This window comes from Pristiophorus japonicus, unplaced genomic scaffold (assembly GCF_044704955.1).
Source record: "Pristiophorus japonicus isolate sPriJap1 unplaced genomic scaffold, sPriJap1.hap1 HAP1_SCAFFOLD_37, whole genome shotgun sequence".
In the NCBI taxonomy this organism is placed as follows: Eukaryota; Metazoa; Chordata; class Chondrichthyes; family Pristiophoridae; genus Pristiophorus; species Pristiophorus japonicus.
In genome coordinates this window covers 5,506,246-5,650,424 of record NW_027253543.1, presented here as the reverse complement: position 1 = coordinate 5,650,424, position 144,179 = coordinate 5,506,246, and positions in this window count along the sequence as shown.

Sequence of the window (144,179 nt, the reverse complement as noted above, 5' to 3'; positions counted from 1 at the left end):
AGATAGCGATACAGAGAGAGACAGTCGGAGAGAGAGCCAGAGATAGTCAGACAGAGATATTGATAGAGAGAGACAGAGAGAAACAGAGACAGAGAAACAGAGAGAGACACAGATAAATAAACAGAGTGAGAGAGAGAGAGAAAGAGTAAAATACAGAGCAAGAGAGAGAGAGACAGAGAGAGACAGAGCGAGAGAGAGAGAGAGAGAGACAGAGAGAGACAGAGAGACAGTGAAATATACAGAGAAATATACAGAGTGAGAGAGAAAGACAGAGAAAAATACAGAGCGAGAGAGAGAGAGAGAGACAGAGAGAGACAGAGCGAGAGAGAGAGAGAGAGACAGGGAGAGAGACAGAGAGAGAGAGAGAGACAGAGAGATAGAGAGACAGAGATAGGCAGACAGACAGCGGGAGATAGAGCCAGAATTATAGAGAGATACCGAGAGAGGGAGAGATGGTGAGAAAGACAGAGAGAGACAGAGAGAGTGGGAAAGACAGATAGAGACAGAGAGAGAGAGTCAGAGAGAGGGAAACACACAGAGAGAGAATGAGGCAGAGACAGAGACAGAGAGATTGTTAGAGAGAGGGGAAACGATGGAGATAAAGAATCGGAAAGATACAGAGAGAGTGAGAGGCAAAGCGAGAGTGAGAGAGAGAGATAGAGACAGAGGGAGAGACAGAAAGAGAGAGAGAGAGACAGAGATAGGCAGACAGACAGAGAGAGAAAGAGAGACAGACTTATAGAGAGATAAAGAGAGAGAGAGGGAGAGACAGAGCGAGATAGAGAGAGATTCAGAGAGAGGGTGAGCGAAACAGAGGCAGAGGGAGAGAGAAAGAGGCAGAGAGAGAGACAGACAGACAGAGAGAGACAGAGAGAGATAAATAGAAAGAGAGAGAGAAACAGAGAAAGAGAGAGACGGAGACAGAGACAGAGGCAGAGAGAGAAAGAGAGACAAACAGAATGAGAGAGACAGAGAGAGACAGAGAGAGATAGACAGAGAGAGACAGAGAGAGACAGAGATAGAGACAGAGAGAGAGATTCATAGAGAGAGAAAGACGGAGATAAAGACAGCGAGAAATACATAGAGAGAGAAACAGAGTGAGAGGTAGAGAGAGAGCCCGAGACAGAGAGAAAGACAGGGAGAGAGAGCGAAAGACACAGAGAGAGAGAGCGAAAGACAGAGCGGTAGATAGGCAGCGTGAGAGAGATAGAGACAGAGAGAGAGAGAGAGAGAGAGAGAGAGAAACAGAAAACGAGAGAGAGAGAAAAAGGGAGGGAGACAGGCAGACAGACAGAGAGACGGAGAGCGAGGAGAGAGAATGAGACAGAGAGAGAGAGAGAGAAAGACAGAGAGTGAGAGACAGAGAGAGAAAGACAGAGAGATAGAGAGACAGAAATAGAGAAATAGAGAGAGCGAGAAACACAGAGAGAGTGAGAGAGAGGGATAGAAAGAGAGGGTGACAGAGAGAGAGAGACAGCGAGCGAGAGAGAGACATAGAAACACAGAAAATAGGTGCAGGAGTAGGCCATTCAGCCCTTCTAGCCTGAACCGCCATTCAATGAGTTCATGGCTGAACATGAAACTTCAGTACCCCATTCCTGCTTTCTCACCATAAACCTTGATCCCCCGAGTAGTAAGGACTTCATCTAACTCCCTTTTGAATATATTTAGTGATTTGGCCTCAACTACTTTCTGTGGTAGAGAATTCCACAGGTTCACCACTCTCTGGGTGAAGAAGTTTCTCCTGTTCTCGGTCCTAAATGGCTTACCCCTTATCCTCAGACTGTGACCCCTGGTTCTGGACTTCCCCAACATTGGGAACATTCTTCCTGCATCTAACCTGTCGAAACCCGTCAGAATTTTAAACGTTTCTATGAGGTCCCCTCTCATTCTTCTGAACTCCAGTGAATACAAGCCCAGTTGATCCAGTCTTTCTAGATAGATCAGTCCCGCCATCCCGGGAATCAGTCTGGTGAATCTTCGCTGCACTCCCTCAATAGCAAGAATGTCCTTCCTCAAGTTAGGAGACCAAAACTGTACACAATACTCCAGGTGTGGCCTCACCAAGGCCCTGTACAACTGTAGCAACACCTCCCTGCACCTGTATGCAAATCCCCTCGCTATGAAGGCCAACATGCCATTTGCTTTCTTAACCGCCTGCTGTACCTACATGCTAACCTTCAATGACTGATGTACCATGACACCCAGGTCTCGTTGCACCTTCCCTTTTCCTAATCTGTCACCATTCAGATAATAGTCTGTCTCTCTGTTTTTACCACCAAAGTGGATAACCTCACATTTATCCACATTATACTTCATCTGCCATGCATTTGCCCACTCACCTAACCTATCCAAGTCACTCTGCAGCCTCATAGCATCCTCCTCGCAGCTCACACTGCCACCCAACTTAGTGTAATCCGCAAATTTGGAGATACTGCATTTAATCCCCTCGTCTAAATCATTAATGTACAATGTAAACAGCTGGGGCCCCAGCACAGAACTTTGCGGCTCCCCACTAGTCACTGCCTGCCATTCTGAAAAGTACCCGTTTACTCCTACTCTTTGCTTCCTGTCTGACAACCAGTTCTCAATCCACGTCAGCACACTACCCCCAATCCCATGTGCTTTAACTTTGCACATTAATCTCTTGTGTGGGACCTTGTCGAAAGCCTTCTGAAAGTCCAAATATACCACATCAACTGGTTCTCCCTTGTCCACTTTACTGGAAACATCCTCAAAAAATTCCAGAAGATTTGTCAAGCTTGATTTCCCTTTCACAAATCCATGCTGACTTGGACCTATCATGTCACCATTTTCCAGATGCACTGCTATGACATCCTTAATAATTGATTCCATCATTTTACCCACGACTGAGGTCAGGCTGACCGGTCTATAATTCCCTGTTTTCTCTCTCCCTCCTTTTTTAAAAAGTGGGGTTACATTGGCTACCCTCCACTCCATAGGAACTGATCCAGAGTCAATGGAATGTTGGAAAATGACTGTCAATGCATCCGCTATTTCCAAGGCCACCTCCTTAAGTACTCTGGGATGCAGTCCATCAGGCCCTGGGGATTTATCGGCCTTCAATCCCATCAATTCCCCCAACACAATTTCCCGACTAATAAAGATTTCCCTCAGTTCCCCCTCCTTACTAGACCCTCTAACCCCTTTTTTATCCGGAAGGTTGTTTGTATCCTCCTTAGTGAATACCGAACCAAAGTACTTGTTCAATTGGTCTGCCATTTCTTTGTTCCCCGTTATGACTTCCCGTGATTCTGGCTGCAGGGGACCTACGTTTGTCTTTACTAACCTTTTTCTCTTTACATACCTATAGAAACTTTTGCAATCCGTCTTAATGTTCCCTGCAAGCTTCTTCTCGTACTCCATTTTCCCTGCCCTAATCAAACCCTTTGTCCTCCTCTGCTGAGTTCTAAATTTCTCCCAGTCCCCAGGTTCGCTGCTATTTCTGGCCAATTTGTATGCCACTTCCTTGGCTTTAATACTATCCCTGATTCCCCTAGATAGCCACGGTTGAGCCACCTTCCCTTTTTTATTTTTACGCCAGACAGGAATGTACAATTGTTGTAATTCATCCATGCGGTCTATAAATGTCTGACATTGCCCATCCACAGTCAACCCCCTAAGTATCATTCGCCAATCTATCCTAGCCAATTCACGCCTCATACCTTCAAAGTTACCCTTCTTTAAGTTCTGGACCATGGTCTCTGAATTTACTGTTTCATTCTCCATCCTAATGCAGAATTCCACCATATTATGGTCACTCTTCCCCAAGGGGCCTCGCACAATGAGATTGCTAATTAATCCTCTCTCATTACATAACACCCAGTCTAAGATGGCCTCCCACCTAGTTGGTTCCTCAACATATTGGTCTAGAAAACCATCCCTTATGCACTCCAGGAAATCCTCCTCCACCGCATTGCTTCCAGTTTGGCTAGCCCAATCTATGTGCATGTTAAGTCACCCATTATAACTGCTACACCTTTATTGCATGCACCCCTAATTTCCTGTATGATGCCCTCCCCAACATCCCTATTACTGTTTGGAGGTCTGTACACAACTCCTACTAACGTTTTTTGCCCTTTTGTTTTCTGCAGCTCTACCCATATAGATTCCACATCATCCAAGCTAATGTCTTTCCTAACGATTGCATTATTCTCCTCTTTAACCAACAATGCTACCCCACCTCCTTTTCCTGTTATTCTATCCTTCCTGAATGTTGAATACCCCTGAATGTTGAGTTCCCAGCCATGATCATCCTGGAGCCACGTCTCCGTAATCCCAATCACATCATATCTGTTAACATCTATTTGCACAATTAATTCATCCACCTTATTGCGGCAGACTCTGAGTTCTGGAACCCTGAGGTCTGTGCTCTCGGCCCTGGGCAGAGCCACGTTCTACAGCCTTGCCTGTGAAAGGCACCATTCTGTGTACAGTACTTGTCGGGTTTGAGCCCACAGGATGAATAATTTGCTTGGTGCTACAGGTCGGGGTCATGAACGCCTGACTGATGCCGATGGCGTTCTGCTGGTTGACTGTGGTGTCAGCAGATAATAGCTTGTGAAGGAGACCCTCGTGGCCAATTCCCATAACGAAGATGTCCCGCAATGCTTCGCTGAGATGCGTGCCGAAATCACACGGTGCTGCAAGTCTCCTGAGGTCGGCAATGTTATGTATGCAACACCTTGTAACCAGCGTTCTACCACCACCAGAGGGCGGATTCTTTGGAGTCCCAAGGGATCCCAGCATCCCTTGGGAGCACTGTATATAAGCAGGCCTCCCATGCTGTGCCGGCACTCTGGAGACAGAATAAAGAGACTAAGGTCACACTTACTGTCTACAGTACTCAGTCACATTGCTTTGAGACATAACAACTGGTGACGAGTAATAGATAATGAACCATCACGCGAAAATGCAGAGAACTGTTGGTATCCTGGAGAAATTCTCAGAAGGTGATGATTAGGAAGCCTTCGTGGAGCGATTCGACCAATACTTCGTGGCCAACGAGCTGGAAGGGAATGTGAACGCTGCCAAACGAAGGGCGATTGTCCTCACCGTCTGTGGGGCAACAACCTATGGCCTGATGAAGAATCTTCTAGCTCCGGTGAAACCAACAACCAAAGCATATGAAGAACTGTGTACGCTGATCCGGGAGCACCAAAATCTGAAGGAGAGCGTTCTGATGGCAAGGTATGGATTTTATACATGTCAACGGTCTGAAGGCCAGGAAGTGACGAACTACTTCACTGAACTAAGGCGCCTTACAGGACATTGCAAATTCAGTGGATTCCTGGAGCAAATGCTAAGAGACCTTTTTTTGCTGGGCATTGGTCATGAGGTTATCCTTCGCAAACTATTGACTGTTGAAACACCGAACCTGAGCAAAGCCATAACGATAGTCCAGGCATTTATATCCACCAGCGATGACACCAAACTAACTTCACAGCATAAAGATGCATCGGCAAGTACTGTACACAACGTAACGTCGTTTTCAGGCAGGAATGCATATGGCAGAACGTACACGCCTGCAGCTACACGACCTGAGATGACCCAGAGTCCACCATCAATCGTTAATGCGAGACAATTAACAACTTGTTGGTGCTGCGGAGGTGATGATCGAGTCCATCAATGCTGCTTCAAACACTATGTGTGCAAAGGCTGTGGAACAATGGGACACCTCCAGCGAATGTGCAGACGAGCTGCAAACCCTGCAAACCACCACGTTGCAGAGGAAGATCGATCCATGGTGGATCAAACTGAACTAGAGAATCGAACCGAGGAGGCAGAAGTGTACGGGGTACACACCTTCACCACTAAATGTTCACCGATCATGTTAAAAGTTGAACTGAACGCAATTCCAGTAACCATGGATTTGAACAGGGGTGTGAGTCAGTCTATCATGAGCAAAAAGGCCTTCGACAGGCTGTGGTGCAACAAGGCACGAAGGACCAAGCTGGGCCCCTTTCATACCAAGCTAAGAACTTACACTAAAGAGCTGACCCCTGTAATTGGCAGTGCAGCAGTAAAAGTCTCCTATGATGGAGCGGTGCACGAACTCCCACTAAGGATTGTACCAGGAGATGGCCCCACACTGTTTGGCAGAAGCTGGCTGGGAAATATCCGCTGGAACTGGGACAACATCCGAGCGCTCTCGTTCGTCGACAACGCCTCATGTGCCCAGGTTTTGAGCAAGTTCCCATCGTTATTTGAGCCAGGCATTGGAAGTTTCTCTCGGACAAAGGTGCACGTCCACTTGATTCCCGGTACACGGCCCTTCCACCGCAAGGCATGGGCGGTGCCATACATGATGCGAGAGAAAGTGGAGTTCGAGCTGGACAGTCTGCAGTAAGAGGCAATCATCGTGCCGGTTGAGTTCAACGAGTGGACCAGTCCGATTGTTCCGGTCAATGTCGATGGCACGGGCAGAATTTGTGGGGACTATGAAGTAACGATTAACCGTTTTTCGCTGCAGGACCAGTACCCACTACCCAATGCAGACGACCTATTTGCGACACTGGCAGGAGGGAAGACGTTCACCAAGTTGGACCTGACCTCGGCCTACATGACCCAGGAGCTGGCGGAATCTTCGAAAGTCCTCACCTGCAGCAACACACACAAAGGTCTGTTCATCTACAGTAGATGCCCGTTTGGGATTCGATCAGCCGTGGCTATTTTTCAAAGGAACATGGAGAGTCTGCTAAAGTAGGTTCCACGCACCGTGGTTTTACAGGACGACATATAGATCACAGGTTGGGACAGCATCGAACACTTGCAGAACCTGGAAGAGGTTTTTAGTCGGCTAGATCGTGTGGGACTCAGGTTGAAACGCTCGAAGTGTGTTTTCCTGGCACCAGTGGTCAAGTTCTTAGGGAGAAGAATCGTGGCAGATGGTATCAGACCGACGCCAAGACAGAGGCCATCAAAAACGCGCCGAGACCACAGAATGTGACAGAGCTGCTGTCGTTCCTGGAACTCCACAATTATTTTGATAATTTCATACCCGGGTTAAGCACCTTGCTAGAACCTCTACATGTGTTGCTACGCAAGGGAGATGACTGGGTATGGGGGAAATCACAAGAGACAGATTTTGAGAAAACCAGAAATCTGTTATGTTCCAACAAACAGCTTGTTCTCTATAACCCATGTAAACATTTAGTGCTAGCTTGTGATGAAGTCTTATTACGGGGTCAGGTGTGTGTTACAACAAGCAAACGAATCGGGGACATTGCAACCGGTCGCCTATGCATCCAGGAGTTTGTCCAAGTCCGAAAGTGCAGACAGCATGATTGAAAAAGAAGCTCTGACAGGGTGAAAAAATGCACCAGTATCTGTTTGGGTCTAAGTTTGAGTTAGAAACTGACCATAAGCCGCTCATATTGCTATTCTCAGAGATCAAAGATATTAATACCAATGCCTCTGCTCACATCCAAAGATGGACGCTCACACTGTCTGCATGTAACTATGTAATTCTCCACAGACCAGGCACAGGGAACTGTGCTGATGCCACCATTGCCCACCACCGGGGTGGAAATGGCTCAGCCTGCACACTTGCTCTTCGTGATGGATGCATTTGAAAACTGTAAAAAAAACTGTGTCCTCCATGGGAGCTGATCCAGCGTGAAGAGATCAAGCCGTTCCAGTGGTGCAAACAGGAAATGTCCATACAGGCGGGCTGTCTTTTGTGGGGTAATCACGTGGTTTTGCCTACGAAAGGCAGGTAAAGGTTCATACGCGACCTACACAGTACCCACCCAGGCATAGTAATGATGAAAGCTATAGCCAGATCCCATGTGTGGTGGCCCGGCATCGACTCTTGCATAGCGTTTTGCGTGCGCCAATGCAACACTTGCTCTCAACTGAGCAATGAGCACAAGGGAGGCATCGCTAAGTTTGTGGTCGTGGCCCTCCAAACAACGGTCTCGGATCCACGTTGACTTCGCTGACCTGTTTCTAGGCAAAATGTTTCTGGTTGTTGTGGATGCTTATTCAAAATGGATAGTGTTTGTAATAATGTCTGTAAGCACGTCCACTGCCACCATCGGAAGCCTACGAGCCATGTTTGCCACGCACGGCCTGCCTGATGTCCTTATCAGCGACAATGGGCCGTGCTTCACCAGTGCTGAATTCAAGGAATTCATGACCCGCTACGGGATCAAACACGTCACATCTGCCCCGTTCAAGCCCGCATCCAACGGCCAGGCAGAACGGGCAGTTCAGACCATCAAGCAAAGCTTGAAACGCGTGTCGGAAGGCTCCCTGCAGACCCGCCTGTCCCGAGTCCTGCTCAGCTACCGCACCAGATCCCAGTCGCTCACCGAGGTCCCCCCAGCCGAACTGCTCATGAAAAGGGCACTCAAAACAAGCTTCTCTCTAGTCCACCCTGATCTCCAGGATCACATCAAGGACAGGCGGTATCAACAAAGCAGGTACCATGATCGAGCAAATTTGTCATGTGATACTGAAGTCAATGACCCTGTATTTGTATTCAACTATGGACATGGTCCCAAATGGCTTGCTGGCACTGTCACAGCCAAAGAAGGGAGTAGGGTGTTTGAGGTCAAACTTGCAAATGGACTAACTTGCAGAAAGCATTTGGACCAAACCAAACTGTGATTCACAGACAGCCACGAGCAACCTGAAGAGGACACCAGCAACTTTGACCCTCCGATACACACACAAGTGACAAGCGACATCACGGTTGACCACGAAGCTGAACTCATCATCCCCAGCAGCCCAGCGAAGACCAGCTGCACAGCAGCCCAGCGAAGGCCCAACCAACTCACCTGCACCTGTGTTTGTACCGAGACGATTGACTCGGGAGCGGAAAGCCCAGATCGTCTCACCCTGTAAATAAGTGAACTATTGACTTTGGGGGGTGTGATGTGATGTATTCAACACTTTGTGACTAGCATTCTACCGCCACCAGAGGGCGCATCTGTTAGAGTCCCAAGGGATCCCAACATCCCTTGGGAGCACTGTATATAAGCCAGCCTCCCATGCTGTGCCGGCACTCTGGAGTCAGAAGAAAGAGACTAAGGTCACACTTACTCAAGTCTACAGTACTCAGTCACATTGCTTTATTTGAGACATAAAAGGCAGCATATTTTGCAGTCTCCTGGCCCTCAGGTCTGCGGTGAGTGTAGAACCTGTGCCTGGCCGTGAGGATGCTCTGTTTTGGTTTTAGTTGTAAGTTAGTTCAGTCAGCTCATCGTATGTCTTATCCTTGGCCTTCGTGGGTGCCAGCAAGTCCCTGATGAGGCGGCAGACCTCGGGCCCACAACTGGTCAGCAGTATTGCCTTGCGCTTCTCCGCCAATGTGTCCGTCTCCCCTGCCAGGACGTTTGCCACAAAATATTGCTCCAGTCTTTCTGTGGAGGCATCTCAATCATCACCCTCTGTAAAGTCTTTTAGTGTGCCAAAGGTAGCCATAATCACGTGAAAGTCCGTATTCTCGTCGCCAGTTGTTGTGTCTGTAATGCACTTATGAAAGACTACACGAGGCAACGTGTTGTACTCAAAATGTAGTGATCTTGGTCCTTTTTACATAACTTCAGAGTGAAGCACAAGCATGGTGGGCCGCCTTTTATACTGGGCCCTGCACACCTATACAGGTGACCCTCAGATCTCCCACCACAGTGGCCTCTGGTGGATATCCTGTGCCACAGGGGCAGGAAACCACGGTCTCCACCAGTTGCACCCTCTAGTGGTGCCAGCATAGTAAATACACAGTGTAAACCTTATTGACAGTACATCAGGTAACAAGTCTCCATCTTATGCAACTATACAGTCACTACACAGAGAGTATATCTATAGTCTGCATATATAACACGTAACAAACCTATCCTGATGTCAGTGATCACATGATGCTCAGGGTAGGGTCAGGCTTGCCCTGTGATGTCACGGTTTGACCCGTCCAATGAAACGGCCTCACCTTGCTGTAACTGTGTTTGGCCAGCATCCCCTGGGCTTTAGATTACAAAGACTAGATGCACTAGAATACAATAACAGCTTTACACTTGGTTATGACCCAGAAAAGAGGGTGCTCGGGTTATGGGCAATGATAAACTTATTTGCCTTCTCCGTGCCCACATCTCTGGGTGGAGGATGACTCTAGCACTCCAATGTCCTTCTGAAACAGTGTTTGTGTTTCTTGGGTTTGGAGTGCTGGATGCTCAGATCAACCGTGGTGCAGCAGTCATAAGAACATAAGATCATAAGAAATAGGAGCAGGAGTAGGCCATTCGGCCCCTCGAGTCTGCTCCATCATTTAATACAATCATTGCTGATCCGATCATGGACTCAGCTCCATTTCCGTGCCCGCACCCCATTACCCCTTAATCCCTTATCAGTTAAGAAATGGTCTGTCTCTGTCTTAAATCCATTCAATGACCCAGCATCCAATGCACTCTGAGGTAGTGAATTCCACAGATTTACAACCCTCTGAGAGAAGAAATTCCTCCTCATCTCAGTTTTAAATGGGCGGCCCCATTATTCTAAGATTATGCCCCTAGTTCTAGCTGGAATAAACAAACCTTCTACAGCAACACCCTTCCGACTGTCAGCTGGCTAGGGATGATTCCATTGTTCAGGCTCCATTCACCAGGTCTTCTAGCCGGCCACATTCAAACCTAGAGAGATCAGCCAGTTAGTACAGCTCCCTTTCCTTCACTGAAACTGCTTGTGCAGCCTCTCTGCCTCATGTTGCCCCTGTTTACAAACCTATCGTGATGTCAGTGATCACGTGATGCTCAGGAAAGGGTCAGGCTTGCCCTGTGATGTCACAGTTTGACCCATCCAGTTAAAGGCCCTCACCTTGATGCAATGGCCTTGGGCCTTAGGATGGATGTGCTGGAATACAATAACAGCTTTGCACTTGGTTATGACCCAGAGAGTCGGGTGTGTGGGCGATGGGCAGTGATGGGATTGTTTGCCTTCTCCGTGCCCCCTTCTCTCAGTGGGGCCCAGTTACATATGTGACTGTTGCTCACCCTGCATACTGTCCCGAGCAATGCCCCGGGAAATCTACCAATGATAAGTAGTTGTCTACATTTACAGAACACGGAGTGAGCACCAAACTCAAGGGCTGGGAGGGTCTGGTCTGTGAGGGAGCTGAGAGTGGGACTCAGTAACCATCTGTGAGCAGGCTGCAGGCCACAGACTAACTATTAACAAGCCCAAAGAAGATCGAATAACAACAAAATGAACTGTTCCAACAAGCTACTGTGCACCAGTATTACTGTATTTATTAAACTCGGTATGTTGCTCATTCTGACTTTCACAAATGATGATACAAGATCAATAGGTTAATACCAACCTTTCAAAGCTCACAACCTTCTCTCTAATCTGCTGGTTGATGATGTTTTCATCGTGTTCTCTTCATAAAGCAAAGATGGTGAGATATTGTATCCGGCCACATTCACTGCTAGAGAGATCAGCCAGTTAGTCCCAGTCAGTGTTTTCCTTCACTGAAACTGCTTGTGTCTCAGGTAGCCCCAGGTTACAAACCTATTGTGATGCCTGATCTCACTGTGATGCTCAGGGTAGGGTCAGGTTTGCCCTGTGATGTCACGGTTTGACCCGTCCAGTGAAAGGGCCTCACCTTGATGTAACTGTGTTTGGCCAGCATCCCCTGGGCTTTAGATTACAAAGACTAGATGTGCTAGAATACAATAACAGCTTTACACTTGGTTATGACCCAGAGAAGAGGGTGCTTGGGCAATGGACAATGATAAACATGTTTGCCTTCTCCGTGCCTACATCTCTGGGTGGAGGATGACTCGAGCACTCCAATGTCCTTCTGAAACAGCGTTTGTGTTTCTTGGGTTTGGAGTGCTCGACGCTCAGATCAACGGTGGTGCATCAGTCATAAGAACATAAGCTCATAAGAAATAGGAGCAGGGGTCGGCCATTCGGCCCCTCAAGCCTGCTCCGCCATTTAATACGATCATTGTTGATCCGATCATGGACTCAGATCCACTTCCCTGCCCGCTCCCTTAACCCTTATCAGTTAAGAGACTGTCTATTTCTGTACTAAATTTATTCAATGTCCCAGCCTCCACAGCTCTCTGCGGCAGTGAATTCCAAAGGTTTACAACCTTCTGAGAGAAGAAATTCCTCCTCATCTCAGTTTTAAATGGGCAGCCCCTTATTCTGAGACCATGCCCCCTAGTTCTAGTCTCCCCCATCAGTGGAAACATCCTCTCTGCTTCCACCTTGTCAAGCCCCCTCATAATCTTAAACGCTTCGATAAGATCCCCTCTCATTCTTCTCAATTCCAATGAGTAGAGGCCCAACCTACTCAACCTTTCCTCATAAGTCAACCCCCTCATCTCCAGAATCAACCTATTGAACTTTTTGTGAACTGCCTCCAAAGCAACTATATCCTTTCGTAAATATGGAATCCAAAACTGCATGCAGTATTCCAGGTGTGGCCTCACCAATACCCTGTATAACTGTTGCAAGACTTCCCTGCTTTTATACTCTATCCCCTTTGCAATAAAGGCCAAGATTCCATTGACCTTCCTGATCACTTGCTGTACCTGCATACTATCCTTTTGTGTTTCATGTACAAGTACCCCCAGGTCCCGCTGTACTGCGGCACTTTGCAATCTTTCTCCATTTAAATAATAATTTGCTCTTTGATTTTTTTTCTGCCAAAGTGCATGACCTCACACTTTCCCACATTATACTCCATCTGCCAAACTTTTGCCCACTCACTTAGCCTCTCTATTATCTTTTGCAGATTTGTTGTGTCCTCCTCACACATTGCTTTTCCTCCCATCTTTGTATCATCAGCAAACTTGGCTACGTTACACTCGGTCTCTTCTTCCAAGTCGTTAATATAGATTGTAAATAGGTGGGGTCCCAGCACTGATCCCTGCAGCACCCCACTAGTTACTGATTGCCAATCAGAGAATGAACCATTTATACCGACTCTCTGTTTTCTGTTAGTTAGCCAATCCTCTATCCATGCGAATATATTACCCCCAACCCCGTGAACTTTTATCGTGTGCAGTAACCTTTTATTGGCAACTTGTCAAATGCCTTCTGGAAATCCAAATACACTACATCCACTGGTTCCCCTTTATCCACCCTGTACGTTACATCCTCAAAGAATTCCAGCAAATTTATCAAACGTGACTTCCCCTTCATAAATCCATGGTGACTCTGCCTGACTGCATTATGTTTTTCCAAATGTCATGCTACTGCTTCTTTGACAACATTTTCCCAACCCTGTCCTTTAACCAATCCTCAATCCATGCTAGTATATTACCCCTAATCCCAAAAACCCTAATTTTGTTTACTAATCTCTGGTGTGGCACCTTATCGAATGCCTTCTGAATATCCAAACTAGACCGCATCCACTGATTCCCCCGATCTATTCTGCTAGTTACCACCTCAAAAAACTCAAAACAGATTTGTCAAACACGTTTTCCCTTTCATAAATCCATGTTGACTCTGTTCAATCCTATTATTATTTTCTCAGTGCCCTTCATAATAGATTCTAGCATTTTCCCTCCTACTGATGTCAGGCTAACTGGTGTGTAGTTCCCTGTTTTCGCTCTCCCTCCTTTCTTAAATAGAGGCGTAACATTAGCAACATTCCAGTCCACGGGAACCGTTCTAAAATCTATGGGACTCGACTTTCGGCACATCATCGCCCAATTTATCCCCCATTTATGATACGCCGGCCACACACTGCTCCATTCGACCTTTACACACTCAGGATGGACTTTATAAACTTCCCTATGACCAGGGAGGCACAGAGTGCGAGGGCCTTGGGTTTCTCGCAAATAGCAAACTTCCCCAAGGTGCAGGGAGCAAAGACTGTACGCACATCGCCCTGCGAGCACCTTTTCAGGATGTAGAGGTACTTCGGAAGTGAAAAGGATTCCACTCCCTGAATGTGCAGCTCGTTGTCAACCACAAGCAAATAATCCTGGCAGTGAATGCAATAATCCAGGCAGCATCCGTGGTGCGCACATCTTGTATGAGAGCACTGTCTCTGACCTGTTCAAGAGTCAGCCACAAGGTCACGGTTTGATGCTGGGGGATAAAGGATATGACCTTGCCAGCTGGCTCATGACCCCCCTGCGTAAGCCCCAGACGGAAGCCGAGAAGTGCTACAATGAAAGCCATATAGCGACATGCAATGTCGTTAGAAAGACAATTGGAGTGCTTAAACAGCGCTTCAGATGCCTGGACCACTCAGGAGGTAACCTACAATACGACCCTGAGCAGGTCGCTGAGTTTATTGTGGTGTGCTGCATGTTGTAGAACCTAGCGATCAGGAGAGGACAACAATTGAAGATGGGATTGCCGGTCCACCTCAGGAGGATGAGGAGGAGGATCAGGAGGACCTCGGGGAGGCCAATCTGCCTGGTGATGAACCCATGCTCCCCCCACAAGACTGGAAAAGCCCCATGGTAGTTACGTGGCTGTAAAACCCTTGTATCAACAGCTGATAAATGAAGACTTTGTGTGAGCTTACATTGGTGACAGTTACAGTTTTGTTGTGTTCCATCCTTGCCCGGCCTGGGCTGGCTATAGCCATTGTGTCCAACCCTTATACTGATGTTTCACCTTACGTTATTAGAAAACACTTCAGGACAATTGTAAAGTTAAATAAAAATATTTAATAGTTAAACACAAATCTGAGAATTTTTACAACAAACATATATAACACCCCCTCACCCCCACCCCAAACATTCAACAATATTTTTAACACAACAATAACATAACAGTGAACATTTAACAAAAATGTATTTTGAACAAGAAGTAGTAACAATATACAACACCCCCCTCCCTACCTGCGGCCACTCTTCCCTCCTGAACCTTGATGCCCCCCTTCTATTCAGCCCCCGTTTCAATCCCCGAGTAACGGGACCAATATGTCTTGCAGCAGGGGACCTCAAGGTTTGCTGCTGTGGGGGGCAGTGGCTGGAGGAGAAGACGTTTCGGAAGAAACGTTTTCCGAGTCAGAAGGAAGATCTGCCCGTCGTAGAGCGTGCCTACCTCGCTGACTCAACCTCCGCGTGGTTGGCCTGGGTACTGTACACCTTGGAGTGGCCTGCTGTAAGCCGCTTGGCCCCGCTACTTCATCCACCCATGAAGACGTGGCCGCAGATACAACATATGGCAATTGGTCATCTTCCTCCTCCTCAACAGTCTCCTCTGGACCCGTGTGATGACCACCTGTAATGGCACAGGTGTCCGTGGAGGGGACTCCCTTCACACCTCGGGAGTCTCGGGACCTGCAAATCATCATTGAGGTTATTAGAACAGAAGGGTAGACAGGAGAATGCTTGTGCTGTGCTGGCATATGCACGAGGAGCAACATTACTGCATAGAAATGTGAACGAGAGACGTTACATATGATTACATCATATGGTTGTACAGCGATGGAATTCTCTGCCCCAGAGAGCTGTGGAGGCTGGGTCATTGAATATAGTTACGGTGGAGATAGACACATTTTTGAGTGATAAGGGAGTAAAGGGTTATGGGGAGCAGGCGGGGAAGTGGAGCTGAGTCCGTGATCAGATCGAGGGGTGTATGGCCTACTCCTGCTCCTATTTCTTATGTTCTTATGTTCTTAACCTGATAGTATTACAGAAGCTGCATGTATAACATGGCACCATTATTATATTAGAATGAAATGCCATTAAATGACTTTAAATGACTCTGGTTTACCACTGCTTTACACATTAGTCACGCGGTACAACAACGGGACCTGCACCACCGCCGGTGGCAGAGCGACTGTGACTGCTCACTAGTGCTGCAGCACATTCTGCCAAGTCAGTCAGGTTCTGTATATCAGCAGCGCCTCCTCCGGTGTGCCTCTGGTCCGCCTGATTCTTGGATATCTTCCTCTGCAAACGTGACAAGAGCATGGCATAAACTAATTGACTAGGTACTATTACGGAAAGTCAACAGACGTTATATGCTAATACGGTTTGTATCCACAATGGATGCATGGTTATAACATCTACGTTCAGAGAAAATATTTGGACTTTCAAAAAACTTTTGCCAAGGTCCCACACAAGAGATTGGTGTGCAAAATTAAAGCACATGGTATTGGGGGTAATGTACTGACGTGGATAGAGAACTGGTTGGCAGACAGGAAGCAGAGAGTCGGGATAAACGGGGCCTTTTCAGAATGGCAGGCAGTGACCAGTGGGGTGAAAGTTCAAAATTCACTGGAACCCACCCCCACCCCAACCCCGCCAGTGTTTGGGCTCAGTGGAAAGGACATTTAATTTGGGACTATCTACCGGAAAGTTTGAAATCCTAAAGTGCTTAAGGAAGAAACTACGAACTTTAATCGAATTTTGGAATTTAAAAGGACAAATTCAAGTCTGTGGACGGGCCTAAAGGAACTGAAGGAGCCAATGTGATTATTGGAACTGTCTGGGTGTTGGGGCTAAGGTAAAGTGTCTAGAGAAATGGATATTTGAAAACCCTTCTCCATAAGAGACATTAATATTACAACATTAATTCAGAGATGGGCAGCCATCCAACCAAACCGAGAAAAGCCATCTTCAGCTCAAAAAAAAACAAAAGGGCCCACTACAGCCTGGATGCAAAAACCAAGCACAAAAGGACATTGCGTTTGCCAAGCTAATATTTTCCATCAGGAAACAGAGTTAGAAGAGCAACCCACCCAAGACATATTAACTTTTATTGACCCCGCCAAAATATTACAAAGTAATGTCAAGCCTGCCAAATTTAAATAAAGAATTCTGGACTGATTTGGCGCGAAGAATAGGACAGCTCAAACGGTATAACTGGCCCCTGTTTTAACAGAGGCTAGGTTGCTACTACCTCAGGAGACACTGGGGATGCTATGCTTGTATGCCATACTAGACTATGTATCAAGAAGGGAGAGAGACCAACGCGACAGTTGAAAACTAACTTCTCCAGCCTCGAAGTCCTGAAGTCCTAAAGGGAAGGAAGAAGATCACCATCGTGGCAGTAACTGACCACAGCCAACGTGGTACCACCAAAATCCAGCGCCATCGGCCAAACTCGAAACAAATCTCCAACGGAAAGAAACCGAAGAATCGAAAGTTTCCAGCCTAAAGCTGTTCCTGAGCTACCAACAGGTAAAACATTACCAAAAGTACTGTAAAAACCTACTTCTAACGAAAGAAAACGGGTACTTACCCCACAAATCCAAAACGCGCCTTACCGCATCAGCGGACTCAACCCAACTGAACATTGTGCAGTAAGAAGTCCTCTCCGATGTTTGGGGTACGGCAAACAGAACCTACAGAAGTCAATGAACCCCGAAATCGTGAACTACTGCTAACTGACCAGAAAGGATTGGTGAGCATAGTCCCTGCCTGCCCTGGAGTCTAACCTAGCTAGGCTTAGGTACTGGGAGGTGGGAGGTGTAATTTTTACTGTAACCTCCTTTGAATGTGTTATGTATTGTTCTTTATTAGAGTGATTATAAGGCTGACCTTGTACTTTCTTGTCTGTAATAAAAACAAAGTTCTTTGCACCAAACCAGTGTCCTTTGCACTTTGTCACATCCCCCAAATAAACCCAGAGTCCAGAACCCAAGGGAGTGGGAGCCATTCGAACTGCTCAAGTAGGTTAGAGCTGAATCTGAAGCCCACGACCATCCCTTACAAATGGCGACCGCGGCAGGACTCTGGTCCAAGGGGTGTGATGCGGAGAGTGCTGGTTTGGGGGAAGAGAGGATTTCCTCCTATGTGTGCAAGAAAGTGAATGTCACTGAGGAATGGGTGATGGGCTGCTGTGCGCTGAGTGTCTAGCCGACGCTGCAGCCCAGTGGACAGCAAGCAAGGGTCACAAAGAATCAGTAGAGAAGGCAATCTGGTCGCTCTGTATCCAGCAACAGGTCCAACTCCTCGACAAAACCAGTGAGACACTACAGGCAGAGTTATGGGACTGTGCAGAGACCTATCAGGAAAGGGCTGTGGCAGAAGAAAGATTATCAGGAGAACTCCGTAAGCTAAAACAGGAAAAGACCCAGCTAATGGAAAGGTTTAAAAACAGTCAGGCCTTTTTTCACTGTCAGGTTACCGAGGCCAAAAGTAATGAAAAGTCACTGAGGGAGGAAAGCTCTCGCCTCACCCTACAAGTAAAAGAGCTCCAGGAAAGATTAAAAGATATGCAGGCAGTGTATAAAGTAACTAGCACTGATGGGTTTGAATCAGGAGACCACGGTCTCTGCCAGCAACAAATTAAAAGTTTAAACCTTGCTCTGTCCAAGGCAAAAGGCATGGTATGTTTAATAAGCCGTGTACGCCCCAGGTAAACCTGGGAGAGAAGGAAGGAACCACCTGGCCACTACCTGTGGTACCGGTGACTACACCAGTGAAGCAGCAGGAGGGGTGAACGAGTTGTGGGGTGGACAGGGATAGTGAACCACCACTACCTGTGGTACCGGTGACTGCACCGGTGAAGCAGCAGGAGGGGGGAACGAGTTGTGGGACGGAAAGGGATAGTGAACCACCTGGCCACTACCTGTAGCACCGGTGACTACACCGGTGAAGCAGCAGGAGGGGTGAACGAATTGTGTGGCGGACAGGGATAGTGAACCATCACTACCTGTAGCACCGGTGACTGCACTGGTGAAGCAGCAGGAGGGGGGAACGAGTTGTGGGACGGACAGGGACAGTGAACCACCTGGCCACTACCTGTAGCACCGGTGACTACACCGGTGAAGCAGCAGGAGGGGTGAACGAGTTGTGGGGCGGACAGGGATAGTGAACCACCACTACCTGTGGTACCGGTGACTACACCGGTGAAGCAGCAGGAGGGGTGAACGAGTTGTGGGGCGGACAGGGATAGTGAATCACCACTACCTGTGGTACCGGTGACTACACCGGTGAAGCAGCAGGAGGGGTGAACGAGTTGTGGGGCGGACAGGGATAGTGAACCACCACCACTGTAGCACCGAGTTTCAGCTCGGCTTGGCCGCAGGGAGGAGAGGGAGGGGAGCCAGAACAGGGAGAGCCAGAACCAGGGCCAGTGCGCCCGGTCCGGCAACAGAGGTTTGGCCCACCCACCACTGGCGGGGGTCCAGGGCCCCGGGAAAGTCAGTTATGGTCCTCCACACTCCCCACCAGCTTAGGGCCATGATAACCCACCTGGGAAAGCTCACTCCAAAGGGAGACCCCTCGGTTCACTTTGTGGAGGTGGAACAGGCCGGGGATATTAATGGGTGCGATGATGCAGAAATGGCAAAGGTGCTTCTCCTATCCCTAGACAGCAAACTGTACCAGTCCCTCTCTACTGAGGGCAAAAGAGGACAGAAAACACTTGCTGCCGTCCAGACAGACATTTTAGAAGCTATGGGCTGCAATGAGGGAAGTCCCTTCTCTAGAGTAGAGTAAACGGTGCAGCTCACAGGAGAAACCCTACAGGCTTTCTCAGACCGACTGTGGCCGGTGTACCAGAGCGCCTGTAGTGGGGACATAGACAGAGATCACTGAAACGCGGACAAATTACACACTGGTTCCGAAGCCTAGTCACTAACAGTTTACCCAGAATAAGAACCAAGGCTGAGACCTAGTTCGACCCCAGAGACCCCCAAGCCACAGAACAGGGAGTGTTTAGGCAAATGACCCAAGCTTACAGAAACAGCAGAGGGACAGAAGAGCCCCCACAAAAGGGAAGGGTTCATGAAATCCGACCTAACCAAGACAAGAAGGAATGGCACCATGAGGGAGGTAACCCCCCCGATACAAAACGTACCTGCTTCGGGTACGGAAAGAGTGGGCACTGGAGAAAGGATTGTGGAAATCCTTGGGAGAATAGTGCAGGAAAGAATTCTCCAAACCCGGCCCAACAGACCGAGACAGATAAGCCAGTCCCTCCCCACTCGTTTGAGACCGATTTACCTGCGCTCCGAGCCATGTTAGATGGCCCTGGGAGGGTAGCCACTGCCACCGGTACCGAGATCCTATCTGCCCCTCCCAACCCAAACCGTGACTAGGACAGGCACAGCCTGTCCACCTGTGTGCCCTCGAGTATGATGTGTGGGGGAGACCGACCGTACAGATGGAAGTGGAAAAGGTGAAAGGGACTTACCTGCTGGACACCGGTCCCTCAAGCACCGTTGTCTATACAGCTAACCCCGCCACCTCACCTCTATCTAACGGGGTCCCTACAGCTTGGTGGGTTTCACATGCACTGAACAGACTGGCTCATTCTCCGTTCCGCTCTCCATTCATTGAGGTACACTCCACTCCAAGTGGACTTGTGTCCTGATGAATTGGGAGCAGGAAGGGAGAGGGATCCTGGGGGCTGACTTCATCCGAGGCCACGGGATCCTGGTGGATTTAAGAAACCACTGTCTTTGGGGGTCAGTCTGTATGGGACAGGAGAGTGAGGTGATGGTTATCCCGGGAAAACAGGGAAAGGGACGGTGTGCACCATGAAACCAAAGGAGGGTTAGGACCTTGAATCACTGGTCAGTAACACCCGTGTAGAATATCAAGAGTATGTGAGGAAAAACCTTGCAGCTTTTGCCACTCACAAACACGACTGCGGGAGGATAAGTGGGGTCGAGGTTAGTATAGATGGGGATCCCATGACCTGACCACAGAAACAGTACAACTTCCCCAGGGAGACGGAGGCAGACATGGAAACAGCCTTGTGTTCTCTGGTTAAACAGGGGGTATTGAGACCAATAGCTACCCAGGTGAACTCTCCATTGTGGCCGGTTCAGAAACCGGACAACTCCTGGAGAGCCACGGTGGACTATCGAGTACTCAACCGTAACATCCCCGCCTGTGCACCCACTGTTGCTGCTGTCACCGACCTCACTGGACGTATCCCAGCCTCCGCGACCACCTTCACAGTACTGGATATTTCCAACGGGTTCTGGTCCATACCTTTAAGAAGAGAAGATCCGAACAAGTTTGCTTTTACCTTTAAAGGGCAGCAATACACTTGGAACTGTCTCCCTCAGGGCTTCCACAACAGCCCCAGTGTTTTCCACCAGTGCATAGCCAATTGTTTAAAGGGCTTTAGCAGACCCCAGCAGTTGGTACAGTATGTGGACGACCTGCTACTGTTCATCGATCAGGGGGAGGAACATGTCCCACTGCTGGCTGAGCTGCTGGAGCTGCTAAAAGAAGAGGGATTTAAAGTAAACCCCAAGAAGGCACAGATCGGCCAGAAGGAATTAGAATTCCTGGGGCTGACTGTGCGCGCTGGGGAGAGAGCCATAGACAATTCTAGAAGCGAAGCAATGCAGAAGTTACCCGCCCCCAACACAGTGACAGGTGTCAGATCTTTTCTCAGGCTAACCGTGTACTGCAGAGATCACATTGAGGATTATCAGTCACAGCAGCCCCTCTGCTCCGACACCTACACAAGGGAGTGGAGTGGGAATGGGACAAAGGTTGTGAGGCAGCATTTATCCAACTCAAGAAAGACCTGCAGACCGTGCCAGCTCTAGGGGCCATTGATGGGGGTAAAGAGTTTTTCCTGGAGGTAGCAGCCAGTGGGGACAGTCTGAGTGCAGTACTGCTCCAAGAGTGGCATGGCCGGCTGAGACCAGTGGTCTACTCCTCCAGGATACTCACGCACATGGAGAAGGGATACTCCAACTGTGAGCAGTACCTCCTAGACACTCACTGGGCTGTGAAAAGATCACTGATAACATAGAAACATAGAAAATAGGTGCAGGAGTAGGCCATTCGGCCCTTCGAGCCTGCACCACCATTCAATAAGATCATGGCTGATCGTTCCCTCAGTACCCCTTTCCTGCTCTCTCTCCATACTCCTTGATCCCTTTCGCCGTAAGGGTCATATCTAACTCCCTTTTGAATATATCCAATGAACTGGCATCAACAACTCTCTGCGGCAGGGAATTCCACAGGTTAACAACTCTCTGAGTGGAGCAGTTTCTCCTCATCTCTGTCCTAAATGGCTTACCCCTTATCCTTAGACTGTGTCCCCTGGTTCTGGACTTCTCCAACATCGGGAACATTCTACCCGCATCTAACCTGTCCAGTCCCGTCAGAATCTTATACGTTTCTATGAGATCCCCTCTCATCCTTCTAAACTCCAATTTATAAAGGCCCAGTTGATCCAGTATCTCCTCATATGACAGTCCAGCCATCCCTGGAATCAGTCTGGTGAACCATCGCTGCACTCCCTCAATAGCAAGAATGTCCTTCCTCAGATTAGGAGACCAAAACTCAACACAATATTCCAGATGAGGCCTCACCAAGACCCTGTACGACTGCAGTAAGACCTCCCTGCTCCTATACTCAAATCCCCTAGCTATGAAGGCCAACATACCATTTGCCTTCTTTACCGCCTTCTGTACCTGTATGCCCACTTTCAGTGACTGATGAACCATGACATCCAGGTCTCGTTGCATCTCCCCTTTTCCTAATCTGCCACCATTCAGATAATATTCTGCCTTCATGTTTTTGCCCCCAAAGTGGATAACCTCACATTTATCCACATTATACTGCATCTGCCTTGCATTTGCCCACTCACCTAACCTGTCCAAGTCACCGTGCTGCCTCTTAGCATCCTCCTCACAGCTCACACCGCCACCCAGCTTAGAGTCATCTGCAAACTTGAGAGGAGGGTCCCCTATCACACTCCTAACCCACCATACACCCACCCAAATGTTCCTGGACGGGAGAATCAAGGACGGGACAGTGAACAGTGCCCACATTGCTCGCTGGACCCTGGTCCTCTCCCAAATGGACCTAAGGGTAAAGGGTCTCTGCGAGCCAAGACTCGCAGCCAACATGATTTATCCAGGGACAGCCCACCGGTGTTCTGTAGAAGGGGTATGGGAAATTAACATAGGCTTTCGGGCTGGGTTACTCCCCACAGACCGAGAGATCTATGTGGACTGTTCAAGCACAGTATCTGCCGGTGAACGACTCACAGGCTGCGGTGTTTATGACCCCGAGGCAGGTATTGCCCTGGTGATTAAACTCCCCAGTACTATGACCACACAGCACACTGAACTGTCTGTGGTGATGTAAGTAGTCTGTAAGGGGTTTTCACAAGGTTGTTATGCCTTGGGTGTCTATCTCTGGGCTTCTGCCCTCACAGCTTATGCCTGGCCTGTGAGGTACCCTGAGTGCTGCAAGAGCACCCCTGGAGAGACTGTGTCCACAGCTTATGAAGGGGGTTTTGAGACTCGTGCGTCCCCACAGCTTATGCCTGGCCTGTGATGTAGCCTGAGTGCTGCAAGAGCACCCCTGGAGAGATGTGTCCACAGCTTATCAAGGGGGTTTTGAGACTCGTGCGTCCCCACAGCTTATGATTAGCCTGTGAGGCACCTGTGAGTGTCAAACACTCCTAACCCCTTCTTCCTTAGCCTGTGACACACAGTTGAGCGTTTTCGAGGCGCTCCTAGCTTCCCTTACATTGTTCTGACATAAGACTCACGATCAGGCGATGTAATACAATAGAACTGAGACAAGGTGATTCCAAGAGGAACTTTAGGCTTCTAATTTATTTGACAAGGTGTAACTCAACAAACAGCACTACACCAACAAAACAATCCCCCTAAATTCCACTAAAACGGACACAATGAAAATTATTACACAGGTTTAGCAGTACAATACCCAACCTCCCACCTTTCCTGGCCTAACTGAGTTGGGAGTTCTGGGGACCAGAGGTTATACTGACTACTGTGCCTTCCGCAGTCTGGTGGTTTTTTGCTTCTATCTTCAGTGTCTTCAGACACTGCTTTTCCTTCAGTGTCGAGAGGCTTGCTGGTTGTGGTTGTTGGAAGACGAGGGCAGGGAAAATCATCACTTCTTTTTCACTACGTCAGAAACCCCTTTTTATAGCCAGATTATCCAGTCCGCCTCTCCTGCTGAAGTTGATTCTTCTCATCGGTGGACTTTTTGATTTTGAAAAATGCAGCAGTTTTAGATTGATTTTTTTTTTCACTGATCTTAACCTACTCAAGGTTTGAGTGGGTGTTGATTGCATTGGCCTCCTGTAGCCATTGTGCTAGTCTGGCCTGAGCCAGATATTTCTATGCCTGATGAAAAAGGTGTTGGAATATGTATATGGCATTATTTAAATGCTAATGTTTTCAAGGGGCAAGTTTCGAGGGTATACAGTTCCCAGACAATTTGATTAGTTCCAATGTCAAAACTGGCCCTTTAGATATTGACCCCACCCCTTTTCTTGCAGACCAAACGTACACCTTTTAAAAATCCCAAATTCGATTAAAGTTCGTAGTTTCTTCCATGTGCACTTTAGGATTTCAAACTTTCTGGTAGATAGTTCCAAATTAAATTCCCTTTCCTATGAGTTCAAACACTGGGTGGGGGGGGGTCTCCATGAATGCACCCCCTTTTATCCCCTGCAGGCCTCGTCTGCCCCTTTAAAATTCATTTGTGTCCCAAAGTTTTCCTTCCATCGGTTTCAATTCACAGCCCAGACTGATCCCACAGCCCTTTTCCTTCTGGGTAAAATGAGGGGGTTTGCGTCCTCCCCTACAACTGACTGGTGTCTCTCAGTCCCTCTTCCTCAGGGAGATATCTGTACACTGACTGGTATCTCTCAGTCCCTCTCCCTCGGGGAGATATCTGTACACTGACTGGTGTCTCTCAGTCCCTCTCCCTCAGGGAGATATCTGTACACTGACTGGTGTCTCTCAGTCCCTCTCCCTCAGGGAGATATCTGGAAACTGACTGGTGTCTCTCAGTCCCTCTCACTCAGGGAGATATCTGAACACAGACTGGTGTCTCTCAGTCCCTCTCCCTCAGGGAGATATCTGTACACTGACTGGTGTCTCTCAGTCCCTCTCACTCAGGGAGATATCTGTACACTGACTGGTGTCTCTCAGTCCCTCTCCCTCAGGGAGATATCTGCACACTGACTGCTGTCTCTCAGTCCCTCTCCTTCGGGGAGATATCTTTACATTGACTGCTGTCTCTCAGTCCCTCTCCCTCAGGGAGATATCTGTACACTGACTGGTGTCTCTCAGTTCACTCTCCCTCAAGGACATATCTGTACAGTGAAACTCTCTCTCAGTATCTCTCCCTCAGCGATATCTGTACACTGACTGGTGTCACTCAGTCCCACTCACTCAGGGAGATATCTGTACACTATCTGGTGTCTCTCAGTCCCCTCTCCCTCAGGGAGATATCTGTACACTGACTGGTGTCTCTCAGTCCCTCTCCCTCGGGGAGATATCTGTACACTGACTGGTGTCTCTCAGTCCCTCTCACTCAGGGAGATATCTGTACACTGACTGGTGTCTCTCAGTCCCTCTCCCTCGGGGAGATATCTGTACACTGACTGGTGTCTCTCAGTCCCTCTCCCTCAGGGAGATATCTGTACACTGACTGGTGTCTCTCAGTCCCCTCTGTCTCAGGGAGATATCTGTAAACTGACTGCTGTCTCTCAGTCCCTCTCCCTCGGGAACATTTCCGTACACTGACTGGTATCTCTCAGTCCCCTCTCACTCATGGAGATATCTGTACACTGACTGGTGTCTCTCAGTCCCTCTCCCTCGGGGAGATATCTGTACACTGACTGGTGTCTCTCAGTCCCTCTCACTCAGGGAGATATCTGTACACTGACTGGTGTCTCTCAGTCCCTCTCCCTCGGGGAGATATCTGTACACTGACTGGTGTCTCTCAGTCCCTCTCCCTCAGGGAGATATCTGTACACTGACTGGTATCTCTCAGTCCCTCTCCCTCAGGGAGATATCTGGACACTGACTGATCTCTCTCAGTCCCTCTCACTCAGGGAGATATCTGAACACTGACTGGTGTCTCTCAGTCCCTCTCCCTCAGGGAGATATCTGTACACTGACTGGCGTCTCTCAGTCCCCACTCCCTCAGGGAGATATCTGTATACTGACTGGTTTCTCTCAGTCCCTCTCCCTCAGGGAGATAGCTGTACACTGACTGGTGTCTCTCAGTCCCTCTCCCTCAGGAAGATATCTGCACACTGACTGCTGTCTCTAAGTCCCTCTCCTTCGGGCAGATATATTTACATTGAGTGCTGTCTCTCAGTCCCTCTCCCTCAGGGAGATATCTGTACACTGACTGGTGTCTCTCAGTTCACTCTCCCTCAGGGAGATATCTGTACAGTGATACTTTCTCTCAGTACCTCTCCCTCTCAGGGATATCTGTTCTCTGACTGGTGTCTCTCAGTCCCACTCACTCAGGGAGATATCTGTACACTATCTGGTGTCTCTCAGTCCCCTCTCCCTCAGGGAGATATCTGTAAACTGACACTGTCTCTCAGTCCCTCTCTATCGGGAACATTTCCGTACACTGACTGGTATCTCTCAGTCCCCTCTCACTCATGGAGATATCTGTACACTGACTGGTGTCTCTCAGTCCCTCTCCCTCGGGGAGATATCTGTACACTGACTGGTGTCTCTCAGTCCCTCTCACTCAGGGAGATATCTGTACACTGACTGGTGTCTCTCAGTCCCTCTCCCTCGTGGAGATATCTGTACACTGACTGGTGTCTCTCAGTCCCTCTCCCTCAGGGAGATATCTGTACACTGACTGGTATCTCTCAGTCCCTCTCCCTCAGGGAGATATCTGGACACTGACTGGTGTCTCTCAGTCCCTCTCACTCAGGGAGATATCTGAACACTGACTGGTGTCTCTCAGTCCCTCTCCCTCAGGGAGATATCTGTATACTGGCTGGCGTCTCTCAGTCCCCTCTCCCTCAGGGAGATATCTGTATACTGACTGGTTTCTCTCAGTCCCTCTCGCTCAGGGAGATATATGTACACTGACTGGTGTCTCTCAGTCCCTCTCACACAGGGAGATATCTGTACACTGACTGGTGTCTCTCAGTCCCTCTCCCTCGGGGAGATATCTGTACACTGACTGGTGTCTCTCAGTCCCTCTCCCTCAGGGAGATATCTGTACACTGACTGGTGTCTCTCAGTCCCTCTCCCTCAGGGAGATATCTGGAAACTGAATGGTGTCTCTCAGTCCCTCTCACTCAAGGAGATATCTGAACACAGACTGGTGTCTCTCAGTCCCTCTCCCTCAGGGAGATATCTGTACACTGACTGGCGTCTCTCAGTCGCCTCTCCTTCAGGGAGATATCTGCACACTGACTGCTGTCTCTCAGTCCCTCTCCTTCGGGGAGATATCTTTACATTGACTGCTGTCTCTCAGTCCCTCTCCCTCAGGGATATATCTGTACACTGACTGGTGTCTCTCAGTTCACTCTCCCTCAAGCACATATCTGTACAGTGACACTCTCTCTCAGTACCTCTTCCTCAGCGATATCTGTACACTGACTGGTGTCACTCAGTCCCACTCACTCAGGGAGATATCTGTACACTATCTGGTGTCTCTCAGTCCCCTCTCCCTCAGGGAGATATCTGTACACTGACTGGTGTCTCTCAGTCCCTCTCCCTCGGGGAGATATCTGTACACTGACTGGTGTCTCTCAGTCCCTCTCCCTCAGGGAGATATCTGTACACTGACTGGTATCTCTCAGTCCCTCTCCCTCAGGGAGATATCTGGACACTGACTGATGTCTCTCAGTCCCTCTCACTCAGGGAGATATCTGAACACTGACTGGTGTCTCTCAGTCCCTCTCCCTCAGGGAGATATCTGTAGACTGACTGGCGTCTCTCAGTCCCTACTCCCTCAGGGAGATATCTGTATACTGACTGGTTTCTCTCAGTCCCTCTCCCTCAGGGAGATAGCTGTACACTGACTGGTGTCTCTCAGTCCCTCTCCCTCAGGAAGATATCTGCACACTGACTGCTGTCTCTAAGTCCCTCTCCTTCGGGCAGATATATTTACATTGAGTGCTGTCTCTCAGTCCCTCTCCCTCAGGGAGATATCTGTACACTGACTGGTGTCTCTCAGTTCACTCTCCCTCAGGGAGATATCTGTACAGTGATACTTTCTCTCAGTACCTCTCCCTCTCAGGGATATCTGTTCTCTGACTGGTGTCTCTCAGTCCCACTCACTCAGGGAGATATCTGTACACTATCTGGTGTCTCTCAGTCCCCTCTCCCTCAGGGAGATATCTGTAAACTGACACTGTCTCTCAGTCCCTCTCTATCGGGAACATTTCCGTACACTGACTGGTATCTCTCAGTCCCCTCTCACTCATGGAGATATCTGTACACTGACTGGTGTCTCTCAGTCCCTCTCCCTCGGGGAGATATCTGTACACTGACTGGTGTCTCTCAGTCCCTCTCACTCAGGGAGATATCTGTACACTGACTGGTGTCTCTCAGTCCCTCTCCCTCGTGGAGATATCTGTACACTGACTGGTGTCTCTCAGTCCCTCTCCCTCAGGGAGATATCTGTACACTGACTGGTATATCTCAGTCCCTCTCCCTCAGGGAGATATCTGGACACTGACTGGTGTCTCTCAGTCCCTCTCACTCAGGGAGATATCTGAACACTGACTGGTGTCTCTCAGTCCCTCTCCCTCAGCGAGATATCTGTACACTGACTGGTGTCTCTCAGTCCCTCTCCCTCAGGGAGATATCTGGAAACTGAATGGTGTCTCTCAGTCCCTCTCACTCAGTGAGATATCTGAACACAGACTGGTGTCTCTCAGTCCCTCTCCCTCAGGGAGATATCTGTACACTGACTGGCGTCTCTCAGTCCCCTCTCCTTCAGGGAGATATCTGTATACTGACTGGTTTCTCTCAGTCCCTCTCCCGCAGGGAGATATCTGTACACTGACTGGTGTCTCTCAGTCCCTCTCCCTCAGGGAGATATCTGCACACTGACTGCTGTCTCTCAGTCCCTCTCCTTCGGGGAGATATCTTTACATTGACTGCTGTCTCTCAGTCCCTCTCCCTCAGGGAGATATCTGTACACTGACTGGTGTCTCTCAGTTCACTCTCCCTCAAGCACATATCTGTACAGTGACACTCTCTCTCAGTACCTCTTCCTCAGCGATATCTGTACACTGACTGGTGTCACTCAGTCCCACTCACTCAGGGAGATATCTGTACACTATCTGGTGTCTCTCAGTCCCCTCTCCCTCAGGGAGATATCTGTACACTGACTGGTGTCTCTCAGTCCCCTCTGTCTCAGGGAGATATATGTACACTGACTGGTGTCTGTCAGTCCCCTCTGTCTCAGGGAGATATCTGTACACTGACTGCTGTCTCTCAGTCCCTCTCTATCGGGAACATTTCCGTACACTGACTGGTATCTCTCAGTCCCATCTCACTCATGGAGATATCTGTACACTGACTGGTGTCTCTCAGTCCCTCTCCCTCGGGGAGATATCTGTACACTGACTGGTGTCTCTCAGTCCCTCTCATCAGGGAGATATCTGTACACTGACTGGTGTCTCTCAGTCCCTATCCCTCGGGGAGATATCTGTACACTGACTGGTGTCTCTCAGTCCCTCTCCCTCAGGGAGATATCGGTACACTGACTGGTATCTCTCAGTCCCTCTCCCTCAGGGAGATATCTGGACACTGACTGGTGTCTCTCAGTCCCTCTCACTCAGGGAGATATCTGAACACTGACTGGTGTCTCTCAGTCCCTCTCCCTCAGGGAGATATCTGTACACTGACTGGCGTCTCTCAGTCCCCTCTCCCTCAGGGAGATATCATTATACTGACTGGTATCTCTCAGTCCCTCTCCCTCAGGGAGATATCTGGACACTGACTGGTGTCTCTCAGTCCCTCTCACTCAGGGAGATATCTGAACACTGACTGGTGTCTCTCAGTCCCTCTCCCTCAGGGAGATATCTGTACACTGACTGGCGTCTCTCAGTCCCCTCTCCCTCAGGGAGATATCTGTATACTGACTGGTGTCTCTCAGTCCCTCTCCCTCAGGAAGATATCTGCACACTGACTGCTGTCTCTCAGTCCCTCTCCTTCGGGGAGATATCTTTACATTGAGTGCTGTCTCTCAGTCCCTCTCCCTCAGGGAGATATCTGCACACTGACTGCTGTCTCTCAGTCCCTCTCCTTCGGGGAGATATCTGTCCAGTGACACTGTCTCTCAGTACCTCTCCCTCTGGGATATCTGTACACTGACTGCTGTCTCTCAGTCCCTCTCTATCGGGAACATTTCCGTACACTGACTGGTATCTCTCAGTCCCATCTCACTCAGGGAGATATCTGTACACTATCTGGTGTCTCTCAGTCCCCTCTCCCTCAGGGAGATATCTGTAAACTGACACTGTCTCTCAGTCCCTCTCCCTGAGGGAGATATCTGTACACTGACTGGTGTCTCTCAGTCCCTCTCCCTCAGGGGGATATCTTTATACTGACTGCTATCTCTCAGTCCCCACTCCCTCAGGGAAATATCTGTGCACTGACTGGTGTCTCTCAGTCCCTCTCCCTCAGGGATATACCTGTGCACTGACTGGTGTCTCTCAGTCCCTTTCCCTCAGGGAGATATCTGTACACTGACTGCTGTCTCTCATTCCCTCTCCCTCAAGGAGATACCTGTACACTGACTGCTGTCTCTCCGACCCCCTCCCCCTCAGGGAGATATTTGTACACTGACTGGTATCTCTCAGTTCCTCTCCCTCAGGGAGATATCTGTACACTGACTGCTGTCTCTCAGTCCCTCTCTCTCGGGTACATTGAAACATAGAAAATAGGTGCAGGTTTCGGCCATTCAGCCCTTAGATCCTGCACCAACATTCAACAAGATCATGGCTGATCTTTCATTTTCAGTACCCCATTCCTGCTTTCTCAGCATACCTCTCGATCCCTTTAGCCATTAGGGCCACATCCACCTCCCTTTTGAATATATCTAATGAACTGGCCTCACCAACATTCTGTGGTAGAGATCTGAGTGAAGAAGTTTCTCCTCATCTCGGTCCTCAATGGCTTACCCCTTATCTCTAGACTGACCCCTGGTTCCCCAAAATCAGGAAAAGATTTTCTGCATCTAACCTGTCCAATCCCATCAGAATTATATGTTTGTATGAGATCCCCTCTCATCCTTCTAAACTCCATTGAATACAGGCCCAGTCAATCCAGTCTCTCCTCATATGTCAGTCCTGCCATCCCTGGAATCCGTCTGGTGAACCTTCGCTGCACTCCCTCATTGACAGTCATTTTCAAACATTCCATTGACTCTGGATCAGTACCTATGGAGTGGAGGGAAGCCAATGTAACCCCACTTTTTATAAAAGGAGGGAGAAAGAAAGCAGGGAATTATAGACCGGTCAGCCTGACATCAGTAGTGGGTAAAATAATCAAATCAATTGTTAAGGATATCATAGCAGCGCATTTGGAAAGAGGTGACATGATAGGTCCAAGTCAGCATGGATTTGTGAAAGGGAAATCATGCTTGACAAATCTTCTGGAATTTTTTGAGGATGTTTCCAGTAGAGTTGACAAGGGAGAACCAGTTGATGTGGTGTATTTGGACTTTCAGAAGGCTTTCGACAAGGTCCCACACAAGAGATTAATGTGCAAAGTTAAAGCACATGTGATTGGGGGAAGTGTGCTGACGTGGATTGAGAACTGGTTGTCAGACAGGAAGCAAAGAGTAGGAAAACATGGGGACTTCTCAGAATGGCAGGCAGTGACTCGTGGGGTACCACACGATTCTGTGCTGGGGCCCCAGCTGTTTACACTGTACATTAATGATTTAGACGAGAGGATTAAATGTAGTATCTCCAAATTTGCAGATTACACTAAGTTGGGTGGCAGTGTGAGCTGCGAGGAGGACGCTATGAGGCTGCAGAGAGACTTGGATAGGTTAGGTGAGAGGGCAAATGCATGGCAGATGAAGTATAATGTGGATAAATGTGAGGTTATCCACTTTGGTGGTAAAAACAGAGAGACAGACTATTATCTGAATGGTGACAGATTAGGAAAAGGGGAGGTGCAACGAGACCTGGGTGTCATGGTACATCAGTCATTGAAGGTTGGCATGCAGGTACAGCCGGCGGTTAAGAAAGCAAATGGCATGTTGGCCTTCAAAGCGAGGGGATTTGAGTACAGCGGCAGGGAGGTGTTGCTACAATTGTACAGGGCCTTGGTGAGGCCACATCTGGAGTATTGTGTACAGTTTTGGTCTCCTATCTTGAGGAAGGACATTCTTGCTATTGAGGGAGTGCAGCGAAGGTTCACCAGACTGATTCCCGGGATGGTGGGACTGACCTATCAAGAAAGAATGGATCAACTGGGCTTCTATTCACTGGAGTTAAGAAGAATGAGAGGGGATCTCATAGAAATATTTAAAATTCTGATGGGTTTAGACGGGTTAGATACAGGAAGAATGTTCCCAATGTTGGGGAAGTCCAGAACCAGGGGTCACAGTCTAAGGATAAGGGCGAAGCCATTTAGGACCGAGATGAGGAGAAACTTCTTCACCCAGAGAGTGGTGAACCTGTGGACTTCTCTACCACAGAAAGTTGTTGAGGCCAGTTCAATAATATATCCAAAAAGGAGTTAACTGTAATTCTTACTACTAGGGGGATCAAGGGGTATGGTGAGAAAGCAGGAATGGGGTACTGAAGTTGCATGTTCAGCCATGAACTCATTGAATGGTGGTGCAGGCTCGAAGGGCCGAATGGCCTACTCCTGCACCTAGTTTCTATGTTTCGATGTTTCTAATAGCAAGCATGTCCTTCCTCAGATTAGGAGAGCAAAGCTATACACAGTATTCAAGGTGTGGCCTCACCAAGGTTCTGTACAACTGCTGTATGACCGCCCTGATCCTATACTCAAATCCTCTCGCTCGGAAGGCCAATATGCCAATAAGCCTTCTTTACAGCCTGCTGTACCTGCATGCCAACTTTCAATGACTGATGTACCATGACACCCAGGTCTCGTTGCACCTCCACTTTTCCTAATCTGTCAACTTGAGATAATATTCTGCCTTCCTGTTTTTGCAACCAAAGTGGATAACCTCACATTTATCTACAATATACTGCATCTGTACACTGACTGGTGTCTCGAAGACCCATCTCACTCTGAGAGTATCTGTGAAACGACAGAGGGCAAAGGGGAGAGAGCAGGGCAGAGGGATAAGTTTGGGATTGATACAGGGCAATGGGGAGAGAGCAGGGCAGTGGGATTAGTTTGGGATTGATACAGGGCGATTGGGAGAGAGCAGGGCAATGGGATTATTTTGGGATTGATACAGGGCTATGGGGAAAGAGCAGGGCATGGGATTAGTTTGGGATTGATACAGGGCTATGGGCAGAGAGTGGGGCAGTGGGATTACTTTGGGATTGATACAGGGCTATAGGCAGTGAGTGGGGCAGTGGGAATAGTTTGGGATTGATACAGGGCTATGGGGAGAGAGCAGGGCAGTGGGATTAGTTTGGGATTGATACAGGGCTATGGGGAGAGAGCGGTGCAGTGGGATTAGTTTGGGATTGATACAGGGCTATGGGGAGAGAGCAGGGCAGTGGGATTATTTTGGAATTGATACAGGGCTATGGGGAGAGAGCAGGGCAGTGGGATTAGTTTGGGATTGATACAGGGCTATGGGGAGAGAGCAGGGCAGTGGGATTAGTTTGGGATTGATACAGGGCTATGGGCAGAGAGTGGGGCAGTGGGATTAGTTTGGGATTGATACAGGGCTATAGGCAGAGAGTGGGGCAGTGGGAATAGTTCCGGATTGATACAGGGCTATGGGGAGAGAGCAGGGCAGTGGGATTAGTTTGGGATTGATACAGGGCTATGGGCGGAGAGTGGGGCAGTGGGATTAGTTTGGAATTGATACAGGGCTATGGGCAGAGAGCGGGGCAGTGGGATTGTTTCGGATTGATACAGGGCTATGGGGAGAGAGCGGGGCAGTGGGATTATTTTGGTTATTGATACAGGGCTATGGGGAGAGAGCAGGGCAGTGGGATTATTTTGGGATTGATACAGGGCTATGGGGAGATAGCAGGGCAGTGGGATTAGTTTGGGATTGATACAGGGCTATGCGGAGAGAGTGGGGCAGTGGGATTAGTTTGGGATTGATACAGGGCTATGGGCAGAGAGTGGGGCAGTGGGATTAGTTTGGGATTGATACAGGGCTATGGGGACAGGGTGGGGCAGTGGGATTAGTTTGGGATTGATAGAGGGCTATGGGGAGAGGGCAGGGCAGTGGGATTAGTTTGGGATTGATACAGGGCTTTGAGGAGAGAGTGGGGCAGTGGGAATAGTTTGGGATTGATACAAGGCTATGGGGAGAGAGCAGGGCGTGGGATTAGTTTGGGGATTGATACAGGGTGATGGGGAGAGAGTGGAGCAGTGGGAATAGTTTCGGATAGATACAGGGCTATGGGCAGAGAGTGTGGCAGTGGGATTAGTTTGGGATTGATACAGGGCTATAGGCAGAGAGTGGGGCAGTGGGAATAGTTTGGGATTGATACAGGGCTATGGGGAGAGAGTCGGGCAGTGGGATTAGTTTGGGATTGATACAGGGCTATGGGCAGAGAGCGGGGCAGTGGGATTAGTTTGGGATTGATACAGGGCAATGGGGAGAGAGCAGGGCAGTGGGATTCGTTTGGGATTGATACAGGGCTATTGGGGAGAGGGCGGAGCAGTGGGATTAGTTTGGGATTGATACAGGGCTATGGGGAGAGAGCAGGGCAGTGGGATTATTTTGGGATTGATACAGGGCTATGCGGAGAGAGCAGGGCAGTGGGATTAGTTTGGGATTGATACAGGGCTATGGGGAGAGAGCAGGGCAGTGGGATTAGTTTGGGATTGATACAGGGCTATGGGCAGAGAGTGGGGCAGTGGGATTAGTTTGGGATTGATACAGGGCTATAGGCAGACAGTGGGGAAGTGGGAATTGTTTGGGATTGATACAGGGCTATGGGGAGAGAGCAGGGCAGTGGGATTAGTTTGGGATTGATACAGGGCTATGGGGAGAGAGCGGGGCAGTGGGATTATTTTAGTCTTGATACAGGGCTATGGGGAGAGAGCAGGGCAGTGGGATTAGTTTGGGATTGATACAGGGCTATGGGGAGAGGGTGGGGCAGTGGGATTAGTTTGGGATTGATACAGGGCTATGGGGAGAGAGCAGGGCAGTGGGATTAGTTTGGGATTGATACAGGGCTTTGGGGAGAGAGTGGGGCAGTGGGAATAGTTTGGGATTGATACAGGGCTATGGGGAGAGTGTGGGGCAGTGGAATTAGTTTGCGATTGATCGAGGTCTTTGTGGAGAGAGCGGGGCTGTGGGATGAGGGTTGTACCAGGGGTAACAGCAAGCATTGGAGAGCGTATTATTTTTAATAGGGACTAGGCAATTAAAGGGGATGGTGAGGGTATGGTTGAGCAGATCGGTGGCTGCAGAAATGCCATTGTTAAAAGAGGGCGAAAGGTTGGACCGTTTTGAGTTGATAAGTGCAGTTGTAAGAGAGTTTGAGGAGAGTTTTATTCCAGGGGCAGATACAGAAAGGAGTAGGTTTGTCTTGGGGAAAGGGGCATGTGCGTCTAGAGCGATACAAGGAAATGATCAGAGATGGTCCCATCTGTAATTGACACTGTTGGAGTAACAAGGCAACGAGAGATTGCAAGGCCAAGGAGGTGTCGTTGAATATGGGTTGAGGAATTTACATGGAGGGAGTGATTGAGGGAGGACAGGAGGGTTTGAACTCAGAGTGAGTGTGAGGTCATATGGTGAGTGTGGGCTCACTACAGACCTTTAAAAGGGGAAGTTGAAACGTTTCTGAGAGGACATTGCCACTTACAGGGAGTGAGTGGACACTTTAGATTGTGATGTTACCGGAGCAACAGTGCTCTCCTTGGAGCCTCAGGCAGTTGGAGAGCAATTGCCCGGAGGCTTTTCCTGAATTGGCCACGTTTCTTTGTATGTTCCGAGAGATAGTGTTACTTGTAGGTGGGACAGCAACATGCCAGGTTATTCTGTCTGACAGACTTTATCTACTGACAGTCTTTGTGTACATTTGTATGTGCAGACTGGGGATTGTCTCTGGGACCTGCCTGGTGTGTGGCTCAGAGACTTCACCCAGTCAATAACTGAGCCCAACGACAATCCCCAGTCAGAAGCTGGTAAGATGGTTCGCTTTATTGACTGGATCTGTCGCTGGCTCCCATGGGTAACACTCACTTTGATCAATTTGTCCTGAGAGCCAGAGAGTCTGTTCCCCTGCAGGGTCCACCCTTCTCACCCTAAATTCCATAGCAACATAGAAACATAGAAATTTACAGCACAGAATGAGGCCATTCCATCCCATCGTGTCCTCACCAGCCGACAAAGAGCCACACGGCCCTCGGTCAGCAGCCCTGAAGGTTAAATATAAACCTATGAACAATGACGGAAAGGCAAAGAGCACCCAGCCCAACCAGTCCGCCTCACCCAACAGCGACACCTGTTATACTGAAACATTCTACACTCCACCCCAACCGGAGCCATGTGATCTCCTGGGAGAGGCAAAATCCAGTTAAAAACCCAGGCCAATTTAGAGAGAAAAATATGGGAAAATTCCTCTCCGACCCATTCAGGCGATCGACACTAGTCCAGGAGATCACCCTGGCCGTATTCTATTCCCTGTAGTACTTACCATTATATCTGCTCCGTCCAACAAAAGGTCATTCAGTCTAATCCCAATTGCCAGCTCCAGGTCCGTAACCCTGCAGGTTACTGCACTTTAAATACCCATCCAACCATCTCTTAAAAGTGGTGAGGCTTTCTGCATCCACCAATCTTCCAGGCAGTGAGTTCCAGATCCCCACAACCCTCTGCGTAAAGAAGCCCCCCCCTCAAATCCCCTCTAAACCTTCCACCTACCACCTTAAAACTATGCCCCCTTGTAATAGACCCCTCCACCAAAGGAAATATACCCTTACTATCCACTATGTCCAGGCCCCTCAATATTTTGTTGACATCGATGAGGTCTCCTCTCAACCTCCTCTGTTCCAATGAGAACAAACCCAGCCTATCTAATCTGTCCTCATTACTAAGATTCTCCATTCCAGGTAGCATCCTAGTAAATCTCCTCTGCACCCTCTCAGGTACAGTCAAATCCTTCCTGCAATGTGGCAACCAGAACTGCACGCAGTTCTCCAGCTGTGGCCTAACCAAAGTATGATACAATTTAAGCATAACCTCCCTGCTCTTATATTCTACGTCTCGGCCAATAAAGGCAAGCATTCCGTATGCCTTCTTAACCACCTTATCCACCTGGCCTGCTACTTTCAGGGATCTGTGGACAAGCACTCCAAGTTCCCATTGTTCATCTACACTATTAAATGGCCTACCGCTTAATGTGTATAACCTTTCCTTATTAGCATTCACAAAATGCATCAAAGGGGGATAGAAATGTGTTTCTGCGGTTGCAACCGAGACTCGAGGATGGTATGTTGCCTCCCTGGTGCAAGGGTCAAGGATGTCTCGAAGCAGCTGCAGGGCATACTGGAGGGGGAGTGTGAACAGCCAGTTGTCGTGGTACATATAGGTACCAACGATAAAGGTAAAAAGCGGGATGAGGTACTACAAGCTGAATTTAGTGAGCCAGGAGTTAAATTAAAAAGTAGGACCTCAAAGGTGGTAACCACAGGATTGCTACCAGTGCCACGTGCTAGTCAGAGTAGGAATCGCAGGATAGCTCAGATGAATACGTGGCTTGAGGAGTGGTGCAGCAGGGAGGGATTCAAATTCCTGGGACATTGGAACCGGTTCTGGGGGAGGTGGGACCAGTACAAACCGGACTCTCTGCACCCGGGCAGGACCGGAACCAATATCCGAGGGGGAGTGTTGGCTGGTGCTGTTGGGGAGGAGTTAAACTAATATGGCAGGGGGATGGGAACCTATGCAGGGAGACAGAGGGAAAAAAATGTGGGCAGAAGCAAAAGATGGAAAGGAGAATTGTAAAAGTGGAGGGCAGAGAAGCCCAAGGCAAAAATCTAAAGCTGCGACATTGCAGAAAAAGTCTAAAGGGACAAAGGGTGTTAAAATGACAAGCCTGAAGGCTCTGTGCCTCAATGCGAGGAGTATTCGTAATAAGGTGGATGAATTAACTGCACAGGCAGCTATTAACGATTATGATATAATTGGGGTTATGGAGACATGGCTCCAGGGTGACCAAGTCTGGGAACTCAACATCCAGGGGTATTCATTATTCAGAAAGGTTAGACAGAAAGGAAAAGGAGGCAGGGTAGCGTTGCTGGTTAAAGAGGAAATTAACGCAATAGTAAGAAGGGACATTAGCCTGGATGATGTGGAATCTGTATGGTTAGAGCTGCAGAATACCAAAGGGCAGAAAATGCTCGTGGCAGTTATGTACAGACCACCAAACAGTAGTAGTGAGGTTGGGGATGGCATCAACCAGGAAATTAGGGATGCATGCAATAAAGGTACAGCAGTTATCATGCGACTTTAATCTACATATAGATTGAGCTAACTAAACTGGAATCAATGCGATGGAGGAGGATTTCCTGGAGTGTATTAGGGATGGTTTTCTCGAACAATATGTCGAGGAAGCAACGAGAGAGCTGGCCATCCTAGACTGGGTGATGTGTAATGAGAGAGGATTAATTAGCAATCTTGTTGTGCGAGTCCTCTTGGGGAAGAGTGATCATAATATGGTAGAATTATTTATTAAGATGGAGAGTGACATAGCTAATTCAGAGACTCGGGTCCTGAACTTAAGGAAAGGTAACTTCGATGATTTGCTTGGATAGACTGGCAAATTATACTTAAAGGGTTGACAGTGGATAGGCAATGACAGACATTTATAGAGTACATGGATGAACTTCAACAATTGCACATTCCTGTCTGGAGTAAAAATAAAACAGGGAAGGTAGCTCAACCGTGGCTAACAAGGGAAATTAGGGATAGTGTTAATCTCCAAGGAAGAGGTTTATAAATTGGCCAGAAAAAGCAGCAAACCTGAGGACTGGGAGAAATTTAGAATTCAGCAGAGGAGGACAAATTGTCTAATTAGGAGGGGGAAAATAGAGTATGAGAGGAAGCTTGCAGGGAGCATAAAAACTGACTTCAAAAGCTTCTATAGATATGTGAAGAGATAAAGATTAGTGAAAACCAACATAGGTTCTTTGCAATCAGAATCAGGTGAATTTATAATGGGGAACAAAAAAATGGCAGACCAATTGAACAAATACTTTGGATCTGTCTTCACTAAGGAAGACATATAACGTTCCGGAAATACTAGGGGTTCGAGGGTCTAATGAAAAGGAGGAACTGAAGGAAATCCTTATTAGCCAGGAAATTGTGTTCGGGAAATTGATGGGATTGAAGGCTGATAATTCCCCAGGGCCTGACAGGCTGCATCCCAGAGTACTTAAGGAAGTGGCCCTAGAATTAGTAGGTGCATTGGTGTTCATTTCCCAACATTCTATTAACTCTGGATTAGTTCCTATGGACTGGGGGGACAGAGAAGATTGGTAATTATAAACTGGTTAGCCTGACATCGGTGGTGAGGTAAATGTTGGTATCAATTATTAAAAATGAAATAGCAGCGCATTTGGAAAGCAGTGATAGGATCGGTCCAAGTCAGCATGGATTTATGAAAGGGAAATCATGCTCGACAAATCTTCTAGAATTTTTTGAGAATGTAACTAGTAGAGTGGACAAGGGAGAACCAGTGGATGTGGTGTATTTGGTCTTTCAAAAGGCTTTTGACATGTCCTACACAAGAGATTAGTGTGCAAAATTAAAGCACATGATATTGGGGACAATGTACTGACGTGGATAGAGAACTGGTTGGCAGACAGGAAGCAGAGAGTCAGGATGAACAGGTCCTTTTCAGAATGGCAGGCAGTGATTAGCGGGGTGCCGCAGGGCTCAGTGCTGGGACCCCAGCTATTTACAATATACATCAATGATTTAGATGGAGGAATTGAGTGTAATATCTCCAAGATTGCAGATAACACTAAGCTCGGTGGCGGTGTGAGCTGTGACGAGGGTGCTAAGAGGCTGCAGGTTGACTTGGACAGGTTAGGGGAGTGGGCAAATGCATGGCAGGTGCAGTATAATGTGGATAAATGTGAGGTTATCCACTTTGGGGGCAAAAACTTGAAAACAGAATATTTTCTGAATGGAGAGAGATTAGGAAAAGGGGAGGTGCAACGAGACATGGGTGTCATGGTTCATCAGTCACTGAAGGTTGGCATGCAGGTACAGCAGGCGGTGAAGAAGGCAAATGGCATGTTGGCTTCATAGTTCGAGGATTTGTGTATAGGAGCAGGGAGGTCTGACTGCAGTTGCACAGAACATTGGTGAGGCCACACCTGGAATATTGTGTTCAGTTTTGGTCTCCTGATCTGAGGAAGGATGTTCTTCCTATTGAACGAGTACAGCAAAGGTTCATGAGACTGATTCCTGGGATGGCAGAACTGACATGTGTGGAGAGGCTGGATCAATTGGGCTTGTATCCACTGGAGTTTAGAAGACTGAGAGGGGATCTCATAGAAACATATACAATTCTGACGAGATTAGACAGGTTAGATGCAGGAAGAATGTTCCCATTGCTGGGGAGTTCCAGAACCAGTTGTCACAGTCTAAGAATAAGGGGTAAGCCATTTAGGACCGAGATGAGGAGAAACTTCTTCACTCAGAGAGTGGTGAATCTGTGGAATTCTCTACCGCAGAAAGTTGTGAAGTCAGTTCGTTCGATATATTCAAAAGGGAGTTGGATGGGGCCCTTACGGCCAAAGGGAGCAAGGGGTATGGAGAGAAAGCAGGGATGGGGTACTGAGGAAATGATCAGCCATGATCTTATTGAAGGCGGTGTCGGCTCGAAGGGCCGAATGGCCTACTCCTGCAACTAATTTCGATGTTTCCACGTTTCTCACACTTCTCTGAATTAAATTCCATTTGCCACTGCTCTGCCCACCTGACCAGTAGATTGATATGCTCCTGCAGCCCATGACTCTCCTCTTCATTATCAACCATACAGCCAATTTTAGCATGGTCTGCAAACTTCTTAATCCTACTCCCTATATTCAAATCTAAATCATTGATATATGCCACAAAACGCAAGGGAACCAGCACTGAGCCTTGCGGAACCCCACTGGAAACATCCTTACAGTCACAAAAGCATCCATCAACCATTACCCTTTGCTTCCTGCCTCTAAGCCAATTTCGGATCCAACTTGCCACTTTGCCCTGTATCCCATGGGCTTTAACCTTCATGACCAGTCTACCATGTGGGACTTTATCAAAAGCCTTGCTAAAGTCCATATATATTACATCGTACACACTACCCTCATCGACCCTCTTGGTTACTGCCTCAAAAAAGTCAATCACGTTAGTCAAACAGGATCTTCCCTTAACAAATCCCTGCTGACTGTCCCGAATCAATCCTTGCCTATCCAAATGCAGATTTATCCTGTCTTTTAGGATTTTTTCCAATCATTTTCCCACCTCTGACGTTAGGCTGACAGGCCTGTAATCACTTGGCCTATACCTTTTGTCCCTTATTAAACAAGGGTACGACATTAGCAGTCCTCCAATCCTCCGGCACCTTGCCCAGATCCAAAGAGGACTGGAAAATGATGGTCAAGGTCTCGGCTATTTCCTCTTTTAATTTGCTGGGATGCATTTCATACGGGCCTGGGGAATTATCTACTTTAAAACCTGCTAAACCCATTTAATACTTCCTCTCTCAGTATATTTATTTCCTCCAGAATATTACACTCCTCCTCTCTAGCAGTATCCAGATTACTTCTTCCTTTGGATTGCTACCAGTGCCACGTGCTAGTCAGAGTAGGAATTGCAGGATAGCTCAGATGAATACGTGGCTTGAGGAGTGGTGCAGAATGGAGGGATTCAAATTCCTGGGACAATGGAACCGGTTCTGGGGGAGGTGGGACCAGTGCAAACCAGACAGTCTGCACCTGGGCAGGACCGGAACCAATGTCCTTGGAGGAGTGTTTGCTCGTGCTGTTGGGGAGGAGTTAAACTAATATGGCAGGGGTATGGGAACCTGTGCAGGGAGACAGAGGAGAGTAGAATGGGGGCAGAAGCAAAAGATAGAAAGAAGGAAAGTAAAAGTGGAGGATAGAGAAACCCAAGGCAAAAAGCAAAAAGGGCCACATTGCTGCAAAACTCTAAAGGGGCAAAGTGTGTTACAAAGACAAGCCTGAAGGTTCTGTGCCTAAAAATGAGGAGTATTTGGAATAAAATAGATTAATTAACTGCGCAGATAGCAGTAAACGGGTATGATGTAATTGGCATTACAGAGACGTGGCTCCAGGGTGACCAAGGCTGGGAACTCAACATCCAGGGGTATTCAACACTTAGGAAGGATAGACAGAAAGGAAAAGGAGGCAGGATGGCATTGCTGGTTAAGGAGGAAATTAATGCAATAGTAAGGAAGGACATTAGCTTGGATGATGTGGAGCTGCGGCATACCAAGGGGCAGAAAATTCTGGTGTGAGTTGTGTACAGACCAACAAACAGTAGTAGTAAGGTTGGGGACAGCATCAAGCAAGAAATTAGGGATGCATGCAATAAAGGTTCAGCAGTTATCATGGGTGACTTTAATCTACATATTGATTGGGCTAACCAAACTGGTAGCAATGTGGTGGAGAAGGATTTCCTGGAGTGTATTAGGGATGGTTTTCTAGACCACTAAGTCGAGGAACCAACCAAGGAGCTGGCCATCCTAGACTGGGTGATGTGTAATGAAAAGGACTAATTAGCAATCTTGTTGTGCGAGACCCCTTGGGGAATAGTGACCATAATATGGTCAAATTCCTTTTAGGATGGAGATAGACACAGTTAATTCTGAAACTAGGGTGCTGAACTTAAAGAAAGGTAACTTCGATGGTTTGAGGCGTGAATCGGCTAGAATAGACTGGCAAATTACACTTAAAGGGTTGACAGTGGATAGACAATAGCAAACATTTCAAGGTCACATGGATGAACTTCTGCAATTGTACAACACTGTCTGGAGTAAAAATAAAACGGGCAAGGTGGCTCAACCATGGCTAACAAGGGAAATTAAGGACAGTGTAAAATCTAAGGAAGAGGCATATAAATTGGCCAGAAAAAGCAGCAAACTGGAGGACTGGGAGAAATTTAGGACTTAGCAGAGGAGGACAAAAGATTTAATTCAGAGGGATGAAAATAGAGTACGAGAAGAGCCTTGCCGGGAACATAAAATCTGACTGCAAAAGCTTCTATAGATATGTGAAGAGAAAAAGATTAGTGAAGACAAACGTAGGTCCCTTGCGGTCGGAGTCAGGTGAATTTATAATTGCAAGTTGGCTACAAAATTGGCTTGGAGGTAGGAAGGAAAGGGTAATGATTGATGGATGTTTTTGTGACTGGAAGGATGTTTCCAGTGGGGTTCTGCAGGGCTCAGTACTGGGTCCCTTGCTTTTTGCGGTATATATCAACAATTTAGATTTGAATATAGGGAGCATGATTAATGCTTTTGTTCTGCATCCTTTTTTAAATAGGGGCGTTACATTTGCGGTTTTGCAATCCACTGCGACCGCCTCAGAATCCAGGGAATTTTGGTCGATTACAACCAAAGCATCCACTGTTGCTGCCGCTACTTCTCCGAAGATGTAGCTGTCAGGTCCAGGGTGTAGTGTCTCTGCACCTTACTACAAACTCACACATGGCATGGATATATCAGACACGGTCACTCTGTGACCTTCACTTTATTCCCAGGACCAAGCAGTGCTGACCCTGGGTGGGACCTCCCCTTTTATACCTGGAAATCCAGGTGAGGAGTATCTCCCGCAAGTTCACCCCCTGTGGTCAGGGTGTGCATTTCTAGGGTACAGGTACAGTGTACATGAGTTACAGTTACATACTTATAGTCATTGCAAGGTGGTTAAATACATTACATCACCTTCCCCCTTAAGTCTTTTAGTTTCAGAGGTTAAGTCTATCGGGTGGTCTGCGCTCTCTCGTGTAACGCTGCAGTTGTGACTCTGGTGGCTGAGCCTCAGCACGTATCTCTGTCACTTGAGGTGATTCCGGCCTGTGCGGGCTAACTGCAGGGACTGTGCATGCTGAGGGCTGTCTTTGTTGCTCGTGCGCTAGCAGTGGTGTGGGTGCTATCTCATCATGCTCTTCTTCAGGTTCCTCCGTGTCTGCACTGAACCTTGTCTTTACTTGGTCCAAGTGTTTGTGGCATATCTGTCCATTGTTTAGTCTGACCACCATGACTCTATTTCCTTCTTTGTCAATTACGGTGCCCTCAAGCCACTTGGGTCCCAAAGCATGGTGAAGAACAAATATTTCTATGCACCTCCCCCTTGAGCCTCGATCATGGAGCTCGGTTTGGGACTGGCGCTTGCCCTCAACAATGTCTGCCAGGGCTGGGTGAATGAGGGACAGCTGCGACTTGAGCGTGCGTTTCATGAGGAGTTCCGCTGGCGGGACTCCCGTGAGCGAGTGCGGCCGGGACCTGTAGGCCAGCAGGAAGCGCGATTGTTGGTACTGAAGGGTGGGACCTTGGATTAGTAGCATGCCCTGTTTTATGACTTGGACCATCCGTTCCGCCTGGCCATTGGAAGCCGGCTTGAACGGCGCTGTCCGGACGTGCTTGATACCATTGCCCGACATAAACTCCTGGAATTCATGGCTGGTAAAATATGGGCCATTATCGCTGACCAGGATGTCCGGCAAATCGTGGGTCGCGAAAACCATACGCAGACTCTCCACGGTGATGGATGTCGTGCATGAGTTCAAAATGATGCACTCGATCCACTTCGATTATGCATCGACAACGATCAGGAACATTTTCACCATGAACGGGCCCACATAGTCTATGTGAATACGTGACCATGGCCTGGTGGGCCAGGGCCACGGGCTGAGTGGGGCCTCCCTGGGGGCATTGCCCAGCTGGGCACACGTCGTGCACCTGTGAACCCAGTGTTCCAGGTCTGAGTCAATCCCTGGCCACCATACATGTGACCGGGCAATGGCCTTCATTAACACGATGCCAGTGTGCTCGCTGTGGAGTTCCCTGATGAATGCTTCCCTTCCTTTCTGGGGCATGACTACCCAGCTGCCACATAGCAGGCAGTCGGCTTGGACGGAGAGTTCATCCATCCGTCTCTGAAACAATCTGACCTCCTCGGGGAATGCCCTGTGTGCGGGCACCCAATCCCCAGTCAGGACACATTTCTTTATCATGGATAGGAGGGGATCCCTGTTGGTCCAGAGTTTGATTTGGCGGGCTGTGATGGGGGAGCCCGCAGTGTCAAAAGCCTCAACGGCCATGACCATCTCGGAGCTCTGCTGCAACGCCCCCTCAGTGGTGGCCAGTGGGAGCCTGCTGAGTGAGTCAGTGCAATTTTCGGTGCCTGGCCGGTGCCGTATGGTGTAGTCATACGCAGCCAGTGTCAGGGTCCAGCGCTGTATGTGAGCTGGTGCATTAACATTGACAGCCTTGCTGTCTGACAACAAGGATGTTAACGGCTTGTGGTCCGTCTCTAGCTCGAACCGTCTACCGAAGATGTACTGGTGCATCTTTTTCACACCGTAAACACACGCGAGTGCCTCCTTCTCGACCGCGCTGTATCCACGCTCTGCCTGGGAGAGTGACCTGGAGGTGTAAGCCACCGGTTGGAGTCGGCCGTCATCGTTACCCTGCTGCAACACACACTCAAACCCCGTAGGATGATGCATCGCATGTTAAAACCAGTTTTTAACAGGCGTCATACAAAGTCAACAGTTTGTTGGAACACAGCATGTTCCTCGTCTTATTGAAAGCCCGTTCTTGACAGTCCCCCCAAAACCATTCAAAACCTTTACGCAGGAACATGTGTAACGGCTCCAACAACATTCTTAAGTTCGGCAGAAAGTTCACAAAATAGTTCAAAAGTCCCAGGAATGATCACAACTCCGACGTGTTTCCAGGCCTGGGCGCCCGGCGAATCACCTCAGTTTTTGATACAGTGGGCCTGATCCCGTGTACAGCAACCCTCCTGCCCAAAAACTCGACCTCTGTGGTCAAAAACACACTCTTGGCATTTTTCAGCAGCAGGCCTACCTGATCCAATCGGCGATGTACCTCCTCCAGGTTGCCGAGGTGTTCCTCGGTGTCTCGACCCGTTATGGGAATCTCGTCTTGGAACACGACCGTTCCAGGGATGGACTTGAGCAAACTTTCCATGTTTCTGTGAAAGATAGCTGCTGCCGAACGAATGACAAACGGACACCTGTTGTAGACAAATAATCACTTGAGTGTCGTGATGGTGGTCAGAAGCTTGGATTCTTCAGTCAGTTCCTGAGTCATGTAGGCCGAAGTGAGGTCCAGCTTCGTGAACAGCTTACCACCTGCCAGCGTGGCAAAAAGGTCCTCCGCTCTTGGGAGCGGGTATTGGTCTTGCAGCGACATTCGGTTGATGGTGGCTTTGTCGTCGCCACAAATCCTGACCGAGCCGTCTGCTTTGAGGACGAGAACAATGGGACTTGCCCAGTCGCTGAATTCAACGGCCGAAATGATGCCCTCTCTAAGCAGCCTGTCCAATTCACAATCAATATTTTTATGCATCACATACGGCACCGCTCTGGCTTTGTGGTGCACTGGTCTGGCGTCCGGAGTGATGTGTATCACTACTTTAGTGCCCTTGAACGTTCCGACACCGGGTTGAATCAGTGTCCCGAATTTTTGCAGGACCTGTGAGCATGAACTTCGCTCCACGGATGAAATGGCGTGCACATCCCTCCATTTCCAATTCATCTCAGCTAGACAACTCCTCCCCAAAAGCGCGGGGCCATTTCCCGGAAAGATCCAGAGTGGCAGCCGGTTCTGTAATCCATTATATGTTACCACCAAGTTTGCACTGTCCAGCACTGGGATGATCTCTTTGGTGTACGTCCGTAGCTGCGTCTCAATGCGTTCCAGTTTGGGCTTGCTAGCTCTGTGTGGCCATAGTCTCTTAAATTGTTGAGCGCTCATGAGTGACTGGCTCACTCCCGTATCCAGCTCCATGTGCACCGGGATGCCATTCAGTAAGACTTTCATCATCATGGGTGGCGTTTTAGTGTATGAGCTGTGGACGTCAGCCAAATGAACCCGCTGAACTTCAGCATCCATGGCTTTACCCCAGGCATCATCCTGCATTGCAGACCCCTCGTCTGGTTCCTCTGTCTCGAAGATTAGCCTCGCTACTGCCTTTTCGGCACATCCTGGCCAAGTGTCCACTGACATTACAAATCCTACAGGTATATTGCTGGAACCTGCAGCTTCTCGCAGTGTTTCTACCCCCCGCACCTCCAGCATGAGCTGAGATTGAGATTGCGGTTAACAAAGGGACTATTACCCGGCATTCCCCTCTGATTGCCCATTTGGCTGTTTCTACTCTGATGGTGGGTGTTAATGGTCCCATCGCGGGACGCATTGTTCCTCGAGATGGCGTGAATTGCCGATCCCCTCTCCATTGTCCTTGTTACAGACCCAACCTAGAGCCTGTTGCTGCCTGGACGGTTTCGAAATGCCCTTGCCTGCCTGCGGGGTCCCGAGCAGTTTTCACCATGTTAACTCCCTGGTCCATCACCACGTTGGGACCAGTGCTGCGTGCGTAAATTAGCTTGGTCTCCTCTTCCCCTGCCATAAAGGTCTGAGCTTTCAACGCCGCCCTTTCTAAAGTCAATTCCTTGGTCTCTATGAGCTTCTTGAAAATGCTGGCATGATTAATGCCCTCAATGTCAAACGTCCCTTAATATCTCCCCCTGCAGGCATCAGAGAACTTTCAGAGACTGGCCAAACACCGCAGTTCCGCCACGAAGTCCGAGACGTTTTGTCCCTCCCGGCGCCGGTGAGAGTAGAACCGGTGCCGGGCCATGTGTACACTACTTGCCGGCTTGAGATGCTCACTGATCAGTTGGCTGAGCTCTTGAAAGGACTTGTCCACCGGCTTTTGGGATGCGAGCAGGTCTTTCATCAGCGCATACGTCTGTGGACCACAGCTGGTCAGTAGATGCGCCCTCCGCTTGTCAGCCGCTGCCTCTTCCAGCCAATCCTTTGTGACAAAGTTCTGCTGGTGTCTTTGCACGAAGTCGTCCCAGTCCTCACTTACACAGTAACGTTCCTCTGTGCCACCGGTGGCCATCCTCGTGGTTCGGTGATTCCCGTTTCTTACCGCAAAATGTAGTGTCCCTGCACCTTATTACAAACTCACACGAGGCATGGATATATCAGACATGGTCACTCTGTGACCTTCACCTTTATTGCCAGGACCAAGGAGTGCTGACCCTGGGTGGGACCTGCCCTTTTATACCTGGAAACCCAGGTGAGGAGTGTCACCCGCAAGTTGACCCCCTGTGGTCAGGATGTGCATTTCTAGGGTACAGGTACAGTGTGCATGAGTTACAGTTACATGACCAAATCATTACAAGATGGTTAAATACATGACACAGGGGACTTGTACGCCTTTAGTCCCATTATTTTACTGATTACTACTTCATTAGCGATAGTGATTGTATGAAGTTCCAACCTCCCTATAGCCCCTTGCTTATCCACTGTTGGGATGTTTCAGTGGTTTCTACAGTGAAGACGGATACAATATATTTGTTGAACGTCTCTACCATTCCCCAGTCTAAACCTCCAGGGGAGGAACATTTACTTTAGCCACTCTTTTCCTTGTTTTGCACCTGTAGAAACTCTTACTGTGTTTTTATATTTTGTGTTTGTTTACTTTCATACTCTATCTTCCCTCTCTTTGTCAATTTTGTATTTGTTCTTTGCTGGCTTTTAAAAGTTTCCCAATCCTCTGGTCTCCCACTGATCTTGGCCCATTGCAGGCCCTTGTTTTCAATGTGATGCCATCCCTATTTCCTCAGTTAGGCACGGATGGTTATCCCTTCTCTTACAGTCTTTCCAGCTCATTGGGATATATTTTAGTTGCGAGTTAAGAAATATCTCCTTAAATGTCTGCCATTGATCATCAACCGTCCCGTACTTTAATCTATTTTCCCAGTCCACTTTAGCCAACTCTGTCCTCATACCTTTGTTTTCTCAATAATTTAAGCTAAGGACACTGGTTTTGGAACTAACTTACTCACCGCCCAACAGAATTTCAAATTGAACCATGTTATGTTCATTCATTTCACTGTACCAGATCTAAGATAGCCTGCTCGCTGGTTGGTTCCGCAATATGCTGTTCAAGGAAACCATCCAGGATACACTCTATGAACTCTTCCTCGGGTCCAATCAATATGTAGGTTAAAATCGCCCAGGATTCTTTCGGTGCATGTATTACAAGCCTCCATCTGCCACGATCTTGCATGGCAGAGCAGGCTCGACTGGCTCAATGGACTAATCGTGCTCCTATTTACTGCAAAAGCTTCCATAGATATGTGAAGAGAAAACAATTAGTGAAGACAAACGTAGGTCTCTTGCAGTCAGATTCAGGCACTGATGTAAAGCCTGGACGACAGGAGCTGCCATCGTACCTGGTGTTGTACCTCCTCCTTACCATGCTGGGTTGTGGGGATTGGTGCAGGGCCGGGCCGAGTGGCTCCCCTTAGCCACTCACTCACTGCTTTGGTGAACAAACCTCTATCTGCTGCTGCCCTCGACTCTCCTGTAACTCACCTGGCCTCAATTCTGGGAAGGGGAAGGTGTCTGACATCAACCAGCCAATGGCAATATATCCTGCCGCCAGCTTTGTGCTGGGTACCAGAGCTGTATATGCTGTGCCGAGCGCGAGTGAGGACATCCATATGTGAGGCAGGGAGGGGTCCTGAGGAACACTACCCCATTGTCTCGGCAACGGATGTCGCCACCTTAGTACAGGCGGGAGACCAGCTACTTTAGTGGGTGCCATCCTTTTGCAGGTCACTGCTGACCTTCCAGAGGATCCTGACAGATTGTCACTCCCCGCCCAGGGAGCCCTGTGTAGACAGTGTGTGAGTGAGTGTGATAATATTCACCATGAGGGAGAGTGGGTCGGACACAATGGACCTTAAATTCCGGCCTCACCAGGTCAGGCCCAAGTGTGCATACCCCGGAAACCGGCTTTTCCGATCTGTCAAAGATTTCTCCATATGGATTCTCCACATCCCGGGGAGAAGTCCATTTGTGTGGGTGAGATTGGGTCATTTGCCCAAATCATGCCCAGAGAATGTCCTTCAAACTCTTAAACCAGGTAAAAGCAGGTCGATATATTACTTTTACCAGTGTAAGAGTTCTAAAACATATCAAAAATAAACTTAAATACATATCTTTGCAGTAAAAACCCTTTCCACCAAGGATCATTTATTTTAAACCTTATTGAAACATGTTCAAAAAATTCCAAAATATTTTTTTAACAAAACATTTAATTGACTTTAATTTCAATTAATTTTAAATATGTGATGTGTTTTTTAATTTATTATGTGCTTTTCAATATTGAGGTGTTTATTCACATTGATAATAATGGGGACTCTGAAAAAGCGAGTTGCCATTATTATCACTGAGAATACTGCAGCGTGATTGGTGCTTCAGGCGCATGTGACTCCAGCTTTTTGTACGTATGGGGAAGACCATTTCCCTTACACTACACATGGAATGAAGGTCTCGGATGGGAATCGAAGGTTTATGTAAAATATGTTCCGGTCGGAGGCATTTGTCCGAAGCAAGCCCCCAACCGGGATTTCCCCCCCATTATCTGGCGGCATTGAGTTCTGAGGCTGTAAAGTCTCTGCTGCTTCTTATCGTTTAATGCATTTTACAATTACAACAAAGGGATATTTCAGCACATTCTTCCACTGCTCCCGGAACTTAGTCTCTGTCACGGCGTAAATACCAGTGTTTGTACAGCAACTCAGCTGCTGCAGCATGAATCCCAGTTCAGTTACAAAGAAAGATATATCGACAAAATGTCCAATATATAATATCCGGTTTGCCACAAGAACCACCATATACATTGCCCATAACAGGATGAAATTCCCCGAGATAACAAACAATAAAATCATGGATTTCCTGCGACTCTCCATCTCGGGGTCTCTGGGACTCTCCCCACTGTTGTGACCCCGGAGTCTCCTGCGAGCTCTGCTGGCCATTAAAATGTATCTGACGGTGAGAGCATTGAGCAGCAGGATCAGAATAAATGGGACACACGGGGTTAGAATGTAATGAAGTATTTCGAATACTGTCCAGCCCAGTGATGCATAATTAGTGTAATACAGATCACAAAACCAGGGGTTGTTACCAAGCACATACAAACTTCTGAACATAAAATACCAGGGTATGTTCTTTAAACAGCTCAGCACAGTCACTGTTCCCAGAACCACAGCCGCCGTTCTCTCGGTGCTATATTTAGTTTTCAGCTTCTGGCAACAAATGGCCACAAATCGATCGAAGGTGAAAGTGACGGTAAACCAGACAGAACAGTCTGTGGCTGCATAGAGCAGGACGGCGTGGATATTACACATGGGGATGGACTGCACGAAAATAAACTGTTCCTCATAACGAATCGGAATGTGCCTCAGTATCAGATCCAGGATCACCACCAGTAGATCCGCTGTTGCCATGGCCACCAGGTAACGAGTGACACATTTGGAGAGTCCGCACTTTCCCCGGGACAGGATCACTATCGTCACTAAGTTCACTGTGAGGAAAGGAAATAACCAGTTAAATTAAACATCAGGCTGGGAGCAAGAGCAGAAGATTTATGGGATTTGGTCTGCAATCTGCAAATCATTAGTGACATGAAATGATATAATCTAATTCTTTTACCTGAGGAAATGAATGCAGGGTTTATTGCAAAAATAATAAGGAATCAATAAATGAAATGGGGATAAAGACAACATGAAATGAACAGATGTTTGATCAATGAGATATTAAATGATAGATCTACCTTTAGCTCAGCAGACAACAACACTGCCCAAGGTAACAGGGACACATGGGTAAAGCACCTCTCAGGAAGCCTTCGTGTCCTGGGATCAGTCAGCACCGAGAGCAGTGGGATTCGCTTCTGTGTCGCTGTGTTGGTGGGAGGGGCGGTGATGGGGGGAGAGGGAGGGAGACCCTCATTGTATTCTTGCTCCTGCTGAGGATATGGATTCTAATTAGAACTGAAAGTGAGTGTAACAGAAATAAACATCGACTGCAATTTTGGCATGCAATAATTACAGGTGGTTCTACTTAAAATGTATGAAGCTAATATGACGATGTTCGGTTATTAAATACAAATGTACAGCAGTTAGAAAGATAACTGGGCTGCAGGAAGTTTATTGAACAATGAGCTTAACACCTTTTTGTTGAAATTGTCGCTCATTGAAAGTAAGAATTTCCGAATAACATGGCAAAGAATGGACTCTGAATAAAAAATATGGTTATCATTGACCAGGGAATGTCCAACTAAATGCTTTGTTTTAGCATCAAAATCAGACGACTTATTCCACAGGTAAAGTGTTGCCCAATGTTTCTGTAAAGTATCTGAACACAAATAGATATGAGTTATTCTTGTTTTCTTTCACATGTTGGTTTCCAACTTGTGCATAGTATATTAGATGTAAAAATATCAAAGGATTGTTTGATCATTAATACTTCAGTTACAATCAGCTGACATTCTTTATGCTGAATGAAAGCAGGGTACAACAGAGAATTACTCCGATTCTCACTGAGAGACCCACTGAGCTGTGGCAGACATACATGAGAGTCAATTGTAAACTCAAAACAAAGATTGCAAATAAATTTCTGGAAATCTGACTGCATGAGCATTTAGTGAGAATGAAAATGACCCTGATAAATCTGTTCCAACCATCAGAAGCAGTGGCAGTAATGCAGAACTGGAGAATGTGGAAAATGAGGCACTGGCTGGAACTGAATGATTCGAAACATAGAAACATAGAAAATAGGACCAGGAGTAGGCCATTCGGCCGTTCGACTCATTCAATATGATCAAGGCTGATCCTCTATCTCAACACCATACCCCGCTTTTCCCTCATACCCCTGGATAACCTTTATAGAAATATAGAAAATAGGAGAAACATAGAAAATAGGAGATATTTCAGTGATTTAAGAAGGTGTGTATGATCTGTCAGGAATTGTTCTTCGCACTGTGTGTAAGTCAACATGGCGAGCATTCGGTGAACACAACAGTAAAATACTGTGGATGATGAACGTCTGAAATAAAAATAGAAAAACCGAGATATAATCAACAGGTCAGGCAGCATCTGAGGAGAGAGAAACACAGTGACTGTTTCAGGTCAATCACCTGTCGTCATTTGGTGACAAGTTCCCGAAACGCAGAAAATCTGCTTCTGATCTGATCCAAATGTGCAGTGTAGTGAGGATTCTGAAATTCAGGAAATAAAGTGTCTCTTCCAATATCTTTGCTTGAGTTCAATATAGAACATTTGAATCTTGATGGACCAATATCATTTACATAATCAATAGCCGACAGCACGGTGATGGACAGTAGTGAGGTACCCGATACACTAACAGCGAGGTACCAGATACACTAACAGTGAGGTACCAGATACACTAACAGTGAGGTACCAGATACACTAACAGTGATGTACCAGGTACACTAACAGTGAGGTACCAGATACACTAACAGTGAGGTACCAGATACACTAACAGCGAGGTACCAGATACACTAACAGCGAGGTACCAGATACACTAACAGTGATGTACCAGGTACACTAACAGTGAGGTACCAGATACACTAACAGTGAGGTACCAGATACACTAACAGCGAGGTACCAGATAAACTAACAGCGAGGTACCAGATACACTAACAGTGAGGTACCAGGTACACTAACAGTGAGGTACCAGATACACTAACAGCGAGGTACCAGATACACTAACAGTGAGGTACCAGGTACACTAACAGTGAGGTACCAGATACACTAACAGTGAGGGACCAGATACACTAACAGCGAGGTACCAGATACACTAACAGCGAGGTACCAGATACACTAACAGCGAGGTACCAGATACACTGACAGTGAGGTACCAGATACACTAACTGCGAGGTACCAGATAAACTAACAGTGAGGTACCAGATACATTAACAGCGAGATCCCAGGGACACTAACAGCGAGGTACCAGGGACACTAACAGTGAGGTATCAGATACATTAACAGCGAGGTACCAGATACAATAACAGCGAGGTACGAGATACAATAACAGCGAGGTACCAGATACATTAACAGTGAGGTACCAGATACACTAACAGCGAGGTACCAGATACACTAACAGTGAGGTACCAGATGCACTAACAGTGAGGTACCAGATACACTAACAGCGAGAACCCAGGGACACTAACAGCGAGATACCAGCGACACTAACAGCGAGGTACCAGGGACACTAACAGCGAGGTACCAGATACATTAACAGCGAGGTACCAGATACACTAACAGCGAGATACCAGATACACTAACAGTGAGGTACCAGATACACTAACAGTGAGGTACCAGGGACACGAACAGTGAGGTATCCGATATACTAACAGCGAGGTACCAGATACACTAACAGTGAGGTACCAGATACACTAACAGTGAGGTACCAGATACACTAACAGTGAGGTACCAGATACACTAACAGCGAGGCACAAGATACACTAACAGTGAGGTACCAGATACACTAACAGTGAGGTACCAGAAACACTAACAGTGAGGTACCAGATACACTAACAGCGAGGTACCAGATACACTAACAGCGAGGTACCAGATACACTAACAGTGAGGTACCAGATACACTAACAGTGAGTTACCAGATACACTAACAGCGAGGTACCAGATACACTAACAGTGAGGTACCAGAAACACTAACAGTGAGGTACCAGATACACTAACAGTGAGGTACCAGATACACTAACAGAGAGGTACCAGATACACTAACAGCGAGGTACCAGATACACTAACAGTGAGGTACCAGATACACTAACAGTGAGGTACCAGATACACTAACAGCGAGGTACCAGATACACTAACAGTGAGGTACCAGATACACTAACAGTGAGGTACCAGATACACTAACAGCGAGGTACCAGATACACTAACAGCGAGGTACCAGATACACTAACAGTGAGGTACCAGGGACACTAACAGTGAGGTACCATATACACTAACAGTGAGTGACCAGATACACTAACAGCGAGGTACCAGATACACCAACAGCGAGGTACCAGATACACTAACAGCGAGGTACCAGATACACTAACAGTGAGGTACCAGATACACTAACAGCGAGGTACCAGATACACTAACAGCGAGGTACCAGGGACACTAACAGCGAGGTACCAGTGACACTAACAGCGATGTACCAGATACACTAACAGCGAGGTACCAGATACACTAACAGAGAGGTACCAGATACACTAACAGTGAGGTACCAGATACACTAACAGCGAGGTACCAGATACACTAACAGTGAGGTACCAGATACACTAACAGCGAGGTACCAGATACACTAACACGAGGTACCAGGGACACGAACAGCGAGGTACCAGTGACACTAACAGCGATGTACCAGATACAATAACAGCGAGGTACCAGATACACTAACAGCAGTGAGGATGTGCCAGTATTATTAAACTACAACATCTGCGTAAACAAAATGCAGCAATTTGAAAGCCAGAATACCATTAATAACGGTTCATCCCCTGGTATCTAGCAAGAATGATATTACAGTGTAACATAGTTTATATATTTATTAACTGAACATAGATACTTACTCGGAACACCAAAAGCAGCCAGTAGAGGATAGTAAATACGTTGTATGTCGAACAATAAATTTCTTATCTTTTCTTCTAGACGCAATCCAGCAACAATGGCTAGATATTCATCAGTCATGGGAGGCGGTGGTGGGATGAGAGACACAACCATGACTTCCCTTCTGTGACTCACTTCTGGTATCTGTGCTGGAGGAGATCTGCTGATTGTGTGAGGTGAAACATTGAAGGGCGCTCCTTACATCGAGCAGAGGGAAATCCCCGATGACATCATTAGGCATCACTGTAACTGACATTAATCACAAACATTGAACAAACAAACTCATTGAACCATTGTCATCACAATACTTCACTGCAACTTAATCCAGCTCACCGTATTGTACACAGTTTTAAATTAAAAGTGAGATAATGTGCGATTTTGTTACCCACGCATAAGATACCGAGGACAAAGATAACATCGTTTATATTCCTGTTTTGAATTAAAACTGAGAACAAAAGATGAGAAAGTGACAGAAACAAAGGAGGGATAAAATAAGAAAAGACGGATTGCAGCAATCTTGTTCTCTGATGCATTGGATCCCAGGTGTACAGGGTCAAAACATTCCCAATCAATAAATGTTCCCAAACGGCAGTATCTGAGCGATGATCGCTGTAATGGATCACTGGGACTCGCGTACGTGACACAGCTCCAGCCTCAATCCAGGAATTCCATTCCTAGGCCCTCTAGATTACAGTCCTTCAACTTCAGTCCAGGAATTTCATTCCCGGGCCGGTCTATATTATCTGACACTAAAACAGGAACAACAGGTTATTTGTAAAGAATGACCTTACCCAGTCAAGCATCTCCTTTATCGAGGGGAGGAATAATAAAAGAAGCAAAGGTTTGATCCCAAGGAATCATCGGAAATTGCTTAAATATTAACCATTGAGATAAGTACTCTGTAAATATACAATACGCCATGAAATGCTCTCGAAACATTGAAGTCCTGCATAATCATAATCTTATTCGGAGATCCATCCATCCCTAGCAGTCAACATTCTGGATTCTCCCAACACCATCCCAGTGTAGGTCCACTTCCACCAGCAGCACAGCCCCAGTGGAGTTGGGGCACATTTGTGTACAGTCGGAAAGGATTGGCTCTGAGATTCCGAACTAATACGTCCTTACTACACAGTATAAATGCACACGAGGCCCATGCTTGAGAGAAGGTCAGTCTGTGACCTGCCCTTTATTACCCAGCACTCAAATGATGAAGGAGGGTGGAGCTTCACCTTTTATACCTGAAGGTCCAGGTTAGGAGTGTCTCCCACCTAGTGGTCAGTGTTCTCACGGTGTACAACTTAGGTCAGTTTATACATGAGTTACAGTGACAGTTGAATACATGACATCACCTCCCCCCCCAAAGTCTTAATGGGCTCACAGGTTGAGTCACTCTGGTCGTTTACGCTCCCTTGCAGAGCGCCTGAGTTGGGGCTCCGGTTGTTGGGCGCTGGCCTGAGTGTCTGCTGTTTGTGGTGCCTCAGGCCTGTCCGGACTGCCCACAGTGACTGGGCTCTCCTCCCTTTGGTTCCGGTGTTCGGTCACCTGTCGTGGAGTGAACTCTATATCGTGTTCGTCCTCTGCTTCATCTATGGGGTTGCTGAACCTTCTTTTTGTTTGATTCACATGTTTGCGGCAGATTTGTCCATTGGTAAGTTTAACGACCAGAATCCTATTTCCCTCTTTGGCAAACACAGTGCCTGCGAGCCATTTGGGCCCTGCAGCGTAGTTGAGGACAAAAACAGGGTCATTTGCAACAATACATCGCGCCCTCGCATTACTGTCATGGTAGTGATATTGTGACTGGCGCCTGCTCTCGACAATTTCTTTCACGGTGGGGTGTATAAGGGATAACCTGGTTTTGAGCGACCTTTTCATTCATAGCTCTGCGGGTGGAACCCCTGTGAGCGAGTCTGGTCGGGATCTGTAGGCCAACAGGAAGCATGATAAGCGGGTTTGTAGGGAACCCCCTTGGATTCTGAGCATCCCCTGTTTGATTATCTGCACTGCTCGTTCTGCCTGGCCATTTTAGGCCGGCTTGAACGGTGCCGTTCTAACATGGTTAATTCAATTAGAAACATAGAAACATAGAAAATAGGTGCAGGATTAGGCCATTCGGCCCTTCTAGCCTACACCGCCATTCAATGAGTTCATGGCTGAACATGCAACTTCAGTGCTCCATTCCTGCTTTCTCACCATACCCCTTGATTCCCCGAGTAGTAAGGGCTTCATCTAACTCCTTTTTGAATATATTTAGTGCCATGAAGTCCTGGAATTCAGTGCTTGTGAAGCACGGGACATTGTCGCTGACCAAGATGTCCAGTAGACCGTGGGCGGCAAACATTGCCCGTAAACTTTCTACCGTGGCAGAGGATGTGCTTGAATTTAAAATGTCACACTCGATCCATTTGGAGTAGGCGTCTACTACAACCAAAAACATTTTTCCCATGAAAGGACCTGCGCAGTCCACATGGATGCGTGACCAAGGCTTGGCGGGCCATGGCCAGGGGCTAAGGGGGGCTTCCCTGGGCGCATGGCCCAGCTGGGCACACGTGTTGCACCTGCGAACACAATGTTCCTGATCTGCGTCTATCCCTGGCCACCAAACGTGTGACCTGGCAATTGCCTTCATCGTGACAATGCCCGGGTGCCCATTGTGGAGTTCTCTGATGAACACCTCTCTGCCCAACTGGGGCATGACTACGCGGTTTCCCCACAGTAGGCAATCGGCCTGAATCGAGAGTTCATTCTTGCGCCTGTGAAATGGTTTAAATTTCTCAGGGCATGCCCTGTACGTGGCTGCCCAGTCCCCATTCAGGACACATTTCTTGACTAGAGACAATAGCGGGTCTCTATTTGTCCAGACTTTAATCTGACGGGCTGTCACGGGTGAGCCTTCGCTTCCGAAAGCTTCAACAGCCATGACCATCTCAGCACCATGCTTGGTAGCCCCCTCAGTGGTGGCTAGTGGGAGCATGCTGTGTGCATCGGCGCAGTTTTCGGTGCCCGGTCTGTGCCGAATTGTAGTCATAGGCGGCAAACGTGAGTGCCCACCTCTGTATGCGGGCCGATGCGTTTGCATTTATGGCCTTGTTGTCGGCCAAAAGGGACGTTAGGGGTTTGTGATCTGTCTCCAGCTCAAATTTCCTGCCCAACAGGTACTGGTGCCTTTTCTTTACCGCATATACACATGTGAACGCCTCCTTTTCTACCATCTCGTAGCCCCTTTCTGCATGGGACAGACTCCTGGAGGCATAAGCTACTGGCTGTAACTGACCCTTGACATTGACATGCTGCAACACACAGCGACACCATAGGACGACGCATCGCACGTTAACACAAGCTTCTTACATGGGTCATATAGCATTAACAGAGTGTTGGAACATAACAAATTGCATGCTCTATTAAAAGCCCTTTCCTGGCTGTCCCCCCAGACCCATTCGCGACCTTTGCGTAGGAGCACGTGTAGCAGCTCTAGCAGCGTGCTCAATTTGGGAAGAAAGTTACCAAAATAGTTCAGGAGTCCCAGGAACGAACGCAGCTCCGTCCTGTTACGGGGTCTGGGTGCTCTCTGGATCGCTTCCGTCTTGGACGCAGTCGGGCTGATCCCGTCTGCTGCTACCCTCATCCCCAGGAATTCTACCTGTGGAACTAGGAAGACGCACTTCGCCTTTTTCAGTCGCAGACCGACCCGGTCCAGTCTGTGTAGCACCTCCTCCAGGTTGTGGAGGTGTTCTTCAGCATCGTAATCTGTAATGAAACAAAAGGTCCCTTGCCAGTCGATCATCCCTGACTGCCCCTGTTGCCTGGAGAACTGTGTGCTGCTTTAACAATGTTGAATCTCTGTCCCAACCATTCCTTAACACAGTACCTCTCGTCTGTTCTGCTAGTGGCCATGCTCGCGTGGTTTAAATCCCATCCTCGTCGCCATTGATACGTCCTTACTACACAGTATAAATGCACACGAGGCCCATGCTTGAGAGAAGGTCAGTCTGTGACCTGTCCTTTATTCCTTAGCACTCAAGTGATGAAGGTGGGTGGAGCTTCCCCTTTTATACTTGAAGGTCCAGGTTAGGAGTGTCTATCACAAGTTCACCCCCTAGTGGTCAGTGTTCTCACAGTGTACAACTTAGTTCAGATTATACATGGGTGACAATGCTGGTTGAATACATGACACTAGCATTGATTCCAGATCATATGAGTTCTTGTGGAATTAGGTCAAACATTTAGTAGAGGGAAAGCACATGCTGTTTACCAGATATCGCCCGCACTCAGTAGAGGAATCAGTTCCCCTCCATGTTGAACAACACTTGGAAGGAGCATTGAGAGTCGCAACGTCAGAGAATGTACCCTGAATTGGAGATTTCAATGTCTATCACCAAGAGTGGCTCAGTAGATCCACTACTGACAGAGCCAGCCGAGTCGTGAAGGACAAAGCTGCCAGACTGGGCATGTGGCAAATGGTGAGAGAACCAACACCAGGGAAACAGACTTGAACTCGTCCTCCCCAATCTACCTCTCACAGACATTATTGGTAGCAGTGACCACAACACAGTCAATGTGGGGACAAAGATCTGTCTTCACACTAATAACACCCTCCATTGTGCTGTGTGGCACTACCACTGTGATCAATGGGATAGAGACATAGAAACACAGAAAATAGGTGCAGGTGTAGGCATTCGGTCCTTCGAGCCTGCACCACCATTCAATAAGGTCATGGCTCATCATTCACTCAGTACCCCTTTCCTGCTTTCTCTCCATACCCCTTGATCCCTTTAACCGTAAGGACCATATCTAAGTCCCTCTTGAGTATATCCAATGAACTGGCATCAACAACTTTCTGCGGAAGAGAATTCCACAGGTTAACAACTCTCTGAGTGAAGACGTTTCTCCTCATCTCAGTCCTGAATGGCCTACCCCTTATCCTTAGACTGTGTCCACTGGTTCTTGACTTTCCCAACATCAGGAACATTCTTTCTGCATCTGACCTGTCCCGTCCCGTCAGAATTGTATATGTTTGTATGAGATCCCCTCTCATCCTTCTGAACACCAGTGAATACAGGACCAGTCGATCCAGCCTCTCCTCATATGTCAATCATACCATCCCGGGAATCAGTCTGGTGAACCTTCGCTGCACTCCCTCAATAGCAAGAATGTCCTTCCTCAGATTCGGAGACCAAAACTGCACACAATATTCCAGGTGAGGCTTTACCAAGGCCCTGTACAACTGCAGTAAGACCTCCCTGCTCCTATATTCAAATCCCCTACCTATGAAGGCCAACATGCCATTTGCCTTCTTCACCGTCTGCTGTACCTACATGCCAACTTTCAATGACTGATGTCTCATGACACCCAGGTCTCGTTGCACCTCCCCTTTTCCTAATCTGCCGCCATTCAGATAATATTCTGCCTTCATGCTTTTGCCATCAAAGTGGATAACCTCACATTTATCCATATTATACTGCATCTGCCATGCATTTGCCCACTCACCTAACCTGTCCAAGTCACCCTGCAGCCTCTTAGCGTCCTCCTCACAGCTCACACCGTCACCCAGCTTATGTTATCTGCAAACTTGGAGATATTACACGCAATTCCTTCATCTAAATAATTGATGTAGATTCAGCACAGAAATAGCCGTTTAAAACTGGGCATCCATGATGCACCATCAGCAGGAGAGGACAATCTGTAAACTCATGGTCCAGGATACCCCTCACACTCCCATTGCTATCAAGCCAGTGACCAACATTGGTGGAAATAGGAATGTAGAAGAGCATGCCAGAAGCAAAACCTGGCGTACCTGTGAAGGAGGTGCCAAACTGGTGGAGCAACAACACAGGACTACATGCATGCTAAAGAGTGGAAGCAGCAAGTGTGTTCGTAACAGACAAAGCTAAGTGAGACCACATGGAAGATCCAAAGATCAAAGCGCTGAAGTCCTGCCACATCCAGTCGTGAATGGCGGTGACTATTGAATAATTAACGGGAGGTGAAGGCATCATGAACATGTCCATCCTCGATGATAGCGGAGCCCACCATGTGAGGTTAAAGCGGGAGCCCAGTGTAAAAAAACATGCTTTCCCTTCAGAATGTCTTGTGCCTGCGCAGTTCGTGTTTAATGATGAGAAATCAGATTCAGTGACTACAACCTGTTTGAAAGCGTACATGTGGCCTGCATGTTGAAAGTAGCAGTATATGTATTACTGGACTCTGAAGCTGGGGGAGCGGACCTGCATTTTGCTTTGGAGGATTTTTATTCCAATTAAAATACTTATCGGAATGAGTCCGCTCGGTCCAGCCGCCCAGGTAGAGCAAGGGGTAGAAACATAGAAACATAGAAATATAGAAAATAGTTGCAGGAGAAGGCCATTCGGCCCTTCGAGCCTGCACCACCATTCAATATGATCATAGCTGATCATGCAACTTCAGTACCCCATTCCTGCCTTCTCTCCATACCCCATGACCTCTTTAGCCGTAAATGCCACATCTAACTCCTTTTGAATATACTCAATGAACTGGACTCAACAACTTTCTGTGATAGAGAATTCCACAGCTTCACAATTCTCTGGGAGAAAAGGTTTCTCCTCATTTCGGTCCGATATGCCTTACCCCTTATCCTTAGATTGTGAATCCTGGCTCAGGTCTTCCCCAACATCGGGAACATTCTTCCTGCATCTAACCTGTCCAAGTAGAAAGAAATCGAAAGGTGATGTCACAGCCAAGGGGGTAAGTGAGTGGCTGCTGATTGGTGAGTAGTTTTTTATTTTTCTTTTCTTTATTAGTAAGTAACTTTTGCATTATTGTTGCCAAATTAAGTTAATCTAGGGGTTAAGTCATGGCAGGAGAGCTCGGACACGTGTTATGCGCCTCCTGTACTAAGTGGGAAGTCAGGGACGCTTCCAGTGTCCCTGATGACTACATAAGTTGGAAGTGTATCCGGCTGCAGCTCCTGACAGGCCACATTGCGGCACTGGAGCTGCAGGTGGATTCCCTCTGGAGCATGCGCAATGCTGAGGATGTCGGGAATAGCATGTTTAGTGAGTTGGTCTTACCGCAGGTAAAGGTTACACAGCCAGATAGGGGATGGGTGACCAACAGGAATAGCAGTGGAAGGAAGGTAGTGCAGGGGTCCCCTGCGGCCAGTCCCTTGCAAAACAGATACACCACTTTGGGTACTGTTGGGGGCGTGACTCATCAGGGGAGGACAGCAGACAAGACCAGGGCATCATGGGTGGTTCTGCTGCACAGGAGGGCAGGAGAAAGAGTGGGAGAGCTATAGTGATCGGGGATTCTATTATAAGGGTAATAGATAGACGTACACAAGAGATTAACGTGCAAAGTTAAAGCACATGGGATTGGGCGTGGTGTGCTGATGTGGATTGAGAACTGGTTGTCAGACAGGATGCAAAGAGTCGGAGTAAATGGGTACTTTTCAGAATGTCAGGCAGTGACTAGTGGGGTACCGCAAGGTTCTGTGCTGGGGCCTCAGCTGTTTACACTGTGCATTAATGATTTAGACGAGGGGAATAAATGTAGTATCTACAAATTTGTGGATGACACTAAGTTGGGTGGCAATGTGAGCTGCGAGGAGGATGCTATGAGGTTGCAGAATGACTTGTATAGGTTAGGTGAGTGGGCAAATGCATTGCAGATGAAGTATAATGTGGATAAATATGAGGTTATCCACTTTGGTGGTAAAAACAGAGAGACAGACTATTATCTGAATGGTGACAGATTAGGAAAAGGGGAGGTGCAACGAGTCCTGGGTGTCATGGTACATCAGTCATTGAAGGTCGGCATGCAGGTACAGCAGGCGGTTAAGAAAGCAAATGCCATGTTGGCCTTCATAGCGAGGGGATTTGAGTACAGGAGCAGGGAGGTGTTACTACAGTTGTACAGGGCCTTGGTGAGTCCACACCTGGATATTGTGTACTTACAGAGACTACACAGGGGGAGTCACAGAGTGGGTCAGTACTTACAGAGACTACACAGGGGGAGGCGTAGAGTGGGTCAGTACTTTCAGAGACGACACAGGGGGAATCACAGAGTGGGTCTGTACTTTCAGAGACGACACAGGGGAATCATAGAGTGGGTCAGTACTTACAGAGACTACACAGGGGGAGGCGCAGAGTGGGTCAGTACTTTCAGAGACGACACAGGGGGAATCACAGAGTGGGTCTGTACTTTCAGAGACGACACAGGGCAATCACAGAGTGGGTCAGTACTTACAGAGACTACACAGGGGGAATCACACAGTGGGTCTGTACTTACAGAGACTACACAGGGGGAATCACAGAGTAGGTCAGTACTTACAGAGACGACACAGGGGGAATCACAGAGTGGGCTAGTACTTACAGAGACTACACAGGAGTCACAGAATGGGTCTGTACTTACAGAGACTACACAGGGGGAGTCACAGAGTGGGTCAGTACTTACAGAGACTACACAGGGGGAATCACAGAGTGGGTCAGTACTTACAGAGACTACACAGGGGGAATCACAGAGTGGGTCAGTACTTACAGAGACGACACAGGGGCAATCACAGAGTTTGTCAGTAATTACAGAGACGACACAGGGGGAGTCACAGAGTGGGTCAGTACTTACAGAGACTACACAGGGGGAATCACAGAGTGGGTCAGTACTTACAGCGACTACACAGGGGGAATCACAGAGTGGGTCAGTACTTACAGAGACTACACAGGGGGAATCACAGAGTGGGTCAGTACTTACAGAGACGACACAGGGGAATCACAGAGTGGGTCTGTACGTACAGAGACTACACAGGGGGAATCACAGAGTGGGTCAGTATTACAGAGAGTACACAGAGGGAATCACAGAGTTGGTCAGTACTTACAGAGACTACACAGGGGGAATCACAGAGTGCGTCTGTACTTACAGAGACTGCACAGGGGGAATCACAGAGTGGGTCAGTACTTACAGAGACTACACAGGGGGAATCACAGAGTGGGTCAGTACTTACAGAGACTACACAGGGGGAATCACAGAGTTGGTCAGTACTTACAGAGACTACACAGGGTGAGTCACAGAGTGGGTCAGTAATTACAGAGACTACACAGGGGGAATCACAGAGTGGGTCAGTACTTACAGAGACTACACAGGGGGAATCACAGAGTGGGTCAGTAATTGCAGAGACTACACAGGGGGAATCACAGAGTGGGTCAGTACCTACAGAGACTACAAAGGGGGAATCACAGAGTGGGTCAGTACTTACAGAGACTACACAGGGGGAATCACAGAGTGGGTCAGTACTTACAGAGACTACACAGGGGGAATCACAGAGTGGGTCAGTACTTACAGAGACTACACAGGGGGAATCACAGAGTGGGTCAGTACTTACAGAGACTAAACAGGGGGAATCACTTTCCCACTAATGACCTTATGAAGGAGGGACAGTCATTGATAAAAAGCTGAAGATGGTTGGGCCTGGGACAATGCCCTGGGAAACTTGATCAAATGAAGTCATGACGACAAAACTAACAGTATTTTTCTATAATTGTGGCCGGTAATTATTCTGGCTTTTCTCTGCACCTCAGCAGTCATAAAATTCTAACACGTTGTATTCTGTCTCTGTCGCAGGTTTATTTGGGAAAAGTTAGACAATTTATCGGTCAGGCACAGATCACAGTGAACTCCATCTGATTTGCTATGATTATGATGATAATTATGTTCACACTTACAACTCTGCTGCATGGACCTGGAGGTCACATCATCTTCAAAATCAGAAGGAGGAAATAGCATCTGCTTCGAAATCTCAGCCGATCGATGTAAACAGGACCTACTTTGGGAATCGACTGTTGCCCACAGTGGAATATTATAATGGCGGGAACTTCAGTGTGACGATTGTCCCTGTACTGTTTGACGATGCAGGAGTTTACACATGTTCTCTGGGATCACATAAATTTGTGACCATTAAACTATTCACAGTTAACGGTAGGTGACAGAATGTTGCCGTTGTTTTCAATGATAAAGTCATTGTTTAAAATCTCAATGGTCTTTCCACAGATACAGCTGAACCATCTGATGCAGTGACTGAGGGAGACACCGTTACTCTGACCTGCTCTGTCTCTGATGTCACTGAATCAATGAGACTGGTTTCGATCAGTAGTGATGGCAAAACTGTTGGAGAGAAAACATTGAATGGATGGAATGGGTGTAGAATTTAACAATATCTCGCAAAGATTCCAGGTACCTTTCCCCTGTAGAGGAGAAGAATCCCTTTCTGGACTTTTAAAATGGAAGGAAAACTTTGGGACACAAATGAATTTTAAAGGGGCAGACGAGGCCTGCAGGGGATAAAAGGGGGTGCATTCATGGAGACCCCCACCCCACCCCCCCAGTGTTTGGACTCATAGGAAAGAGAATTTAATTTGGAACTATCTACCAGAAAGCTTGAAATCCTAATGTGCACATGGAAGAAACTACGAACTTTAATCGAATTTGGGATTTTTTAAAGGTGTATGTTGGGTCTGCAAGAAAAGGGGTAGGGTCAATATCTAAAGGGCCAGTTTGGACATTGGAACTAATCAAATTGTCTGGGAACTGTATACCCTCGAAATTGCCCCTTGGAAACATTAGCATTTAAACAATGCCACATACATATTCCAACACCTTTTCAACAGGCATAGAAATATCTGGCTCAGGCCAGACTAGCACAATGGAGAGCTCATCAACTTCGAAAAGCCTCTTAACGCCAGATTAAAAACCACTTAATCAAGTTTCAGTTAGCTAGGCTAGATTTGGTGGGAGATAAGGAAGCCTTTGGTGGTTATATCTATTCCCAGTTTTACCAAGGAACAGAAGACAGAAAGAAGGACACAGACTCGAAAAGCAGAACACAGACTCAAAGACAGACAGACAAAAGCAGCCGGAGCTGGGGAGTGAAGAAATGAAGCAGTGAAGGAACCTACAAGAAATCGTCAAGGACTGACCGAGCACGAGGCCCACGAAATGGAAGGTTGTCAGCAACCAAATTGACAAACCCGGGCCACCACAACCAGCGAAACGACCAACCAAAACCAACACAGCAAAAACCGAAGAATCGACATTTATTTCCACTCGACAATCTACTTCGGAACGACCAACGGGTGAGAAATTACCAAAACGGACTAACTAAAACTATTCGTAACCAAAGAAAGTGTCTACTTACCCCATACATCCAAAATGCAACTTAGCGCATCAACGGACGCACCCCAACCGAAGACTACGCAGTCCGAAGTCCTCTCCTCCGACCGGGGTACGGCTCGCCTAGAAGGCCAAGTGCAGCGAACCGCGAAACCGTGATTCACCGGCAAATGTCTAAAGGGATTGGTGAGCATAGCCCCTGAACCCCCAGAGCTATAACTTAGTTAGTTAGGGGAATTGGGAGGGGGGAGGCTGGGATAACTTGTGTAAATGTATCTGCATTCTCCTCTTTACCCCATTTAGAGTTTAAGCTGTATTCCTTTCCCCACAGACTGTAATTGGACAATTTATTCAATATATTGTACCCCTCAGTGTGTATTGGTCTGTGTGTGTTATTAAAGGTGTGCATTTTACTTCTTTTTAAACACAATAAAGCCATACCTGCTTCCTACCTTGAAACCGATTGTCTGTCCAAGTCTGTCACAGTCGCTTCATAATTCCAGTGTCTAGAACCAAGGGTGTGGGAGCGATTCGGAACCGCTCATATAAGGTCAGAAGGGAAAGCTGACCCCCTGCAAACCACCCCTTACATAATGGTGACCTAGATGGGACACTGGTACAAGGGACGTGATAAGAGAGAGACTGGTTTCAGGAAACGAAGCAAAATGGAAGAGGGGATTTCCTTGTATGTGTTTAAGAGGGTAACTGTGGCTAAGGAGTGGGTACTCGATCTATTGTATGCTGAGCGTCCAGAAGATGCTGCAGCTCAACGGACCGAGAGCAAGGACCATAAAAGGTCGATAGAGAAGGCCATTTGGCTAATTTGCCTTCAGCAACAGATCCGGCTTCTAGATGAGGAGAATGAGAAATTAAAGGGAGTATTGAGACAGGCAGAAAAGAGGTCCAGTGCAAGGGCCACAGTCGGGGAAAGTCTGTGGACAGAGGTGGGACAGTTAAAGGAAAGTAGAGAGCTCACTAAAGAAAGGTACAAAACCCAACTGGACCTTTTACAGTGTCAGATTATTGAAGCCAAGAATAGCGAACGGGCATTGCGGGAAGAGATTTCCTGCCTCACCAAGCAAGGTAAAGAGTACGGGGAGAGGGTGAGCGACATTCAGGTAGCCTATAAGGTAGCCAGTGCCAGGGAATTTGAGGCAGGAGACCACGGCCCCTGTCAGCAGCAGATCCAAAGCTTGAACCTTGCTCTATCCTGGGCTAAAGGCATGGTGTGCCTGATAAACCCGGGTTTAGCCCAGGAACACCTGGTTGAGCAAGGAGAAACCCCTCAGTCACCGCCTGTAGCTCCCAGGAATGGCCCGGGGCAGCAGGGGTGTCAGCCAGAGTGCGGCGCAGGCAAGGATTGCGAACTACCAACACCGGCAGCCCCGAGTTTTAACTCGGCTTGCAGCAGGGGGAAGCGGGCGAGCCAATACAAGGAGGGCCAGAACCAGTGCCAATGCTCCCGGTCCGGCAGCAGAGGTTTGGCCCGCCTGATGCCAATGGGGCAGCAGGACCCCTAGAAAGCAACTTCGTAGTCCCCCACGATACCCAAAAACTGAGGGCTATGATAGGCCACCTAAGTAAGCTCACCCAACAGGGGGATCCCTCGGTACACTTCCTGGAAGTGGAACACACAGGGGATATTAACGCTTGCGATGATTCGGAGCAGGCTAAGCTGTTGCTCCTCTCGCTAGACACCAAGCTGTGCCATTCCCTCTCTGCAGACAGCAGAAAGGGGCAAAACACGTACGCTACGGTTAAGGAGGAGGTTCTAGAGGCCATGGGTATGAACGACGGGAGTCCTTTCTCCCGAGTGGAGAAGACAGTGCAGCTCGATGGGGAGACTCCACAGGCTTTCGGCGACAGGTTGTGGCCGGTCTACGAAAGGGCCTGTAGTGGTGTTCTTGACCGGGCCCACCTGACACCTAACGAGTTGGCTCACTGGCTCCGCAGCCTGATGGCAAACAAGCTTACCTGCAGTAAAGGCAAAAGCCCAGGTCTGGTTCGATCCAAGAGTTCCCAGAACCACCGAGGAGACAGTGGTCAGACAGTTGACCCTGGCTTACCGGAACGGTAGAGGGACAGAGGAACCCTCCTCTAAAGGGAGGGTCCATGAGATTAAACCCAGCCAAGGCAAGAGAGAGTGGCATCAGGAAGGTGGGCACCCTCCCCACAAAGGGGGCGAGTGTTTTGGGTGTGGGAAAAGTGGGCACTGGAGGAAGGACTGTAGGAACCTCTGGAAAGAGACTAAGGGAAAGGCCGCTCCAGCCCCAGCCCGTAAGTCCGGGGCAGGAACACCCGACTCATATGAGTCACTCGTAGCCGCCCGACAGACACTCATAAACGGACAGGGAGTGGTAGCCATCGCAACCGGTCCAGTAGCCGGTACGGTAAAACCCTCTGCTCCAACCCACCCAGATGCATGACTAGAGCCAGCGCATCCTGTGTACCTGTGTTCCCTAGAGTACGATGCCTGGAAGAGACCGTGCGTTACGATGGAGGTGGAGAAAGTGAAAGGAACCTACCTGCTAGATACCGGTGCTTCCAGCACCCTTGTATATGCAGATAATCCAGCTACCTCACCTCTATCGAACGGGGTCCCGTACAGTCTAGTGAGGTTCACAGGCAATGAGCAAACTGGTTCGTTTTCCATCCCGCTCACCATTCAGTTCGGGACACTCAAAACCAAATGGAAGTGTGACTTGATGAAATGGGAGCAGAAGGGAAAAGGGATCCTGGGAGCTGATTTTATCATTAGCCACCAGATCCTAGTGATTCTCAGGAACCACTGTCTATAGGGAGCCATAGTGACTGACAGGGAAGGTGAGGTGGCGGTGATCCCAGAAAAAGGGGCCAAGGTAAGCTTGTGTACCGTGAAGCCAAAGGAGGGTTATGACTTGGAATTACTGGTCAGTAAGACCCCAGTGGAGTACCAGGCATATGTACGGGCACACCTTGCCACCCACAAACATGACTGTGGTAGGGTAACGGGGGTGGAAGTTAGTATAGTAGGGGACCCCATGACCCGACCACAAAAGCAATATAACTTCCCCAGGGAGGCAGAGACAGACCTGACAACGGCGCTGGGATCACTGGTAGAGCAAGGGGTGTTAAGACCGATAGCAACCCATGTGAACTCTCCATCGTGTCCGGTTAAGAAACCGGACAACTCATGGAGGGCCACCGTGGACTATCGAGTATTAATAAGAATACCCCTGCCTCTGCACCCACTGTAGCAGCCGTAGCGGATCTCATCGGGAGTATTCCAGCATCTGCAACCACTTTCACAGTGCTGGATATTTCAAATGGGTTCTGGTCCATTCCTTTAAAACGGGAGGACCAGTACAAGTTCACCTTGACCTTTAAGGGTAAACAATACACGTGGAACTGTCTTCCCCAAGGCTTCCACTATAGTCCCAGCATTTTTCACCAATGCATGGCGAACTGTGTAAGGGTTTTAGCAGACCCCAGCAGTTGGTACAGTATGTGGACGACCTGCTACTGTTCATCGATCAGGGGAAGGAGCATGGCCCACTGCTGGCTGAGCTGCTGGAAGGAATTAAAGTAAACCCCAAGAAGGAACAGATCGGCCAGAAGGAAGTCAAATTTCTGGGGCTGACTGTGCGCGCTGGGGAAAGGGCCATAGACAAGGCTAGAAGTGATGCAGTAAAGGAGTTACCCGCCCCCAACACCATGACAGGGGTAAGATCCTTTATAGGGCTCACCGGGTACTGCAGAGACTTCATTGAGGATTATGCAGCCACTGCAGCCCCTCTGCTCAGGCTCCTACACAAGGGGGTAGAGTGGGACTGGGATGAGGGTTGCGAGGCAGCGTTTAATCAGCTCAAGAAGGACTTGTAGACCGCGCCAGCCTTAGGAGCGATAGATGTACGGAAGGAGTTTTTCCTGGAGGTGGCAGCCAGCGGGGACAGTTTGAGCTCAGTGCTGCTTCAAGAGCGGCACGGCCAGCTGAGACCGGTGGTTTACTCCTCCAGGATCCTCACAGATGTGGAGAAGGGGTACTCCAACTGTGAGAGACACCTCCTAGCCAGACATTGGGCAGTGAAAAGATCCTTGATCTTCACAGGAGGGTCTCCTCTAACACTCCTAACCCACCACACACCTACTCAGATGCTCCTAGATGGGAGGATTAAGGACGGGACGGTGAGCAGTGCCCGCATTACTCGCTGGACACTGCTGCTCTCCCAGATGGACCTCAGAGTAGAAGGCCCCCGCGAGCCAAGGCTCGCAGCCAACCTAATCTATCCAGGGAAAGCCCACAGGTGCTCCATAGAAGGGGTATGGGAGGTGAACATTGGCCTTCGGGTGGGGTTACACCCTACAGGCCGGGACATCTACGTGGACGGGTCCAGCACGGTATCTGCTGGCGAGCGACTCACTGGGTGCGGAGTCTTTGACCCAAGGGCAGGTATTGCCCTGGCAATCAAGCTCCCCAGCACCATGAGCGCCCAGCATGCTGAACTGTCCGCCGTAATGTAAGTGGTGACCCACCCCGAGGAATTCCCTACCCCGTACACGATTTGCACGGACAGTATGTACACTTGCAATTCGTGTACGGAGTACCTGGCTATCTGGTCCCGTCGCCGATACACGTCCGCTGACGGGAGACCCCTGGCAATCAAGCCACTGCTGGAGAAAATCATGACAGCGGTGGGGGAAGAAGGAAAGGTCTACATACATAAGGTGAAGGCCCATTCAAAAACCGAACCCCGTGCAGAGAGAAACCAACAGGCTGATAAACTGTCCAAAGAAGGTGCCCGCACGGGAAAGTTCTGGGACCCCTATGACACCGGCCGGATAGTAGCGGTCAAGGATAAGAACAGGGCAGCAGAGAGTACAGGGATAGCCTTGACCCCGGACTTAAAAACAGTTCAGGCACAGGACCCAGTCCTGAAAGCTGTCCTGAACGCGCTAGCTAGAGGAGAGAGAGTAGAAGGTCCGTACGGCACAGCAGCCATTACCGTTAAGGAAGGCATGCTGTTTAAAGAGGGACAATGGGTCGTGCCACAACAGCACCAGAGGGAATTCCGAAAACTGGCCCATGAGGGTCCAGGAGCGGGACACCCCGGGCCTGAGACCACCTGGCAACGGGTGGAACAGGCAGGATGGTGGCCGGGACTCAGGGAGGACGTCCGTGGGTTCTGTGCGAACTGCCTGGTGTGTGCTGCAAACAACCCTGACCCCCAGAAAAGGAAGGTGTCCCTAGGACACGTCAGGAGCGTAGAGGGACCATGGCAGTCAATCCAAATTGACTACATCGGGCCCCTACCCACCTCCCAGGGAGGCTACAAATACTGCCTAGTCCTGGTGGACGTGTTCTCAAAATGGGTTGAAGCCTTCCACTGCCGAACAGCCACCGCACAAGGGACAGCTAAGGTTCTAGTGAGGGAAGTGTTCTCCCGGTGGGGACTCCCACAGTATGTGGAGTCGGACCAGGGGAGCCATTTCACCGGGCAGGTAATGCAGGCAACCCTTAAGGTGCTCGGCATTGAGGGGAAATGGCACGTTGCCCACAATCCACAGTCATCCGGTATTGTGGAGCGTTTAAACCGCACCATTAAAGAAAGGCTGCGGAAGGTAACGGGAGACTCACCGCAAAAGTGGGTGGAGGTCTTACCGTTGGTCCTAATGGGGATCCGAGCCAGCCAGTCAAAGAGCACGGGGAATTCCCCATACGAGCTCATGACTGGCCGGATCATGCGGACCCCCACCCATGTCCTAGCCCCGGTGCTCACAGAAGGTCAGCTCAGAGAGGTGAAGCGGGACCGGTTTGTCAGGAACCTGTTTGAACACCTCAAACAGATCCACTGGCAGGCTGCTAGTAACATGGGCAGACAGCATCAGGGGAACCGATTGCTGCTAGAACCCAGCAAACACCACGAATGGGAGATAGGGGACCAGTTCATGGTGAGGAACTGTGCTCGGGTCGGGGTTTTTGAAGCATTATATATGGGGCCATACAGCATTGTGGACAAGGCAAGCCCGATGGTCGATGCCATAAAGCTGCCCCGCCGTACTAAGTGGTTCCACATCAACCAGTGCAAGCTGTACAACCCAGGGTCGGCCAAGCACAGAGGGCAGCCGGGAGGGGTGAACCGTCCTCAGGACAGGGACCCTCCGTTGGCAGCCCCCGATGGGGGAGGGCCCACATGGAATGTGGCAGGCTCAGAAACCGTGCCGATAGGGGCGGTGAATTGCAGTACTGGAGGGGCTATCTCACCCATCGTTTGTTATTCGGACCCAACCCCAGTAACCCAAGCCCTGAGAAGGACTCTCCGTACAGCACGGCCAAAGATACCGTGGTCACCGGCATCAGAGCCTCAGCGATTCTACCCTAGGAGAAGGGCAGCCCGGCAGGAAAGGCCGAAGGTCAGAAGTACAGAGGCCGCTCAGAGTAGGGACCACCAGCCAGCCGCCTCCAGTGATGAGGGTCTCACAGGAGCAGTAGCAACGAGCTGTCCCAGAGACAAGGTTCTCCAGCTCACCGGCTGCGGGAAAACCCTAGCATCCAGGCGGCTATCAGGCCGCACAAGGCATGGGCCTGACAGGGACTAACCAGGCCACCCGGAGACGGGTGGCGGTTGTACATAGCTCTCATTTTAGTTTAAGGCAGCTGACTGCACCATTTTACATTTTAAGTTTAGTTTAGAATTGAGGGTAATGTTGCAGTAATGTTCAGGTGATTATTTTGAGTTTGTCTTGTGTGTCAGCCAGCCTGAGAGCAGTTCTCAAGGGCAGGATCCAGACATTACCACGTGATGGATAAACCTCAGGAGACCAATTGATGTTGTTTAGTTTTAATCTATGTTTTTTTGCTTCTGTAATGTGGTTGTACGTTGCCTATATGCTGGTGGATGTAATAGAAACATAGAAACATAGAAAATAGGTGCAGGAATAGGGCATTCGGCCCTTCTAGCCTGCACCGCCATTCAATGAGTTCATGGCTGAACATGCAACTTCAGTACCCCATTCCTGCTTTCTCACCATACCCATTGATCCCCCTCGTAGTAAGGACTTCATCTAACTCCTTTTTGAATATATTTAGTGAATTGGCCTCAACAACTTTCTGTGGTAGAGAATTCCACAGGTTCACCACTCTCTGGGTGAAGAAATTCCTCCTCATCTCGGTCCAAAATGGCTTCCCCCTTATCTTTAGACTGTGTCCCCTGGTTCTGGACTTTCCCAACATTGGGAACATTCTTCCTGCATCTAACCTGTCTAACCCCGTCAGAATTTTAAACGTTTCTATGAGGTCCCCTCTCATTCTTCTGAACTCGAGTGAATACAAGCCCAGTTGATCCAATCTTTCTTGATAGGTCAGTCCCGCCATCGCGGGAATCATTCTGGTGAACCTTCGCTGCACGCCCTCAATAGCAAGAATGTCCTTCCTCAGGTTAGGAGACCAAAACTGTACACAGTACTCCAGGTGTGGCCTCACCAAGGCCCTGTCCAACTGTAGCAACACCTCCCTGCATATGTACTCAAATCCCCTCGCTATGAAGGTCAACATGCCATTTGCTTTCTTAACCGCCTGCTGTACCTGCATGCTTACCTTCAATGACTGATGTACCATGACACCCAGCTCTCTTTGCACCTCCCCTTTTCCTAATCTGTCACCATTCAGATAATAGTCTGTCTCTCTGTTTTTACCACCAAAGTGGATAACCTCACCTTTATCCACATTATACTTCATCTGCCATGCATTTGCCCACTCACCTAACCGATCCAAGTCGCTCTGCAGCCTCATAGCATCCTCCCCGCAGCTCACACTGCCACCCAACTTAGTGTCATCCGCAAATTTGGAGATACTACATTTAATCCCCTCGTCTAAATCATTAATGTACAGTGTAAACAGCTGGGGCCGCAGCACAGAAACTTGCGGTACACCACTAGTCACTGCCTGCCATTCTGAAAAGTACCCATTTACTCCTACTCTTTGCTTCCTGTCTGACAACCAGCCCTCAATCCATGTCAGCACAGTACCCTCAATCCCATGTGCTTTAACTTTGCACATTAATCTCTTGTGTGGGACCTTGTCGAAAGTCTTCTGAAAATGCAAATATACCACATCAACTGGTTCTCCCTTGTCCACTCTACTGGAAACATCCTCAAACAATTCTCGAAGATTTGTCAAGCATGATTTCCCTTTCACAAATCCATGTTGACTTGGACCTATCATATCACCTCTTTCCAAATCCACTGCTATGACATTGTTAATAATTGATTCCATCATTTTACCCACTACCGATGTCAGGCTGACCGGTCTATAGACATAGAAACATAGAAAATAGGTGCAGGAGTAGGCCATTCGGCCCTTCTAGCCTGCACCGCCATTCAATGAGTTCATGGCTGAACATGCAACTTCAGTACCCCATTCCTGCTTTCTCACCATACCCATTGATTCCCCGAGTAGTAAGGACTTCATCTCGCAACTTTTTGAATATATTTATTGAATTGGCCTCAACAACTTTCTGTGGTAGAGAATTCCACAGGTTCACCACTCTCTGGGTGAAGAAATTCCTCCTAATCTCGGTCCTAAATGGCGTATCCCTTATCCTTAGACTGTGTCCCCTGGTTCTGGACTTCCGCAACATTGGGAACATTCTTCCTGCATCTAACCTGTCTAACCTCGTCAGAATTTTAAACGTTTCTATGAGGTCCCCTCGCATTCTTCTGAACTCCAGTGAATACAAGCCCAGTTGATCCAGTCTTTCTTGATAGGTCAGTCCCGCCATCCCGGGAATCAGTCTGGTGAACCTTCGCTGCACTCCCTCAATAGCAAGAATGTCCTTCCTCAGGTTAGGAGACCAAAACTGTACACAATACTCCAGCTGTGGCCTCACCAAGGCCCTGTACAATTGTAGCAACACCTCCCTGCCCCTGTACTCAAATCTCCTCGCTATGAAGGCCAACATGCCATTTGCTTTCTTCACCGCCTGCTGTACCTGCATGCCAACCTTCAATGACTGATGTACCATGGCACCCAGGTCTCGTTGCACATCCCCTTTACCTAATCTGTCACCATTCAGATAATAGTCTGTCTCTCTCTTTTTACCACCAAAGTGGATAACCTCACATTTATCCACATTATACTTCATCTGCCATGCATTTGCCCTCTCACCTAACCTATCCAAGTGCTCTGCAGCCTCATAGCATCCTCCTTGCAGCTCACACTGCCACCCAACTTAGTGTCATCCGCAAATTTGGAGATACTACATTTAATCCCCTCGTCTAAATCATTAATGGACAGTGTAATCAGCTGGGGCCCCAGCACAGAACCTTGCGGTACCCCACTAGTCACTGCCTGCCATTCTGAAAAGTCCCCATTTACTCCTACTCTTTGCTCCTGTCTGACAACCAGTTCTCAATCCATGTCAGCACACTACCCCCAATCACATCATATTTGTTAACATCTATTTGCACAGTTAATTCATCCACCTTATTGCGGATACTCCTTGCATTGAGACACAAAGCCTTCCGGCTTTTTTTTTAACACCCTTTGTCCTTTTAGAATTTTGCTGTACAGTGGCCCTTTTTGTTCTTTGCCTTGGGTTTATCTGCCCTCCACTTTTCCTCATCTCCTTTCTGTCTTTTGCTTTTGCCTCCTTTTTGTTTCCCTCTGTCTCCCTGCATTGGTTCCCATCCCCCTGCCCTATTAGTTTAAATCCTCCCCAACAGCACTAGCAAACACTCCCCCTCGGACATTGGTTCCGGCCCTGCCCAGGTGACGACCGTCCGGTTTGTACTGGTCCCACCTGCCCCAGAACCGTTTCCAATGCCCCAGGAATTTGAATCCCTCCCTGCTGCACCACTCCTCAAGCCACGTATTCATCTGCGCTATACTGCGATTCCTACTCTGACTAGCACGTGGCATTGGTAGCAACCCGAGATTACTACTTTTGAGGTCCTACTTTTTAATTTAGCTCCTAGCTGCTTAAATTCGTTTCGTAGGACCTCATCCCTTTTTTTACCTATGTGGCTGGTACCAATGTGCACCACGACAACTGGCTGTTCTCCCTCCCTTTTTAGAATGTCCTGCACCCGCTCCGAGACATCCTTGACCCTTGCACCAGGGAGGCAACATACCTTCCTGGAGTCTCGGTTACGGCCGCAGAAACGCCTATCTATTCCCCTCACCATTGAATCCCCAATCACTATCGCTCTCCCACTCTTTTTCCTGCCCTCCTGTGCATCAGAGCCAGCCATGGTGCCATGAACTTGGCTGCTGCTGCCTTCCCCTGATGAGTCATCCCCCTCAACAGTACCCAAAGCAGTGTATCTGTTTTGCAGGGGGATGACCGCAGGGGACCCCTGCACTACCTTTCCTTGCACTACTCTTCCTGCTGGTCTTCCATTCCCTATCTGGCTGTGGACCCTTTCCCTGCGGTACGACCAACTCGCTACACGTGATACTCACGTCATTCTCAGCATCGTGGATGCTCCAGAGTGAATCCACCCTCAGCTCCAACTCCGCAACGCGGACCGTCAGGAGCTTGAGGTGGATACACTTCCTGCAGATATAATCGTCAGGGACACTGGAGTCGTCCCTGAGTTCCCACATGGTACAGGAGGAGCACAACACCCGACCGAGCTCTTCTGCCATTGATTAACCCTTAGATACACTTAAATTGGCAACAACAATGTTAAAAGTTACTCACTGATATAGAAGAGGAAAAAGAAAAGCTGATCACCAATCACCAACCAATCACTTACCCCCTTGGCTGTGATGTCACCTTTTGATTTCTTTCTACTTCTTTTTTGCCTTCTCCCTGTAGCTGCACAAGTCTCGCCTTTTATAGGCCTCGCCACGCACCTCCTCGACGCTGCTCCCGACTGCCGCCGACGCTGAAATGAAATGTAACTGTGCTGAAATGAAATTATAGTGATTGAACTCCCTCCAAGCTGGGAGGGTATAAATGGAAAAAGTTTGTACCTATAAAGGGAAAAGTGTGTATCTATGGTGATGTTGCATAAGTGTAATGCATTTTGGGGATTAGTATAGCTAATTTACGGGGAAGGTTATCTCTTGGGAGTCAGGAACTTTGCTCACCTCGAAGAATGATACCATAAGTGGTATGGTATCACAGGGGGAATGTAGAATTTACCAATATCTCGCAAAGATTCCAGGTACCTTTCCCCTACAGAGGAGAAGAATCCCTTTCTAGACTTTTAAAATGGAAGGAAAAATTTGGGACACAAATTAATTTTAAAGGGGCAGACGAGTCCTGCAGGGGATAAAAGGGGGTGCATTTATGGAGACCGCCCCCCCAGTGTTTGGACTCATAGGAAAGGGAATTTAATTTGGAACTTTCTCCCAAAAGTTTGAAATCCTAAAGTGCACATGGAAGAAACTACGAACTTTAATCGAATTTGGGATTTTTAAAAGGTGTATGTTGTGTCTGCAAGAAAAGGGGTGGAGTCAATAACTAAAGGGCCAGTTTGGACATTGGAACTAATCAAATTGTCTGGGAACTGTATACCCTCGAAACTTGACCCTTGAAAACATTAGGATTTAAATAATGCCACCTACATATTCCAACACCTTTTCAACAGGCATAGATATATCTGGCTCAGGCCAGACTAGCACAATGGAGATCTCATCAACTTCGAATAGCCTCTTAACGCCAGGTTAAAACCACTTAATCAAGCTTCAGTTAGCTAGGCTAGATTTGGTGGGAGATAAGGAAGCCTTTTGTGGGTATATCTATTCCCACTTTTACCAAGGAACTGAAGACAGAAAGCAGGACACAGATTCGAACAGCAGAACACAGACTCAAAGACGGACAGACACAAGCAGCCGGAGCTGGGGAGTGAAGAAATGGAGCAGTGAAGGAAACTACAAGAAATCATCAAGGACCGACCGAGCACGAGGCCCGCGAAATGAAAGGTTGTCAGCAACCAAATTGACAACCCGGGCCACCACAACCAGAGAAACGACCAACCAAAACCAACTCAGCAAAAACCGAAGAATCGACATATTTTTCCACTCTACAATCTACTTCGGAACGACCAACGGGTGAGAAATTACCAAAATGGACTAACTAAAACTATTCCTAACCAAAGAAAGTGGGTACTTACCCCATACATCCAAAACGCAACTTAGCGCATCAACGGACGCACCACAACCGAAGACTACACAGTCCGATGTCCTCTCCTCCGACCGGGGTACGGCTCGCCTAGAAGGCCAAGTGCAGCGAACCCCGAAACCGCGATTCACCGGCAACTGTCTAAAGGGATTGGTGAGCATAGCCCCTGAACCCCCAGAGTTATAACTTAGTTAGTTAGGGGAATTGGGAGGGGGGAGGCTGGGATAACTTGTGTAAATGTATCTGCATTCGTCTTTTTGCCCCATTTAGAGGTTAATCTGTATTCCTTTCCCCACAGACTGTAATTGGACAATGTATTCAATGTGTTGTACCCCTCAGTGTGTATTGGTCTGTGTGTGTTATTAAAGGTGTGCCTTTTACTTCTTTTTAAACACAATAAAGCCATACCTGCTTCCGACCTTGAAAGCTTTGTTATGTCCAAGTCTGTCACAGTCCCTTCATAATTCCAGTGTCTAGAACCAAGGGTGTGGGAGCGATTCGGAACCGCTCATATAAGGTCAGAAGGGAAAGCTGACCCCCTGAAAACTACCCCTTACATGGGGAAGAGAAATCATTGAGACTGATTATTCAGAAAGCTGACAGGGACAGAGGGAACGGGAGATGTGTTTTGTTTTATCAAAGCACCCAGGTTTTAGTCCCATACTATCTGGAGCCCAGTGGTAACAGGTTTTGTACTTTCTACTTATATTTTTGGCGTTATTTCGGTCTAAAAATCTTATAATCTTGTGTAGAGTGTTTATTTTGTTCACTCTATTTTAATTGTTAGAGCTCGGAACTTATCGTGGGAAAGGACAACACATGGCTCTGAATTTTAGTCTTAACCCGGTGTCCATTTAATTACGCAACATAACCCATCTAAAACTACAGGACTAGACCGCTGAGAGAAATGTGACTTTCGACATTCCATCAGCAGAGATTCATGGTCGTTGATTCCGTGACCTGTTGGTTCATCTTCTGGCCATTCGCTGCAGCTTCTGTTCCTTTCCTTCCATGCCTGCTTGCTGTTTCTTCCTGTGTTCTTCCTCCTGCTTCTGCTTGTGTGTCTCTGTGTCCGAATATTTATATCCACAGTATGAATCAGATTTTTTCTTCCAAAATCCGATTACCATGGTGATGATCTATTTAACTGGCTGTGGTGGTTGGTTTGAATGGCTACTAATTTGTTCACGGAGTCGACTATGCAAAATATATGTATTTATTTCACTCCGTGGGGTCCTTTGTTGTCCGGTCCTTTTACAGACTTGGTATCTCCAGTGAGTTTGTTTTCCCCACCCTGGTCAATCAAGTTCAGAGCCTCACATAACAACTCCATTGTTGTTATGTATGAAGTCAGTTTCTGTTCCTGACCACAGGATGTCCTTAATTGACCAGTTTAATTCCAAAGCTTGTATCAATCAATTTTTAGTTCATGGTCTGCGTTTTTCTGAAGATTAGTAACCTTAACTTGTTGCCAGGAGTAACCCCTCCTTTATATCCTGGTGTGAGACTCTATAGTGGTACAGATCCACAGGAAATCTACCTGAGATAACTCAGCACAGCCTGGGATCGAGCTTGAAACCTTCCTGGTCTGTGTGTCCCAACGATGCTCTTGGTAAACTCACTGAGCCACTGAAAGCATTTTTTGTGACAACAAAGTGCTACAGGAGCCGTTTGGTTTTGTTTTCTGACCCAGAATCAATCAGAATGCTGAGGCAGAATAACCAGAAAATCACAGCAAAAATTCATTCCCAGCTGCAAACATTGCAATTCAAAGTCTCCCCTCTTCAGGTTCAGAGAAACTCTTCTTCTCTGTCTGTCTCCACTGATCCTGGAAACATCCGTGTCTCTTCACTTTTTGTTAATCCATTCACAGGATGTGGCCATCACTGGCAAAGCCAGCAATTATTGTTCATTCCTAATCGTCCTTGTGAAGGTGGTGGTGAGCTGCAGTCCGTGTGGTGATGGTATTCCCACAGTGCTGTTCGGGAGGGAGCTCCAGGATATTGACCCAGTGACGATGAAGGAACGGCGATAGATTTCCCAGTCAGGATGGTGTGTGACTGGGAGGGGAACGTCGGGTGGTGATGGTGTTCCCACAGTGCTGTTCGGGAGGGAGTTCCAGGATATTGACCCAGTGACGATGAAGGAACGGCGATAGATTTCCCAGTCGGGATGGTGTGTGACTGGGAGGGGAACGTGGAGATGATGGTGTTCCCACAGTGCTGTTCTGGAGGGAGTTTCAGGATATTGACCCAGTGACGATGAAGGAACGGCGATAGATTTCCCAGTCAGGATGGTGTGTCTGGGAGGGGAACGTCGGGTAATGGTATTCCCACAGTGCTGTTCGGGAGGGAGTTCCAGGATATTGACCCAGTGACGATGAAGGAACGGCGATAGATTTCCCAGTCAGGATGGTGTGTGACTGGGAAGGGAACGTCGGGTGGTGATGGTATTCCCACAGTGCTGTTCGGGAGGGAGTTCCAGGATATTGACCCAGTGACGATGAAGGAACGTCGATAGATTTCCCAGTCGGGATGGTGTGTGACTGGGAGGGGAACGTCGGGTGGTGATGGTATTCCCACAGTGCTGTTCGGGAGGGAGTTCCAGGATATTGACCCAGTGACGATGAAGGAACGGCGATAGATTTCCCAGTCGGGATGGTGTGTGACTGGGAGGGGAACGTCGGGTGATGGTGTTCTCAAGCGCTGCTGCCCTTGTACTTCTCGGTGGTAAAGGTCATGGGTTTCGGAGGTACTGTCGAATTTAAATCAAAATTAAATAAACAAAATCCCAAAATTCATTCGAACTTAGGCCAAGTGCATTGTGGGTGCAAAAGCAGCAAACTTGAGCCTGCAAATCCACAGGCCCTCATTATTATATATGTCACTTAGCTCTTTGGGAACTCCACAGGCCCAGTGAGGGAAGGGAAAAATGTTCAAGGACATTCATGGGGATTAACTTTCTAGTGGATTTGAAAAGAAAAACAAATCTGATCATTGTGCAGCCTTCTGTAAACAGATATCGAAGAGACATTTTCTGGAATTGAGAAAAGCAGAAGCAATGCTGCCCTAGAGCCAAGACTAACTTCCACCGTTTGTGAGTCTGTGAACACACAGTACGAAGTTAGAAACATAGAAACATAGAAAATAGGTGCAGGAGTAGGACATTCGGCCCTTCGAGCCTGCACCGCCATTCAATGAGTTCATGGCTGAACATGCAACTTCAGTACCCCATTCCTGCTTTTTCGCCATACCCCTTGACCCCCCTAGTAGTAAGGACTACATCTAACTCCTTTTTGAATATATTTAGTGAATTGGCCGCAACTAATTTCTGTGGTGGAGAATTCCACAGGTTCACCACTCTCTGGGTGAAGAAGTTTCTCCTCATCTCGGTCCTAAATGGCTTACCCCTTATCCTTAGACTGTGACCCCTGGTTCTGGACTTCCCCAACATTGGGAACATTCTTCCTGCGTCTAACCTGTCTAAACCCGTCAGAATTTTAAACGTTTCTATGAGATCCCCTCTCATTCTTCTGAACTCCAGTGAATACAAGCCCAGTTGATCCAGTCTTTCTTGATAAGTCAGTCCCACCATCCCGGGAATCAGTCTGGTGTACCTTCGCTGCACTCCCTCAATAGCAAGAATGTCCTTCCTCAAGTTAGAACTGTACACAATACTCCAGGTGTGGCCTCACCAAGGCCCTGTACAACTGTAGTAACACCTCCCTGCCCCTGTACTCAAATTCCCTCGCTATGAAGGCCAACATGCCATTTGCTTTCTTAACCGCCTGCTGTACCTGCATGCCAAACTTCAATGTCTGATGCACCATGACACCCAGGTCTCGTTGCACCTCCCCTTTTCCTAATCTGTCACCATTCAGATAATAGTCTGTCTCTCTGTTTTTACCACCAAAGTGGATAACCTGACATTTATCCACATTATACTTCATCTGCCATGCATTTGGCCACTCACCTAACCTATCCAAGTCACCCTGCAGCCTCATAGCATCCTCCTCGCAGCTCACACTGCCACCCAACTTAGTGTCATCCACAAATTTGGATATACTACATTTAATCCCATCGTCTAAATCATTAATGTACAATGTAAACAGCTGGGGCCCCAGCACAAAACCTTGCGGTACCCCACTAGTCACTGCCTGCCATTCTGAAAAGTACCCATTTACTCCTACTCTTTGCTTCCTGTCTGACAACCAGTTTTCAATCCACATCAGCACACTACCCCCAATCCCATGTGCTTTAACTTTGCACATTAATCTCTTGTGTGGGACCTTGTTGAAAGCCTACTGAAAGTCCAAATACACCACATCAACTGGTTCTCCCTTGTCCACTCTACTGGAAACATCCTCAAAAAATTCCAAAAGATTTGTCAAGCATGATTTCTCGTTCACAAATCCATGCTGACTTGGACCTATCATGTCAACTCTTTCCAAAGGCGCTGCTATGACATCCTTAATAATTGATTCAATCATTTTACCCACCACTGAGGTCAGGCTGACCGGTCTATAATTCCCTGTTTTCTCTCTCCCTTCTTTTTTTAAAAAGTGGGGTTACATTGGCTACCCTCCACTCCAAAGGAACTGATCCAGAGTCAATGAAATGTTGTAAAATGAATGTCAATGCATCCGCTATTTCCAAGTCCACCTCCTTAAGTACTCTGGGATGCATTCCATCAGGCCCTGGAGATTTATCGGCCTTCAATCCCATCAACTTCCCCAACACAATTTCTAGACTAATAAGGATTTCCCTCAGTTCCTCCTCCTTACTAGACCTCTGACCCCTTTTATATCGGATGTTTGTTTGTGTCCTCCTCAGTGAAAACCGAACCAAAGTAGTTGTTCAATTGGTCTGCCATTTCTTTGTTCCCTGTTGTGACTTTCCCTGATTCTGACTGCAGGATATCTACGTTTGTCTTTACTAACCTTTTTTCTTTACATATCTATAGAAACTTTTGCAATCCATCTTAATGTTCCCTGCAAGCTTCCTCTCGAACTCTATTTTCACAGCCCTAATAAAACCCTTTGTCTTCCTCTGCTGAGTTCTAACTTTCTCCCAGTCCCCGGGTTCGCTGCTATTTCTGGCCAATTTGTATGCCCCTTCCTTGGCTTTAATACTATCCCTGATTTCCCTAGATAGCCACGGTTGAGCCACCTTCCCTTTTTTATTTTTACGGCAGACAGGGATGTACAATTGTTGTCATTCATCCATGTGATCTCTAAATGTCTGCCATTGCCCATCCACAGTCAACCCCTTAAGTATCATTCGCCAATCTATCCTAGCCAATTCACGCCTCATACCTTCAAAGTTGCCCTTCTTTAAGTTCTGGACCATGGTCTCTGAATTAACTGTTTCTTTCTCCATCCTAATGTAGAATTCCACCATATTATGGTCACTCTTCCCCAAGGTACCTCGCACAACAAGATTGCTAATTAATCCTCTCTCATTACATAACACCCAGTCTAAGATGGCTTCCCTCCTCGTTGGTTCCTCGACATATTGGTCTAGAAAACCATCCCTTATGCACTCCAGGAAATCCTCCTCCACCGTACTGCTTCCAGTTTGGCTAGCCCAAACTATATGCATATTAAAGTCACCCATGATAACTGCTGCACCTTTATTGCATGCACCCCTAATTTCCTGTTTGATGCCCTCCCCAACATCATTGCTACTGTTTGGAGGTCTGTACACAACTCCCACTAACGTTTTTTGCCCTTTGGTGTTTTGCAGCTCCACCCATATAGATTCCACATCATCCAAGCTAATGTCCTTCCTAACTATTGCATTAATCGCCTCTTTAAGCAGCAATGCTACCCCACCTCCTTTTCATTTTATTCTATCCTTCCTGAATGTTGAATACCCCTGGATGTTGAGTTCCCAGCCCTGATCATCCTGGAACCACGTCTCTGTAATCCCAATCACATCATATCTGTTAAAATTTATTTGCACAGTTAATTCATCCACTTTATTATGGATACTCCTTGCATTAAGACACAAAGCCTTCAGGCTTGTTTTTTTAACACCCTTTGTCCTTTTAGAATTATGATGTAGTGTGGCCCTTTTTGTTTCTTGCCTTTGTTTACTCGGCCTTCCACTTTTGCTTTTTACCTTTCTACCATCTGTTTCTGACTCCATATTACTTCGCCCTAGCTCGCTGCATAGGTTCCCATCCCCCTGCCATATTAGTTTAAACACTCCCGAAATGCATTATGAAATGTTACCCCCAGGGCATCTGTTCCAGTCCTGCCCAAGTGCAGACCGTCCCTTTTGTACAGGTTCCACTTCCCCCAGAACTGGTTCCAATGTCCGAGGAATTTGAATCCCTCCCTCATGCACCACTGCTCAAGCCAGGTATTTATTCTAACTATCCTGCTCGCTCTACTCTGATTAGCACGTGGCACTGGTAGCAATCCAGCGATTACTGCCTTGTTTTGGCAGCATGCTCGGTTGTACAGTGTTTGTGTGTATTTGGAAAGTGGGTGAACAGTTGCCAGAGAGCTGTGCATTTCCCCAGCTTGGTTCACCATCAAGCTTGCAGTGAAGTGCTGATAGCCTGTGTTGGAAGATTGTAAAAGGAGGCAAATTGTGAGCTCACTTACCTTAGCAACCCTTGGGCGATCAGCAAATGTCTTCCTCATCGACTCCTAGGATCACTAAACAGTGTGTAAGATGGGGGAGAGGAGGAAGCAGAGGAGGCAGAGGCTGCCTTGATTTTGGACCAAAACATCCATGAACTCTTTGAGCTGAACATAGGCCAGCCTTGCGCCCACTTTTTTGGTGATATTTCGCTGTTTTTGTCGGAAGAAGTTAATCAGGTAAATTGGTCAAAATCTTGTTTGCCGGATTTGGAATGCCGCTGAAAAGCAGACCGCCAACGTGCAACGGTAAAAGGTACTGTCCCTATAAATTGGCCGTTCGGTGCAAAACCGTATTCTGGGAGCAATGAACACCCGAGAAAAATCTGCAGCCCCACAAGCAGTCATTATGAAGACCTGCAAAAAAGATAAATTAACGTTTTTATTTTTACATTTTTTGCAGGGATTACTGAGTTAAGGGTCTTGCGAATGTTTTGTGATTTTTTATTTTTTGTTTTTAGTGATTTTATTGTTTGTGTTTCGCTCCCTCCCAGGGCAGTAATCGGCCTCAGACTAAATTTGGCGAGGCCTGCGATTTCTGCCACAAATCCTCCTGCAACGCCAACTTTTACCGCTCGGGGAAACTTTTTGCCAATTTTAACCCTTTAAAAAATAATGGTGTAATTAGCGGTAATTTTGGTGAAAAATGCCGAAGAAATATCGCTGTCACCAAAAGACCGATATCTGGCCCCAAGCATTAGTTATCAATGATCACAATGGAGGTTGTGGGAAGGGAGGTTTGGAGAGGCAGTGTGTGTTGGAGGAGGAGAGTTTACAGTGGGCCAGCCTGACCCGGGAGTGTTCGGGATATTCAGTCACAGGGCCATGTCAGGAAATGGTCCACAATGTGATCCTCACTAAATGGAGGGGAAGGAAGTCCACCTAAAGGTCTGGATCTTTCCTCTGTCCTGGTTACATCAACAGACTCGGGGCCCAAAATTCCACATTGTCGTCTGTGGTGTTATTTCTGATTAATGGCAGCCTTTTTAGTCTGAAATAACGCCAAAAAATAAGGCTGAAGTTCTGCCAAAATTATTTTTTATTTTAGTGCAGCACAGAAATAGCTCCGTTTTTTTGGATGCAGCTAATTATTTTGCAATAAAAATGAGGCCCGTTCTATGCATGCCCAAGCATTTGGTTTTCCAGGGTAACGCGAGGCACAATGGGAGGGAATAAGCTGTCTCTCTCCGGGAAGCTGAGGGATGCTTTTATATAATTGTGTTAATGTAGCTCTACTCTGTATCTCACCTGTGTGTACCTGCCCTGGGAGTGATTAGATGCTGAAACGTGAATTCCACGTCCGGCCCAAACTCTGCCGACAGCTCGGAAATGGCCCACCTATCCCTGGGTCCACCTCTCCCACCCCTATCACTGGGCGCACCTCTCCTGCACCTTTCCCTTAGCCTAGCTCTCCCGCCCCTATCCCAGGGCCCACCTCTCCTGCCCCTATCCCTGGGCCCACCTCTGCTGCCCCTATCCCTGGGCCCAGCTCTCCTGCCCCTATCCCTGGGCGCACCTCTCCCGCCCCTATCCCTGGGCCCAGCTCTCCCGCCCCTATCCCAGGGTCAACCTCTCCCGCCCCTATCACTGGGCCCACCTCTCCCGCCCCTATCCCTGGTTCCACCTCTCCCGCACCTATTCATGGGCCCACCTCTCCCTGGGCCCACCTCTCCTCCCCCTATCCCTGACCAATGGCCCACCTCTCCCACCCCTATCCCAGTGCCCACCTCTCCCGCCCCTATCCCTGACCAATGGCCCACATCTGCCGCCCCTATCCCTGGGCCCACCTCTCCCACCCCTATCCCAGGGCCCACCTCTCCTGCCCCTATCCCTGGGCCCGCCTCTCCCACACCTATCCCTGGGCCCACCTCTCCCGCCCCTATCCCTGGACCCACCTCTCCCGTCCCTATCCCTGACCAGGGCCCACCTCTCCCGCCCCTATCCCAGGGTCCACTACTCCCGCCCCTATCTCTGGGCCCACCTCTCCCGCCCCTATCCAGGGGCCCACCTCTCCCATCCATATCCCTGGGCCCACCTCTCCCACCCCTATCCCAGGGCCCACCTCTCCTGCCCCTATCCCTGGGCCCACCTCTCCCGCACCTATCCCTGGGCCCACATCTCCTGCCCCTATCCCAGGGCCCACCTCTCCCATCCATATCCCTGGGCCCACCGCTCCCGCCGCTATCCCAGGGCCCAGCTCTCCCGCACCTATCCCTGGGCCCACTTCTCCTGCCCCTATCCCAGGGCCCACCTCTCCCGCCCCTATCCCTGGGCCCACCTCTCCCGCCCCTATCCCTGACCAATGGCCCACCTCTCCTGCAACTTACCCTGGGCCCAGCTATCCCGCCCCTATCCCTGACCAATGGCCCACCTCTCCCGCCCCTATCCCTGGGTCCACCCCTCCCGCCCCTATCCCTGGGCCCACCCCTCACTCACCTATCCCAGGGCCCAACTCTCCCGCCCCTATCCCTGGGCCCACCTCTCCCGCCCCTATCCCAGGACCCACCTCTCCCGCCCGTATCCCTGACCAATGGCCCACCTCTCCCGCCCCTATCACTGGGCCCACCTCTCCCGCCCCTATCCCTGGGCCCACCTCTCCCGCCCCTATCCCAGTGCCCACCTCTCCCGTCCCTATCCCTCACCAAGGGCCCACCTCTCCCGCCCCTATCCCTGGGCCCAACTCTCCCGCCCCTATCCCTGGGGCCACCTCTCCCGCCCCTATCCAAGGGCCCACCTCTCCCTGGGCCCATCTCTCCCGCCCCTATCCCAGGGCCCACCTCTCCCATCCATATCCCTGGGAACACCTCTCCCACACCTATCCCTGGGCCCACCAATCCTGCCCCTATCCCAGGGCCCACTTCTCCCACCCCTATCCATGGGCCCACCTCTCCCGCACCTATCCCTGGGCGCACCTCTCCTGCCCCTATCCCAGGGACCACCTCTCCCGCCCCTATCCCAGGGCCCACCTCTCCCGCCCCTATCCCTGGGCCCACGTCTCCTGCCCCTATCCCTGGGCCCACCTCTCCCGCCCCCATCCCAGGGCCCACCTCTCCCAGACCTATCCCTGGGCCCAATTCTCCTGCCCCTATCACAGGGACCCCTCTCCTGCCCCTATCCCTGGGCCCACCTCTCCCGGGGCCCACCTCTCCCGCCCCTATACCTGACCAATGGCCCACCTCTCCAGCCCCTATCCCAGGGCCCACCTCTCCTGCCCCAATCCCAGAGCCCACCTCTCCCTGGGCCCACCTCTCCCGCACCTATCCCAGGGCCCACCTCTCCCGCACCTATCCCAGGGCCCACCTCTCCCGCCCCTATCCGAGGGCCCACCTCTCCAGCCCCTATCCCAGCGCCCACCTCTCCCATCCATATCCCTGAGCCCACCTCTCCCGCACCTATCCCTGGGCCCACCTCTCCTGCCCCTATCCCAGTGCCCACCTCTCCCGCTCCTATCCCTGGGCCCAACTCTCCCGCACCTATACCTGGGCCCACCTCTCCTGCCCCTATCCCAGGGCCCACCTCTCCCATCCATATCCCTGGGCCCACCTCTCCCGCCACTATCCCAGGGCCCAACTCTCCCGCCCCTATCGCTGGGCCCACTTCTCCTGCCCCTATCCCTGGGCCCACCTCTCCCGCCCCTATCCCAGTGCCCACGTCTCCCGCACCTATCCCTGGGCCCAATTCTCCTGCCCCTATCCCAGGGCCCACCTCTCCTGCCCCTATCCCTGGGCCCACCTCTCCTGCCCCTATCCCAGGGCCCACCTCTCCCGCCCCTATCCCAGGGCCCACCTCTCCCGCCCCTATCCGTGACCAATGGCCCACCTCTCCCGCCCCTTTCCCTGGGCCCACCTCTCCCGCCCCTATCCCAGGGCCCACCTCTCCCGCCCCTATCCCAGGGCCCACCTCTCCCGCCCCTATCCGTGACCAATGGCCCACCTCTCCCGCCCCTTTCCCTGGGCCCACCTCTCCCGCCCCTATCCCAGGGCCCACCTCTCCTGCCCCTATCCCTGGGCCCATCTCTCCCGCCCCTATCCCTAGGCCCACCTCTCCCGCCCCTATCCCTGGGCCCACCTCTCCCACCCGTATTCCTGGGTCCACCTCTCCCGCCCCTATCCCTGGGCCCACCTCTCCCGCCCCTATCCCTGGGCCCACCTCTCCTGCCCCTATCCCTGGGCCCACCTCTCCCGCCCCTATCCCTGGGCCCACCTCTCCCGCCCCTATCCCTGGGCCCACCTCTCCTGCCCATATCCCTGGCGGAGCTGCCGGAGGAATCGGTTGCCTTCAGTCCCTGTTGAGATGTGAATAGGTTTAGGAAAATGAAACTGTATCAACACGATGACGTAGCACAACTGGCTTCATTCAGCTACATACAGAATGATTTTGAAGTGTCAGTGTTTTATCACAGTCAATATTAAGTCCTAAAAATAAAATAACTTTCTTTTATAATGAAGTAAATCAAAGATAATATTGCATCACTACATTCAATAAGAACATAATAAATACAGATCAACACAACAAATCAACCTTCAGCCCCGGGGATAATGGCCGATGTCCCCCTGTTAACACCGATTTCCATCGGACTCCGACTTAGTAAGGCAAGCTTTTAAAAAGTGGTCCTTAGCGCTGTCCTTAGAAAAAGCCTTTTTCGCAAAACTCGCAAAAAATGGGCAAAAATGACGTTATGGGTGGATTTGACCCCAAGTGATGTCAGAAATATGGTACCTAAAAAAATGTCTGTTATCTATTAAGGCGTTATTCCATTGGCGAAACTAACAAAATCGCCTTAAATTAAGTTAGCTCCAAAAAAGTGTTATCCCCCCAAAAAATGATGATGAATTTTGGGCCCCAGATACCTGTGGAAAAGCAAAATAATAGACTATGTTTTAAAAGTGTGCTGGTTGTTTCTAAATATATATTTCCTTATCTACATGCTGTTGCTCAGTGACATCATGCACAGGGTCACTGCCATACGTATGTTGAGGACTCCCAGCTCTCCCTCTCCACTACATCCATCAAACCCATCACTACCAGTGGTGGGAGTGCCTTCAGACACTGTCTGAAAATACCACATAATCTCTCCACCTCTTCATTTCTTTGTGCTGCTTTAAAACCTTCTCCAACCCCATTTGTTGATAATTCAGTCGACCGACTCACACATCATTGCTTGTTGTAACCCTCTGAAATCTGTGCTCTCCTCCAATTCTGGCCTCTTGTGCACCTGATTTTCATCGCTCTAACACTGGCGGCCGTGCCTTCAGCTGCCTCGGCCTTAAACTCTGAAATTCCCTCCTTAAACCTCTCCGCCTCTCTACCTATTTCTGCTCCTTTGAGACACTCCTTAAAACCTACCTCTTTGACCAAGCTTTTGCTCACCTGTCGTAATATCTCCTTAAACTGCTCGGTTTCAAATTCTATTTAATAATGCTCCTGTGAAGCACCTTGGGACGTTTGAACATGTAAATGGTGCGACATAAATTCAAATTGTTGATCTCTTTAAATTCTTTTATGCACTTTTCCATTCTTTTGAAAGTGTCTCGGAATGTTTTATTCATGAAAAGTGCGATATAAATGAAGGTTTTTTTAAAATAGTTGGTGGCTGAGAATACTAAATGTTTCTACAGGAAAGTGAGTTTTTCTCTTTCAGTTATACACTATATTACTCTGGTGTGTGTGTGCTGTATCACTTCTGACCCAGAACCAGAACTTACTGAAAATAATCAGATCGGATTGGGAAGTTTCTATCTGATTGTAAAATGTTTGTTCTCTTTTCTTGCAGAAAGCCGGAATTATATTTATTTTTTCCATCAGGAAGGTATCTCTGTATTGAATGAGCCAGACAGTCCTGGGAATGGCTCCATTGTCTGGCAATAGAGACCACACTCAGGGCAACAAGTTACAAAGCAATTGGGAACTTTCCATAGAGAAGGTCAGCGGTGGGCCATACAATGGAGCACTGAGTGCAATAATATACCAGACATTTCTCAGAGGATCTGTGAGGACTGGGGTACCTTAATCTGAGAATCACAAATCCCACTGTTGAACTTGCGGGATTGTTCACCTGGACTCAGACACAGCCCAGTAAGCAAATCCTGAAACAGTATGAAGTATTTGGGGTCAAAGGTAAGTAGGACCAGGACTGGAAAGGGTTGAATAATATGATTATTTGTGAGTGATTCCAAAAATATTCTTAACCAAATGTTGGGATGATGTCATGATCCTGCAGTTCGATCACACAGATCAGAATGAATCTCTCTTTAAACACAGCCCGGTGGGGAAAAATCCTCTGCGTATTAGAAATAGTGGATACACGAAGGGCGAGTAATTTTGATCGTGAGCATTTGTTCGTAAATTTTTCATCCATCCTCCGAAAATTTTTGAGACAACGGCCATGCAGGAGGATGGAGCTGGTGCCGATAGTATGGAATTCGTGGCGAGGGCCGAGGACAATGGCTTTGGTCTTCCAAATAATTAACTGGAGGAAATTATTGCTCATCCAAGACTCGATATTAGATGATCGATGTGATAGCATAGAGGCGGTGGAGGTTGAGCGAGATCGTGGAGTGGGAGAGCTGAGTATGGTGAATACACACGTGGTATCTGACCCAATGGCTGGAACTTTCAGTGGGGTCAGCGAGGGCGATCGATGGCGGGTCAGGTGGCAAAGTGAAACCATCACTCAGCACTGAGCAGACCCAACACGCAGCAGCGGGCGATCGAATTCAGGACATTATCATCTTCTTTTAAATCATTAACAATACATTTCAGCTCATCTTTTGATTTTAATTGTTTGCCCATGGGGTCCTCACTGCTCGGGGATCATTGGGTCCTCACTGCTGGGGGATCACTGGGTCCTCACTGCTCGGGGATTACTGGGTCCTCACTGCCCGGGGATCACTGGGTCCTCACTGCTCGGGGATCAATGGGTCCTCACTGCTGGGGGATCACTGGGTCCTCACTGCTGCGGGATCAATGGGTCCTCACTGCTGGGGGATCACTGGGTCCTCGGGGATCATTGGGTCCTCACTGCTCGGGGATCACTGGGTCCTGACTGCTCGGGGATCACTGGGTCCTCACTGCTCGGGGATCACTGGGTCGTCGGGGATCACTGGGTCCTCACTGCTCGGGGATCACTGGGTCCTCACTGCTCGGGGATCATTGGGTCCTCACTGCTCGGGGATCACTGGGTCCTCACTGCTCGGGGATCACTGGGTCCTCACTGCTCGGGGATCACTGGGTCCTCACTGCTCGGGGATCACTTGGTCCTCACTGCTGGTGGATCACTGGGTCCTCACTGCTGGGGGATGACTGGGTCCTCGGGAATCACAGGGTCCTCACTGCTCGGGGATCACTGGGTCCACACTGCTGGGGGATCACTGGGTCCTCGGGAATCACTGGGTCCTCACTGTTCGGGGATCACTGGGTCCTCGCTGCTGGGGGATCACTGGGTCCTCACTGCTCGGGGATCACTGGGTCCTCACTGCTGGGGGATCACTGGGTCCTCACTGCTCGGGGATCACTGGGTCCTCACTGCTCGGGGATCACTGGGTCCTCACTGCTCGGGGATCATTGGGTCTTCGGGGATCACTGGGTCCTCACCGATCGGGGATCACTGGGTCCTCACTGCTGGTGGGTCACTGGGTCCTCGGAGATCACTGGGTCCTCACTGCTCGAGGATCACTGGCTCCTCGCTGCTCGGGGATCACTGGGTCCTCACTGCTCCCGGATCACTGGGTCCTCACTGCTGGGGGATCACTGGGTCCTCACTGCTGGGGGATCACTGGGTCCTCACTGCTCGGGGATCACTGGGTCCTCGGGGATCACTGAATCCTCACTGCTCGGGGATCACTGGGTCCTCACTGCTCGGGATCACTGGGTCCTCACTGCTCGGGGATCACTGCGTCCTCACTGCTCGGGGAACACTGGATCCTCACTGCTCGGGGATCACTGGGTCCTCATTGCTCGGGGATCACTGGGACCTCGCTGCTCGGGGATCACTGGGTCCTCACTGCTCGGGGATCACTGGGTCCTCACTGCTCGGGGATCCCTGGGTGCTCGGGGATCACTGGGTCCTCACTGCTGGGGGATCACTGGGTCCTCACTGCTCGGGGATCACAGTTTCCTCGGGGATCACTGGGTCCTCACTGCTCGCGGATCACTGGGTCCTCACTGCTCGGGGATCACTGGGTCCTCACTTCTCGGGGATCACTGGGTCCTCACTGCTGGGAGATCACTGGGTCCTCACTGCTCGGGGATCACTGGGTCCTCACTGCTGGGAGATCACTGGGACCTCACTGCTGGGGGATCACTGGGTCCTCACTGCTCGGGGATCACTGTGTCCTCACTGCTCGGGGATAACTGGGTCCTCACTGCTGGGGATCACTGGGTCCTCACTGCTCGGGTATCACTGGGTCTTCGCTGCTCGGGGAACACTGAGTCATCACTGCTGGGGGATCACTGGGTCCTCACTGCTCGGGGATCACTGTGGCCTCACTGCTCGGGGATCATTGAGTCCTCACTGCACGGGGATCACTGGGTCCTCACTGCTCGGGGATAACTGGGTCCTCACAGCTCGGGGATCACTGGGTCCTCACTGCTGGTGGATCATTGGGTCCTCGGGGATCACTGGGTCTTCCATGCTCGGGGATCACTGGGTCCTCACTGCTCAGGGATCACTGGGTCCTCACTGCTCCGGGATCACTGGGTCCTCACTGCTCGGGGATCACTGGGTCCAAACTGCCCGGGGATCACTGGGTCCTCACTGCTCGGTGATCACTGGGTCCTCACTGCTCGGAGATCACTGGGTCCTCACTGCTCGGGGATCACTGAGTCCTCACTGCTCGGGGATCACTGGGTCCTCACTGCTGGGGAATCACTGGGTCCTCGGGGATCACTGGGTCCTCACTGCTCGGTGATCACTGGGTCCTCGCGGCTGGGGGATCACTGGGTCCTCACTGCTCGGGGATCACTGGGTCCTCACTGCTGGGGGATCACTGGGTCCTCACTGCTCGGGGATCACTGGGTCCTCACTGCTAGGGGATCACTGGGTCTTCGGGGATCACTGGGTCCTCACCGATCGGGGATCACTGGGTCCTCACTGCTGGTGGGTCACTGGGTCCTCGGAGATCACTGGGTCCTCACTGCTCGGTGATCACTGGCTCCTCGCTGCTCGGGGATCACTGGGTCCTCACTGCTCCCGGATCACTGGGTCCTCACTGCTGGGGGATCACTGGGTCCTCACTGCTGGGGGATCACTGGGTCCTCACTGCTCGGGGATCACTGGGTCCTCGGGGATCACTGGGTCCTCACTGCTCGGGGATCACTGGGTCCTCACTGCTCGGGGATCACTGGGTCCTCACTGCTCGGGGATCACTGCGTCCTCACTGCTCGGGGAACACTGGATCCTCACTGCTCGGGGATCACTGGGTCCTCACTGCTCGGGGATCACTGGGTCCTCGCTGCTCGGGGATCACTGGGTCCTCACTGCTCGGGGATCACTGGGTCCTCACTGCTCGGGGATCCCTGGGTGCTCGGGGATCACTGGGTCCTCACTGCTGGGGGATCACTGGGTCCTCACTGCTCGGGGATCACAGTTTCCTCGGGGATCACTGGGTCCTCACTGCTCGGGGATCACTGGGTCCTCACTGCTCGGGGATCACTGGGTCCTCACTTCTCGGGGATCACTGGCTCCTCACTGCTGGGAGATCACTGGGTCCTCACTGCTCGGGGATCACTGGGTCCTCACTGCTGGGAGATCACTGGGACCTCACTGCTGGGGGATCACTGGGTCCTCACTGCTCGGGGATCACTGTGTCCTCACTGCTCGGGGATAACTGGGTCCTCACTGCTGGGGATCACTGGGTCCTCACTGCTCGGGTATCACTGGGTCCTCGCTGCTCGGGGAACACTGAGTCATCACTGCTGGGGGATCACTGGGTCCTCACTGCTCGGGGATCACTGTGGCCTCACTGCTCGGGGATCATTGAGTCCTCACTGCACGGGGATCACTGGGTCCTCACTGCTCGGGGATAACTGGGTCCTCACAGCTCGGGGATCACTGGGTCCTCACTGCTGGTGGATCATTGGGGCCTCTGGGATCACTGGGTCTTCACTGCTCGGGGATCACTGGGTCCTCACTGCTCAGGGATCACTGGGTCCTCACTGCTCCGGGATCACTGGGTCCTCACTGCTCGGGGATCACTGGGTCCAAACTGCCCGGGGATCACTGGGTCCTCACTGCTCGGTGATCACTGGGTCCTCACTGCTCGGAGATCACTGGGTCCTCACTGCTCGGGGATCACTGAGTCCTCACTGCTCGGGGATCACTGGGTCCTCAATGCTGGGGAATCACTGGGTCCTCGGGGATCACTGGGTCCTCACTGCTCGGGGATCACTGGGTCCTCGCGGCTGGGGGATCACTGGGTCCTCACTGCTCGGGGATCACTGGGTCCTCACTGCTGGGGGATCACTGGGTCCTCACTGCTCGGGGATCACTGGGTCCTCACTGCTAGGGGATCACTGGGTCCTCACTGCTCGGGGATCACTGGGTCCTCGGGGATCACTGGGTCCTCGCTGCTCGGGGATCACTGGGTCTTCACTGCTGGTGGATCACTGGGTCCTCGGGGATTACTGGGTTCTCACTGCTCATGGATCACTGCGTCCTCGCTGCTCGGGGATCACTGGGTCCTCACTGCTCGGGGATCACTGAGTCCTCACTGCTGGGGGTTCACTGGGTCCTCACTGCTGGGGGATCACTGGATCCTCACTGCTCGGGGATCACTGGGTCCTCGGGGATCAATGGGTCCTCACTGCTCGGGGATCACTGGGTCTTCACTGCTCGGGGATCACTGGGTCCTCACTGCTCGGGGATCACTGTGTCCTCACTGCTCGGGGATTACTTGGTCCTCACTGCTCGGGGATCACTGGGTCCTCACTGCTCGGGGATTACTGGGTCCTCGCTGCACGGGGATCACTGGGTCCTCACTGCTCGGGGATCACTGGGTCCTCACTGCTCGGGGATCCCTGGGTCCTCGGGCATCACTGGGTCCTCACTGCTCCCGGATCACTGGACCCTCGGGGATCACTGGGTCCTCACTGCTCGGGGATCACTGGGTCCTCACTGCTCGGGGAACCCTGGGTCCTCGGTGATCACTGGGTCCTCACTGCTCGGGGATCACTGGGTCATCACTGCTCGGGGATCACTGGGTCCTCACTGCTCGGGGATCACTGGGTCCTCACTGCTCGGGGATCACTGGGTCCTCACTGCTTAGGGATAACTGGGTCCTCACTGCTCGGGTATCACTGGGTCCTCACTGCTCGGGGATCACTGGGTCCTCACTGCTCGGGGATCACTGGCTCCTCACTGCTAGGGGATCACTGGGTCCTCACTGCTGCGGGATCACTGGGTCCTCACTGCTGGGGGTTCACTGGGTCCTCGGGGATCACTGGGTCCTCACTGCTCGGGGATCACTTAGTCCTCACTGCTGTGGGATCACTGGGTCCTCACTGCCCGGGGATCACTGTGTCCTCACTGCTCGGGGATCACTTAGTCCTCACTGCTCGGGGATCACTGGGTCCTCACTGCTCGGGGATCACTGGGTCCTCACAGCTCGGGGATCATTGGGTCCTCACTGCTTAGGGATAACTGGGTCCTCACTGCTCGGGGATCACTGGGTCCGCACTGGTCTGGGATCACTGGGTCCTCACTGCTCGGGGATCACTGGCTCCTCATTGCTAGGGGATCACTGGGTCCTCACTGCTGCGGGATCACTGGGTCCTCACTGCTGGGGGTTCACTGGGTCCTCGGGGATCACTGGGTCCTCACTGCTCGGGGATCACTGGATCCTCACTGCTCGGGGATGACTGGGTCCTCACTGCTCGGGGATCACTGGGTCCTCACTGCTCGGGGATCACAGGATCCTCACTGCTCGGGGATGACTGGGTCCTCACTGCTCGGGGATCACTGGGTCCTCACTGCTGCGGGATCACTGGGTCCTCACTGCTGGGGGATCACTGGGTCTTCGGGGATCACTGGGTCCTCACTGCTCGGGGATCACTGGGACCTCACTGCTCGGGGATCACTGGATCCTCACTGCTCGGGGATCTCTGGGTCCTCTGGGATCACTGGGTCCTCACTGCTCGGGGATCACTGGGTCCTCACTGCTCGTGGATCACTGGGTCCTCACTGCACGGGGATCACTGGGTCCTCACTGCTCGGGGATAACTGGGTCCTCACAGCTCGGGGATCACTGGGTCCTCACTGCTGGTGGATCATTGGGGCCTCTGGGATCACTGGGTCTTCACTGCTCGGGGATCACTGGGTCCTCACTGCTCAGGGATCACTGGGTCCTCACTGCTCCGGGATCACTGGGTCCTCACTGCTCGGGGATCACTGGGTCCAAACTGCCCGGGGATCACTGGGTCCTCACTGCTCGGTGATCACTGGGTCCTCACTGCTCGGAGATCACTGGGTCCTCACTGCTCGGGGATCACTGAGTCCTCACTGCTCGGGGATCACTGGGTCCTCAATGCTGGGGAATCACTGGGTCCTCGGGGATCACTGGGTCCTCACTGCTCGGGGATCACTGGGTCCTCGCGGCTGGGGGATCACTGGGTCCTCACTGCTCGGGGATCACTGGGTCCTCACTGCTGGGGGATCACTGGGTCCTCACTGCTCGGGGATCACTGGGTCCTCACTGCTAGGGGATCACTGGGTCCTCACTGCTCGGGGATCACTGGGTCCTCGGGGATCACTGGGTCCTCGCTGCTCGGGGATCACTGGGTCTTCACTGCTGGTGGATCACTGGGTCCTCGGGGATTACTGGGTTCTCACTGCTCATGGATCACTGCGTCCTCGCTGCTCGGGGATCACTGGGTCCTCACTGCTCGGGGATCACTGAGTCCTCACTGCTGGGGGTTCACTGGGTCCTCACTGCTGGGGGATCACTGGATCCTCACTGCTCGGGGATCACTGGGTCCTCGGGGATCAATTGGTCCTCACTGCTCGGGGATCACTGGGTCTTCACTGCTCGGGGATCACTGGGTCCTCACTGCTCGGGGATCACTGTGTCCTCACTGCTCGGGGATTACTTGGTCCTCACTGCTCGGGGATCACTGGGTCCTCACTGCTCGGGGATTACTGGGTCCTCGCTGCACGGGGATCACTGGGTCCTCACTGCTCGGGGATCACTGGGTCCTCACTGCTCGGGGATCCCTGGGTCCTCGGGCATCACTGGGTCCTCACTGCTCCCGGATCACTGGACCCTCGGGGATCACTGGGTCCTCACTGCTCGGGGATCACTGGGTCCTCACTGCTCGGGGAACCCTGGGTCCTCGGTGATCACTGGGTCCTCACTGCTCGGGGATCACTGGGTCATCACTGCTCGGGGATCACTGGGTCCTCACTGCTCGGGGATCACTGGGTCCTCACTGCTCGGGGATCACTGGGTCCTCACTGCTTAGGGATAACTGGGTCCTCACTGCTCGGGTATCACTGGGTCCTCACTGCTCGGGGATCACTGGGTCCTCACTGCTCGGGGATCACTGGCTCCTCACTGCTAGGGGATCACTGGGTCCTCACTGCTGCGGGATCACTGGGTCCTCACTGCTGGGGGTTCACTGGGTCCTCGGGGATCACTGGGTCCTCACTGCTCGGGGATCACTTAGTCCTCACTGCTGTGGGATCACTGGGTCCTCACTGCCCGGGGATCACTGTGTCCTCACTGCTCGGGGATCACTTAGTCCTCACTGCTCGGGGATCACTGGGTCCTCACTGCTCGGGGATCACTGGGTCCTCACAGCTCGGGGATCATTGGGTCCTCACTGCTTAGGGATAACTGGGTCCTCACTGCTCGGGGATCACTGGGTCCGCACTGGTCTGGGATCACTGGGTCCTCACTGCTCGGGGATCACTGGCTCCTCATTGCTAGGGGATCACTGGGTCCTCACTGCTGCGGGATCACTGGGTCCTCACTGCTGGGGGTTCACTGGGTCCTCGGGGATCACTGGGTCCTCACTGCTCGGGGATCACTGGATCCTCACTGCTCGGGGATGACTGGGTCCTCACTGCTCGGGGATCACTGGGTCCTCACTGCTCGGGGATCACAGGATCCTCACTGCTCGGGGATGACTGGGTCCTCACTGCTCGGGGATCACTGGGTCCTCACTGCTGCGGGATCACTGGGTCCTCACTGCTGGGGGATCACTGGGTCTTCGGGGATCACTGGGTCCTCACTGCTCGGGGATCACTGGGACCTCACTGCTCGGGGATCACTGGATCCTCACTGCTCGGGGATCTCTGGGTCCTCTGGGATCACTGGGTCCTCACTGCTCGGGGATCACTGGGTCCTCACTGCTCGGGGATCACTGGGTCCTCACTGCTCGGGGATCACTGGGTCCTCACTGCTCGGGGATCACTGGGTCCTCACTGCTCGGGGATCACTGGGTCCTCACTGCTCGGGGATCACTGGGTCCTCACTGCTGGGGGATCACTGGGTCCTCACTGCTGGGGGATCACTGGGTCCTCGGGGATCACTGAGTCCTCACTGCTCGGGGATCACTGGGTCATCACTGCTGGGGAATCACTGGGTCCTCGGGGATCACTGGGTCCTCACTGCTCGGGGATCACTGGGTCCTCGCTGCTGGGGGATCACTGGGTCCTCACTGCTCGGGGATCACTGGGTCCTCACTGCTGGGGGATCACTGGGTCCTCACTGCTCGGGGATCACTGGGTCCTCACTGCTAGGGGATCACTGAGTCCTCACTGCTCGGGGATCTCTGGGTCCTCGGGGATTACTGGGTCCTCACTGCTCGGGGATCACTGGGTCCTCGCTGCTCGGGGATCACTGGGTCCTCACTTCTCGGGGATCACTGGGTCCTCACTGCTGGGGGTTCACTGGGTCCTCACTGCTTGGGGATCACTGGATCCTCACTGCTCGGGGATCACTGGGTCCTCGGGGATCACTGGGTCCTCACTGCTCGGGGATCACTGGGTACTCACTGCTCGGGGATCACTGGGTCCTCACTGCTCGTGGATCACTGGGTCCTCACTGCTGGGAGATCACTGGGTCTTCGGGGATCACTGGGTCCTCACTGCTCGGGGAACCCTGGGTCCTCGGTGATCACTGGGTCCTCACTGCTGGGGGATCACTGGGTCCTCACTGCTCGGGGATCACTGGGTCCTCACTGCTCGGGGATCACTGGGTCCTCACTGCACGGGGATCACTGGGTCCTCACTGCTGGGAGATCACTGGGTCTTCGGGGATCACTGGGTCCTCACTGCTCGGGGATCACTGGGACCTCACTGCTCGGGGATCACTGGGTCCTCACTGCTCGGGGATCTCTGGGTCCTCGGGGATCACTGGGTCCTCACTGCTCGGGGATCACTGGGTCCTCACTGCACGGGGATCACTGGGTCCTCACTGCTCGGGGATCACTGGGTCCTCACTGCTGTGGGATCACTGGGTCCTCACTGCCCGGGGATCACTGTGTCCTCACTGCTCGGGGATCACTTAGTCCTCACTGCTGTGGGATCACTGGGTCCTCACTGCCCGGGGATCACTGTGTCCTCACTGCTCGGGGATCACTTAGTCCTCACTGCTGGGGGTTCACTGGGTCCTCGGGGATCACTGGGTCCTCACTGCTCGGGGATCACTTAGTCCTCACTGCTGTGGGATCACTGGGTCCTCACTGCCCGGGGATCACTGTGTCCTCACTGCTCGGGGATCACTTAGTCCTCACTGCTCGGGGATCACTGGGACCTCACTGCTCGGGGATCACTGGGTCCTCACAGCTCGGGGATCACTGGGTCCTCACTGCTTAGGGATAACTGGGTCCTCACTGCTCGGGGATCACTGGGTCCTCACTGCTCGGGGATCACTGGGTCCTCACTGCTCGGGGATCACTGGCTCCTCACTGCTAGGGGATCACTGGGTCCTCACTGCTGCGGGATCACTGGGTCCTCACTGCTGGGGGTTCACTGGGTCCTCGGGGATCACTGGGTCCTCACTGCTCGGGGATCACTGGATCCTCAATGCTCGGGGATGACTGGGTCCTCACTGCTCGGGGATCACTGGGTCCTCACTGCTGCGGGATCACTGGGTCCTCACTGCTGGGGGATCACTGGGTCTTCGGGGATCACTGGGTCCTCACTGCTCGGGGATCACTGGGACCTCACTGATCGGGGATCACTGGGTCTTCACTGCTCGGGGATCTCTGGGTCCTCGGGGATCACTGGGTCCTCACTGCTCGGGGATCACTGGGTCCTCACTGCTCGGGGATCACTGGGTCCTCACTGCTCGGGGATCACTGGGTCCTCACTGCTCGGGGATCACTGGGTCCTCACTGCTCGGGGATCACTGGGTCCTCACTGCTCGGGGATCACTGGGTCCTCACTGCTGTGGGATCACTGGGTCCTCACTGCTGGGGGATCACTGGGTCCTCGGGGATCACTGAGTCCTCACTGCTCGGGGATCACTGGGTCATCACTGCTGGGGAATCACTGGGTCCTCGGGGATCACTGGGTCCTCACTGCTCGGGGATCACTGGGTCCTCGCTGCTGGGGGATCACTGGGTCCTCACTGCTCGGGGATCACTGGGTCCTCACTGCTGGGGGATCACTGGGTCCTCACTGCTCGGGGATCACTGGGACCTCACTGCTAGGGGATCACTGGGTCCTCACTGCTCGGGGATCACTGGGTCCTCGGGGATTACTGGGTCCTCACTGCTCGGGGATCACTGGGTCCTCGCTGCTCGGGGATCGCTGGGTCCTCACTTCTCGGGGATCACTGGGTCCTCACTGCTGGGGGTTCACTGGGTCCTCACTGCTTGGGGATCACTGGATCCTCACTGCTCGGGGATCACTGGGTCCTCGGGGATCACTGGGTCCTCACTGCTCGGGGATCACTGGGTACTCACTGCTCGGGGATCACTGGGTCCTCACTGCTCGGGGATCACTGGGTCCTCACTGCTCGGGGATCACTGGGTCCTCGCTGCTCGGGGATCACTGGGTCTTCACTGCTGGTGGATCACTGGGTCCTCGGGGATTACTGGGTTCTCACTGCTCAGGGATCACTGCGTCCTCGCTGCTCGGGGATCACTGGGTCCTCACTGCTCGGGGATCACTGAGTCCTCACTGCTGGGGGTTCACTGGGTCCTCACTGCTGGGGGATCACTGGATCCTCACTGCTCGGGGATCACTGGGTCCTCGGGGATCAATGGGTCCTCACTGCTCGGGGATCACTGGGTCTTCACTGCTCGGGGATCACTGGGTCCTCACTGCTCGGGGATCACTGTGTCCTCACTGCTCGGGGATCACTGGGTCCTCACTGCTCGGGGATCACTGGGTCCTCACTGCTCGGGGATTACTGGGTCCTCGCTGCACGGGGATCACTGGGTCCTCACTGCTCGGGGATCACTGGGTCCTCACTGCTCGGGGATCCCTGGGTCCTCGGGCATCACTGGGTCCTCACTGCTCCCGGATCACTGGACCCTCGGGGATCACTGGGTCCTCACTGCTCGGGGATCACTGGGTCCTCACTGCTCGGGGAACCCTGGGTCCTCGGTGATCACTGGGTCCTCACTGCTGGGGGATCACTGGGTCCTCACTGCTCGGGGATCACTGGGTCCTCACTGCTCGGGGATCACTGGGTCCTCACTGCACGGGGATCACTGGGTCCTCACTGCTGGGAGATCACTGGGTCCTCACTGCTCGGGGATCACTGGGTCCTCAATGCTGGGAGATCACTGGGACCTCACTGCTGGGGGATCACTTGTTACTCACTGCTGGGGGATCACTGGGTCCTCACTGCTCGGGGATCCCTGGGTCCTCACTGCTCGGGGATCACTGGGTCCTCACTGCTGTGGCTCACTGGGTCCTCACTGCTCGGGGATCACTGGGTCCTCGCTGCTCGGGGATCACTGAGTCCTCACTGCTGTGGGATCGCTGGGTCCTCACTGCCCGGGGATCACTGTGTCCTCACTGCTCGGGGATCACTTAGTCCTCACTGCTCGGGGATCACTGGGTCCACACTGCTCGGGGATCACTGGGTCCTCACAGCTCGGGGATCACTGGGTCCTCACTGCTTCGGGATAACTGGGTCCTCACTGCTCGGGGATCACTGGGTCCTCACTGCTCGGGGATCACTGGGTCCTCACTGCTCGGGGATCACTGGCTCCTCACTGCTCGGGGATCACTGGGTCCTCACTGCTGCGGGATCACTGGGTCCTCACTGCTGGGAGTTCACTGGATCCTCGGGGATCACTGGGTCCTCACTCCTCGGGGATCACTGGATCCTCACTGCTCGGGGATCCCTGGGTCCTCGGGCATCACTGGGTCCTCACTGCTCGGGGATCACTGGATCCTCGGGTATCACTGGGTCCTCACTGCTCGGGGATCACTGGGTCCTCACTGCTCAGGGATCCCTGGGTCCTCGGTGATCACTGGGTCCTCACTGCTGGGGGATCACTGGGTCCTCACTGCTCGGGGATCACTGGGTCCTCACTTCTCGGGGATCACTGTGTCCTCACTGCTCGGGGATCACTGGGTCCTCACTGATGGGAGATCACTGAGTCCTCACTGCTCGGGGATCACTGGGTCCTCACTGCTGGTAGATCTCTGAGACCTCACTGCTGGGGGATCACTGGTTCCTCACTGCTGGGGGATCACTGGGTCCTCACTGCTCGGGGATCACTGGGTCCTCACTTCTCGGGGATCACTGGGTCCTCACTGCTGGGGATCACTGGGTCCTCACTGCTCCGGGATCACTTGGTCCTCGCTCCTCGCGGATCACTGAGTCCTCACTGCTGGGGGATCACTGGGTCCTCACTGCCCGGGGATCACTGTGTCCTCACTGCTCGGGGATCACTTAGTCCTCACTGCTCGGGGATCACTGGGTCCTCACTGCTCGGGGATCACTGGGTCCTCACAGCTCGGGGATCACTGGGTCCTCACTGCTTAGGGATAACTGGGTCCTCATTGCTCGGGGATCACTGGGTCCTCACTGCTCTGGGATCACTGGGTCCTCACTGCTCGGGGATCACTGGCTCCTCACTGCTAGGGGATCACTGGGTCCTCACTGCTGCGGGATCACTGGGTCCTCACTGCTGGGGGTTCACTGGGTCCTCGGGGATCACTGGGTCCTCACTGCTCGGGGATCACTGGATCCTCACTGCTCGGGGATGACTGGGTCCTCACTGCTCGGGGATCACTGGGTCCTCACTGCTCTGGGATCACTGGATCCTCACTGCTCGGGGATGACTGGGTCCTCACTGCTCGGGGATCACTGGGTCCTCACTGCTGCGGGATCACCGGGTCCTCACTGCTGGGGGATCACTGGGTCTTCGGGGATCACTGGGTCCTCACTGCTCGGGGATCACTGGGACCTCACTGCTCGGGGATCACTGGGTCCTCACTGCTCGGGGATCTCTGGGTCCTCTGGGATCACTGGGTCCTCACTGCTCGGGGATCACTGGGTCCTCACTGCTCGGGGATCACTGGGTCCTCACTGCTCGGGGATCACTGGGTCCTCACTGCTCGGGGATCACTGGGTCCTCACTGCTCGGGGATCACTGGGTCCTCATTGCTCGGGGATCACTGGGTCCTCACTGCTCGGGGATCACTGGGTCCTCACTGCTAGGGGATCACTGGGTCCTCACTGCTGCGGGATCACTCGGTCCTCACTGCTGGGGGATCACTGGTTCCTCACTGCTGGGGGATCACTGGGTCCTCACTGCTCGGGGATCACTGGGTCCTCACTGCTTGGGGATCACTGGGTCCTCACTGCTCGGGGATCACTGGGTCCTCACTGCTCGGGGATTACTGGGTCCTCGCTGCACGGGGATCACTGGGTCCTCACTGCTCGGGGATCACTGGGTCCTCACTGCTCGGGTATCCCTGGGTCCTCGGGCATCACTGGGTCCTCACTGCTCGGGGATCACTGGATCCTCGGGTATCACTGGGTCCTCACTGCTCGGGGATCACTGGGTCCTCACTGCTCAGGGATCCCTGGGTCCTCGGTGATCACTGGGTCCTCACTGCTGGGGGATCACTGGGTCCTCACTGCTCGGGGATCACTGGGTCCTCACTTCTCGGGGATCACTGGGTCCTCACTGCTCGGGGATCACTGGGTCCTCACTGCTGGGAGATCACTGGGTCCTCACTGCTCGGGGATCACTGGGTCCTCACTGCTGGTAGATCACTGAGACCTCACTGCTGGGGGATCATAGGTTCCTCACTGCTGGGGGATCACTGGGTCCTCACTGCTCGGGGATCACTGGATCCTCACTGCTCGGGGATCACTGGGTCCTCACTGCTGGGGATCACTGGGTCCTCACTGCTCCGGGATCACTTGGTCCTCGCTCCTCGCGGATCACTGAGTCCTCACTGCTGGGGGATCACTGGGTCCTCACTGCCCGGGGATCACTGTGTCCTCACTGCTCGGGGATCACTTAGTCCTCACTGCTCGTGGATCACTGGGTCCTCACTGCTCGGGGATCACTGGGTCCTCACAGCTCGGGGATCACTGGGTCCTCACTGCTTAGGGATCACTGGGTCCTCACTGCTCGGGGATCACTGGGTCCTCACTGCTCTGGGATCACTGGGTCCTCACTGCTCGGGGATCACTGGCTCCTCACTGCTAGGGGATCACTGGGTCCTCACTGCTGCGGGATCACTGGGTCCTCACTGCTGGGGGTTCACTGGGTCCTCTGGGATCACTGGGTCCTCACTGCTCGGGGATCACTGGATCCTCACTGCTCGGGGATGACTGGGTCCTCACTGCTCGGGGATCACTGGGTCCTCACTGCTCGGGGATCACTGGATCCTCACTGCTCGGGGATGACTGGGTCCTCACTGCTCGGGGATCACTGGGTCCTCCCTGCTGCGGGATCACTGGGTCCTCACTGCTGGGGGATCACTGTGTCTTCGGGGATCACTGGGTCCTCACTGCTCGGGGATCACTGGGACCTCACTGCTCGGGGATCACTGGGTCCTCACTGCTCGGGGATCTCTGGGTCCTCTGGCACCACTGGGTCCTCACTGCTCGGGGATCACTGGGTCCTCACTGCTCGGGGATCACTGGGTCCTCACTGCTCGGGGATCACTGGGTCCTCACTGCTCGGGGATCACTGGGTCCTCACTGCTCGGGGATCACTGGGTCCTCATTGCTCGGGGATCACTGGGTCCTCACTGCTCGGGGATCACTGGGTCCTCACTGCTGGGGGATCACTGGGTCCTCACTGCTGCGGGGTCACTGGGTCCTCACTGCTGGGGGATCACTGGATCCTCTGGGATTACTGGGTTCTCACTGCTCGGGGATCACTGGGTCCTCGGGGATCACTGGGTCCTCACTGCTCGGGGATCACTGGGTCCTCACTGCTCGGGGATCACTGGGTCCTCACTGCTCGGGGATCACTGGGTCCTCACTGCTCGGGGATTACTGGGTCCTCACTGCTCGGGGATCACTGGGTCCTCACTGCTGGGGGATCACTGGGTCCTCACTGCTGGGGGATCACTGGGTCATCGGGGATCACTGAGTCCTCACTGCTCGGGGATCACGGGGGCCTCACTGCTGGGGAATCACTGGGTCGTCGGGGATCACTGGGTCCCCAATGCTCGGGGATCACTGGGTCCTCGCTGCTGGTGGATCACTGGGTCCTCACTGCTCGGGGATCACTGGGTCATCACTGATGGTGGATCACTGGGTCCTCACTGCTCGGGGATCACTGGGCCCTCACTGCTAGGGGATTACTCGGTCCTCACTGCTCGGGGATCACTGGATCCTCGGGGATCACTGGGTCCTCACTGCTCGGGGATCACTGGGTCCTCGGGCATCACTGGGTCCTCACTGCTCCCGGATCACTGGACCCTCGGGGATCACTGGGTCCTCACTGCTCGGGGATCACTGGGTCCTCACTGCTCGGGGAACCCTGGGTCCTCGGTGATCACTGGGTCCTCACTGCTCGGGGATCACTGGGTCCTCACTGCTCGGGGATCACTGGGTCCTCACTGCTCGGGGATAACTGGGTCCTCACTGCTCGGGGATCACTGGGTCCTCACTGCTTAGGGATAACTGGGTCCTCACTGCTCGGGTATCACTGGGTCCTCACTGCTCGGGGATCACTAGCTCCTCACTGCTAGGGGATCACTGGGTCCTCACTGCTGCGGGATCACTGGGTCCTCACTGCTGGGGGTTCACTGGGTCCTCGGGGATCACTGGGTCCTCACTGCTCGGGGATCACTTAGTCCTCACTGCTGTGGGATCACTGGGTCCTCACTGCCCGGGGTTCACTGTGTCCTCACTGCTCGGGGATCACTTAGTCCTCACTGCTCGGGGATCACTGGGTCCTCACTGCTCGGGGATCACTGGGTCCTCACAGCTCGGGGATCACTGGGTCCTCACTGCTTAGGGATAACTGGGTCCTCACTGCTCGGGGATCACTGGGTCCTCACTGCTCTGGGATCACTGGGTCCTCACTGCTCGGGGATCACTGGCTCCTCACTGCTAGGGGATCACTGGGTCCTCACTGCTCGGGGATCACTGGATCCTCACTGCTCGGGGATGACTGGGTCCTCACTGCTCGGGGATCACTGGGTCCTCACTGCTGCGGGATCACTGGGTCCTCACTGCTGGGGGATCACTGGGTCTTCGGGGATCACTGGGTCCACACTGCTCGGGGATCACTGGGACCTCACTGCTCGGGGATCACTGGGTCCTCACTGCTCGGGGATCTCTGGGTCCTCTGGGATCACTGGGTCCTCACTGCTCGGGGATCACTGGGTCCTCACTGCTCGGGGATCACTGGGTCCTCACTGCTCGGGGATCACTGGGTCCTCACTGCTCGGGGATCACTGGGTCCTCACTGCTCGGGGATCACTGGGTCCTCACTGCTCGGGGATCACTGGGTCCTCACTGCTGGGGGATCACTGGGTCCTCACTGCTGGGGGATCACTGGGTCCTCGGGGATCACTGGGTCCTCACTGCTGGGGGATCACTGGGTCCTCGGGGATCACTGAGTCCTCACTGCTCGGGGATCACTGGGTCATCACTGCTGGGGAATCACTGGGTCCTCGGGGATCACTGGGTCCTCACTGCTCGGGGATCACTGGGTCCTCGCTGATGGGGGATCACTGGGTCCTCACTGCTCGGGGATCACTGGGTCCTCACTGCTCGGGGATCACTGGGTCCTCACTGCTCGGGGATCACTGGGTCCTCGGGGATTACTGGGTCCTCACTGCTCGGGGATCACTGGGTCCTCGCTGCTCGGGGATCACTGGGTCCTCACTTCTCGGGGATCACTGGGTCCTCACTGCTGGGGGTTCACTGGGTCCTCACTGCTTGGGGATCACTGGATCCTCACTGCTCGGGGATCACTGGGTCCTCGGGGATCACTGGGTCCTCACTGCTCGGGGATCACTGGGTACTCACTGCTCGGGGATCACTGGGTCCTCACTGCTCGGGGATCACTGGGTCCTCACTGCTGGGAGATCACTGGGTCTTCGGGGATCACTGGGTCCTCACTGCTCGGGGAACCCTGGGTCCTCGGTAATCACTGGGTCCTCACTGCTGGGGCATCACTGGGACCTCACTGCTCGGGGATCACTGGGTCCTCACTGCTCGGGGATCACTGGGTCCTCACTGCACGGGGATCACTGGGTCCTCACTGCTGGGAGATCACTGGGTCTTCGGGGAGCACTGGGTCCTCACTGCTCGGGGATCACTGGGACCTCACTGCTCGGGGATCACTGGGTCCTCACTGCTCGGGGATCTCTGGGTCCTCGGGGATCACTGGGTCCTCACTGCTCGGGGATCACTGGGTCCTCACTGCTGGGGGATCACTGGGTCCTCACTGCTCGGGGATCACTGGGTCCTCACTGCTCGGGGATCACTGGGTCCTCACTGCTCGGGGATCACTGGGTCCTCACAGCTCGGGGATCACTGGGTCCTCACTGCTTAGGGATAACTGGGTCCTCACTGCTCGGGGATCACTGGGTCCTCACTGCTCGGGGATCACTGGGTCCTCACTGCTCGGGGATCACTGGCTCCTCACTGCAAGGGGATCACTGGGTCCTCACTGCTGCGGGATCACTGGGTCCTCACTGCTGCGGGTTCACTGGGTCCTCGGGGATCACTGGGTCCTCACTGCTCGGGGATCACTGGATCCTCACTGCTCGGGGATGACTGGGTCCTCACTGCTCGGGGATCACTGGGTCCTCACTGCTGCGGGATCACTGGGTCCTCACTGCTCGGGGATCACTGGGTCCTCACTGCTGGGGGTTCACTGGGTCCTCACTGCTTGGGGATCACTGGATCCTCACTGCTCGGGGATCACTGGGTCCTCGGGGATCACTGGGTCCTCACTGCTCGGGGATCACTGGGTACTCACTGCTCGGGGATCACTGGGTCCTCACTGCTCGGGGATCACTGGGTCCTCACTGCTGGGAGATCACTCGGTCTTCGGGGATCACTGGGTCCTCACTGCTCGGGGAACCCTGGGTCCTCGGTGATCACTGGGTCCTCACTGCTGGGGGATCACTGGGTCCTCGGGGATCACTGGGTCCTCACTGCTGGGGGATCACTGGGTCCTCGGGGATCACTGAGTCCTCACTGCTCGGGGATCACTGGGTCATCACTGCTGGGGAATCACTGGGTCCTCGGGGATCACTGGGTCCTCACTGCTCGGGGATCACTGGGTCCTCGCTGATGGGGGATCACTGGGTCCTCACTGCTCGGGGATCACTGGGTCCTCACTGCTAGGGGATCACTGGATCCTCACTGCTCGGGGATCACTGGGTCCTCGGGGATTACTGGGTCCTCACTGCTCGGGGATCACTGGGTCCTCGCTGCTCGGGGATCACTGGGTCCTCACTTCTCGGGGATCACTGGGTCCTCACTGCTGGGGGTTCACTGGGTCCTCACTGCTTGGGGATCACTGGATCCTCACTGCTCGGGGATCACTGGGTCCTCGGGGATCACTGGGTCCTCACTGCTCGGGGATCACTGGGTACTCACTGCTCGGGGATCACTGGGTCCTCACTGCTCGGGGATCACTGGGTCCTCACTGCTGGGAGATCACTGGGTCTTCGGGGATCACTGGGTCCTCACTGCTCGGGGAACCCTGGGTCCTCGGTAATCACTGGGTCCTCACTGCTGGGGCATCACTGCGACCTCACTGCTCGGGGATCACTGGGTCCTCACTGCTCGGGGATCACTGGGTCCTCACTGCACGGGGATCACTGGGTCCTCACTGCTGGGAGATCACTGGGTCTTCGGGGAGCACTGGGTCCTCACTGCTCGGGGATCACTGGGACCTCACTGCTCGGGGATCACTGGGTCCTCACTGCTCGGGGATCTCTGGGTCCTCGGGGATCACTGGGTCCTCACTGCTCGGGGATCACTGGGTCCTCACTGCTCGGGGATCACTGGGTCCTCACTGCTCGGGGATCACTGGGTCCTCACTGCTCGGGGATCACTGGGTCCTCACTGCTCGGGGATCACTGGGTCCTCACAGCTCGGGGATCACTGGGTACTCACTGCTTAGGGATAACTGGGTCCTCACTGCTCGGGGATCACTGGGTCCTCACTGCTCGGGGATCACTGGGTCCTCACTGCTCGGGGATCACTGGCTCCTCACTGCTAGGGGATCACTGGGTCCTCACTGCTGCGGGATCACTGGGTCCTCACTGCTGCGGGTTCACTGGGTCCTCGGGGATCACTGGGTCCTCACTGCTCGGGGATCACTGGATCCTCACTGCTCGGGGATGACTGGGTCCTCACTGCTCGGGGATCACTGGGTCCTCACTGCTGCGGGATCACTGGGTCCTCACTGCTCGGGGATCACTGGGTCCTCACTGCTGGGGGTTCACTGGGTCCTCACTGCTTGGGGATCACTGGATCCTCACTGCTCGGGGATCACTGGGTCCTCGGGGATCACTGGGTCCTCACTGCTCGGGGATCACTGGGTACTCACTGCTCGGGGATCACTGGGTCCTCACTGCTCGGGGATCACTGGGTCCTCACTGCTGGGAGATCACTCGGTCTTCGGGGATCACTGGGTCCTCACTGCTCGGGGAACCCTGGGTCCTCGGTGATCACTGGGTCCTCACTGCTGGGGGATCACTGGGACCTCACTGCTCGGGGATCACTGGGTCATCACTGCTCGGGGATCACTGGGTCCTCACTGCACGGGGATCACTGGGTCCTCACTGCTGGGAGATCACTGGGTCTTCGGGGATCACTGGGTCCTCACTGCTCGGGGATCACTGGGACCTCACTGCTCGGGGATCACTGGGTCCTCACTGCTCGGGGATCTCTGGGTCCTCGGGGATCACTGGGTCCTCACTGCTCGGGGATCACTGGGTCCTCACTGCTCGGGGATCACTGGGTCCTCACTGCTCGGGGATCACTGGGTCCTCACTGCTCGGGGATCACTGGGTCCTCACTGCTCGGGGATCACTGGGTCCTCACAGCTCGGGGATCACTGGGTCCTCACTGCTTAGGGATAACTGGGTCCTCACTGCTCGGGGATCACTGGGTCCTCACTGCTCGGGGATCACTGGCTCCTCACTGCTAGGGGATCACTGGGTCCTCACTGCTGCGGGATCACTGGGTCCTCACTGCTGGGGGTTCACTGGGTCCTCGGGGATCACTGGGTCCTCACTGCTCGGGGATCACTGGATCCTCACTGCTCGGGGATGACTGGGTCCTCACTGCTCGGGGATCACTGGGTCCTCACTGCTGCGGGATCACTGGGTCCTCACTGCTCGGGGATCACTGGGTCCTCACTGCTCGGGGATCACTGGGTCCTCACTGCTCGGGGATCACTGGGTCCTCACTGCTGGGGGATCACTGGGTCCTCACTGCTGGGGGATCACTGGGTCCTCGGGGATCACTGAGTCCTCACTGCTCGGGGATCACTGGGTCATCAATGCTGGGAAATCACTGGGTCCTCGGGGATCACTCGGTCCTCACTGCTCGGGGATCACTGGGTCCTCGCTGCTGGGGGATCACTGGGTCCTCACTGCTCGGGGATCACTGGGTCCTCACTGCTGGGGGATCACTGGGTCCTCACTGCTCGGGGATCACTGGGACATCACTGCTAGGGGATCACTGGGTCCTCACTGCTCGGGGATCACTGGGTCCTCGGGGATTACTGGGTCCTCACTGCTCGGGGATCACTGGGTCCTCGCTGCTCGGGGATCACTGGGTCCTCACTTCTCGGGGATCACTGGGTCCTCACTGCTGGGGGTTCACTTGGTCCTCACTGCTTGGGGATCACTGGATCCTCACTGCTCGGGGATCACTGGGTCCTCGGGGATCACTGGGTCCTCAGTGCTCGGGGATCACTGGGTACTCACTGCTCGGGGATCACTGGGTCCTCACTGCTCGGGGATCACTGGGTCCTCACTGCTCGGGGATCACTGGGTCCTCACTGCTCGGGGATCACTGGGTCCTCACTGCTCGGGGATTACTGGGTCCTCGGGGATCACTGGGTCCTCGCTGCTCGGGGATCACTGGGTCTTCACTGCTGGTGGATCACTGGGTCCTCGGGGATTACTGGGTTCTCACTGCCCAGGGATCACTGCGTCCTCGCTGCTCGGGGATCACTGGGTCCTCACTGCTCGGGGATCACTGAGTCCTCACTGCTGGGGGTTCACTGGGTCCTCACTTCTGGGGGATCACTGGATCCTCACTGCTCGGGGATCACTGGGTCTTCGGGGATCAATGGGTCCTCACTGCTCGGGGATCACTGAGTCTTCACTGCTCGGGGATCACTGGGTCCCCACTGCTCGGGGATCACTGTGTCCTCACTGCTCGGGGATCACTGGGTCCTCACTGCTCGGGGATCACTGGGTCCTCACTGCTCGGGGATTACTGTGTCCTCGCTGCACGGGGATCACTGGGTCCTCACTGCTCGGGGATCACTGGGTCCTCACTGCTCGGGGATCCCTGGGTCCTCGGGCATCACTGGGTCCTCACTGCTGGGAGATCACTGGGTCCTCACTGCTCGAGGATCACTGGGTCCTCAATGCTGGGAGATCACTGGGACCTCACTGCTGGGGGATCACTTGTTACTCACTGCTGGGGGATCACTGGGTCCTCACTGCTCGGGGATCCCTGGGTCCTCACTGCTCGGGGATCACTGGGTCCTCACTGCTGTGGCTCACTGGGTCCTCACTGCTCGGGGATCACTGGGTCCTCGCTGCTCGGGGATCACTGGGTCCTCACTGCTGTGGGATCACTGTGTCCTCACTGCTCGGGGATCACTTAGTCCTCACTGCTCGGGGATCACTGGGTCCTCACTGCTCGGGGATCACTGGGTCCTCACAGCTCGGGGATCACTGGGTCCTCACTGCTTAGGGATAACTGGGTCCTCACTGCTCGGGGATCACTGGGTCCTCACTGCTCGGGGATCACTGGGTCCTCACTGCTCGGGGATCACTGGCTCCTCACTGCTCGGGGATCACTGGGTCCTCACTGCTGCGGGATCACTGGGTCCTCACTGCTGGGGGTTCACTGGGTCCTCGGGGATCACTGGGTCCTCACTGCTCGGGGATAACTGGATCCTCACTGCTCGGGGATGACTGGGTCCTCACTGCTCGGGGATCACTGGGTCCTCACTGCTGCGGGATCACTGGGTCCTCACTGCTGGGGGATCACTGGGTCTTCGGGGATCACTGGGTCCTCACTGCTCGGGGATCACTGGGACCTCACTGCTCGGGGATCACTGGGTCCTCACTGCTCGGGGATCTCTGGGTCCTCGGGGATCACTGGGTCCTCACTGCTCGGGGATCACTGGGTCCTCACTGCTCGGGGATCACTGGGTCCTCACTGCTCGGGGATCACTGGGTCCTCACTGCTCGGGGATCATTGGGTCCTCACTGCTCGGGGATCACTGGGTCCTCACTGCTCGGGGATCACTGGGTCCTCACTGCTGGGGGATCACTGGGTCCTCACTTCTGGGGGATTACTGTGTCCTCGGGGATCACTGAGTCCTCACTGCTCGGGGATCACTGGGTCATCACTGCTGGGGAATCACTGGGTCCTCGGGGATCACTGGCTCCTCACTGCTCGGGGATCACTGGGTCCTCGCTGCTGGGGGATCACTGGGTCCTCACTGCTCGGGGATCACTGGGTCCTCACTGCTGGGGGATCACTGGGTCCTCACTGCTCGGGGATCACTGGGTCCTCACTGCTAGGGGATCACTGGGTCCTCACTGCTCGGGGATCACTGGGTCCTCGGGGATTACTGGGTCCTCACTGCTCGGGGATCACTGGGTCCTCGCTGCTCGGGGATCACTGGGTCCTCACTTCTCGGGGATCACTGGGTCCTCACTGCTGGGGGTTAACTGGGTCCTCACTGCTTGGGGATCACTGGATCCTCACTGCTCGGGGATCACTGGGTCCTCGGGGATCACTGGGTCCTCACTGCTCGGGGATTACTGGGAACTCACTGCTCGGGGATCACTGGGTCCTCACTGCTCGGGGATCACTGGGTCCTCACTGCTCGGGGATCACTGGGTCCTCACTGCTCGGGGATCACTGGGTCCTCACTGCTCGGGGATTACTGGGTCCTCGCTGCACGGGGATCACTGGGTCCTCACTGCTCGGGGATCACTGGGTCCTCACTGCTCGGGTATCCCTGGGTCCTCGGGCATCACTGGGTCCTCACTGCTCGGGGATCACTGGATCCTCGGGTATCACTGGATCCTCACTGCTCGGGGATCACTGGGTCCTCACTGCTCAGGGATCCCTGGGTCCTCGGTGATCACTGGGTCCTCACTGCTGGGGGATCACTGGGTCCTCACTGCTCGGGGATCACTGGGTCCTCACTTCTCGGGGATCACTGGGTCCTCACTGCTCGGGGATCACTGGGTCCTCACTGCTGGGAGATCACTGGGTCCTCACTGCTCGGGGATCACTGGGTCCTCACTGCTGGTAGATCACTGAGACCTCACTGCTGGGGGATCACTGGTTCCTCACTGCTGGGGGATCACTGGGTCCTCACTGCTCGGGGATCACTGGGTCCTCACTTCTCGGGGATCACTGGGTCCTCACTGCTGGGGATCACTGGGTTCTCACTGCTCCGGGATCACTTGGTCCTCGCTCCTCGGGGATCACTGAGTCCTCACTGCTGGGGGATCACTGGGTCCTCACTGCCCGGGGATCACTGTGTCCTCACTGCTCGGGGTTCACTGACTCCTCACTGCTCGGGGATCACTGGGTCCTCACTGCTCGGGGATCACTGGGTCCTCACAGCTCGGGGATCACTGGGTCCTCACTGCTCAGGGATCACTGGGTCCTCACTGCTCGGGTATCACTGGGTCCTCATTGCTCGGGTATCACTGGGTCCTCACTGCTCGGGGATCACTGGGTCCTCACTGCTAGGGGATCACTGGGTCCTCACTGCTGGGGGATCACTGGATCCTCTGGGATTACTGGGTTCTCACTGCTCGGGGATCACTGGGTCCTCGGGGATCACTGGGTCCTCACTGCTCGGGGATCACTGGGTCCTCACTGCTCGGGGATCACTGGGTCCTCACTGCTCGGGGATCGCTGGATCCTCACTGCTCGGGGATTACTGGGTCCTCACTGCTCGGGGATCACTGGGTCCTCACTACTGGGGGATCACTGGGTCCTCACTGCTGGGGGATCACTGGGTCATCGGGGATCACTAAGTCCTCACTGCTCGGGGATCACGGGGGCCTCACTGCTGGGGAATCACTGGGTCCTCGGGGATCACTGGGTCCCCAATGCTCGGGGATCACTGGGTCCTCGCTGCTGGTGGATCACTGGGTCCTCACTGCTCGGGGATCACTGGGTCATCACTGATGGTGGATCACTGGGTCCTCACTGCTCGGGGATCACTGGGTCCTCACTGCTAGGGGATCACTCGGTCCTCACTGCTCGGGGATCACTGGATCCTCGGGGATCACTGGGTCCTCACTGCTCGGGGATCACTGGGTCCTCACTGCTGGTCGATCACTGGGTCCTCGGGGATTACTGGGTCCTCACTGCTCGGGGATCACTGGGTCCTCGCTGCTCGGGGATCACTGGGTCCTCGCTGCTGGGGTATCACTGGGTCCTCACTGCTCGGGGATCACTGGGTCCTCACTGCTGGGGGATCACTGGGTCCTCACTGCTCGGGGATCACTTGGTCCTCACTGCTAGGGGATCACTGGGTCCTCACTGCTCAGGGATCACTGGGTCCTCGGGGATCACTGGGTCCTCGCTGCTCGCGGATCACTGGATATTCACTGCTGGTGGATCACTGGGTCCTCGGAGATTACTGGGTCCTCACTGCTCGGGGATCACTGGGTCCTCGCTGCTCGGGGATCACTGGGTCCTCACTGCTTGGGGATCACTGGATCCTCACTGCTCGGGGATCACTGGGTCCTCGGGGATCACTGGGTCCTCACTGCTCGGGGAGCACTGGGTACTCACTGCTCGGGGATCACTGGGTCCTCACTTCTCGGGGATCACTGGGTCCTCGGGGATCACTGGGTCCTCACTGCTCGGGGAGCATTGGGTACTCACTGCTCGGGGATCACTGGGTCCTCACTTCTCGGGGATCACTGGTTCCTCACTGCTCGGGGATCACTGGGTCCTCACTGCTCGGGGATCACTGGATCCTCACTGCTCGGGGATCACTGGGTCCTCGGGGATCACTGGGTCCTCACTGCTCGGGGAGCACTGGGTACTCACTGCTCAGGGATCACTGGGTCCTCACGTCTCGGGGATCACTGGGTCCTCACTGCTCGGGGATCACTGGGTCCTCACTGCTCGGGGATCACTGGGTCCTCACTGCTCGGGGATTACTGGGTCCTCGCTGCACGGGGATCACTGGGTCCTCACTGCTCGGGGATCACTGGGTCCTCACTGCTCGGGTATCCCTGGGTCCTCGGGCATCACTGGGTCCTCACTGCTCGGGGATCACTGGATCCTCGGGGATCACTGGGTCCTCACTGCTCGGGGATCACTGGGTCCTCACTGCTCGGGGATCCCTGGGTCCTCGGGGATCACTGGGTCCTCACTGCTGGGGGATCACTGGGTCCTCACTGCTCGGGGATCACTGGGTCCTCACTTCTCGGGGATCACTGGGTCCTCACTGCTCGGGGATCACTGGGTCCTCACTGCTGGGAGATCACTGGGTCCTCACTGCTCGGGGATCACTGGGTCCTCACTGCTCGGGGATCCCTGGGTCCTCGGGGATCACTGGGTCCTCACTGCTGGGGGATCACTGGGTCCTCACTTCTCGGGGATCACTGGGTCCTCACTGCTCGGGGATCACTGGGTCCTCACTGCTTGGAGATCACTGGGTCCTCACTGCTCGGGGATCACTGGGTCCTCACTGCTCGGGGATCCCTGGGTCCTCGGGGATCACTGGGTCCTCACTGCTCGGGGATCACTGGGTCCTCACTTCTTGGGGATCACTGGGTCCTCACTGCTCGGGGATCACTGGGTCCTCGCTGCTGGGAGATCACTGGGTCCTCACTGCTCGGGGATCACTGGGTCCTCGCTGCTCGGGGATCACTGGGTCCTCACTTCTCGGGGATCACTGGGTCCTCACTGCTGGGGGTTCACTGGGTCCTCACTGCTTGGGGATCACTGGATCCTCACTGCTCGGGGATCACTGGGTCCTCGGGGATCACTGGGTCCTCACTGCTCGGGGAGCACTGGGTACTCACTGCTCGGGCATCACTGGGTCCTCACTGCTCGGGGATCACTGGGTCCTCACTGCTCGGGGATCACTGGGTCCTCACTGCTCGGGGATCACTGGGTCCTCACTGCTCGGGGATTACTGGGTCCTCGCTGCACGGGGATCACTGGGTCCTCACTGCTCGGGGATCACTGGGTCCTCACTGCTCGGGTATCCCTGGGTCCTCGGGCATCACTGGGTCCTCACTGCTCGGGGATCACTGGATCCTCGGGGATCACTGGGTCCTCACTGCTCGGGGATCACTGGGTCCTCACTGCTCGGGGATCACTGGGTCCTCGGGGATCACTGGGTCCTCACTGCTGGGGGATCACTGGGTCCTCACTGCTCGGGGATCACTGGGTCCTCACTTCTCGGGGATCACTGGGTCCTCACTGCTCGGGGATCACTGGGTCCTCACTGCTCGGAGATCACTGGGTCCTCACTGCTCGGGGATCACTGGGTCCTCACTGCTGGGAGATCACTGAGACCTCACTGCTCGGGGATCACTGGTTCCTCACTGCTGGGGGATCACTGGGTCCTCACTGCTCGGGGATCACTGAGTCCTCACTGCTCGGGGATCACTGGGTCCTCACTGCTCGGGGATCACTGGGTCCTCACAGCTCGGGGATCACTGGGTCCTCACTGCTCAGGGATCACTGGGTCCTCACTGCTCGGGGATCACTGGGTCCTCATTGCTCGGGGATCACTGGGTCCTCACTGCTCGGGGATCACTGGGTCCTCACTGCTAGGGGATCACTGGGTCCTCACTGCTGCGGGATCACTGTGTCCTCACTGCTGGGGGATCACTGGATCCTCTGGGATCACTGGGTTCTCACTGCTCGGGGATCACTGGGTCCTCGGTGATCACTGGGTCCTCACTGCTGGGGGATCACTGGGTCCTCACTGCTCGGGGATCACTGGTTCCTCACAGCTCGGGGATCACTGGGTCCTCACTGCTCAAAGATCACTGGGTCCTCACTGCTCGGGGATCACTGGGTCCCCAATGCTCGGGGATCACTGGGTCCTCGCTGCTGGTGGATCACTGGGTCCTCACTGCTCGGGGACACTGGGTCATCACTGATGGTGGATCACTGGGTCCTCACTGCTCGGGGACTGGGTCCTCACTGCTAGGGGATCACTCGGTCCTCACTGCTCGGGGATCACTGGATCCTCGGGGATCACTGGGTCCTCACTGCTCGGGGATCACTGGGTCCTCACTGCTGGTGGATCACTGGGTCCTCGGGGATTACTGGGTCCTCACTGCTCGGGGATCACTGGGTCCTCGCTGCTCGGGGATCACTGGGTCCTCGCTGCTGGGGTATCACTGGGTCCTCACTGCTCTGTGATCACTGGGTCCTCACTGCTGGGGGATCACTGGGTCCTCACTGCTCGGGGATCACTGGGTCCTCACTGCTAGGGGATCACTGGGTCCTCACTGCTCGGGGATCACTGGGTCCTCGGGGATCACTGGGTCCTCGCTGCTCGGGGATCACTGGATATTCACTGCTGGTGGATCACTGGGTCCTCGGAGATTACTGGGTTCTCATTGCTCAGGGATCACTGGGTCCTCGCTGCTCGGTGATCACTGGGTCCTCACTGCTCGGGGATCACTGGGTCCTCACTGCTGGGGGATCCCTGGGTCCTCGGGGATCACTGGGTCCTCACTGCTCGGGGATCACTGGGTCCTCGCGGCTGGGGGATCACTGGGTCCTCACTGCTCGGGGATCACTGGGTCCTAACTGCTGGGGGATCACTGGGTCCTCACTGCTCGGGGATCACTGGGTCCTCACTGCTAGGGGATCACTAGGTCCTCACTGCTCGGGGATCACTGGTACCTCGGGGATCACTGGGTCCTCGCTGCTCGGGGATCACCGGGTCTTCACTGCTGGTGGATCACTGGGTCCTCGGGGATTACTGGGTTCTCACTGCTCAGGGATCACTGGGTCCTCGCTGCTCGGGTTCAATGGGTCCTCACTGCTCGGGGATCACTGAGTCCTCACTGCTGGGGGTTCACTGGGTCCTCACTGCTGGGGGATCACTGGATCCTCACTGCTCGGGGATCACTGGGTCCTCGGGGATCAATGGGTCCTCACTGCTCGGGGATTACTGGGTCCTCACTGCTCGGGGATCACTGGGTCCTCACTGCTCGGGGATCACTGTGTCCTCACTGCTCGGGGATCACTGGGTCCTCACTGCTCGGGGATCACTGGGTCATCACTGCTCGGGGATTACTGGGACCTCGCTGCACGGCGATCACTGGGTCCTCACTGCTCGGGGATCACTGGGTCCTCACTGCTCGGGGATCCCTGGGTCCTCGGGCATCACTGGGTCCTCACTGCTCCCGGATCACTGGATCCTCGGGGATCACTGGGTCCTCACTGCTCGGGGATCACTGGGTCCTCACTGCTCGGGGAACCCTGGGTCCTCGGTGCTGGGGGATCATTGGGTCCTCACTGCTCGGGGATCACTGGGTCCTCACTGCTCGGGGATCACTGGGTCCTCACTGCTCGGGGATCACTGGGTCCTCACTGCTGGGAGATCACTGGGTCCTCACTGCTCGGGGATCACTGGGTACTCACTGCTGTGGCTCACTGGGTCCTCACTTCTCGGGGATCACTGGGTCCTCGCTGCTCGGGGATCACTGAGTCCTCACTGCTGTGGGATCACTGGGTCCTCACTGCCCGGGGAACGCTGTGTCCTCACTGCTCGGGGATCACTTAGTCCTCACTGCTCGGGGATCACTGGGTCCTCACTGCTCGGGGATCACTGGGTCCTCACAGCTCGGGGATCACTGGGTCCTCACTGCTTAGGGATAACTGGGTCCTCACTGCTCGGGGATCACTGATTCCTCACTGCTCGGGGATCACTGGGTCCTCACTGCTCGGGTATCACTGGCTCCTCACTGCTAGGGGATCACTGGGTCCTCACTGCTGCGGGATCACTGGGTCCTCACTGCTGGGGGTTCACTGGGTCCTCGGGGATCACTGGGTCCTCACTGCTCGGGGATCACTGGATCCTCACTGCTCGGGGATGACAGGGTCCTCACTGCTCGGGGATCACTGGGTCCTCACTGCTGCGGGATCAATGGGTCCTCACTGCTGGGGGATCACTGGGTCTTCGGGGATCACTGGGTCCTCACTGCTCGGGGATCACTGGGACCTCACTGCTCGGGGATCACTGGGTCCTCACTGCTCGGGGATCTCTGGGTCCTCGGGGATCACTGGGTCCTCACTGCTCGGGGATCACTGGGTCCTGACTGCTCGGGGATCACTGGGTCCTCACTGCTCGGGGATCACTGGATCCTCACTGCTCGGGGATCACTGGGTTCTCACTGCTCGGGGATCACTGGGTTCTCACTGCTCGGGGATCACTGGGTCCTCACTGCTCTGGGATCACTGCGTCCTCACTGCTGGGGGATCACTGGGTCCTCGGGGATCACTGGGTCCTCACTGCTCGGGGATCACTGGGTCCTCGCTGCTGGGGGATCACTGGGTCCTCACTGCTCGGAGATCACTGGGTCCTCACTGCTGGGGGATCACTGGGTCCTCACTGCTCGGGGACCACTGGGTCCTCACTGCTAGGGGATCACTGGGTCCTCACTGCTCGGGGATCACTGGGTCCTCTGGGATTACTGGGTCCTCACTGCTCGGGGATCACTGGGTCCTCGCTGCTCGGGGATCACTGGGTCCTCACTTCTCGGGTATCCCTGGGTCCTCGGGCATCACTGGGTCCTCACTGCTCGGGGATCACTGGATCCTCGGGGATCACTGGGTCCTCACTGCTCGGGGATCACTGGGTCCTCACTGCTCGGGGATCACTGGGTCCTCGGGGATCACTGGGTCCTCACTGCTGGGGGATCACTGGGTCCTCACTGCTCGGGGATCACTGGGTCCTCACTTCTCGGGGATCACTGGGTCCTCACTGCTCGGGGATCACTGGGTCCTCACTGCTCGGAGATCACTGGGTCCTCACTGCTCGGGGATCACTGGGTCCTCACTGCTGGGAGATCACTGAGACCTCACTGCTGGGGGATCACTGGTTCCTCACTGCTGGGGGATCACTGGGTCCTCACTGCTCGGGGATCACTGGGTCCTCACTTCTCGGGGATCACTGGGTCCTCACTGCTGGGGATCACTGGGTCCTCACTGCTCCGGGATCACTGGGTCCTCGCTCCTCGGGGATCACTGAGTCCTCACTGCTGGGGGATCACTGGGTCCTCACTGCCCGGGGATCACTGTGTCCTCACTGCTCTGGGATCACTGAGTCCTCACTGCTCGGGGATCACTGGGTCCTCACTGCTCGGGGATCACTGGGTCCTCACAGCTCGGGGATCACTGGGTCCTCACTGCTCAGGGATCACTGGGTCCTCACTGCTCGGGGATCACTGGGTCCTCATTGCTCGGGGATCACTGGGTCCTCACTGCTCGGGGATCACTGGGTCCTCACTGCTAGGGGATCACTGGGTCCTCACTGCTGCGGGATCACTGTGTCCTCACTGCTGGGGTATCACTGGATCCTCTGGGATCACTGGGTTCTCACTGCTCGGGGATCACTGGGTCCTCGGGGATCACTGGGTCCTCACTGCTCGGGGATCACTGGGTCCTCACTGCTCGGGGATCACTGAGTCCTCACTGCTCGGGGATCACTGGGTCCTCACTGCTCGGGGATCACTGGGTCCTCACAGCTCGGGGATCACTGGGTCCTCACTGCTCAAAGATCACTGGGTCCTCACTGCTCGGGGATCACTGGGTCCCCAATGCTCGGGGATCACTGGGTCCTCGCTGCTGGTGGATCACTGGGTCCTCACTGCTCGGGGACACTGGGTCATCACTGATGGTGGATCACTGGGTCCTCACTGCTCGCGGACTGGGTCCTCACTGCTAGGGGATCACTCGGTCCTCACTGCTCGGGGATCACTGGATCCTCGGGGATCACTGGGTCCTCACTGCTCGGGGATCACTGGGTCCTCACTGCTGGTGGATCACTGGGTCCTCGGGGATTACTGGGTCCTCACTGCTCGGGGATCACTGGGTCCTCGCTGCTCGGGGATCACTGGGTCCTCGCTGCTGGGGTATCACTGGGTCCTCACTGCTCTGGGATCACTGGGTCCTCACTGCTGGGGGATCACTGGGTCCTCACTGCTCGGGGATCACTGGGTCCTCACTGCTAGGGGATCACTGGGTCCTCACTGCTCGGGGATCACTGGGTCCTCGGGGATCACTGGGTCCTCGCTGCTCGGGGATCACTGGATATTCACTTCTGGTGGATCACTGGGTCCTCGGAGATTACTGGGTTCTCATTGCTCAGGGATCACTGGGTCCTCGCTGCTCGGTGATCACTGGGTCCTCACTGCTCGGGGATCACTGGGTCCTCACTGCTGGGGGATCCCTGGGTCCTCGGGGATCACTGGGTCCTCACTGCTCGGGGATCACTGGGTCCTCACTGCTCGGGGATCAATGGGTCCTCGGGGATCACTGGGTCCTCGCTGCTCGGGGATCACTGGATATTCACTGCTGGTGGATCACTGGGTCCTCGGAGATTACTGGGTTCTCATTGCTCAGGGATCACTGGGTCCTCGCTGCTCGGTGATCACTGGGTCCTCACTGCTCGGGGATCACTGGGTCCTCACTGCTGGGGGATCCCTGGGTCCTCGGGGATCACTGGGTCCTCACTGCTCGGGGATCACTGGGTCTTCGCGGCTGGGGGATCACTGGGTCCTCACTGCTCGGGGATCACTGGGTCCTCACTGCTGGGGGATCACTGGGTCCTCACTGCTCGGGGATCACTGGGTCCTCACTGCTAGGGGATCACTGGATCCTCACTGCTCGGGGATCACTGGGTCCTCGGGGATCAATGGGTCCTCACTGCTCGGGGATTACTGGGTCCTCACTGCTCGGGGATCACTGGGTCCTCACTGCTCGGGGATCACTGTGTCCTCACTGCTCGGGGATCACTGGGTCCTCACTGCTCGGGGATCACTGGGTCATCACTGCTCGGGGATTACTGGGACCTCGCTGCACGGCGATCACTGGGTCCTCACTGCTCGGGGATCACTGGGTCCTCACTGCTCGGGGATCCCTGGGTCCTCGGGCATCACTGGGTCCTCACTGCTCCCGGATCACTGGATCCTCGGGGATCACTGGGTCCTCACTGCTCGGGGATCACTGGGTCCTTACTGCTCGGGGAACCCTGGGTCCTCGGTGCTGGGGGATCATTGGGTCCTCACTGCTCGGGGATCACTGGGTCCTCACTGCTCGGGGATCACTGGGTCCTCACTGCTCGGGGATCACTGGGTCCTCACTGCTGGGAGATCACTGGGTCCTCACTGCTCGGGGATCACTGGGTACTCACTGCTGTGGCTCACTGGGTCCTCACTTCTCGGGGATCACTGGGTCCTCGCTGCTCGGGGATCACTGAGTCCTCACTGCTGTGGGATCACTGGGTCCTCAATGCCCGGGGATCACTATGTCCTCACTGCTCGGGGATCACTTAGTCCTCACTGCTCGGGGATCACTAGGTCCTCACTGCTCGGGGATCACTGGGTCCTCACAGCTCGGGGATCACTGGGTCCTCAATGCTTAGGGATAACTGGGTCCTCACTGCTCGGGGATCACTGATTCCTCACTGCTCGGGGATCACTGGGTCCTCACTGCTCGGGTATCACTGGCTCCTCACTGCTAGGGGATCACTGGGTCCTCACTGCTGCGGGATCACTGGGTCCTCACTGCTGGGGGTTCACTGGGTCCTCGGGGATCACTGGGTCCTCACTGCTCGGGGATCACTGGATCCTCACTGCTCGGGGATGACTGGGTCCTCACTGCTCGGGGATCACTGGGTCCTCACTGCTGCGGGATCAATGGGTCCTCACTGCTGGGGGATCACTGGGTCTTCGGGGATCACTGGGTCCTCACTGCTCGGGGATCACTGGGACCTCACTGCTCGGGGATCACTGGGTCCTCACTGCTCGGGGATCTCTGGGTCCTCGGGGATCACTGGGTCCTCACTGCTCGGGGATCACTGGGTCCTGACTGCTCGGGGATCACTGGGTCCTCACTGCTCGGGGATCACTGGATCCTCACTGCTCGGGGATCACTGGGTTCTCACTGCTCGGGGATCACTGGGTTCTCACTGCTCGGGGATCACTGGGTCCTCACTGCTCTGGGATCACTGCGTCCTCACTGCTGGGGGATCACTGGGTCCTCGGGGATCACTGAGTCCTCACTGCTCGGGGATCACTGGGTCATCACTGCTGGGGAATCACTGGGTCCTCGGGGATCACTGGGTCCTCACTGCTCGGGGATCACTGGGTCCTCGCTGCTGGGGGATCACTGGGTCCTCACTGCTCGGGGATCACTGGGTCCTCACTGCTGGGGGATCACTGGGTCCTCACTGCTCGGGGACCACTGGGTCCTCACTGCTAGGGGATCACTGGGTCCTCACTGCTCGGGGATCACTGGGTCCTCTGGGATTGCTGGGTCCTCACTGCTCGGGGATCACTGGGTCCTCGCTGCTCGGGGATCACTGGGTCCTCACTTCTCGGGGATCACTGGGTCCTCACTGCTGGGGGTTCACTGGGTCCGCACTGCTTGGGGATCACTGGATCCTCACTGCTCGGGGATCACTGGGTCCTCGGGGATCACTGGGTCCTCACTGCTCGGGGATCACTGGGTCCTCACTGCTCGGGGATCACTGGGTCCTCACTGCTCGGGGATCACTGGGTCCTCACTGCTCGGGGATCACTGGGTCCTCACTGCTCGGGGATTACTGGGTCCTCGCTGCTGGGGTATCACTGGGTCCTCACTGCTCGGGGATCACTGGGTCCTCACTGCTGGGGGATCACTGGGTCCTCACTGCTCGGGGATCACTGGGTCCTCTCTGCTAGGGGATCACTGGGTCCTCACTGCTCAGGGATCACTGGGTCCTCGGGGATCACTGGGTCCTCGCTGCTCGCGGATCACTGGATATTCACTGCTGGTGGATCACTGGGTCCTCGGAGATTACTGGGTCCTCACTGCTCGGGGATCACTGGGTCCTCGTGCTCGGGGATCACTGGGTCCTCACTTCTCGGGGATCACTGGGTCCTCACTGCTGGGGATTCACTGGGTCCTCACTGCTTGGGGATCACTGGATCCTCACTGCTCGGGGATCACTGGGTCCTCGGGGATCACTGGGTCCTCACTGCTCGGGGAGCACTGGGTACTCACTGCTCGGGGATCACTGGGTCCTCACTGCTCGGGGATCACTGGGTCCTCACTGCTCGGGGATCACTGGGTCCTCACTGCTCGGGGATCACTGGGTCCTCACTGCTCGGGGATTACTGGGTCCTCGCTGCACGGGGATCACTGGTTCCTCACTGCTCGGGGATCACTGGGTCCTCACTGCTCGGGTATCCCTGGGTCCTCGGGCATCACTGGGTCCTCACTGCTCGGGGATCACTGGATCCTCGGGGATCACTGGGTCCTCACTGCTCGGGGATCACTGGGTCCTCACTGCTCGGGGATCCCTGGGTCCTCGGTGATCACTGGGTCCTCACTGCTGGGGGATCACTGGGTCCTCACTGCTCGGGGATCACTGGGTCCTCACTTCTCGGGGATCACTGGGTCCTCACTGCTCGGGGATCACTGGGTCCTCACTGCTGGGAGATCACTGGGTCCTCACTGCTCGGGGATCACTGGGTCCTCACTGCTGGGAGATCACTGAGACCTCACTGCTGGGGGATCACTGGTTCCTCACTGCTGGGGGATCACTGGGTCCTCACTGCTCGGGGATCACTGGGTCCTCACTGCTCGGGGATCACTGGGTCCTCACTGCTGGGGATCACTGGGTCCTCACTGCTCCGGGATCACTGGGTCCTCGCTCCTCGGGGATCACTGAGTCCTCACTGCTGGGGGATCACTGGGTCCTCACTGCCCGGGGATCACTGTGTCCTCACTGCTCGGGGATCACTGAGTCCTCACTGCTCGGGGATCACTGGGTCCTCACTGCTCGGGGATCACTGGGTCCTCACAGCTCGGGGATCACTGGGTCCTCACTGCTCAGGGATCACTGGGTCCTCACTGCTCGGGGATCACTGGGTCCTCATTGCTCGGGGATCACTGGGGCCTCACTGCTCGGGGATCACTGGGTCCTCACTGCTAGGGGATCACTGGGTCCTCACTGCTGCGGGATCACTGTGTCCTCACTGATGGGGGATCACTGGATCCTCTGGGATCACTGGGTTCTCACTGCTCGGGGATCACTGGGTCCTCGTGGATCACTGGGTCCTCACTGCTCGGGGATCACTGGGTCCTCACTGCTCGGGGATCACTGGGTCCTCACTGCTCGGGGATCACTGGGTCCTCACTGCTGGGGGATCACTGGGTCCTCACTGCTGGGGGATCACTGGGTCATCGGGGATCACTGAGTCCTCACTGCTCGGGGATCACTGGGGCCTCACTGCTGGGGAATCACTGGATCGTCGGGGATCACTGGGTCCCCAATGCTCGGGGATCACTGGGTCCTCGCTCATGGTGGATCACTGGGTCCTCACTGCTCGGGGACACTGGGTCATCACTGATGGTGGATCACTGGGTCCTCACTGCTCGGGGACTGGGTCCTCACTGCTAGGGGATCACTCGGTCCTCACTGCTCGGGGATCACTGGGTCCTCACTGCTGGTGGATCACTGGGTCCTCGGGGATTACTGGGTCCTCACTGCTCGGGGATCACTGGGTCCTCGCTGCTCGGGGATCACTGGGTCCTCGCTGCTGGGGTATCACTGGGTCCTCACTGCTCGGGGATCACTGGGTCCTCACTGCTGGGGGATCACTGGGTCCTCACTGCTCGGGGATCACTGGGTCCTCACTGCTAGGGGATCACTGGGTCCTCACTGCTCGGGGATCAATGGGTCCTCGGGGATCACTGGGTCCTCGCTGCTCGGGGATCACTGGATATTCACTGCTGGTGGATCACTGGGTCCTCGGAGATTACTGGGTTCTCATTGCTCAGGGATCACTGGGTCCTCGCTGCTCGGTGATCACTGGGTCCTCACTGCTCGGGGATCACTGGGTCCTCACTGCTGGGGGATCCCTGGGTCCTCGGGGATCACTGGGTCCTCACTGCTCGGGGATCACTGGGTCCTCGCGGCTGGGGGATCACTGGGTCCTCACTGCTCGGGGATCACTGGGTCCTCACTGCTGGGGGATCACTGGGTCCTCACTGCTCGGGGATCACTGGGTCCTCACTGCTAGGGGATCACTGGGTCCTCACTGCTCGGGGATCACTGGGACCTCGGGGATCACTGGGTCCTCGCTGCTCGGGGATCACCGGGTCTTCACTGCTGGTGGATCACTGGGTCCTCGGGGATTACTGGGTTCTCACTGCTCAGGGATCACTGGGTCCTCGCTGCTCGGGTTCAATGGGTCCTCACTGCTCGGGGATCACTGAGTCCTCACTGCTGGGGGTTCACTGGGTCCTCACTGCTGGGGATCACTGGATCCTCACTGCTCGGGGATCACTGGGTCCTCGGGGATCAATGGGTCCTCACTTCTCGGGGATTACTGGGTCCTCACTGCTCGGGGATCTCTGGGTCCTCACTGCTCGGGGATCACTGTGTCCTCACTGCTCGGGGATCACTGGGTCCTCACTGCTCGGGGATCACTGGGTCATCACTGCTCGGGGATTACTGGGACCTCGCTGCACGGGGATCACTGGGTCCTCACTGCTCGGGGATCACTGGGTCCTCACTGCTCGGGGATCCCTGGGTCCTCGGGCATCACTGGGTCCTCACTGCTCCCGGATCACTGGATCCTCGGGGATCACTGGGTCCTCACTGCTCGGGGATCACTGGGTCCTCACTGCTCGGGGAACCCTGGGTCCTCGGTGATCACTGGCTCCTCACTGCTGGGGGATCATTGGGTCCTCACTGCTCGGGGATCACTGGGTCCTCACTGCTCGGGGATCACTGGGTCACCACTGCTCGGGGATCTCTGGGTCCTCACTGCTGGGAGATCACTGTGTCCTCACTGCGCGGGGATCACTGGGTCCTCACTGCTGTGGCTCACTGGGTCCTCACTGCTCGGGGATCACTGGGTCCTCGCTGCTCGGGGATCACTGAGTCCTCACTGCTGTGGGATCACTGGGTCATCACTGCCCGGGGATCACTGTGTCCTCACTGCTCGGGGATCACTTAGTCCTCACTGCTCGGGGATCACTGGGTCCTCACTGCTCGGGGATCACTGGGTCCTCACAGCTTGGGGATCACTGGGTCCTCACTGCTTAGGGATAACTGGGTCCTCACTGCTCGGGGATCACTGATTCCTCACTGCTCGGGGATCACTGGGTCCTCACTGCTCGGGTATCACTGGCTCCTCACTGCTAGGGGATCACTGGGTCCTCACTGCTGCGGGATCACTGGGTCCTCACTGCTGGGGGTTCACTGGGTCCTCGGGGATCACTGGGTCCTCACTGCTCGGGGATCACTGGATCCTCACTGCTCGGGGATGACTGGGTCCTCACTGCTCGGGGATCACTGGGTCCTCACTGCTGCGGGATCAATGGGTCCTCACTGCTGGGGGATCACTGGGTCTTCGGGGATCACTGGGTCCTCACTGCTCGGGGATCACTGGGACCTCACTGCTCGGGGATAACTGGGTCCTCACTGCTCGGGGATCTCTGGGTCCTCGGGGATCACTGGGTCCTCACTGCTCGGGGATCACTGGGTCCTCACTGCTCGGGGATCACTGGGTCATCACTGCTGGGGAATCACTGGGTCCTCGGGGATCACTGGGTCCTCACTGCTCGGGGATCACTGGGTCCTCGCTGCTGGGGGATCACTGGGTCCTCACTGCTCGGGGATCACTGGGTCCTCACTGCTGGGGGATCACTGGGTCCTCACTGCTCGGGGACCACTGGGTCCTCACTGCTAGGGGATCACTGGGTCCTCACTGCTCGGGGATCACTGGGTCCTCTGGGATTACCGGGTACTCACTGCTCGGGGATCACTGGGTCCTCGCTGCTCGGGGATCACTGGGTCCTCACTTCTCGGGGATCACTGGGTCCTCACTGCTGGGGGTTCACTGGGTCCGCACTGCTTGGGGATCACTGGATCCTCACTGCTCGGGGATCACTGGGTCCTCGGGGATCACTGGGTCCTCACTGCTCGGGGATCACTGGGTACTCACTGCTCGGGGATCACTGGGTCCTCACTGCTCGGGGATCACTGGGTCCTCACTGCTCGGGGATCACTGGGTCCTCACTGCTCGGGGATCACTGGGTCCTCACTGCTCGGGGATTACTGGGTCCTCGCTGCACGGGGATCACTGGGTCCTCACTGCTCGGGGTTCACTGGGTCCTCACTGCTCGGGGATCCCTGGGTCCTCACTTCTCGGGGATCACTGGGTCCTCACTGCTGGGGATCACTGGGTCCTCACTGCTCCGGGATCACTGGGTCCTCGCTCCTCGGGGATCACTGAGTCCTCACTGCTGGGGGATCACTGGGTCCTCACTGCCCGGGGATCACTGTGTCCTCACTGCTCGGGGATCACTGAGTCCTCACTGCTCGGGGATCACTGGGTCCTCACTGCTCGGGGATCACTGGGTCCTCACAGCTCGGGGATCACTGGGTCCTCACTGCTCTGGGATCACTGGGTCCTCACTGCTCGGGGATCACTGGGTCCTCATTGCTCGGGGATCACTGGGTCCTCACTGCTCGGGGATCACTGGGTCCTCACTGCTAGGGGATCACTGGGTCCTCACTGCTGCGGGATCACTGGGTCCTCACTGCTGGGGATCACTGGATCCTCTGGGATCACTGGGTTCTCACTGCTCGGGGATCACTGGGTCCTCACTGCTCGGGGATCACTGGGTCCTCACTGCTCGGCGATCACTGGGTCCTCGGGGATCACTGGGTCCTCACTGCTCGGGGATCAATGGGTCCTCACTGCTCGGGGATCACTGGGTCCTCACTGCTCGGGGATCGCTGGGTCCTCACTGCTCGGGGATCACTGGGTCCTCACTGCTCGGGGATCACTGGGTCCTCACTGCTGGGGGATCACTGGGTCCTCACTGCTGGGGGATCACTGGGTCATCGGGGATCACTGAGTCCTCACTGCTCGGGGATCACTGGGGCCTCACTGCTGGGGAATCACTGGGTCCTCGGGGATCACTGGGTCCCCAATGCTCGGGGATCACTGGGTCCTCGCTGCTGGTGGATCACTGGGTCCTCACTGCTCGGGGATCTCTGGGTCATCACTGATGGTGGATCACTGGGTCCTCACTGCTCGGGGATCACTGTGTCCTCACTGCTAGGGGATCACTCGGTCCTCACTGCTCGGGGATCACTGGGTCCTCGGGGATCACTGGGTCCTCACTGCTCGGGGATCATTGGGTCCTCGCTGCTCGGGGATCAATGGGTCCTCGGGGATTACTGGGTCCTCACTGCTCGGGGATCACTGGGTCCTCGCTGCTCGGGGATCACTGGGTCCTCGCTGCTGGGGTATCACTGGGTCATCACTGCTCGGGGATCACTGGGTCCTCACTGCTGGGGGATCACTGGGTCCTCGGGGATCACTGGGTCCTCACTGCTCGGGGATCACTGGGTCCTCACTGCTCGGGGATCACTGGGTCCTCACTGCTCGGGGATCACTGGGTCCTCACTGCTGGGGGATCACTGGGTCCTCACTGCTGGGGGATCACTGGGTCATCGGGGATCACTGAGTCCTCACTGCTCGGGGATCACTGGGGCCTCACTGCTGGGGAATCACTGGGTCGTCGGGGAGCACTGGGTCCCCAATGCTCGGGGATCACTGGGTCCTCGCTGCTGGTGGATCACTGGGTCCTCACTGCTCGGGGACACTGGGTCATCACTGATGGTGGATCACTGGGTCCTCACTGCTCGGGGACTGGGTCCTCACTGCTAGGGGATCACTCGGTCCTCACTGCTCGGGGATCACTGGATCCTCGGGGATCACTGGGTCCTCACTGCTCGGGGATCACTGGGTCCTCACTGCTGGTGGATCACTGGGTCCTCGGGGATTACTGGGTCCTCACTGCTCGGGGATCACTGGGTCCTCGCTGCTCGGGGATCACTGGGTCCTCGCTGCTGGGGTATCACTGGGTCCTCACTGCTCGGGGATCACTGGGTCCTCACTGCTGGGGGATCACTGGGTCCTCACTGCTCGGGGATCACTGGGTCCTCACTGCTAGGGGATCACTGGGTCCTCACTGCTGGTGGATCACTGGGTCCTCGGAGATTACTGGGTTCTCATTGCTCAGGGATCACTGGGTCCTCGCTGCTCGGTGATCACTGGGTCCTCACTGCTCGGGGATCACTGGGTCCTCACTGCTGGGGGATCCCTGGGTCCTCGGGGATCACTGGGTCCTCACTGCTCGGGGATCACTGGGTCCTCGCGGCTGGGGGATCACTGGGTCCTCACTGCTCGGGGATCACTGGGTCCTCACTGCTGGGGGATCACTGGGTCCCCACTGCTCGGGGATCACTGGGTCCTCACTGCTAGGGGATCACTGGGTCCTCACTGCTCGGGGATCACTGGGACCTCGGGGATCACTGGGTCCTCGCTGCTCGGGGATCACCGGGTCTTCACTGCTGGTGGATCACTGGGTTCTCGGGGATTACTGGGTTCTCAGTGCTCAGGGATCACTGGGTCCTCGCTGCTCGGGTTCAATGGGTCCTCACTGCTCGAGGATCACTGGGTCCTCACTGCTGGGGGATCACTGGATCCTCACTGCTCGGGGATCACTGGGTCCTCGGGGATCAATGGGTCCTCACTGCTCGGGGATTACTGGGTCCTCACTGCTCGGGGATCACTGGGTCCTCACTGCTCGGGGATCACTGTGTCCTCACTGCTCGGGGATCACTGGGTCCTCACTGCTCGGGGATCACTGGGTCATCACTGCTCGGGGATTACTGGGACCTCGCTGCACGGGGATCACTGGGTCCTCACTGCTCGGGGATCACTGGGTCCTCACTGCTCGGGGATCCCTGGGTCCTCGGGCATCACTGGGTCCTCACTGCTCCCGGATCACTGGATCCTCGGGGATCACTGGGTCCTCACTGCTCGGGGATCACTGGGTCCTCACTGCTCGGGGAACCCTGGGTCCTAAGTGATCACTGGCTCCTCACTGCTGGGGGATCATTGGGTCCTCAGTGCTCGGGGATCACTGGGTCCTCACTGCTCGGGGATCACTGGGTCCTCACTGCTCGGGGATCACTGGGTCCTTACTGCTGGGAGATCACTGGGTCCTCACTGCTCGGGGATCACTGGGTCCTCACTGCTGTGGCTCACTGGGTCCTCACTGCTCGGGGATCACTGGGTCCTCGCTGCTCGGGGATCACTGAGTCCTCACTGCTGTGGGATCACTGGGTCCTCACTGCCCGGGGATCACTGTGTCCTCACTGCTCGGTGATCACTTAGTCCTCACTGCTCGGGGATCACTGGGTCCTCACTGCTCGGGGATCACTGGGTCCTCACAGCTCGGGGATCACTCATTCCTCACTGCTCGGGGATCACTGGGTCCTCACTGCTCGGGTATCACTGGCTCCTCGCTGCTAGGGGATCACTGGGTACTCACTGCTGCGGGATCACTGGGTCCTCACTGCTCGGGGATGACTGGGTCCTCACTGCTCGGGGATCACTGGGTCCTCACTGCTGCGGGATCAATGGGTCCTCACTGCTGGGGGATCACTGGGTCTTCGGGGATCACTGGGTCCTCACTGCTCGGGGATCACTGGGACCTCACTGCTCGGGGATCACTGGGTCCTCACTGCTCGGGGATCTCTGGGTCCTCGGGGATCACTGGGTCCTCACTGCTCGGGGATCACTGGGTCCTCACTGCTCGGGGATCACTGGGTCCTCACTGCTCGGGGATCACTGGATCCTCACTGCTCAGGGATCACTGGGTTCTCACTGCTCGGGGATCACTGGGTCCTCACTGCTCGGGGATCACTGGGTCCGCACTGCTCTGGGATCACTGCGTCCTCACTGCTGGGGGATCACTGGGTCCTCGGGGATCACTGAGTCCTCACTGCTCGGGGATCACTGGTTCATCACTGCTGGGGAATCACTGGGTCCTCGGGGATCACTGGGTCCTCACTGCTCGGGGATCACTGGGTCCTCGCTGCTGGGGGATCACTGGGTCCTCACTGCTCGGGGATCACTGGGTCCTCACTGCTGGGGGATCACTGGGTCCTCACTGCTCGGGGACCACTGGGTCCTCACTGCTAGGGGATCACTGGGTCCTCACTGCTCGGGGATCACTGGGTCCTCTGGGATTACTGGGTCCTCACTGCTCGGGGATCACTGGGTCCTCGCTGCTCGGGGATCACTGGGTCCTCACTTCTCGGGGATCACTGGGTCCTCACTGCTGGGGGTTCACTGGGTCCGCACTGCTTGGGGATCACTGGATCCTCACTGCTCGGGGATCACTGGGTCCTCGGGGATCACTGGGTCCTCACTGCTCGGGGATCACTGGGTACTCACTGCTCGGCGATCACTGGGTCCTCACTGCTCGGGGATCACTGGGTCCTCACTGCTCGGGGATCACTGGGTCCTCACTGCTCGGGGATCAATGGATCCTCACTGCTCGGGGATTACTGGGTCCTCGCTGCACGGGGATCACTGGGTCCTCACTGCTCGGGGTTCACTGGGTCCTCACTGCTCGGGGATCCCTGGGTCCTCACTTCTCGGGGTACACTGGGTCCTCACTGCTGGGGATCACTGGGTCCTCACTGCTCCGGGATCACTGGGTCCTCGCTCCTCGGGGATCACTGAGTCCTCACTGCTGGGGGATCCCTGGGTCCTCGGGGATCACTGGGTCCTCACTGCTCGGGGATCACTGAGTCCTCGCGGCTGGGGGATCACTGGGTCCTCACTGCTCGGGGATCACTGGGTCCTCACTGCTGGGGGATCACTGGGTCCTCACTGCTCGGGGATCACTGGGTCCTCACTGCTAGGGGATCACTGGGTCCTCACTGCTCGGGGATCACTGGGACCTCGGGGATCACTGGGTCCTCGCTGCTCGGGGATCACCGGGTCTTCACTGCTGGTGGATCACTGGGTCCTCGGGGATTACTGGGTTCTCACTGCTCAGGGATCACTGGGTCCTCGCTGCTCGGGTTCAATGGGTCCTCACTGCTCGGGGATCACTGAGTCCTCACTGCTGGGGGTTCACTGGGTCCTCACTGCTGGGGGATCACTGGATCCTCACTGCTCGGGGATCACTGGGTCCTCGGGGATCAATGGGTCCTCACTGCTCGAGGATTACTGGGTCCTCACTGCTCGGGGATCACTGGGTCCTCACTGCTCGGGGATCACTGTGTCCTCACTGCTCGGGGATCACTGGGTCCTCACTGCTGGGAGATCACTGGGTCCTCACTGCTCGGGGATCACTGGGTCCTCACTGCTGTGGCTCACTGGGTCCTCACTGCTCGGGGATCACTGGGTCCTCGCTGCTCGGGGATCACTGAGTCCTCACTGCTGTGGGATCACTGGGTCCTCACTGCCCGGGGATCACTGTGTCCTCACTGCTCGGTGATCACTTAGTCCTCACTGCTCGGGGATCACTGGGTCCTCACTGCTCGGGGATCACTGGGTCCTCACAGCTCGGGGATCACTCATTCCTCACTGCTCGGGGATCACTGGGTCCTCACTGCTCGGGTATCACTGGCTCCTCACTGCTAGGGGATCACTGGGTACTCACTGCTGCGTGATCACTGGGTCCTCACTGCTCGGGGATGACTGGGTCCTCACTGCTCGGGGATCACTGGGTCCTCACTGCTGCGGGATCAATGGGTCCTCACTGCTGGGGGATCACTGGGTCTTCGGGGATCACTGGGTCCTCACTGCTCGGGGATCACTGGGACCTCACTGCTCGGGGATCACTGGGTCCTCACTGCTCTGGGATCTCTGGGTCCTCGGGGATCACTGGGTCCTCACTGCTCGGGGATCACTGGGTCCTCACTGCTCGGGGATCACTGGGTCCTCACTGCTCGGGGATCACTGGATCCTCACTGCTCAGGGATCACTGGGTTCTCACTGCTCGGGGATCACTGGGTCCTCACTGCTCGGGGATCACTGGGTCCGCACTGCTCTGGGATCACTGCGTCCTCACTGCTGGGGGATCACTGGGTCCTCGGGGATCACTGAGTCCTCACTGCTCGGGGATCACTGGTTCATCACTGCTGGGGAATCACTGGGTCCTCGGGGATCACTGGGTCCTCACTGCTCGGGGATCACTGGGTCCTCGCTGCTGGGGGATCACTGGGTCCTCACTGCTCGGGGATCACTGGGTCCTCACTGCTGGGGGATCACTGGGTCCTCACTGCTCGGGGACCACTGGGTCCTCACTGCTAGGGGATCACTGGGTCCTCACTGCTCGGGGATCACTGGGTCCTCTGGGATTACTGGGTCCTCAATGCTCGGGGATCACTGGGTCCTCGCTGCTCGGGGATCACTGGGTCCTCACTTCTCGGGGATCACTGGGTCCTCACTGCTGGGGGTTCACTGGGTCCGCACTGCTTGGGGATCACTGGATCCTCACTGCTCGGGGATCACTGGGTCCTCGGGGATCACTGGGTCCTCACTGCTCGGGGATCACTGGGTACTCACTGCTCGGCGATCACTGGGTCCTCACTGCTCGGGGATCACTGGGTCCTCACTGCTCGGGGATCACTGGGTCCTCACTGCTCGGGGATCAATGGATCCTCACTGCTCGGGGATTACTGGGTCCTCGCTGCACGGGGATCACTGGGTCCTCACTGCTCGGGGTTCACTGGGTCCTCACTGCTCGGGGATCCCTGGGTCCTCACTTCTCGGGGTACACTGGGTCCTCACTGCTGGGGATCACTGGGTCCTCACTGCTCCGGGATCACTGGGTCCTCGCTCCTCGGGGATCACTGAGTCCTCACTGCTGGGGGATCCCTGGGTCCTCGGGGATCACTGGGTCCTCACTGCTCGGGGATCACTGAGTCCTCGCGGCTGGGGGATCACTGGGTCCTCACTGCTCGGGGATCACTGGGTCCTCACTGCTGGGGGATCACTGGGTCCTCACTGCTCGGGGATCACTGGGTCCTCACTGCTAGGGGATCACTGGGTCCTCACTGCTCGGGGATCACTGGGACCTCGGGGATCACTGGGTCCTCGCTGCTCGGGGATCACCGGGTCTTCACTGCTGGTGGATCACTGGGTCCTCGGGGATTACTGGGTTCTCACTGCTCAGGGATCACTGGGTCCTCGCTGCTCGGGTTCAATGGGTCCTCACTGCTCGGGGATCACTGAGTCCTCACTGCTGGGGGTTCACTGGGTCCTCACTGCTGGGGGATCACTGGATCCTCACTGCTCGGGGATCACTGGGTCCTCGGGGATCAATGGGTCCTCACTGCTCGAGGATTACTGGGTCCTCACTGCTCGGGGATCACTGGGTCCTCACTGCTCGGGGATCACTGTGTCCTCACTGCTCGGGGATCACTGGGTCCTCGCTGCTCGGGGATCACTGGGTCATCACTGCTCGGGGATTACTGGGACCTCGCTGCACGGGGATCACTGGGTCCTCACTGCTCGGGGATCACTGGGTCCTCACTGCTCGGGGATCCCTGGGTCCTCGGGCATCACTGGGTCCTCACTGCTCCCGGATCACTGGATCCTCGGGGATCACTGGGTCCTCACTGCTCGGGGATCACTGGGTCCTCACTGCTCGGGGAACCCTGGGTCCTCGGTGATCACTGGCTCCTCACTGCTGGGGGATCATTGGGTCCTCACTGCTCGGGGATCACTGGGTCCTCACTGCTCGGGGATCACTGGGTCCTCACTGCTCGGGGATCACTGGGTCCTCACTGCTGGGAGATCACTGGGTCCTCACTGCTCGGGGATCACTGGGTCCTCACTGCTGTGGCTCACTGGGTCCTCACTGCTCGGGGATCACTGGGTCCTCGCTGCTCGGGGATCACTGAGTCCTCACTGCTGTGGGATCACTGGGTCCTCACTGCCCGGGGATCACTGTGTCCTCACTGCTCGGGGATCACTTAGTCCTCACTGCTCGGGGATCACTGGGTCCTCACTGCTCGGGGATCACTGGGTCCTCACAGCTCGGGGATCACTGGGTCCTCACTGCTTAGGGATAACTGGGTCCTCACTGCTCGGGGATCACTGATTCCTCACTGCTCGGGGATCACTGGGTCCTCACTGCTCGGGTATCACTGGCTCCTCACTGCTAGGGGATCACTGGGTCCTCACTGCTGCGGGATCACTGGGTCCTCACTGCTGGGGGTTCACTGGGTCCTCGGGGATCACTGGGTCCTCACTGCTCGGGGATCACTGGATCCTCACTGCTCGGGGATGACTGGGTCCTCACTGCTCGGGGATCACTGGGTCCTCACTGCTCGGGGATCACTGATTCCTCACTGCTCGGGGATCACTGGGTCCTCACTGCCCAGGTATCACTGGCTCCTCACTGCTAGGGGATCACTGGGTCCTCACTGCTGCGGGATCACTGGGTCCTCACTGCTGGGGGTTCACTGGGTCCTCGGGGATCACTGGGTCCTCACTGCTCGGGGATCACTGGGTCCTCACTGCTCGGGGATCACTGGGACCTCACTGCTCGGGGATCACTGGGTCCTCACTGCTCGGGGATCTTTGGGTCCTCGGGGATCACTGGGTCCTCACTGCTCGGGGATCACTGGGTCCTCACTGCTCGGGGATCACTGGGTCCTCACTGCTCGGGGATCACTGGATCCTCACTGCTCGGGGATCACTGGGTTCTCACTGCTCGGGGATCACTGGGTCCTCACTGCTCGGGGATCACTGGGTCCTCACTGCTCTGGGATCACTGCGTCCTCACTGCTGGGGGATCACTGGGTCCTCGGGGATCACTGAGTCCTCACTGCTCGGGGATCACTGGGTCATCACTGCTGGGGAATCACTGGGTCCTCGGGGATCACTGGGTCCTCACTGCTCGGGGATCACTGGGTCCTCGCTGCTGGGGGATCACTGGGTCCTCACTGCTCGGGGATCACTGGGTCCTCACTGCTGGGGGATCACTGGGTCCTCACTGCTCGGGGACCACTGGGTCCTCACTGCTAGGGGATCACTGGGTCCTCACTGCTCGGGGATCACTGGGTCCTCTGGGATTACTGGGTCCTCACTGCTCGGGGATCACTGGGTCCTCGCTGCTCGGGGATCACTGGGTCCTCACTTCTCGGGGATCACTGGGTCCTCACTGCTGGGGGTTCACTGGGTCCGCACTGCTTGGGGATCACTGGAGCCTCACTGCTCGGGGATCACTGGCTCCTCGGGGATCACTGGGTCCTCACTGCTCGGGGATCACTGGGTACTCACTGCTCGGGGATCACTGGGTCCTCACTGCTCGGGGATCACTGGGTCCTCACTGCTCGGGGATCACTGGGTCCTCACTGCTCGGGGATCACTGGGTCCTCGCTGCTCGGGGATCACTGGGTCCTCACTGCTGGGGGTTCACTGGGTCCGCACTGCTTGGGGATCACTGGATCCTCACTGCTCGGGGATCACTGGCTCCTCGGGGATCACTGGGTCCTCACTGCTCGGGGATCACTGGGTACTCACTGCTCGGGGATCACTGGGTCCTCACTGCTCGGGGATCACTGGGTCCTCACTGCTCGGGGATCACTGGGTCCTCACTGCTCGGGGATCACTGGGTCCTCACTGCTCGCGGATTACTGGGTCCTCGCTGCACGGGGATCACTGGGTCCTCACTGCTCGGGGTTCACTGGGTCCTCACTGCTCGGGGATCCCTGGGTCCTCACTTCTCGGGGATCACTGGGTCCTCACTGCTGGGGATCACTGGGTCCTCACTGCTCCGGGATCACTGGGTCCTCGCTCCTCGGGGATCACTGAGTCCTCACTGCTGGGGGATCACTGGGTCCTCACTGCCCGGGGATCACTGTGTCCTCACTGCTCGGGGATCACTGAGTCCTCACTGCTCGGGGATCACTGGGTCCTCACTGCTCGGGGATCACTGGGTCCTCACAGCTCGGGGATCACTGGGTCCTCACTGCTCTGGGATCACTGGGTCCTCACTGCTCGGGGATCACTGGGTCCTCATTGCTCGGGGATCACTGGGTCCTCACTGCTCGGGGATCACTGGGTCCTCACTGCTAGGGGATCACTGGGTCCTCACTGCTGCGGGATCATTGGGTCCTCACTGCTGGGGGATCACTGGATCCTCTGGGATCACTGGGTTCTCACTGCACGGGGATCACTGGGTCCTCACTGCTCGGGGTTCACTGGGTCCTCACTGCTCGGCGATCACTGGGTCCTCGGGGATCACTGGGTCCTCACTGCTCGGGGATCACTGGGTCCTCACTGCTCGGGGATCACTGGGTCCTCACTGCTCGGGGATCGCTGGGTCCTCACTGCTCGGGGATCACTGGGTCCTCACTGCTCGGGGATCACTGGGTCCTCACTGCTGGGGGATCACTGGGTCCTCACTGCTGGGGGATCACTGGGTCATCGGGGATCACTGAGTCCTCACTGCTCGGGGATCACTGGGGCTCACTGCTGGGGAATCACTGGGTCCTCGGGGATCACTGGGTCCCCAATGCTCGGGGATCACTGGGTCCTCGCTGCTGGTGGATCACTGGGTCCTCACTGCTCGGGGATCTCTGGGTCATCACTGATGGTGGATCACTGGGTCCTCACTGCTCGGGTATCACTGTGTCCTCACTGCTAGGGGATCACTCGGTCCTCACTGCTCGGGGATCACTGGGTCCTCGGGGATCACTGGGTCCTCACTGCTCGGGGATCACTGGGTCCTCACTGCTGGTGGATCAATGGGTCCTCGGGGATTACTGGGTCCTCACTGCTCGGGGATCACTGGGTCCTCGCTGCTCGGGGATCACTGGGTCCTCGCTGCTGGGGTATCACTGGGTCCTCACTGCTCGGGGATCACTGGGTCCTCACTGCTGGGGGATCACTGGGTCCTCACTGCTCGGGGATCACTTGGTCCTCACTGCTAGGGGATCACTGGGTCCTCACTGCTCGGGGATCACTGGGTCCTCGGGGATCACTGGGTCCTCACTGCTCGGGGATCACTGGATCTTCACTGCTGGTGGATCACTGGGTCCTCGGAGATCACTGGGTCCTCACTGCTCGGGGATCACTGGGTCCTCACTGCTGGGGGATCACTGGGTCCTCACTGCTCGGGGATCACTGGGTCCTCGCTGCTCGGTGATCACTGGGTCCTCACTGCTCGGGGATCACTGGGTCCTCACTGCTGGGGTTCACTGGGTACTCACTGCTGGGGGATCATTGGATCCTCACTGCTCGGGGATCACTGGGTCCTCGGGGATCACTGTGTCCTCACTGCTCGGGGATCACTGGGTCCTCACTGCTCGGGGATCACTGGGTCCTCACTGCTCGGGGATTACTGGGTCCTCGCTGCCCGGGGATCACTGGGTCCTCACTGCTCGGGGATCACTGGGTCCTCACTGCTAGGGGATCACTGGGTCCTCACTGCTCGGGGATCACTGGGTCCTCGGGGATCACTGGGTCCTCACTGCTCGGGGATCACTGGATCTTCATTGCTGGTGGATCACTGGGTCCTCGGGGATTATTGGGTCCTCACTGCTCAGGGATCACTGGGTCCTCGCTGCTCGGGGATCACTGGGTCCTCACTGCTCGGGGATCACTGTTTCCTCACTGCTGGGGGTTCACTGGGTCCTCACTGCTGGGGGGTCACTGGATCCTCACAGCTCGGGGATCACTGGGTCCTCGGGGATCAATGGGTCCTCACTGCTCGGGGATCACTGGGTCCTCACTGCTCGGGGATCACTGGGTCCTCACTGCTCGGGGATCACTGTGCCCTCACTGCTCGGGGATCACTGGGTCCTCACTACTCGGGGATCACTGGGTCCTCACTGCTCGGGGATTACTGGGTCCTCGCTGCACGGGGATCACTGGGTCCTCACTGCTCGGGGATCACTGGGTCCTCACTGCTGGGGGATCCCTGGGTCCTCGGGCATCACTGGGTCCTCACTGCTCCCGGATCACTGGATCCTCGGGGATCACTGGGTCCTCACTGCTCGGGGTTCCCTGGGTCCTCGGTGATCACTGGGTCCTCACTGCTGGGGGATCACTGGGTCCTCACTGCTCGGGGATCACTGGGTCCTCACTGCTCAGGGATCACTGTGTCCTCACTGCTCGGGGATCACTGGGTCCTCACTGCTGGGAGATCACTGGGTCCTCACTGCTCGGGGATCACTGGGTCCTCACTGCTGGGAGATCACTGGGACCTCACTGCTGGGGGATCACTGCGTCCTCACTGCTCGGGGATCACTGGGTCCTCACTGCTCGGGGATCACTGGGTCCTCACTGCTGTGGCTCACTGGGTCCTCACTGCTCGGGGATCACTGGGTCCTCACTGCTCGGGGATCACTGGTCCTCACAGCTCGGGGATCACTGGGTCCTCACTGCTTAGGGATCACTGGGTCCTCACTGCTCGGGGATCACTGGGTCCTCACTGCTCGGGGATCACTGGGTCCTCACTGCTCGGGATTCACTGGGTCCTAACTGCTAGGGGATCACTGGGTCCTCACTGCTGCGGGATCACTGGGTCCTCACTGCTGGGGGATCATTGGTCCTCGGGGATCACTGGGTCCTCACTGCTCGGGGATCACTGGGCCCTCACTGCTCGGGGATGACTGGGTCCTCACTGCTCGGTGATCACTGGGTCCTCACTGCTGCGGGATTACTGGGTCCTCACTGCTGGGGGATTACTGGGTCTTCGGGATCAATGGGTCCTCACTGCTCGGGGATCACTGGGACCTCACTGCTCGGTGATCACTGGGTCCTCACTGCTCGTGGATCACTGGGTCCTCGGGGATCACTGGGTCCTCACTGCTCGGGGATCACTGGGTCCTCACTGCTCGGGGATTGCTGGGACCTCACTGCTCGGGGATCACTGGGTCCTCACTGCTCGGGGATCACTGGGTCCTCACTGGTCGGGGATCACTGGGTCCTCACTGCTCGGGGATCACTGGGTCCTCACTGCTGGGGGATCACTGGGTCCTCACTGCTGGGGGATCACTGGGTCCTCGGGGATCACTGAGTCCTCACTGCTCGGGGATCACTGGGTCCTCACTGCTCGGGGATCACTGGGTCCTCACTGCTGGGGGATCACTGGGTCCTCACTGCTGGGGGATCACTGGGTCCTCGGGGATCACTGGGTCCTCACTGCTCGGGGATCACTGGGTCCTCACTGCTCGGGGATCGCTGGGTCCTCACTGCTCGGGGATCACTGGGTCCTCACTGCTCGGGGATCACTGGGTCCTCACTGCTGGGGGATCACTGGGTCCTCACTGCTGGGGGATCACTGGGTCATCGGGGATCACTGAGTCCTCACTGCTCGGGGATCACTGGGTCTTCACTGCTGGGGAATCACTGGGTCCTCGGGGATCACTGCTTCCGCACTGCTCGGGGATCACTGGTTCCTCGCTGCTGGTGGATCATTGGGTCCTCACTGCTCGGGGATCACTGGGTCATCACTGATGATGGATCACTGTGTCCTCACTGCTCGGGGATCACTGGGTCCTCACTGCTAGGGGATCACTGGATCCTCACTGCTCGGGGATCACTGGGTCCTCGGGGATCACTGGGTCCTCACTGCTCGGGGATCACTGGGTCCTCACTGCTGGTGGATCACTGGGTCCTCGGGGATTACTGGGTCCTCACTGCTCGGGGATCACTGGGTCCTCGCTGCTCGGGGATCACTGGGTCCTCGCTGCTGGGGGATCACTGGGTCCTCACTGCTCGGGGATCACTGGGTCCTCACTGCTGGGGGATCACTGGGTCCTCACTGCTCGGGGATCACTGGGTCCTCACTGCTAGGGGATCACTGGGTCCTCACTGCTCGGGGATCACTGGGTCCTCGGGGATCACTGGTTCCTCACTGCTCGGGGATCACTGGATCTTCACTGCTGGTGGATCACTGGGTCCTCGGGGATTACTGGGTTCTCACTGCTAAGGGATCACTGGGTCCTCGCTGCTCGGGGATCACGGGGTCCTCACTGCTCGGGGATCACTGGGTCCTCACT